Here is a 144,179-nt window from a genome sequence, read left to right as displayed (position 1 = left end):
TGAGACACTCCCTGGATTCAGGGGACAAGAGCAGTTTCTTGCTTTCCCAGGAACACTCACATTCATGGAAAGACAGTCTTCTATGGAAGAAGCTCACGTGCTGCAAGGGCACAGGTGCCCTCCATGGATGGCATCTCCACTTTGACAACACAAGGCTTTTCTGAAGTCACCTTTTCCTCTGGCCAGCCAGACAACTTCTACCAGTTCGAACTATATGAATGTAAATCTTCAAAGGGATTAATGCAAAAGCAGATGCACAGGTGCACAAATGAAAAAGTGACATAGACCAGATTTGCTCAACACTTACACACACACACACACACACACACTTCAATTCCTGTGAAAACACTTAAACACATCAGCCTTGATTTGTAAAATCATGTGTAATAGCAATAGATTCCCCCCTCCGTTTTGACAGACTAATTAAGTCACAGTGCATCATGTTCTTGGCATACTTGACAGATTCACGAATCTTACTCTACACTGGAAAACAAATATAGAAAATTTAAATCCAATGGCAAATGAGCAAGCCACTGCAGCATTCTTTCACATTAGAATGATTTAGTACTAATGACATACATTTCAATAGTCATCAAACACAGTATGATGTCTGATGGTTTAAAATAAATACATGGGAAAAGACACACAGGATTCTATTGGCAGGATAGGATAGTGCACACAAGTCATACTGACCTCAGGATATGGACAATGAACAGCAAGTTGAATCCAGGTTTAGTTACATTTTGGTTGGCCCATTGACATGAATGAGATTAGAGTTTTCAGTGGTTTACTAAGACTAAATCTTGATCCAGCCCAAGAATGTTAATGGTGAGAGTACCAATACTGGCTAGTCAGAGTCCATTAACGGTGTGCTGTAAAAACTTAATGGGGATAGTGGGGTTGTATGCAGTAGCACCACAGCTCTCAAATAAGCTGCCAAAGTTCTGTCCAGCCAAATTACTGCCACGTTAAATTCAGGTATAGAATAAAAACTTCCCCCAAAAGAGGTATTTTCTATCTGAATTGCAAAATAGCTGCTGCCATTTGCATTTTGTGAGCTTTGCTGGGCATGGATTTTTATAAGAACCTGTACATCACTTTGAACACCTTTAACAGAAAAACAACTCATTTCTTTATCAGTGAAATGTATATTGAGTTATTGTTCCCTCATAGTTAGATGAGGCAAAACTCTGAAAGTCATGATCTGGGTGCCAGAGTACAGGTTCAAAAACCTTTGTTATAACTGGTTTTTCTCTACCAGCCCTGCAGTAGCCACTTGCAGATATAATTCAGGAAAGAGAAAGGAAACACAATTGCATTGTCACAAAATTTTAGACTTATTTAGTCAGCAAAATAGTCGTATAGCTGGGGCAGGCTGGGAATTACAGGATATTTTTCTGTCTGAGTATGCATAGATTCCTGACATGTGTTGCCAATAACTCCTTCCAGCAGAAGGTACAGGAAGGAACAAGAGTAACAGCTATCTTCAGTTTAATGCTAACTAACAGGGATGATTTAGTGGACAAAATAGCAGCCATCTCAGGGGAAAAGTGACCATGCAATGCTTAAATTCTCAATTATAAAGAAGAAAAATGTTAACTGCAGCCAAACATGTATGCTGGACCTCAGGAAAGCCAACTTTAACAAACTTGGAACAAAGATAAGCAAGGTCCTACGGTGACTCACTCTTAAGAGAAAAGGGTCCAAAAGGGATGGAGGATCTTGAAAAAAGGACACTCCAAGCACAACTACAAACAACTCCAACAAGAAGAAAGTGTAGAAGACAACAGAGAAAGCCCGCATCGCTCCACAAAAAGTGAAGTGACATACTGAAAAGAAAAAAGAACATGCACAGGAGGTAGAAGCAGTGCCAGACCAGGAAGAAAGAATATAAAGAAATAGCAAGGAATTGCAGGGATGGCTTCAGGAAGGCTAAAGCAGGAAATGAACTGAGAAAAGCAAGGGAGGCTAAGCACAACAAGAAAGCCTTCTTCAGATACATCCAGAACAAAAGACATGAGGGAGAGAAGGGTGTCCAGCAAATTAAAGTGATAGCAGATGGCAAGAAAAAGGTGGAGGTGAATTAAAAATGATCCAGGGTTTTGAATCTGCCCTATGGGGAGAGACAGAGAGAACTAGGCACGTTCACCCTTGAGAAGGGAAGACTGGGGGTGGGGGGGCATGATATTTCTCTATAAGTACTTCAAAGGCTGTCACATAGAGGAAGATCTTTTCTTGTTCACACCAGCATGTAGGACACAGTACAATCAATTCAAGTTGTGCCAACCCAGATTCAGGCTAGATATCAGAAAGAGTTTCCTCACTGTCAGAGCAATACAACAGTGGAACCAGTTGCCTAGAGAGGTTATGGGCTCTCCCTCACTAGAGACATCCAAAATGAAACAAGACAGCCGTCTCAGTGGGATAGTGTGATTTGGTTTCCTGCAAGAGCAGGGGGTTGGACCTGATGACCTTCTTGTCACCTTTCAGCTTTATTATCTGTGATTCTATGACTGAATGCTGAATGGCTCTTTTGATATTTTATGCAGAATTCCCCTGCCCCCAGTACAGAAATGAAGAATATGTAGCCCTCCAGATGCTGCTGGACTGCAGCTCTCATGCCCCTCATCACTGATTATGTTGGGACTGATGAGAGTTGCAGTCTGCCCACGTCTGCAGGACCAAAAGTCCCCATCCCTCCCAACATAACACGATAACAGAGTTTTCCTTCTTGTTTGTACTGCTTTCATTGTGTTAATGATTGCCAATCTCCAGTCCATGCAACTTTCAGATATTTTTCCGGAATTCCAATTTATTCTGCTTTTGCATTTATCAGTGGATTGATTCAAAAATATTCACAAATAATATTTAACTCCAATGTAGCTATTTTTCTTAACACCAAAAGAATAAAAGAAACTCTGATCTCACTCTGAGGACAGAGCTCCACAACCAGGTACCAACAGTGTAATAGCCATTTTGCAAACTGTCTCTCTACTCTCATGGAAAGACGCCACATTGGAAGTTCAGGTCCTAAGTTTTACAAGCTAAAACCAGTCTGTTTTGTGTTAAGCTGAACTGTGTTAAGAAATTCAGCTGAGAACCAAAGTGTTCCCTATGACTCAGGGCCGTTAATGTTTCAGTCCAAAGGCTAACTATTTTGGAGAACCCCTTCAGGGCCACCGTCTGGCAGAAGGTGGGACTAAAGACGAAGGATCTGGCCAAAATGCCAATCTATTTCAGTTTAAAGCTCTTACTGCCAGTAAGTAAGCCTTAGGAGAAACATTTAAGCTTTTTACACTAGGGAAAATTTGCACAAAAACTAGGAAACACCAAATGATTAGTGGCCAAGGTAAGGGGTGCAGCCAGGAGAAGGGGGTGTGAGCATCTGAAGAATCTTGGTGGGTTGATTTGGCCTGAAGTTCTCCATTGTCTGTTCCAGAAAGAAATATCATAGTAAAGTGATGAACTGATTGCAATTTCTAAATAAACTTCAAAGGTGAGCCTGTTAAAACACACACACACAGCACCAGCACCAGCACATCATTGTAGCCTCATTATGGGTATATGCAGAATTTTAAAAGAGCACATTAGGATCAACGCTAAGCCGATTCAAGGATTTGGTGGGAGTCTGAAGAGGAAAAAGCAAGTAATTGCCTTACCACCATCTAACAACCTTTGTACTCTTCCTCCGTATGCTTCTCCTTCCCACATAAGCTATTAATGGAAGACTCTTTTTCAGCATCCCTGTCAGATCATCCCTCACCAACACCCACCAAGGTTGTCCTGTAATCATACAGTAGCAACTCAGCAGGAAAATGCAGTCAGTATGAATGCTAAAGTGTAAGTGGCATTGTGGTATAAGACCAAACACAGAGTCTGTTTTATTCTTATTGCCACTTGTTTTTCTGTTTTTCTGACCTAGTTTCACTAGATGAGTATCACCATCATCCCCACCACCACCATGTTAAGTGCAGAAGGAATTTCCTGCTCAGAGTAGACCAGATCTTCTCCTTCTGCAGGAAACAATCCTGTGTGGCTTAACCATTTCCGAAAGAGCTTACTCCTAAATCAAGGAAGAACCTGATAAACTGTCAGATAACCAAAATTCTCACTCAACTAAATAGGAATGTGATGTTTCTTCAGCAGTGATCAATAATAGGGAGCTGCTGACAGCTAGAAACACCCTCTAGAAGAGTCCGTCCAATCAGAGACTGAGTTGCGCCACTTCTGGCTTCAGACAGTATTAGCCCCTCAAGTACAGGTGTTCACTGGAGCCTCTGAAATGACTGGGAGATGCAAAGCACACAGCACCTCCCCCATTGCTGTAGCTGTTGCTCAGCAGCTCTCTTGAGGTGGCGGCACATCCCCAAGGGCTCTCCCCAGCAGCCAAGGCTACGGCCTCATGAGGAAAACCGTTGCAGCCAAAAGCAGGCTCTTGCTGAAGCTGCCAACTGCTGGAAGACAGATGGAGACAATGGGAGGGGGGCAACTCGAGGTGGCAATGGTCTTGCCTCTTCACCCGCCACTCAGGCACTCATGTCCTAGGGAAATTTGCAGACCACTTTGTGCCTGGGCAGCATGCCATCTCAACAGATGGGAATGAGTTCAGGCAGCCAGGAGACCATGTCTGAGCATCAAGCATATTTGTGGAGGGCAGGGTTTCCAGCACGGAATGTCAGAACAGCTGCTTGTTTTGAAGGCTGGTGTTTCTGCAGGCAAGGTGGGCGATCGTTTGGACTATCCATCACTCCATTCTTTTTCTTCTATAGAAACCAACATTGGTGCTACTGCATGAGGGAGTGCTATTGTAACCTCATTTACATTCATTACATGAGAAGCAATAAAACCTTTTCATTAGAATCTGCTGGTTCAGCAGTCAACTGCCAAATTGCTAACCATCTACACCAAAACGCAGATCCCCCTCCTCCAAGCAATGTTTGTTTTATAGACCCTTTTAACTCTCTTGGGAAAAATACATTCTATAGCTCAGGGTCATCATTGTGTATGCCCTGCTTCTTACAGCTTTTGGCTGAAGCCTACAGTTTTTAACTTCATGTGGTGCTATAGAAATTCTGTCCCTGTAAGAGACTTCAATGGGAAAGTTTTATTGATGACAATTTCCATTTGGATGACATAGATGGATAAAATAGGTAGATGCCCTGAGCAGCTTTAGACTAAGACGATGAAAGTTGTTTTCCAAACTGGGCAGCAGAAATCTTCCAATGGTGCCTATCTGTACCTATTTCCATACATATAGTTTTGCAGAGTGGAGGAAAGCCAACAGTAAAGCCCCAGAGCAATATCAGTGAACCTTTTGAAGGCTGATATCACAGCCTTCAAAAAGCTTGGTATTATATATATAATATCAAGCTGGAAAATGTATTGGACATAAGAATGTAAGAAAATTCATGATGTCTGTCAAGAACAGTTGACATTCACATGGTAGGCATGTCATGAGGGGAGCTGCCTGGAGCTGGAGGTCAGACAAGATGGCCTGGGAGGCCCCTTCTGACTCGCTCTATTTTATGTTTCTATGATGGATCAGGTCAGGGTCCCTCCATTCCAGCACTCTGTTCACACAATGTTCAACCAGCTGCCTACAGAATTCCAGGACATGGGTTAAAGAGTACCTTTCTTCCTCAGTTTCCCAGTCAGTAACTGGTATATATAGGCCTACTGCTTCTGAAATTGGAAGGAACATGGACTTAATGCAGCCATAAAAAAGACAAATACTATTTTAGGATGCATAGAGAGAGGTATCACTTACAGAAAAAGGGAAGTACCAATTTCCTTCCATTTTGCACTAGTCAGATCTCACCTGGAATACAGTGCTCAGTTTTGGGCACCCGGAATGCTGAAAAAATGGAGAGAATTCAGAGGAAGGCAACAAAGATGATACAGAGCCTGGAAACTAAATCTTATGCCGAGAGGATGAAACAACTGTGCCTGTTCAGCCTTGAGAAGAGAAGACCATGAAGTGACATGATAGCACTCTTCAAGTACCTCAAAGACTGTCACGAAGAAGAAAGAAAAGACCTCCTTTCACTCATCCCAGAACATAGGACATGGAAGATTGAACTTACAGTACACCAGGTGCAGGTAGGACACAAGGAAGAACTTCCTCTTTATCAGAGCAGTAGAACCAGTTGCCAAGAGAGGTTGTGCACTCTCCCACACAAGACATCCAAGAAGCTAGAGAGTTATCTGAGTGGGATGGTGTAACTGGCATCCTGCACCAGGGTTGGACCCAACAGCCTTCTTGGACCCTTCCAACCCTACTATTTTCTCTATCCATCTCCTCATCCATGAATTTGCCCAATCCCCTTTAAAATCCAATGAAATCGGTAGTCATCACTATATCTCCTGGAAGTGAATTCCATAGCTTAACTATGCACATGTGAAGAACTTTCTTTTAGCTGTCCTGAATCTTCTAGCAAACATCTTCATGGGATGATACCACATTCTAGTATTATGGGAGAAAGAGAAAATGTCTCCCTTTCCACTTTCTTCACACCATGCATAATTTTAAACATTTCTATCATGTCTGTCCTTACTCACCTATTTTCTAAGATAAACAGCCTTTTTAAAGCTTTCCTTATAAGAGAATTGCTGTAATTCCCTGAGCATTTTAATTGCTCTTCTCTGCACTTTTTCCAACTCAATAAGGTTTTTTTTCAGGTGTGGCAACCAGAATTGTATGCAATATTCTAAGGGTTCTTGCACCAAAAATTTGTATGAGGGGAGTAGGATCTTGGCAGTTTTATTTTCAGTACCTTTCTAATTGTACCTAATGCAGTTTGCCTTTTTCACAGTAGCTGTAAACTGGATTACTTTTTTCATTGCGCTGTCAACCACAACCCCAAAAATTCCTTTCTTGGTCAGCCATCACCAGATCAGATTGCATCAGTTTATATTGGAAGCCAATGTGCATTACTGTACACTTTCTGTATTAACAAAATCCAGAATGTACACTTTAATAACTGTTACAAACAGTAAAAATATAAATGGATGGAATGGTATTAGAAATTGACACATTGGCAAAATATAGTGTTTTGGCATATTTTTTCCATGTTTGGCATAGCATTTTTTATCATTGTTTTAGACAGCACTATACAAGTGAGTGTGAAGTTGTAGTATGTATTGATTCATTTATTTATTTTTGTGGCTAATAGCAAACCATCAGATTCCTGTCACCCATAAATCTGAGCATAAGGGTGCAATTCTGTTCATGTTTAGATAACAAAAAAGCCTGACAACTCTACATATTCTCCAATCAGCATGGTTTGCTGGGGATTATTGTTATTGGTTCCATTTCTATTTTGTCCTATAGCTGATGCTTTCTCGACATTTGACAGCAATTCATATAATTACAAATCGCAAATACAAATAACAAAATAGTGCATAGAAAAGCTCAACACTGAACTTCTGATCATTGCTGCATGTATTTATAGTTTGATTTTTAAAAAAATGTTTAAGTTATACTTTTTTCTGTCTAAACATGAACAAATGTGTGCTCCAGAAGAACCATGACTGATCATAGAACATTTGGGGAACACCAGGCTGAGGAAGGCTTCTCTACAAATTATCTAAAGCAGAATAGGAATGGCTGCATTACATTCAGTGACAGCATTTTAACTCCATGCACCTTTATGTCTATTTTTAATGGTATTTTCAGTGTATCATGCGTATGTGTGATGGCATTACTTATCTATGGTTCATATAATGGCACATTTAGAATATACAACAGCTTAACACTGACCGATTAAATAATTATGGTGTTGGCTGGTTTTGATTTTTTTCAATGTTTTTATTCATGTTTCTATATATTATATAGACATATAGAAATTTATGTATTATATAGCATATCATTATTAGTATTCTCATAAACCACTTAGAGATATTTTAAATATACACCTATTAAATAAATTTAATAAATATTTTAAAAAGCATTTATCAATTTACATAATCTCTCAAGTAGTCCTCTTTGCTGTCAAGCAGAACTGTTTAGTTTCAAAGAAGCTGATCATGCCGTGAAGTTGGAGCAACTGGTACAGAGACCCCAAAGCAAGCCATCTTGTTCTTCCAACTCTGCTGGTAAAGTGCCATGTGCAATATACATGCCCCATCCAGACAAGGATTTAACGAAATCTGCCATTGCCTCCCAACTACACAGGAGAGGGTTAGGGTTAGGGTGTGATGCGTTTCTTGAGATTCCTGTCACTATGTGACATGGCAAGAAATGACACAAAGAGCACCACATACGGCCATCTCTACTTAGTCAACAGCATTTTCCTTCTACCTCCACAAGTAGGATTTGTTTGGCTTTGGCCTAGCTTCCACTCTGGCCTAGCTTAAAGAAGGAGGGCTGGGGGTGAGGCTGTTCTGTCTCAGCTCACACCCACCCTCTTTTCTATATGAATGCCTCACCCAGAGTGGCAAACATTTGAGCAAGTTTTAAAGTGTCCCTGAAGTCTATGATTGTATATCAAGGGGAACAGCTGCAGCTTGTCATGCAGGGCTGAGAAAAAAAAAGGAAACTTGTCTTAGGGCTCAATCCTGTACAAGTTTAGAAAGAAAAAAGTTCTACAACTCCCACCATCCCCTCAATCATTCCCCTCACCTGCTCCCTGGAGACGCAAGGAGACCTCCTGCGTGCAAAGCAAGGGCTCTGCTGTGAAGCTGACGTTGCTTTCCTTGTCCTTCTTTTCATCCAGTTAATGTAATCGCTTCTAAAGGTTATGCATAACAAGATACTCTTCCTTTAATCTCTTCTCTAATGACATGTTTATTTCTTCATGGTGTATTTACTTCTCTTAAAATCAATCCGCTTTTTCCCTCCAATTCACAATACTGTCTTTTTAGAGCTGAGTTCATACATTGCCCTTATATCCTTACATAACACCTTTTTATAGTACTCATTCTCCTTGGCTTTGAAAAATAGCTTCATAATAAGCACAAAGTGATTCTTCTTTTAAATAATGACTAGAGTGTATTTGTCATGTCATTATTCTAATAACATACCCTTTATGATTTTATTATTTTTTATTTTGGGCCAAGCTTAAAATAAACAATTACCTTCCTAGACTTTCAAAATATCTTTTGCATTTACCACACTAGGCAGGCCCATCCTATTCAATAACCATAATAAGCATGGTACATCCTAGCAAAAGGCCATCCCCTCAAAGCAGAAGTCCGGCAGAAGCCTTCCATTGTATATATTAAAAACTTTTCTCAGAGCAGCTCGTCTAAGAACCTACACTAAATCATTGCATGATTGCATGATGAAAAGGAATTCTCCTATTTACTTTGAAATTCAGAACTTTTCTCATGAAGACAGGCTCCGGCTTGTTCACCAGCTTTTCCCTGTGGCCCAGGCAACAGTGGCTATGTGATCAAGGAGCAGTAGATGCTGCTGACTTTCTGTTCCTTGGGCCTCTGTCTGTCCAAGTAGTACAGGCAACAGGTGCTAAAGGTAGACTCACAGAGGAAGGGGCCACTGAGGAAGTCTTGCCTAAGGGTTCTCCACAAGCTGAAGCCAGCACTCTCTGTCCGGGTTGTACACAGATCCAGTGTTAAGATTGGTCTATTGTCTACATGCTGAGAAGCTGGCGGCAGAGTTGCTGATTGACCAGAAAAGGCTATTCTGAACTGCTCCCTCTGTAATATCATACATGGCTTTCAAAAAGGAAGTCCTATTACATTTGGTGGACCTTACTTCCAGGTAATGGCTGAGGACCAGGCTCCCTTAAAGAAATGCCACCTTAAATAGGTACCTTCTTGGAACTTGAGACCAGTGTCCCCTCTCCAGGTGTTCCTACTAAATTACAGGTGACTACAAAGGAAAGGAGTTTTAGAGGGGTGAGCAGACAACCTGGCCATGAAATGTTGTGCTTGAAACGGTTTGCCTTTGTGGCCATGCTGCCAATATTTTCTCAGTCTCTAAATCTCTTAAACCTTTTCCATCTCTTCAAATCTATTGTCTTATTGTTCACATTACAAATGTATTTTTATTATTTATTGACTTACTATTGGATATGCATATCATCCAATTGGCAAATGCACTTGGGGTGGTTTGCAGTCTTAAAACCAAACAGCAATGACAACAGCATGACCAAAAGTTGAATGCATGTAAAACTTCAATAATACAAATAGTTTTAAAAAATTATTATTAAACATGTACTACCTTAACTGCCAACCTTGCAGTTCAAAAGCATTACAAATGCAAGTAGATAAAAAGGTACCAATTCGGTGGGCAGGTAACAGCGTTCCATGTACCTCGGTGTTTAGTCATGCCGGCCACATGACCACGGAAACTGTCTGCGGACAAACGCTGGCTCCCTCTGCTAGGAAACAGAGATGAGCACTGCCCCCTAGAGTCAGGCATGACTGGACTTAACATCAAGGGGAAACCTTTACCTTAACCTTTACCTTACTACCTTAAATATATCAAAATTTAAATTATATTTAAAACACTGAGTAGCCAGCTGTAAAATCAATAAAGCAACAAATTAAAGGTGACTCCCCTGCTTCAAGAGGAAGTTCTTAACCAGGCATCTAAATGTGCCCAGTGAAGATGCCAGGCAAATCTCCCTGTCAAAGGCATTTCATGGATGGGGCCACCACAGAGAAGGCTCTTTCCCTGTGAAGACCACTCATCACAACATTGTTGGAGGAGGCATGCAGAGAAGAGCCCCTAAATAAGATCTTAGCAATCAGGCAGAAAACTATGGGAGAAGGGGTTTCTTCAGAGGTTTAGTCCTAAGAAGGTTGGGGCTTTAAATGTCGGCCCCAACACCTTGTATGTAAACTGAAACTATAAATTCTCCCAGAGAGCTTTGTTATTGTGCAGAATGTAAATGTGGCAAATAGATAAAGATGTGTGTGGTTTTGCACCCTATGCTGTAGTATGAAGTCCAGAAGTCAGCTAAAATCTGTAGATCAAACACAAATGTAGGAGGCACTAAAACAATGCAAAGCTGGCAATGAAAAAGGTGGTTGTGCTCTGGCTATGTAAACGACTAATATAGCCCCATGGAAATCAACCTGAAATTCAGCTATAAAACACCATAAGAAGAGGATATGTTGTGATGCATGGAATCAGATTAAAGATTTTAGATCCTTCTTAGAATTGCATGGCTATTTCCCCAAATTACTTGCGTGCATGCCTGTCATGGGGCCCTTGTACCCTGGACAGTCTTTTCAGAATGAGTGTGCTGACCTTGAGACAGCTTGTATAAAATGTTTTTTTTTTTTTTTAAGGGTGCCCAGGCTCTGCTGACGTAGCACTGTCTGTTTGCTCAGTCTGCTGCTAGAATAAATGCCAGCGATTAACCAGAAATGACATTTATGGAAGTGACTGAGTGGATAGGAAACATTCCATCCCAATGTGTGAATGAGGAATGTCAAAGATGACAGCTAGTGAGACATCAAGAAAATCTACATCTGTGTGCCTTAATCTCTTGTAGAAAGAATAATTTCCTTGACAGCAAGAGAGAAGCTCTGGCTCCAAGAGAAGACTGAGAAACTGTTCTCACCCTCCGAAACATGGATAGTCCATTGGCACAATAAAAGCATGCAGCTTATGGGAATGTTCAGAGGTTTGGTGTCTCTGATCCTAGATATCACAACTAGTAGCCATTGATAACTTTGTCCTCCATTAATTTGTCTTCTGACTTTGGGACCTGTTCACCAGCTGGAAAGTATCCAGGGGTGGCCCTGCCATTTGCAATCAACCAGTTTCAGGTGGTACCATGAAGGAGAAAGAGATGAAGGCAAGAATTAGCATCAGTTGTCAGTAATATGGAATGTGTGACCTTCCAAATGTTGGTTTGCAGCTCTCATTTGCTATGCTTGCTGGGATTTATGGAGTTCAATAGCATCTGGAAGGCCACCATTTCCTACTCCTTGTCTAAACAGTGCAGCAAAATGTTTTAACGTATCCACCCAAGTGGGAGGGGGTATCATTTGGCCTACCTTTCAAGCAGCAAAATGTTTGGCCCTGGCATTGTTAAATGACTGCTTCAATATGAAATAAAATAGAAAGGTGGAACTCATTTGCATGCATAGCTTGTCTATCAAAAGAAGAACACTTGATATAAATCTGTTCTTGTTCTTGAATAAGATTTTCTTCTAATGGAGTCAAAGGAAGTTTACTCCAGAGAAAGAAGACCCATATAGAGCCCAATGTGTAAATCACCCAACCTAGTGCCTTAATCTGGATCAGCACTCCTATTCCCCTCCATCCGAAAGCAATTCACAAAAGCTAATGCCGCCCACTTCCCATACTGATTTTCTCAAGATCAAGTGTCTCTGATGACAATGTGTATTACTTTTGAGAAAGCACCATTGAAGATAATATGATTTAGTCTAAGTAGATGCATTTGTGGATATGTTTTCCTATAGTTCTTTCTTTTCCTGTAAGAAGGGGAAGCAGCACTGCATCAGGCAAATTCACCGGGGGAGAGAGAGAAAGAGAGAGGCCATAGGCCAGTGTGGTGTGGTGTGGTGGTTAGAGTGTTGGATTGGGGATTGGAGAAATCTGAGTTCTAGTCTCCACTTAGACATGAAACTGAGTGTCTTTGGCCTAGCCACTCACTCTCAGGGCTCTTGTGAGGATAATATGGAGCTCAGTAAGCCAGGTAGGCTTCCTCACAAGAGGAAGAAAGTGGGAATATAAATACAATTTAATAATGATTGATAATAATGGGGTGGCTTTGGTGAGGGAGCCATGAAAGCAACTGAAATCTGAATGGATTTTCTTCTCAGAGTTGCAGCTATTTTGTCAAAGCCCAGTAGGACACCGTTGTGCAGTGCCACAATCCACCACCCACTAAAGTCACTCTTCCTTTCTCCAGACTGGAACCTCAAGTTTAGCATGCACTAGAATTTGTTCCTCAGGAAAAACACAATATATATAAACATTGTGATACAAGTGGTCTGGAGAAATCTGGGATATAATGGCAGAATAGTGCAAGGAGGGCCATTTAGGGTGCCATGCCAGTGAGTCAGGTGTTGCAGTCTCTAGAGTAAAAAAGTCTTGTGTAGATTCCCCACGCCACAACTGGGTTTAAACTTGACCTTTAATAGGCCTTTCCCTTCCATTCGTGCTATATGAAACTTCATGGGTGTGTATGTGGGAGGGGAGGTCAATATGTTCCTTCCAGCTCTGCAATTGCTCAGTTTTGTTCTTTGTAACATCTTACGTTGTAAATTTGTCCAAGCAGTCAGCAAACTGTATGTCATACTCCACTCTGCAGTGTGCACCCTTTCTAATTTCATGCTGGAGCTTTGCTGGAGCATCTAGTTCCACATCTATTTCTGTTGTTGATTAATGGATTCATCAAATAAATAAAAGTTTCACTATGAAGGTCCAAGTTTTTAGCTCAGTTGGGAGGAGGAGTTTGCAGACACTAACAAAGTTGGTAAGCCCTTCTGCAGTAAATTGCACACTATAATACAAACAACTTGACATGCTAGTATGATATAATCATAAAAATCTTGGATCATGATTCAGGGAAAATTCAGAGCTAAGTATTCTGTTGTATTTTCTTATTATTTTAAACACCATTCATCACTCTGTAGTTTAAAAAAAAAGACTTGCAGAGTAGCTCACAAAAAAACGTAATAGGGCAGCTCTTGGGCTTATATCTAAGGGCCAGAGCCAAAAGTACTCTAATGTATACCCAGCAACTATGTGGTTTTTGCCCCACCTCCCTTTTTACTCTTGAGTAGATTCAGGGCCTACAGTCTAGACTGTATGTTCTGAGCACTTAGTGGTGGGTGTATAGGGAATATTAAGACCCAGATTTTCCCTTCCACCTGCTCACCATGCCTAACCTGGGGTAAAGAGGAAAGAAGATATAAAAGCATTTAGAAAGGTCTGTTTGGCCTTAGCAGAGATGACACACAAGGAAAAGCGAAGATGAGGGAGGCAGGAAATGGTGAGTTCCTGTAACGAGTAGGAATGTAGTGGAAACAGTTCAGGAAGGTTGGTTACCAGGTGACAGCTGAAAGAGTCCTAAGGCAGCTGGTCTCTCAGTGGAGGCACAGAACAGTTCTGCGTCTCTTCTGTCCTTCTGCTCTGCAAATGGGTGGAATGGCTTTAATATTCAATAGATTCCTGAAGGTTATGTTCATCTTGTACCTCTTGAACTGTGGATGGATTTAGTCTCATGTTTGAAGGTCCTGAAGCACTGGCCATTGCTGGCATGTCCCATCTTATGGGAATACCTTTTTTGGAGACAAGCTGAAAAGTTCTATGGCATCCCTCATTCTGCATGACACTGTGCCTCTCTCTCTTCCTGAATGCCAGAAGTAAATTTGGCCCTGCATTTCCTTCAGTAATTGATTTAACACCAGTGGGTTCTGCAGCATGCAAGAACCATGTATTTCCTTCCCCTGCTGACTTTCCTCTAGAAGAGAAGACATGGTGTACTGATCTTTTATTCCTTGTGTGTAGCAGCCAACGCAGCTGCAACTGTCAACCAGAGAAATTGGTGGTCCAAGTGGCATTTCTCTTCTGATCTTTTTTTAACCCACTTGGCTCCTTCTCCTGTCCTCACTGCTAGCCCCTCTAGAGCAATTGCAAATTTGGCCCTGTTGCTTTCCTTCCAGAAGCAAGACATTTGCCCAGTAAATAAATGTCTCATGTTGTACCTCCACTGACTATAGCAAAATGAATTCATAACTGAGAGCAAATTGATGTAAAGCAACAACAACAATGCACTAAAATGCCATTGGCTTAATAGGCCAATATTGATTCTTGGCTTCTCTGGAATGTTCAAAATCCTTCTGGATCATTTTGAGCTGTCTTGGGAAACAAATGCATTCTGATGCTGCTGTTTTGATGCCAGCACTCACACTAGATGCCATTAGTATGGGTGAGGCTCTTCCATATTTATAGATCCTGAAAATATGTGCTTAAATCAGAATTTCAGCTTACTTTTTAATTTTCATCCCACGTATTTCTACTTTTTAGTCCACTCAGTCTGCAACCCACAAACCACTTAAACTTGACTTGTGGCCTTCTCTATAGTATAATTCTGTGTTAGGTACAATAGCCGAAAAAGCAGTTTGGGTTGCCACAGTGAAATCTACACTCTGAGCTTGGAAGGCAGGGTATAGCTAGCTCTTTAGCTCTTCATTAGAAAGGCTATGAATATCTATGATGTTCTCCTCCTGGAAAAAGAATGGTATATTCACAGTTGTATTTAAGCTTTAACCAAAACACACAAAAATGTGATGTCTTTCTGCACAATTTAAGGAAATTTCCCAGTGTTTGAATAGGGGGAAATGATGGCGGGGAGGAACCCGGCATGATTCAATTAAGTGTTATTAATGGAAAAGCATGATGGTCTTAATATTGTCATCATGCGCTCATCATATTGAAAGAAAATGTGTTCCTTTCTTAACATACTACAAGACATGTCCCCCCACCAAAAAAAAAAAGCCCCATTGTGGGTCACATTCCCATGTAATTGGATATAGGATTGCAGCCCTAAGGGAAGTTCATAAACCAAACATCAACACCATAATGTTAATATAAATGTAATTGTAATAATGAAAATGTAAAAATATAACCCTTAGAGAACTTCAGAGACCACTTTCATTAAACTCCTCCTCAGTGAATGCATGACAAGATGGCCACATTTGGTAAAATGTGTTTGACATTTTTGCTGGCTTCACTTGCAATCCAGCAATGCACCCACGCACACAAGTTCAGGTTTATCTCACTGATTAAACCACATTATAAAGAGAGAACATGATCATAGACCAGACAGGGTGGAGGATATCTGGAGCCATCTAACTGTAGCTGGAATCCAACTTTCATTAAACCCAGCCAGCATAGCCAATCACCAGGTTACAGGTTCCCCACACTGAGATGATGGCCCCATTCAGGGACAACCGGGAAGGAGCCATAGATCTGTGGTACTCTTTGGATGGAGAAGGCACCAGGTTCAGTGCCTGGCATATCTAGGTCAGTCTTGGAAATGCCTGCCCTAAATCCTGGAAAGCCACTGCCATCTGTGGAAACTAGTCTGCCCCAGATGGACCGATGGTTTCACTCACTGCGCGGCAGCTTCCTGTGTTCCTCTGGCCTTAGTGCTACATCAAGAAGCATGTGATTCTGGATCTTCAGGCTTAAATTTGTTTTCTTCCTCAGCAGAAGCAACAGTAGCACCACTGCTATCAAAGCCTATCTTGAAAACCACATGGCTGATGGTAGACCATATTGTCAGTGCTGGAACTGAGTTACCAGAAGTACCAAGAATAATAAGTGCATCATTAATATTGGGTGCTTGGCCACCAGCCCAGCAGTGGGCCTTCACTGAGGTGCGTGCTCAGTTCCTGTGCCCCGAGGACTCTGCCATCAAAGGGTGAAGAATAAAACCTGTGGATGTGCTCTTTTCAAATTCTGTGACCTTCAGACACCTTTTTGCAAGTAATGAATCTCTTTCATTTACTCTGCTCTCACATTATGAGAGGCATGAAGGTTCATTTTTGAACTTGGAGCTGGCATAATTTCAACACAGAGTCTCATTAGTGGGCACCTTATTCATGCAAACATCCCAAGGCAGAGTAAACTTTAAAGGGGATTAGACAGGAGCTCAGTGAAAAAAGCAATATTAAAAAGAAGAGCCTTAATCTTACTCTTAAAAACATTTAGTGAGGGAGTATCTCTTGAGCCCGAAGGGTAGCAAGTTCCAAATTCAAGGAGGACAGTTGTGCAAATGCAGAGTGTCAGTGAATACATGAATATCTTATTGGCCCTAACAAGATCTATTGGCTTCATCAAATCTTCACAAGCTGCTATTAAAATGGATCCATTCGAGTTTATTGCATCACACACTAGGTCAGGACCTGATGCTTGTGTCATGCACATTTCCCAGATTTGCCACTCTAAAGAAAATGGAACCAAACTCCATATTGCACATTCTGCCGGCTTTGTTTTAATTTAAAATTGTGTTTATTTTTAAATGCAGAACTTCCTCTGTACACCTCCCTGTTTCCCACAACATCCAAACAGGAACACAGGCACCCAGACAAGGTGGACTGCAACTCCTACATCTCTGGCTAGGAATTGTCGGCTAGGAATGATGGGACATATAGTCTCAATATATCTCAAGGGATTCAGGTTGAGACAGTCTGAGTCAGAGTATGAGATTCAGACCCAGGTTGAAATCCCAACTCAGACATGAAATCTAGAAGGTGATCCGGGGCCATCCACTATCTCTCAGCCTAACCTACATCACAGGGTTGTTGTAAGGAAAACAGTACAGGAGAGAAACATGTATGCAGTAGAAATGTGATTAATTGTGCATAATAGCTTCCATAATAACATTTAAGAATCTCAACACGTGCAGAGCTTATGAGGATTGGGATCATTCTATTTTCAAGAGCCGGAGAGGACAACAAGGCAGTATTCAAAACAGCCAAGGAAGAAAGCAGGGAGGGAGAAATCACATATACAGCATAATAAGATTTTCTCTCTTTTCATAGGTCTCTTGCATTTTATAGAGAGTAATTTACTTAGAAATAGGTCTTGCCGTGAATTTTTACAACCACAGCTTAGGCAGTGCTTCTGAGGATAAATAGTTAAGAGCTATTTTTCCATAAATTAGTGAGAGAGAAAACCCATAAAATTTGTCAGCAGGCTTCAGAAGTATGCTATTTCCAAGCAGTACAAATTGTGACTGGCTCAGCACCATATGCTATTTAATTCTCTCTAATGTATGCATGTGCACAAATTGCATTTAGGTAACTGGAAGGCTGTCAGTTTGAAGATAATTCTGCATATACTCTAACAGGTATGAAGTAAAGGGTCTTGATAATCATTTAGCAAAATGGCAGGGGTTGTTAGTGGTGCTGTTGTTGCAGTTATTGTTATTCATACAACCAGTACAAGTAAATATGTTGTGGGGCTGGCTGGAAATCAAGGCTCCCCCATTTTTTTCTGAGCTGTGCTTTAAAGAAAAGCTTCTCAAAATGACTGTGTGTTGTTTCTTAGAACATATATTGGAGGCATATATTTTTAGAACAAGGTATTTTTAGGGTATGCAGCCACATGTTCAGCACTGAAAAGCTTTAGGATATAATCCAGCCATCCATGTGATTCGGTTGACCTAGGGCTCAGTTCAGCTCACCTCTCTTCTTCCCTTGTATCGGTCCTGCTTGCTTGCTCACCCTGAGAAGAGGCAGACGTAACTTCTCAGCCACATCCTCCACAAGGAGGAGAAGGTCTTCACATAGCAAATGGAGATTGGTCTGTCACCCTGAGGAATGGTTAGTATGCTGTAACTTGCATACTCCCAGGGCTACCTCTATGCTAGTTGCCTCCCACTGGTGGAGCAGTGCCCATTGAAGGCAGTGGTAGGAATTCCCAAATCAACAAAAGTCAAAGACATCGAATTGTTTGAATTCCACCTCAAAGCATAGTCTGCTTTGTTCCTTTTGTGAATTCAGCTGTTGTTGTAACTGGAAAGGTATGCATTTGGGTTCATATCCCCCCCAGCCCCGCTCCCTGCCTGCACCCCACACCAGCTGATGTGCATTTTTCAAGTAAATGTTTTTCCAGTGAATGCATTTTGCTGACATGATTGCAAGCTTAGGAAAATCCAAGCTCTGCCCACAAAATATATGCAACATGCATGTTTTGGGCTGAGAACTGGGCAATTCTGATCCAAGATTAATTGAAGCAAAATTCTTGTACATCCCTAGGCAGGGAAAGAGCTGCCAGCACTTAAATTGGCCCCTGCCTCTATGCAACTGCAACTTGATTTTGATAATGAGTACATGTTTCTAGAGATCATATCAGACCGTTGGTCATAGAGTCGGACATTACCTAAGCTGAATGGTGGTGACTGTCCAGGTGGATAATTAGGTGGAGAAGCTAGGTATTGAACCTGACTTTTGCAGATGAGCCATATTCTCTACAGCTGTTGTGCCATTCATTCCTCTAGAATGTAGAAAAAACTCAAACATGTCATGCTCGTTAGCAGGCAACCTGGACCTATGTATGGATTCTATCCATAATTTTTAAAGAATATGTAGAAACTATAGTGATGGTGAATTTATGTTTACAGATCACCTTAAGCGTTTACTCCAAGGGACGCACATTTGGCCTTTTTGGCCATGGGATTCAAAAAGGTGACCTATTTGAAGTAACCACTATGTCTTTTTCCAGACAAGCTATTCTTTTGTTGCCGTTTTATTGCTCTGGCTTTGGAAATTGTTTCTGCTGGTCAAATGATATTTTAACACATTGCTTTTTTCTGTATTTGTGAATTGTAAAGTTTGGATATAATATCATATTGTTGTAAGATTTTATTTATAAGTCTTCTTGATCCTTCTGCTGCCTTGGTTTGTCCTTGTCGAGAAAGCCAACCTATAAATATTTAAAAACAAAGGACAACAATGAAGAAGATTAAAATATATTTTAATCAATATAATTACATTGTTAATCAATATAATTTGGGTGAAACACCCATTGCTGTTTAAGTAATTCATATAGGAGTGTCTCAGTACTATTTAAGTAGAACTCACATGTTAACCTGAGAGTGGACCCAGAGGACCAATCTGGGTCAACTGGCTCTTTGTGTCATGTGGAGACTGCAGAAAGGCTAAACTGAATTCCGTTACGGACACACGTGTCAATTTGCTGTTTCATTCACTGCCTAGTAACATTCTGAAAAAGGCCTTCCTTTGAGCCTAAGGTGGACTTGAGAAGGACTCTCTGGTCTGCATCTGGGTGGGGACAGATTACCTGTTTTGATTTCTACATATTTGGCATTTTTCTTTAAAGCATGAGTTAGTTCCTTCCAATTTCTGTAGCAATATGCATTTTTCCCAATATGTGCAGTTTGTACCCTTGTTTACTACTGCATGTATGTCTCCCTGACATTTTGGTATGCGTTCCTTGAACAGATAATGACATCACCAAATTAGGTGAAGTGCGAACACTGAATGGCCACTGTGTTCTGCTTTGTGGATTCCCTCAGAAAGTGTGACTTAAGTCAGTATGGGCTAAAAAGTGAACCAATGAATTTATTTCGTAAGATTTTTTCGCTGTGTCATCAATAGGAAGCCCAAGTCAGTTTCAACATTAACATGGCTGACCTGTTCACATGTTCAGCTGTGAGATAACAAAATTTGGATAGCTGAAGATGGAAAAGGCAGCCAGCTATCATGTTCCCATCAACTCACAGTCCAACTGGTCAGTGAAGTCATCGGTACAGGCCAGCTTCCAACTACCTGGAAGGGGCAAGGTATATTGGGGTGCTTCAACATGGAGTTCTGCAGTGACCAGGGGACTGGACCTAATGGTTCTCTGGCCCCTTCCAACTCTATTATTCAATTATTCTATATATCAATTCATGGCAACAAGGTTCAGGAATCTGAGCTAAATTATACTCCCACTGAAATGAAAAAGGTTGCCTTGAATTTATTTTTAGCAGCAGGAGGAAGAGTTTTGGTCACGATATTCCTGGTTGAGGATGCTCCTCAATATTTTTTCTCAATTACTCCTTCAGAGTGAGGCCAAATTCTAACTGACACGTTCAACCTCTGTCTGGCCTGTGCCATTTAATTCAATGCCCTTCCATTAAAAATATTCTCATTGCATAGAAAATATATTTCCTGTAAGGGTTCTAGACTACCCTTCTCTTTGCTATCTAGGAAATACTTTATTGTGTGGTGGGGATTTTTTTATGGGGAGAAGCATTCAATCCTGCCTGTACTCCCCCCCAGCTGCAGTTTGCCAGATTTATGAGCAATGGGTATTAATTGAGTCACACAGTAAAGAAGAGGCATTTATAAAAATTCAGAAATGAAATGGTGACATGATACTTTAATCCCAATAAAAATGTTGGCGCTATGAGCTTTTGATATTTCTGAAGGGCATAACAGCACTTATATGGGGCCGACTATTTAAATTTTCCCATATAAAAATGCCCTGGATGTAGGGCACAAATTGGTGACTGGATTTAGTGATATTCAAGTATTAGGCATGCAAACATTTAGTGATGCATAATGAAACAGAGTGGCAGATTTGCAAAAATTGGCTGCCTTACACATGTTACCCTTTGAAAGCATTTTACCATGTATAATTCTTTTGGCCTCTAGTATCAAAAGGTATAACAATAACTGCTGATAGACTGGCATTTTCACTGCAAAATATTAAAATGTTTCTTGACATTTTAAAAATAACAAATAAGGTACGCTTTGTAAATACTGACCGTAATCTCATTATTCAGCATGATAAAGCAGCCATGTCTAGAGTAAATTATGGCATCTGTTTAATAGGTTAAACTTTTATATTCAGATTTAGTACCCATATTGATTAATGCTATATTTAACTGGAAACCAAACTAGGGAGTTTAAACAGGCATAGTGCTATTTTGAAAATTGGAATATTAACTGTAACAATGGAGCCAACTCTTCAATGATGGGAATCTTGGCTTTATTTCTCTTTCTTGATGTCTGAGAAAGAGCAACTATTTATTCTCAGAAAAGATGTCTCTATGCTAGAGTATCCAAATAGACTTCTAAATTGAAAATCTTTCTGTAATGCAATTCATTTTATTGCAAATATACAGTGTCACAGATGAGGAGTCATAAGGAAATATTGGATATTCAAATAGAACCTTATTTATACAAGGCTAATCCTGAACTTATAGCAGAAATAATGGTAATTCTAGCTAAGAAATCAAGCGGTCGTGGAATATTGAGCCTTAGGGTCAGGCCACACTGTTGCCCAATTCCCAGTAGCAGTAGAGTAGGTTCTGCCCACCTCCCATGATCTGTGATGAAGATGCTATGTTCATCCAACTGAACATCTGTGGTCTTCTTTCATGGGAAGGGAAATCTGAGACAGTTTCAGGTGGGGGCGTGGGATTGAGGGGATTCCCAGCTTCAGGGTTTAAAAAGTTTTCCATGCTTGGGTCTCCTCTCTTGTTTGCAGCTGGTATGGAACGAACAACACCAGCTGCTTCTTTCAACCTTGGAATATGACATAGTGGGTGTTCTGGTGGGACGAAAAGGGGAGAAGACTAGCACTGTCAAGACAGGACATATTTTGCTTCTGCCTCAGCCTCCTTTCCTCCAGAACGATCACTGTTAAATAGCATAGATTATTTGGCAAGCTGTTTTGCGGGGTGGGAGAGCAGGAAGGTGACCTGTGTGTCCGTGGTCCTCTGCTCTGCATAGGATGCTCACAGTCCTTCAAATCCAGAGGGTTCGGGGCATCCCCATCAATTGCAGCATGCCTCTGTTCTCTGTTTTTGAAGGGGACAGAATGCATGAAGGAGGCCTGCTCGTGCATGTGACAATATCCCAATGATTAGATCTAAACTGGATTAGTTAATTGCCTTGGAAATCATGCTGAGATGATCATGATTTAGCCTATATCCCAGTGATTATGATAGAACTGGGTACAACTAGCACACAACACAGATCTAGACTTCTTTCTTATAACTGTTGAGTGCAGATTATGCTCTCAGTAAATGTGTTCAGGACTGCAGCTTTGATCTGGATGCAGCCAAAAGTACTCACATCACACACTGCCTCATCCATTCAGTATTCCTGTGCTCATTTTTCACAGCCTGGCTTTATGGGAATATTATTTGTCAAGGAAAAGCTAGGCAGAATCTGTCCCTGTTAAGCACCTTGAAATCATTTTGATTTTATCATTGTACATGTGGTTAAATTCTCTGTGGAAATCAATGATTCTAAGGAAGGCTCAGCTTTGCTATATTGGAACAGGCAAACAAGAACACCGTATTTCTAAAGAGAGGGACACTAGTTCAGTGGCAGTGGCTTTGCATGTATGAGGTTCCAGATTTGATCTTCAGGAAGTCAAGGTAGGTCAAGAAGAGCTCCTGCCTGAAATTTTGAAAAGATGCTGCCAGCCAGTGTTGATGATACAGGGCTAGATGGCTAGAGAATGATTTAGGGTGCAACCCAATTCAGAGGATTATGTGCATCCTAACCCTAACCCTAACCCTGTGCCTCCTCTCTGTGCCCTGTTGACAACCCTAGTTCTTTCCACACCAGCTGCAGGTCAGGATAGGACAGGTGTTTCACCTCTCAAGTTGCATCATTAAGGCAACATGCATTCGAACATATTTGGATTTTTCTTACTTTATTTAAACACCCACATATTCCTAAACACCATTATTTAGATATGGAATGCCAATTAGAATATCTAAAAATTTGAAATATTTAAGCCAAAATTCAAATCAATTATGAATGCATCATCTTATTAACAGTTCATTTTTGTTCCGTTTTGGTAATCTCAAAAAAATGGGAAATAAAGTTAAATAGTTCTTAAAACACCACACCGAAATGTCAGAAAGTGAGTTTGTTGGTGGGAGTGGGAGGATGCCACTTCAGGAAATATTAAGATATGCTGTAGCTGTATAACACTAATCCTGGCCTACCTGTTACATATTGGGAATCCTGCACTAAAATTAACTTCCCACTGCCAATTTGTGAACTGTGACATTAAGAGAGCATTCAAAATACCAGGTCTACAGTACTTTAAAAGCTTTGTGTAGCTCCTAATAGGCAGTGAAGTCAAAGCCATGGAAAAATTGTTCAAGCAGCATATGCCTACATTCTAATTATACACACAATGGTCAGTCCAAAAAGGCAGGTGGCATGTGATTTCAGATACATGTAAAGTGTTGGTACAATGCCTATTATTTTAAAAACATGTGTACTGGTTATGGATGTCTAATGAATCTGTACCTAATACTGGTGCCTAGAGTCCATTTGTTCTCCTGTGAATACCTTCAGACCAGAAAACAATATAGCAGGCATATTCAGTCTCAAAGGCTTGCAGTCAAAGTAATGCAGCCAGGAGGGTAAAAATATGATCACATTGACATCCTGCCCTTCCTCCCAATTGCTCTGGCATGGTTTGCCCCTCAGTTCCTCTGTGACATAGGATAGGATGAGAGAGAATAGTTTCCCTGGCCCACCCTGGATGTTTATGATGGCTGAAAGTAGATTTGAAGCCAGGATCCAGTCCAACCCTGCCATACAATCACTATACCACCATTCCTGAATGTGTCAACAGCAGATGCTGCACAAAAGCAAGAGACACTAAAGCAGTGCAAAGCTGGCAATGCCAAAAGCAGCTATGCTCTGGTTATACCCTGTGGGAAAATCAACCTAAAATTTGACAATAGAAAACACTATACCAAGATTTGTTGTGATGTATAGAATTGGGTTATAGGCCCTCTGCTGAAGGGAGAACTCTCAGCTGGTACCCAACTATGTTAACCTTTGATGCCGTACTGAGAAATATTGCATTCAATGTGATAGGCAGAGGTATGGTAGTTTTATCTGTAGAATTTTATTTTGGTCATTGTTTCATACATGTAAGTAATCTCCTGACCTTGAGTGAAGAGCATGCATGCATCAATTCATGCTTAGGTTAGGCAGGTCCAATATTTGTCCTTTTTGTGACACAAAATCAACCTGAATTGGCAGAAAGGATGGGAAATGGGTTCTTAGAAACATTTGGAGGAGTCAAGCAGCATTGGAACAAGAACAGGCACACTGGAACAGATGACTAGACAGAACAGGTAGCAGAAGAAGGTTTGAAGATGCTATCTTCAACACAGTACAACTGTGATGAAGAATCAAGCATCATTGTTTCAGAGATGCAGGAAAGGCAAAACAAGCAATGAACCAGGGTAGCCACCAACACATTATGAAAAAACAGGAACTGCATCAGCAACAAAAGGGACATAGGCTTGCAGTCTTCTGAAGTAGCTAGTAAGCAACAGGGAAAGGAAAGAGAGCAGTCCCATAGTAAATGAACTCCATATAAACAAGAACCATATTGAATCAAAACAAGAATATTATCTAGAGCATAAACTATTCAGGCAAGGGTCCTGAGAGTATTTTTTTTTTTTCATTCTGCATGTAGAGATAGGTAACAGGAAAATGTACACTAGAACTTCTGTGCGTCTGGTGGAGGAAAGTAGGGTGCTTCTTCAGGGCAATTAAGATCATGAATAAATACATGAGCTGATCTCTTTTTTGTGTTCATTTTTTGTGTTCATTTTAAATGCTGATGTCTATAAATTGGAGACTACATTTCCTTACCCAGATGCAAGTTTCCTATTTAGCAATAAAGAACTATATCCCTAAATAATGAATACAGTTCAAAATTGCCTAGTGATTCTGAATTTTGCCCAGGAGAGAATGATCCATCCAGCATGAGCGTAGCACATAAATTTTCAAGCCCAGGCCAAGGGATATCATTTATTAACATTTTATCTCAGTACTGAAATGTCTGACATTACTTGAGAAGCTTTACTGTAGAAAAGATTGTTGAAACTTCCATTTTTTTCCTTCAGAAGGGGAGGGGCAGGGAGGGAAAGGATAGCAGTAGAGCGGTCAAGATTTTCAACCTAGTTATCATTTCTCATAACATTTCTTTCGGCTGAAGAAAAGAAATAATCTTTTTTCAGTATGCTGTGAAATAACTAAAATGTGCATTTGGAAGAATTCATATTTGGCTTTCAATATAAAAAGAGTTTTTCCTGTGATCAGTGGCTTGAATTAAACCCACAGATTAGTTCATTGACAGGAATCAACCATAGTACTTAAAAGAAATGGTCCTACTTGTCTACTTGTATTACCCCTCCCTTCTGGTGAATCCTGATTCACCATTATCCTGGGTTTGCATAGCCCAGTAATCCACAATGCAATCTGTAGCAGAATTGTTCATCATAATTCTACACTGGGGTCTTTGGCTCTTCTGCCTTTTAAGCTGGGCTGGAAAAATATGGATGGTGTCTAAGTTATGCAATATCTTCTGCACCCCTGGTTAATCATACATCTCTGCCACATTCTCTTTTTAAAAAACCAAGAGTTTTCTGCCAGGCAGACAGATCCTTCTTTAATATTTTAGTTAATTTAATACCATGTGGTGGAGTGCCTCAAGGCAATGAAAATAGTTCTCTTTTCCCTTTGATTTAACATACTTGCACATTTTGTTGAAAGCCTGCATGATCACAAGGCGCATGTAGCCTTTGAGGATGAGGCCATTGGGGTGGTCTCATCAACATATTGGTTCACGTTCTACGATATTTGGCAAGCCATAAGGATTATGTGGGAAATATAACTTTAAGGAAAATGTGAAATGGGGCGTCAGTACCATAAGCCACACTGAAATTGTAGCAGCCTGGGAAGCTCACGTGGATCCTTTTGCTGCCACCCATTCATACACAGGAAGGCAGGAGAACGGAACAAAAGACCCTGGTGCATGTGTGCTGTCATGATATTTCAAATTGAGAAAATGTAATTAGACTTTCCTGTGCATTGAACAAAAAGTGTGTGGTGTATACATTCAAGAAGTAGGTAACATTTCCAGCTGGTATATACATAACAAAAGTGGGTTCAGACAACCCTGCCCCACATATTCAAGGAATGCAAGAACCATGTAGATCCCTCCCAACACCACTGCTCCAGCAGTTATCCCCTTCCCATCTTTGACCTGTCCTAGCCCTATCTTAAGCATATGTGGGCAACTTCATCAAACTGAGGGACTTGAAAAGAAATCAAGAATCAGGAAAGGATCAAAATGATTGCAAGAGAAATGAATCAACTGGAAGAGGCAACAGAATCATTAGCAATCTGATTGTAGGGGAATCCTTCCCAACACCAAATGAGTATGGGAAAAACATTTTTATGAATCAAATCTGTTCAACAAGTACCCTGTGGGTAATGAATTAAGTTAATTGTGTTCACATAAAACATCTTGTCTCTTGTTGTGACAGTACTTGGTGTCCCAGAGGAAGAGAAATAAATCTAGTCCTGACTCGAATGGGCAACAGATGAGGCAACAAACAGGAAACATCACACAATATCTTTCTGATATTTATTTAGCTATTTAATGCTTCCCTGAAACTAGAATTTTGACACCTATAATTCTTACAAAACCTCTTTGTTGTTTTCTTCTTCAAGCTTACTTTAATTATTCAATTCTCACTTTAATAATGCATCTCTCAGTTTGTTGGGGGAAATATCAATCTTGCAAGGTTGAAACTTCCTTGATTTCTCCTTTTCAGATGGTGCTGTGCTCTAATTCAAGGAAGTTCATCTTAGTGATTAGCTGCATATATTAATTAAAATATCAGGAAGTTCCTATTTGAATAATTGATAGATATCTTGCATAATTCTATACTTCATATGCCCTAAAATACAAATAGTTTTCATGCACTGCCACCTCCCCCAGCTTGGTGCTCTTTACATGTTACCAATTATGACTCCCATCCTGATGGGATGATAAAAGCTGTTGTCCAACATATCTGAAGGGCATCAGGTTGGGGAAGGCTGATCTACTGACTAACATTTCTTGAGAAGTTCATTTACCTTCCTGAAATATACTCACTTAGTTCATTCATGGGCAATTTTAAACTACAACTTATGTATGATTTTTTATCTTTATTCTGACATTTAATATTTAGGCTTTCCTAATATAACAGGATTATCTTTCATTGAAATGCCTCTAGTAATGTTTCTTGAATGTATGTTCAGCATTTCTTTACTTGTTATATGATATATAGGAATAATAGAGTTCTTCCTCTGTTATTAAAAAATCATGGGCAGTGATCCTGCTGTGTCATTTCTTGGATTTGCTAGACAGACATCCAGCCCCACCAACCATTTAAAACCAAATTTCTCCTGTGTTTGTGTGTTGCAGATAGTGAACATATATCAGGATTATAAAGAGGATATGTACAGTTTCCAGACAGGAATCTAAAATATAGACTGGAGCAGAATTCCTCCTAGTTCAAGGGAAGAGTAAGGAACAAGCTAAATGCTGGAACATTTAATTCACCATCCCTGATGATAAGATATCTTCCATTCAGGGATATTAGCTTGCATAACCTCACACCTTTACAGCTCCTAAACAGATGAGAGATAACCGATGATTCATTATTGTGTGGATGAGAACTGAATCTGCTTTTCCGGGAAAACATTATTAGCTATGTTTCAAGTTAATCAGTAAGAATCTGAACACACTTCATACTGCAGGCATGTTTGTGTGATACCTACACTGAGGAAGTAGTGATCCTTTACTAAGGTTGACATCTCCTGCAAGCAGTATATTGTGCCTACTGGAGGCAGATCAGCTATCTAGAGAAGCCAGGGTTTGCAACAGCTAGAGAGATGTAACCTCAGGAAAAGCTAAATTCAGATGCAGCTGCAGCTGCAGTAATCAGGTTCTAAGATGCAGATAACAATGAAAATTGTTTGAAAACTGGAAGGGACAAATAGATTTGATCACTCAGATCTTCCTCCTTGATCAACTCTGGAATTTCCTTTTTGTAAATAAATGGGATTAGGTACTAGACATCTAAGAAGCCAGAGAAGTCCTCCTGCAGTTTCTACAGTTAAAAATATGTCAGTTCAGTTACACCGCAATTCACTTTGTCATGCAGAGAGACTTATGGGTCAATTCAGATTTAAAAACTGGTAACAAAATATTTTCATGTGACACATGAAACTAAACCTAATCTCATTTTTGACTGACTAACCTTCCAAATAGACAGCCTAAATGCCATGGACATAATTTATCGGGACTTAAAGCATTCGACAAAGTACCCCACAACATCCTGATAGCTTGACAGACAGAATGACTATTAGGTGGGTCCACAACTGGCTACAAAATTGGTCACAAAGAGGGTTCATCAACAGCACCTTCTCCATGTGGTGCCACAGTGCTCATTTCAGGGACCAGTGTTCTTCAACATCTTTATTAATAATCTAAATGAGGAAGTCCATGGAATGATAATTACATTTGCAGATGACAGAAAACTGGCTGAATAGCTAAAATCCTGGAAGATCCAGGGTGACCTAGACAAACTAGAATTTTGGTCATAAAGCAACATGTTGGAATTCAACAGGGACAAATGTCAAGTCCTCCACCTAGGGATAACCCCCCAAATGCATTGATACAAGATCGGAAAATACATGGTTCAACAGAACTGAAAAAGAGAAAGACCTTGGCGTTGTTGTAGCCAACAAGCTAAATATGAGCCAACAATGTGATGCAGCCACAAAAAGGGCAGATGCTCTTTTGGGATGCATAAATAGAAGCATCACTTCCCTTTACTCTGCACTAGTCAGACCTCACCAGAAATATGGACACTCAGATTAAAAAAGAATGCAGAAAACTACCAAAGGCATAGAGGAGGGAAACAAAGATGAGCCAGGGTCTGGAAACGAAGCCCTACAATGGGAGACCATGAAAGAAGGAGAGGGCTGAACTTGTTCAGCCTCGAGAAGAGAAGACTATGAGGATCTATGACAGCACTGTACAAGTGCCTCAAAGTCTGTCACAGAGAGAAAGCAAAAGATTTCTTCTCATGCATCCAAGAACGTAGGACATGAAACAACAAACTTAAACTGCAGCATACCAGATTCACTGTCAGAGCAATATGACAGTGGAACCTGTTGCCACGAAAGATGATGGAGCTCTCATACTAGAGACATTCAAGGCAAAACTGGACAGCCATCTGAGTGGGATGGTGTGACTTGGTGTCCTGCACCAGCAGGAGATTAGACCCATGGCCTTCTTGGTTCCTTTCAACCCTAGTTCTATTCTATGAAGGTGATTTTCAGTATAAACCAACTGACAGGTGGTGCTTAAGAGCTCTTGGCATCTTTTGTTCTGCATGCCAGACATGCCTTGCCAGCTATGACCTGCAATCGCGATATTTGTTAGGATCAAGGCTTGACTCTTTCAGCATTTGAATAAGTGGCAATTTGATGCTGCCTTCTAATAAATATTTTATATCTATTAGATATAATAGATCTGATATTGTTGTTTAATTGTCCTTTTAAAAATTGTAAGCCATCCTGAGATCTTGTATAATAGGATGGCATACAAAAGCTTTTAATAAATAAATAAATAAAATATTTATTTGGCTATCTGGAATGTTTTTGTTAAGGCTTATGTATAATTGCTATAAAGCTGTATTCTCAAATAAGTGCATTTCATATATGCTACAGAAATAGTTAGGTAATAGATGTAGATTTAAAAGACAAAAAATCATGGGAGTTTGGCGTAATCAATTACCTACTGTAGGCAATAGACAAGACAATAGTGGCTGTTGAAAGAAGACAACAGAGGCTGTTGAATTTCACCAATCAAATCTGAATTCATTGGAACTCCCACTATTAAAAACTTAGAATGAGGAGAAGAGATCACAGTAGAAAGTGCTGTGTCAAGAGCAAACCAGGCAAAGTAGCTGCTGAACCCCAGGTGCAGCTTTGGGAACGTCTACGGCCATCCGCTGCCACCACTTGTTCCTTGGACAGCCATGTTGAGAGGAGAAATTGGCTGGCCAGGCATACCCAGTTGACTAGCTGAGGAGTTCTTCCTCAGAACCATGCATTGTGGAGTCTGTAGAGCTGTCTGAGGAAATCACCTGTGCTGCAAGTAATCCCTGTGTCCTGCCCCCACGGGATCAACTGCTTGCCCTGTCCATTCTCTGTTCAGCCAGAACTCCAAGAGAAAGATGCCCTGAGAGATCATCCATAGAACAGGTGAGCTCTGGAGGCAGCTCTTCGGTCCCCATGATGCCTGGTTCTGAGGAAGTCTCAGTCAGAACCAGGTAGCAAATGGCAGTACATGGAGCAGGAGGGACATCCAGCAGTGGTGAAAGGAAGTGAAAAGCAGCACTAAGGACAGGTGGAAGCAGTACCCAGAAGTCCAGCACCATCCCTGAACTGTCACATACAGTTCAGATGGGTACCTTTGCTAAGTATCAGCACCACAACGCACACAAAGGACCAATGAAATCATGGCGGCTTCATTTCCCTTCCCAGTCCATAGTGAAATGCCTGTCTGGAAGGGACTCGGGCAAAGATAAATGGATTGGTTCTATATTTGTTGTTATTGTTTATAGCATCTTTATCCTGCCCCTAAGTCAAAAAGGCCCCCTAGGTGGTTTTTGAAGATATTTCTTAAGGCAACTTAAAAAGGAACATGACAAAATCTATCATTAGCATAAAACCATGTGAAATAAGACTCCTTCCCCACCCACAAAATACTCCTTGCAGCTAACTGTTGGATGTGTGATAAAGCTGAACAATATATTCACAAAGCACCTGGGTACATTTAAAGACTGCAGGTGATGAAGCTTCACTTCATGGAAAAATGATACGGTGCATCCAACTTCTATTCTCCAAGCTAGGGACTGCTACTTTGTCATTTTAGTCAATGTACTTGAAAGTGGATTCTTTTGCCTCTTGGGAAGCACAGCTGTGAAAGGGATGTTTTCAAAATATCAGAATTTCCATCTGCTCACAAAGGTTGCTTCCACAATAGCTGCTTTCTCCAGAATTAGAAAGTTCTCCATTTCAGGGAATGCAAAAGACATTGTTATGAAAATTATTGGTTCCAATATTAACCATGGAGATAGATTATTTTTCCTGTCAATTGGTTGGTGGTGATTTCGCTGACTTAAAATGCAGTTGTGGTGTCATTCTGTCCACTGTAGATAAAGGGTGTGCTCTTGTGGGGCCTGGTAGGAGACGTGGTGTGTGTGTGTGGCAGCTGGTGCTGTGAGAAGAATTTGATGAAGGGTTTGTACAAAGTGGCTGCAGCAATGAGATTGAGCAAGACCTGCATTTACACTGTGTTCCTAAAAGCACTGCTACTACTTCTGCCTTCCCCCATCCCAGGGCCCCGTAAGTTGAGCCCAAGAGGGGGAAGATGGCAGCAGAAGCAGAAGTGCCAAGGTTCCGGCAGGAAATGTTTTCCTTTCAGGAAGTGGAGCAACGGAGGGATTGCTGCTTCCTCAGTTTAATTGCTTGATACTTCATGGCACTGGGGACAGAGCTGCCAGCTTGTGAAGAATCAAGTAATATTGCAAGCATTTGTAAGGCATTCTCCAAAGCTCAAGCTCCTTCCTCAGTCTCGGGTAAAGAAAGACTCTCACCTATAAAAATTCATGTGAAGTCTCCCCTGTCTTCCTGGAGGCAACACTTTTGTGCACCTCCTCCAAGCCACTGGGGAAGGCTGTGCATTGTATTAGAAAATAACTAATCAAAAGATCTATAGGGTCCTATAGGGAGGGGCTACATTGATACACACAAATTGTGCAATCTTCTACACATCTGTTCAGAAGAAATCCCCTTGAAGATGTTCAAGGAAACTTCCTCTCAGTCAAGTGAGTATATGATTGTGGCCATAACAGATCTTTGCTGTTTGAAGGCTGTAATTCCTTTTTCTAGAAAGCATGGAAACAACCAAGGGAAAAAAGTCAAAAAATTGTGCAAATGAAATTACAAAAACACACGCCTCTACAAGAGTGTCCATAAAGACACACAATGAATTTTATTTCAAACAATAACTGGATTTACACAACACAAAAGCCATGAGTTTTTTTTTAAACCATGGTTTGTCTGTTCTGTCATCTGAACCTGGTCATGGTGTTTCAGGATTGTATGTTTAGTTTTTAGAAACCACAATAAGAAACAATGGTTTGTTCAGCCACCATGTCATGTTTCTTGTGATGGCTGAACCTGGAATCATGGTTTCTACAATCTGGAATCATAGAGTCTCCTGGAAAGAGTGGCTACTGCATGAGCAGTTTCAGCCATCCAGCCTCTACTATCTCACTCTGCCTAGTAACAGATGTGTAACCACCTGTCTCATTCCTACAGTCTGCACATCCTGAAGGGAAAGGGGACAGAAATGAGGAAGTGGCCGGTACTACAGACAGGGATCAATGCAGTTTAGGATTGAATTTGAGGCATAGAAGCTGATGGGATACTTGCCAACAGTGGGAGGACTAACCATGGAAATCACACTAATATGGAAACAACTTGATCACCTAACTGGTAGATTGTGGGAAAAACAAAACGAATCAGGCTAACCATGCTGGGTTGCTTGCCATGGTGTCCACACCCACCTAATATGTACAAACTGGATAAAAATGAGCTTTGATATTTTAATTGACTACATTTAAACTGCTTATCAAATAAAGCAGTGCCCTGACTCAGAGGTCAGTTAAAGCCATGAAAAGAAAGGGAGGCCAAGGATTAAAACATCACAATATGTTCAAGACAATCATAATTTCTCTGGCAAGATGCATAACTTGTAAAAATTGCATATCCCTGATTAGTCTGAGGATTGTAGATATTTAGTTGAGTGAACAATATAAAGAATGCATTTTACTTTCTGCCATTTTAACATATGCTGACAAATTCATTCTGATGGACCCACATTGGATTGTGCATCTTCCTGCCCCCCCACATAAACATTCTCATATGCATTTTTCAAAATGCACACATTATGTGAATGAATACTTAATTTCACCCATTTTAATGAACACATTTCCATTGAGAAAACAGTTATGTTAACTTTGTTCAAATGTACTAATTTTTGTGTGCATATTTCAAATGTCCACATTTTTGGTATGCATCCCTGTTCCCCAAAAAAATAAAATAAAACCACCTTACTGAAAACCTTGGAAGCATGGGGATTTCACAAGCAGGTGCATTTTCTCCTAAATTTATTATTGGGAGGTGTGAATTGAGTAATGAGTATTCTCTTCCTGCTGATGCCAGAGCATAGGACGGGAATAATCTGTTCAAGTTGCAACAACTCAGATTCAGGCTGGACATCAGGAAAAGCTTCCTCACTGTCAGAACAATACAAAAGTGGAACCAGCTGACTAAAGAGGTGGCAGGCTCTCCCACACTAGAGGCATTCAAAAAGAAACTTGACAACCATCTGAGCGGGATGGTGTAACGTGATGTCCTGCAACAGCAGCAGGTTGGACTCGATGGCCTTAATGACCCTTTCCAACTCAACTATTCTATGATTTTATGTTCAGGCATCCTGACATATGAACCATATCTTTCTCTGGATACTCATAAAGCCATTAGAATTAGGACATGATACATTTACTAATAGATCAACATGCTAAGAAGATCAATATGGAAGAAGAAGCAACCATCATGCAAGACTTGCAAATGTAGCTCGAAGCCCCTATGGAAACTGATTAAACTTACATGAAGTGCTTACTGCTTCCATTCAGTTTGGCACTGCTATTGCTGGGGCAGCCAACAACAGGAAATACCAGTAGTTCACCAAGAGGAAACAGTTCATATAGCAATATATCTACTGAGTAAATATGTTTTGTTTTAAAAACAGGGAGGTGGGGGGGGCTTGTTTGTTTCTACAGAAAAATGGAGTTTTAAAAATTATTTTTAAAAGTGCCTTCCTGGAACAAGATGCCTCACAACCAGTGAAAGAACCCATAAACTGTAGGGATAATTGCCTTCTCATTTGCTCCAGGGTAATCATTGCATATGCTAAGGTTCATTTGTTCAAATATAACACAGAATAAATAGCTCTAACAAATCATTTGATCTCCAACTTGAAGAGGTCCTTGAAGGATTTTTTTCCTTGAAAAATAAAACAAATGTTTTGTTTTATTTCTGTGCCTTCTTTTGCTTTGTTTTGTATTGGAGCAATGAAAATTAGGATTTTTTTTAAAAAAAATCTGTCTTAAATTACTTCAGGATAGTTATTTTATTGAGGCCAGCTTTTACAGGACTTGTGATACAGAATAGCAATACACATATGGTTCTTTTTGCCTTTGCATGTGGAGAAAGCTCCCTATCTTTATGCAGAATAATGACTTTTTTATTGCAGCCAGCTTTTCCTCACCAAATCAGGTAACATATTCAATTCTGCAGACAACTCATAGCAGAAAATGATTATTTTTTTCCTCATTACCAACACAGGACCGCTTTTGCAAGATTATTATATTATTCTGAAAGTAGCTATTCCCTCAAAGTCTTGCATACAAGTTTATTATCTACTCCTTTTCACTGTTAACAAGCCTAAACAGCATCCTGAGGCGGGCTTGGAGCTGCATGTTAATTAGGCATTTCTTGCCTGGGATAACTCACAAACTGCAACAGGAAAAGGGCTGTTTAGATAAATATGAAAGCAGGGAATTAAATCCTGTATAAGCTGCTGGAAGGACCTAAGAGCAACTAAAAAGTCAAGGCATATGCCAGTTTTCACGAACTAATTCATTCACCGTGTGCATCTACAGATGCTGCAGCTCCAACACTTTCCTATTCATAAGGACTGGAAGGCATAATCCTCGGCATGTTTAGACAGGAGAAGGCTTATAAGTCCCAGCATTCCCTAGCTAATCATGTTCAATCCTGGGAAATGCAAGACAGTTTCCTGCCTAAACATACAAAGAATTTCACCCTAAGAGAATGTTTAGTTGTGTGTTAAAACTGACGAAAGAACCTGTATAAGCACTGGTAATAATTGTTCATGAGTTTTCAATTTATTTTCCCCGCCTCTGCCCCATTCTTTCTTAGTTGAAAATTCCCCCATATTTTGAGTTTGTGCAGACCAACAATGGGATAGGACCATGGTCTGCATCTCCTTGAATCTGTTTTTCTCTGTAGGTTGGCATGGTAGTGATATTGGGATGAAGGGACTTTCTATAGGTCTGTTGTCCAGAGCAGATCACTGCATAGTGGGGGTTTTAGTATATAAAACCCTGAACATCTTGGGATCAGGTTACCAGGCTGATCACCTTCCCTAATACAGACCTGTACAATCATTAAACTTATCCAAGTTCTTGGTGGTACCAGGGCCTGAAGACTGCCATCTGACAGTAGTCAAGAAGTGGGTCTTCTCCATGGTCGATTCTGATTTATGGAATAAGTTTCCCCTTATATTTGAGGGATGCCAGCTGTACCATAGGAATCAGTTAAAGATCCATTTCCTTATCCAGGTCTTCCTTTACTGAATGTGCTGCCCAGTCCGTCTGTCTGTAATTATGGTGTTGTTTGAATAGAATTTAATAGATTTTAATATATGTTGATGTTTGTGCTAATGTTCTATATTAAAGTTGTAGTGAGACCTTTAGAAAAAAGCAAGCAAGCAAGCAGAAACCTTTCTCCAGATCCCAGGCACCGGATGATTTCCAGCAAGTTTTCAAAATGGAAAGGCTATAGAGCTTATCATGGCATCTCTGGGTGCCCTCTTTAAAGGTGATAAAAAGAACAACTACCTGGAGCAGGGCCCTCTCTGCGGTGGCACCCAGATTATGGAATGCACTCCCTGGGGAGGTGTGCTTGGCGCCGAGTTTATATTCTTTTTGGCGCCAGGTTAAACCCTTTCTATTTAATTGCTATTTTAAAAAATAATATTTGATTGTTAACCGTCACTTCTTTGTTTTTTGTTTTTGTTTTTATATAATTTTATGGATGTTGTTATTGTTTATTGTTTTAATTGTATGTTTTGAGCCATCCTGAGATGCCGAGGCATGTGGTGATGGCATATAAAAGTTTTAAATAAATAAATAATCTCAAATCCAGGGATTTCCAGATGACAGAGTTTATCTAGATCCGTCTCATCTAGCTCCAAACCTGGTTATGAGGCATAGTTTGCTTTGGACACCCCTGATGGCCAAGTTATACCAGAAACCAAACAGGGGAAGTATTTTCCATGTTGGTTATGTCGGATCCACCTAGGTGACTCTCTAGAATCAGACTTAGACTGAGTTTTCTAAAGTTGCTCTGATCCTTTTTGGAAGAGCAATTTCATGGTCCTGGGGGAGTCCTATTTAATGTCCCTGCTGTTGGTCTATGATGCCCATTAGGGTTCTATCTTACCTCCCATGATATTTAGCATATACATGAATATACTGGGACAACATAGACTCTAGGCACACTTTTTCCAAAATGTAATATTCCAAAGTGGAATAAAAACTGGAAGAAGAGGCAGGGTTGGGATTCTTAGCTGAAATATTGAGGCCAACAATGTCGAGATAAGACATGTGGTTAAGGGAACTGCTAGTTCAAGGAAATATACAGTGGATCAGGGAGGGCCAGACAGAGCTGGATGTAACTTAACAAGTTCTTTCACTTGATGTGAAGTCAAGAGATCTAGCCAATTAAATCATGTCTGATATTCTGATTATCTGACCCATAGGTAGCAGCAACCTCCCTAAGGGTGCTGCTGGCTCCATTTGATTGGGAAGGGAGGAGACAGATTTAGTTTGGAATCAGCTTGAGCAGTATTCTCTAATTAGTCAGCTCATTAATTTGATGAATGATTTTTGCTAACAACTTTTATGTTGCCTCTTTTGTATCACATAGCCAGTCTTGGCTAATCCTATTTAACATAATAAAAATGTAGTTAGAATCTTATGTTCTTCTGGAAAAGAAGAGAGACAAGGAGAGACTGGCTAGTGACAGACCATTTGACCAGAGTTGTCTGAACTGTACCTGGAAATGGTAGTAACCAATGAAGCTGTGTTAGCAACTTTTTATTATAGGCCATTTTTTATTATTGAGGCAATCCTTTGGCATGCTTGGTTAACTGCTGTTGAAGTATTTGTTTTTCTTGAGTTGTTGCTTTTTAAATTTATTATTTATTAATTGATTTTCACTGAATTTTTGTTTATTTGTTTTTAGGTTTTTAAAACTAGAATGTTAGCCACCCTGAGTACAAATTTTGGTAGAAAGGTGGCCTATACATTTATTAAATAAGGAAATATTGTAGTCCTGTTTCCTCAAATGTTCAAACAGCATTACACTGTATAATTCCAATAGATTTTTACATGATATACGATTTGATGTACAGAACACCACATCTTTTTGTTGTTGTTGTTCATAAAAGTCCCTGAGAGGCATGCAGCCTGTAATCAATTGGCAAGCCAGGGTATGGCCCTATACATATTTACCTGGTTTACAACAGGACTTACTTCTGAATGCATAGGGTTGCAATGTGAGTAGGCCCCCTATTTTCTATTAGGACCAAGGCAATATAAACAATCCTCCTCTCCATTTTATCATGGCAACGAGCCTGAGTTTCATGTGCAACTGGCTGAAAGAAATGCACTGAGCTTCATGGCTGGGTGAAGTGTTGAACACTGTTCTTCCCAGTCCCACTCCAATACTTACCAATGCACACCACTGGACAGGGAATATTAGGTGGTCCAGATGCTGTTGGACTACAACTCCAATCAGCACTAGACAACATAATCAATGGAGACAGTTGATGGGAATTGTGGTTAATGACTTACAGTGAATTATTAAAATAATAATAATATCCACTGATGTTCTTAACATAAATTGTTTTTTGCCTGTTATAATTCTATCCCAAAGTGAGCCTTGCTGAACCTTTACTCTGGTGTATTGAAGTCTCAGGTGGTGTCGCATTTACTTTACAACTCATTTACCCCCTACAGTTGCTTATGTAAGTCTGAAAAGAGGCTCTAAACCACAAAGAATATCTATAGCAATGACCTGAATGCATACCCTTAATAATATTCTGAAAACTTATTTGTTTGTTTGTATGTTTGTTTATGAAATTTGTATCCATCCATTACTTGTATCTCTGGACGGCTTACAACATAGATCAAGATAAAATAGATAAATTGACAATTCCATTCTGGCTGCAAACAATAAAATCCAATTCCCATTAAAACATATTAAAATATTGATTAAATAAAATGTCTTGACCTGGCACTGAAACACATATAATGATGGTGCCAGGAGGACTTCTCTGGGGAGTGCATTCCATAATTGGGGCGCCACTGCAGAGAAGGCCCTCCCCCGGGTACTCTGTCTCCTAACTTCTTTCACAGAGGGTTCCTGGAGGAGGGCTTCTGTCGCTGAAGAAGAGGAAGACCAACCATTAGCATGTATACACTTATTACAGAATCCTATCCATTGCTTCCTGTGGTGCTTAGTCCCAACCAAGTGGTCACAGGATTGTAGACAAGGGGACCAAATATATTCCTCATACATTTGTCCAAAGTAGCTTCCCAAAGTTCTGGTTGAAGCTTTGGTTCTGTTTTATTGTGTCACACCCATTGAAGGTTAATAATAATTTTTATATAATGCTTTAAGGAGTCGTTTCTTACTGCCCAGACACACACATTCACATGCACACAGGTAGTGACATGTACCTTATGTCCTGTAGACACTTCATTCTTCAGGAAGTACAATAAAAAACCTTGAAATTGAAGAGATGCCCAGGAGGGCAGAAGGGTGAACACTGAGACTTAGATGGTACACAGAAGCTACGAGATGCAAATTCATTTGCCCTGATTCAAATAAGATATTAGCATATTAATCTTCCATTAGATCTTGCACATAAATCAATTTAAAATGACCCTTTGTTTCACTTAACAGAGGAAAACGAAACATATGCCCATACTACTTCTGCCTCTTTCACCTCTACTCCCAAAATAATAGATTTTCATAAAGTAGTTAAATAAAAGAACAATATTTCAGAGCTCCGCTTCCTGGGGCTAGGTTTTGTCAGGTTGGGGAATTAAGCTCATTAGACTGCTTATAAAAACGTCTTCTTTTTTTCCAAAAACAGTGAGGAATGGCGGCATCTGCATAGCTGTAGGTGCCTTGATGGACAGCCTGATGCAAATGGAATGCTGTCCCCCAAATGTCTCACTGTCTCTTCCCTTAACAGTGTCGTGCCAGAGGGAGAAGGTTCTATGGTCCTGTGTGAGATTTTAACTGTGGATATTAGTATTTTGTGCAGTCTACAGATACCAGTGACAATCATGACTCAGCCTGAAGGGACAGCATTCTTTCCTCATACTAGAAATCCCACCTGTGAGCTTTCTTAATGTATTACTCTTGAGGATGCTATCCAATTTTTAAGGAGCAGTTTAGCCCCTACTTTCTCCATCAAGTTGTACTCTAGTAATGTAGAAAGGGAGAAACACCATGGAAGAGATTAGTTTCTTCCTTTTTGATCAAGTGTCAGAGGTTGGATCCAAGCCAGGAGTATTAGCAGATTCTTCAAATGTGATTTTTTAAAATTTCCTGTGACTAGGGTGGCATCAGGGAACACAAAAACATTAATCCACAAGTTGGATTGTTCTGTGCTGCCAACTCATCTCCAGCGTATAAATAAAAGCCCTTCAAAAGTGTCCTGTCCATCTCATACCTGATTCCTCTTTTGCTTTTTGCTTTCACTGGATTGCCTTCTCCAGTGAAACTGCCCTTCTCATGATGTTCCTGAAGCATGACATCTTCAGTTTTGTTTCAGAGAAGGGGTGGGCAAAATTGCCAATTTCAGTTTTTCTCATTTTTAAAAATCCAATCCTATAGTTGGCTTATTCCAAATTATCAGGGTTTTTTTTTTAAGTTAGCACAAAAACCGTATCCATTTTGTGCACATTTCACCTAATAATTTTCCTAATATAGACATTTTGCAAGCAATTTCCCTAATATAATTCAGACCCATACCACATTATGTCCAAGTTAAACAGCTGCTGGTACGTCTAAAATTTCCTAGGTGGTGAGCTATTTAGAAAGGGGCAGCAAATCTGACCTTTTCCTCCCATGTCACAACATAGCACATCTGCAGCTTCCAGTGGTCAATGACAGGGAATCAGGGCTCTTCTGCAACAGGTGAGGAAGCTCAGATGAATCCCATGGAAGGACAACCATGACAATTGGGAAGGGTATATCTTCTGTGTGTTATAGGAATTTCTTCCTACCATGAATTATGTGACAAATTTAATAATGGAAAATTCCTCTAGCTGTGAACAATGATCTTCTGTTTCCTTTCCCTTTCCCTCATTTTTTCATCTTTTAAAAGATGGTACTAGATTTAGATATTAAGTTCACCTGGGTAACCTTGGGCAAGTCACCATTTTCAAGTAATAAGAATAAGAACTGGAAAGCACTGAAAACATACTTCACAAGAAATGATGAGTAACAGCCCCCAGCTCCAAATTTAGTCTACTTGATAGAAAAGAAGCAGCCACAATTACATTCAGAAGGTGCTCTTGTGAAGTCCTTGCCACAGATCTGAAAATGAAGATAGACTGTCTAAGGACAAGAAAGAATAACAAACGCCATTGTGCATCTTTAAGGTGCAGCGATTCAGAAGGAAGGAAGCAAGTGCATGTGGCAGGGCAGAAAAGGTGAGGCTAAACTGGAAAATAAGAAGGGAAACATTATATGAAATACAAATATTTTAACAGCAATGAAAAGCAAAGCAATCCCATATTAAAATGACTAACCACCCAGCAGGCACAAGCTTTTATTACTTTTTTTTCTTCACATGTATATTAAGATATTTTCCACATATTCAAATGATGTAAACATGGTTCTCAACCATTCAGTGCTTATGAAAACACATAGCAAGGTTAAAATATACAGTGGGGAACAGGTAAAATGGAAGAAAAAATAGGGAGAAAAAGAACCCACAGCTAAAATATCATTCTTCTCAAAAAGCTATAGGATGGCTATCCCCAGTCTGGTGGCCCCCACACATTATCTTCCATGTTGCCTAGGGATTATGAGGGTTGTAGTCCAAAGTTTCTACAGGGCACCATGTGAAAGGAAGGTTGCATAACCTATAAGAAGAGCCAGCAACCAAAAATCAGGTAGGCCTTTTTCAAATGTCATGGTAGGATGAAGTGAATGCATGTGGGGAGCTGTGCTGCCATCATGGCAGGTGATCAACTGATGTGCTTTCATTCATTATTTAGAAGCTATGGTACATTTTACTGAAATCCAGGGTGATTCCAAGTGCTCCTCCCATGTGCATGCTCCATTCAGTCTCCCAATATTCAACAAGTTTGACATGTGAGTTTTAAATTGCAGGGATGGGCTTCATATTCTTTATGGCATTAAAGTTGGAGCTGCCATTCAGTAATGCAAGGTATATCTTTGGTCTGACATGACGCCCAGAAGCCACATCCAGCCCTCTGGGTTTCCCAGAATCACAGGATGGTTTCATGGCTTTTGTGCAGTTTTACAAATTCTAAGGGGATGCAATGTCTCTTCTTAGGCTTGATTACTGGCAGAAAGAGTTCTAGGCATTCATCCAGCAAGTTCATGGGAGAGCCAATGTCGCTCCGGGTTCAAAGTGTGGGAATGGGACTCAGGAGATGTGAGTTCTACCCGCCACTCATCCATGGAGCTCATTGGGTGACTTTGGGCCAATCACAGATTCTCGGCCAAAGCTACCTCAAAGGATTGTTGTGAGGATAAGAATGAAAGAAGGAAAGGAATTATACAAACCACCTTGGGCTCCTTGGAAAGAAAAAGTGTGAGATATAAATATATCTAACTAACAGAATAAAAATCAATAAATAAAATGTTGGTATTTGTGGGAGGGTGTTGGTACCACCCTGCTTGCTTTGCTCTCTTCCCATCACAGGAAGGATGCTCCTGAGGATTTCAACATGGAATTTGAGCATCAGGCTGAATGAAGTTTTGTGCCATCATAAAACTTTATGCTCCATCTATACATCAGGAGAAAATGTAAATAACAATATCTGAAATCCAACCAAAATGTTTTTCCATATCCCATGAAGTACACCATCCTCTGACATTTTTAAAGCATTTTTTTTTCTTAACTCCTTTTTCTACATGCTTTGAATGCAGGCAAAATTTATTAGACAAAACATTGGCTGCATTTGTGCAATAGATTTGCCCTGCTTCACTTTCACGGTCGTGCCACTGCCCTGTTGGGCTGAATCCAGAAATATGTGTTCAGCAACAAAAAATATGTTTCTGCCACAGGACATTCTGTAATGTCTCACCAGCAGAATATGCTAATTTTGGACTACCCAGGAGCACTTGCAATGGACTTTGCTACAACACATGTTAACTAACGCCTTTGACAATATGCATCATTGAACAGAGTGAAGGAAACTGACACAATATGACACCTCTAATGACATCTGAACGGGAGAAAAAATAGGCCATATCTGGAATTCAATCTAAAATGATATCAATGGATGAAGGCAGATGGAACAGTGAAATATTTGCAGATTCCAACTACCATCTGGCCCCAATTTATTAGCCATCTGATTGCAGGTTATTATGATGATGGTCGTGTTGTGTCTGGTATCACTAAGCACTTGTTATTTATCTTGTTAAACCACTCTTGGTTTTCACATGAAGACCTTCACAGATTCTGGTGATATATAATTTATGTAAGTCCTTTTAGTGTCCTTAGCTTTGTTCACTGGGTACCTAAAAGCAAGCATTGCTCTCAGCTTAGATAGCTGATTAATTAATTTCTACCCTCCACTTCCCTGAATTGCAGCCTTGGGCTAGCTACAGGTTTAAAATGATAAATTTACTGTAGATATCATTTGTCAAGCTAAATGCTGTACATTTCTAAAAAGTCCCCTTTTCATCCAATATGTAATAGCCAATGTCCCCCAAATCCTCCTTCCTAGAAGCTAAACTCTCTTGATTCTAATGTGTTTATGCATGTCTGTGTGGAGAAGAGAAGAGAAGAGAAGAGAAGAGAAGAGAAGAGAAGAGGAAGAGGAAGAGGAAGAGGAAGAGGAAGAGGAGAGAAGAGAAGAGAAGAGAAGAGAAGAGAAGAGAAGAGAAGAGAAGAGAAGAGGAGAGGAGTTATACAGTTGTGTAGCAATCCGTATAAATGGAATGATTCCACCTCTTCTTTACCTGCATAGCTTTAACCCTATGAACTTAGGGTTATAAGCATAAATATCTGAATATCAAAAACCACAAGGTAGGATAAAGCTATGTACAATCTTACTTAATGTTGGCAGGTGCAACTACCAAGTTTGACTCCAAATTTCTCAAAATGTTCTCGTGCTATAGGTACAAGATTCTTATACATGCACAAGATTGCACACCATTTGCACAATGACTCAAGAGGATGACAATGATGATGATAATGATACTGCATTTTGTCCATGGCTGTGTTTGCCACTAGCTAGTGTTCAGGTGCTTTACTTGCACATTTAACACTGTTTGGGTAAACTTCATTGTCAGGAAGTTTATTCACTAAGTCTGAAATCTGGAATGCTGTTTCCTAAGAGTAAGCTCTATTGAATCCAGTGGGACTTACTTCCATACAGTCTGCCAGATCCCACATCCCAAGTGCGCCAGTCCCTGGCTCCTGATACATCCAATGTTACTCCATCCTCTGACCTCCTTCAACCTCACCAGACTTCACCCACTGACAAGATCCATTAGGCTTTATTTATTTTGTCTCTGCCCAGTGGGCAGTTACAGTGCTACCTCAGCTTCACATTTTTCTGATTAGAAAAATAGTTACAGAACAGATTAACCTTATTTACATTGAACCTTATGGGGAAATTTAACTTGGGTCATGACCAGAGTCCTGGAATGAATTAAGTTCATGAGCCAAGGTACTTCTAAAATCTCTAGTTGTTGCAGTTGCAGTTGTTGTCTTCTCCTTCTCCTTATTCTTCTTCCTACCACATCTTATTTCTATCCTTCCTTTTTTCTTATTGTGATGAACACAAACATCTTACATAGGTTCATTTTATCCTCACAACTACAAGTCAGTAGATAAAAAGGTAAATAACTGACCTGAAGTTGGCAACTATAGGGTGATCTCTTCAGTTTCATGCTATTCTACTTTATGTACTGGTGTGCACTGTTCAAACTCTGCAGGTAAGCTGAAAGAAAGTTGTCCCAAGAAATTTGAAGCTAGGGACTTCTTGATTGAGAGAAATTCTCAAATGTTTCAGGGAGGACCTCTGCCATCATATTGAGGTCTTGTCTGTCTGTCTGTATGTCAGACATCCTCCTTCCCTCCCTTCCTTTTTATTTCTACAGTTGTTTATGATTGTCTGTACTAATTACATTCTCCGCTGGGCCTTTGTGCTGACAACCTTCTCTGTTATACCCCATTATGTTTTGTTTTGTTTTTTTGGTGACTATGATTCTTATCGAATGTTAAATGAAAGAGGTGGCATCTCATGTTCAATTGTAGGATGACCTTCCACAAGGCTATAGCCAGATCAAATATCCTGGCCTCCACCTTCATCAGTGACAGCATGAGAGCTGAAAGACAGCTTTCCAGGGTGAAAGTTATAGAAAGTTATGGCTGTAGAAGGAACTCCCAGAATGCTAGAGAAGTATAGATGGTAATATTACTCTCCAAATGCAGCCCATGGGGTGTCAGTGTGTGTGGTCTACAAATCTAAATATTCCTTTTTGTTCCAAGGCGGTTCTACTGGAAATATTATTGCCATGGCTGATGGACTGTAGCCATCAGAATTAAAGTGTTTTGCTGCATGTTGTTCTGTCTTCTCACTTGTTTCTGCATTTTATACTAGGCTCTGTGGTAGTTTTCCCACCAGGCACTTGCTATTGGCATCTTGTCATAGACTGTTGGATTTGTCAGTGATGTCCTGTTTTATATGATAGACCTTTCCAGTACTAGTGCTTCTTAATGCTGTTGTTTTGTGCAGCTAAGAGCAGTTAATGCAATGATGCTAGTGTAATCAGAAATTGCCAGTGGATGTTCCAAGGGACAGGGGTAAGGGAGAAGCAAAAGATGCCCAGCTGTGTTCACAATTGTATTAAAATGTCTCTCCTCCACCACCGTGCTCAGCAACAAAAACTGGATGACGGAAAGAGAGGTTGCAACTATTAGCCATGCTCCTAAACAGTGATGTGCCCACTGGCCATTTCCCATTGCCAACAGCTGCATCAGCCCTTGGAGCATGTGCAGCTGGAATTCCTGCTTCTCCCCATTTTATGCACTGAGTGAACGTGTTAACGGAGTTGTCTGACTACTCCTACATTCCATTGTATTGCTTGACTGGTCCCCGGAATCTGACCAAGCTCTTTCTTTGTGTAAGGCAAAGGCTATCAGTATAAAAATATTCTGATAACCTGTGGCTAGTATAAAGGAAATATTTGCTCCAGACCAGAACATAGGAAAGTCTTCTAATAAAATATTGTAACAGCACTGAGTTTCAAAGAAACACCCAGCTGGACATTTTTGAGCTTAGGTCACTTAGATTTGAAAATAAACTTAACAGATTTCCCAAACCATCATTCAGGAAGTTGACATTTCTGTCAACTGTATTTCTGCTTGCCAGTTTTCTCCTGCCACCCACTTCACACACATATACACACATAATTATCATGAAATTCACACATGATATGGGTGCTGTGGACCTATGATTGTCATAAACTAAGAGAAAGAAAAGAAATTACAGAAAGACAAACCAATTTCCTAATAGACCCAGTGTAAGAATGGAAAAATATCCAGGAATGAAGACAGTAACTGTATTCATCAAATAATTATCTTGCCAACTTGTATAATAATCGTTTTGACTGATTTCAGTGGGAAGTGAATGAATCATAGGATTGTCATGCCCTGACCTCATGCATTTCTATCTGTCCAAGTGAGTTTTTAGCACTGTCCACAGCTCCAGCAATCTCTTGACCCTGTGAAGACATGGACATATATTGCATTTCACATTTATCTCTATCTCTGAACTAGGGATAGAGTTGCCTCCAAATTTTACATAAAGTGAAATCTGATTACAGACATTCCTGAACTGGAGAATGCTCACCTAACTCTACCTTGCTGCATGGATTTGCCTAAAGTAAATGTGGAGGATTCCTGTGGTTGCCAACTTATCCTCCTACTACAGTTGCCAACTTATTCTCCTACAGTGCTATCAGCAACTTAGGTCTCAGTCCTATGTATAGGTTGACAGAAAAAAGTATAACACCCAGAATGACTGGCTGGGACATACTGTAAGCCGTAGGGTCTTTTTTCATCTAAACAGGGATAGGATTGTGCCCTTAGTATACAAAATCCAGCAAATGCAAGTTTTCATGGCATAAACACCACTAATGTCTACAGACTGGTTTGCTATTAAAAGCACAAAACAGGCACTGATGAAGAAATCAACAATCCTAGTTTCAAAGAAAGCCAAATGAATGCTGATAACAATGAAATTAGTGAAGGGTAAGACATTAGAAAGGGTGTTTGCAGAAAAATAGGCCCAACAATTCCCAACATTTTGGCAGTAGGACTTTTGTCTGCATAAACATGTGATTGTGTCATAGCTACCTGAGTACATAATGTGAACTTTTTTAAACTATTAATTCTATGTCAGTAGGAATGCAGGACACATCTACAATGTAGTTTCCAGATTTTTTTTTCCAGATGTGCACCAGGGATTTCACAGTGGTCCAGCTTTTTGAGGATGCTCAGAGTTCATGGGACTGTGGACCATTTTTTTTTTAATTTTGTGTATTTTTCTGCAAATTTTGCCACAGAAAAATACACAAAATAAAAAGCACCATTCAAAACTGTACAAATCACTCCATAGAGTTAAGATGGAAAATGCGTGTTATGAAAATTCACTTCAAATGTGAGGTGAGTTTATATCCTCTGAATGTTCCCTAGCCCAGCTTTAAATCTAAGTTAGAGAAAAAAATGCTGCCTTCTCTGCCCATCTCCTCTCTTTTCAGCCATTCCCAAAAGCCACTGTCCTACATCCCACAATCTTCAAACAGTCTTTTCTTAAAGTTACTCATCAGTGTGGAAAAAGCCACAGTAGTGGTGAGTGACAACAGATTATGCTTTCTTTCCTCCTATTCCTATTCCTGTCCCTGTCACCTTTTTCTTCTTTCAAGGAACCCAAGGTGTCTTGTATAATCCTCCTCTTCACAACAGTCCTGTGAGGTAGGTCAGACTAAGATTCAGGGGCTGATTCAAAGTCACTCAGTGGGGACTGGAACTGGATCTCCCAAGTTGTTATTATTACTATTATTATTATTATTATTATTATTATTATTATTATTATTATTAAGTTCTCTTCCAATAGTCTAAGCATACACTAAACTGCCTCCTCTGGGTAACTGTGCTGGCACTGGATGGAAAAAATAATAATTTGTGCTGCATTTTAAGCCAACCAAACAAATTTACACTTCCTGGGCTAATATGTAGATGAGAACACAGTTATCCTTCATACAGCTCATTTCCCCAAATTCTGTCATGGAATTCAGGGCTCAAAAACATATGTGCTAGGGGGAAAGGCATACAAAATACATATTTTAGGGGAAAATGTGTACAGCAATTGTCTCTTTTATGTAAAATTGTATGAACAAATGAGTGTGTTAGGAATAAAGTTTATGAAAATAAATGCAAATTTTCCTGCACTTTTCCTGTTATGGAAATAGTCAGGAACAGAGCCATGATTGAACAAATTGATTATTTCATACCTAGCCGGCATGCAAAAGATAACTCTGTGTTGCCAGTATGATTTGACTACCTAATAACAGCTCTGAGGCAGATCAGTTTCGAGTAAGACAATATTATCTCGGCCAGCATCATACTTTCTTCACAGGTGCACACTTTTTCCTCATTTCCGTACGTTTCATGAAAAAGATAACAAAAATAGGAGCACTTTTTTCTACTGAAAAAAAGTGTGTAACATTTCCACCCAGCCTTACATTTCATAGTTCATTAGCTTCATATTTGCTCCAGATGTATGTCATTGCACAATTTGGTTTCAAATTACAGTTCCACATTTAAATGGTGGCAAGTTTCTTCCATTGGTGGTACTCTCTTGTGAGTATAGGTAAACTTACACACTCTTTTTACACTCTTTTTACCTGTCTAAAGTTTATTAATTGTGTATCTTAATCACCTGGGATTTTATACATTCTCCTTTTCATTTTTTTAAAAAGCCTTTTAGCCTCTGTTCTCCCATGCCATATTTCCTCTTGGACACTTTTAATCACGGATTTGGCACACTTGGCTTAACATAGCCTTAGCCCTACTGGGCCACAAATATTTCATGACTGGGTCTCTTTGTACTTCAGCCCAGACTGGCTCCAGGTTTCTGTGGGATCTAGAAAGAAGAGGTGTGGTAGCAGCCTTCTGTACTTCCTCATCCACCAGGGCTGGGAATCACTCCTTAGTCTGGTTTACCGTATGTGTTTCATGCTCGTGGGGGCTGACTGGCACTGCTCATACCTTGTTTCTAACGAGCAGTGGCGATGAGACAGGATCATCCACAGGCAATGTATCCTGTCTTTATCCCTAATATTTCCCCACTCATGATCAAAGAAAAGTCATAGTCTTCTGTGGAGAAAAGGGAGACACAGTTCAGGCTGCACACACAACCTTGAGGGGTGGATTGAGTTTTTAAAAAGAAGGTGGCAGTGTGTGGCCCTTGGAATGAGTTGAATCCAGGTGGCAAAGGGTTAACCCTGCAGCATTCACACTTGTCCTTATGTAAGAAGCAGGATTAATCCATTTCTACTTGCATCTCAAAGCTCTGAGAGATTGCCAAGGTCATAAATCAGTAAGCAGGGCATTCCCACTAGCATGGGAAGTGGGAGGTGAGCAGCATCTTGAAGTCTTGCGATGCAGGTAGGGATGGACACATCTGTATGTTGAGCATAATTGTATTCATCTAACCTGCTGTGCAAAATCAATGTGTGCCTTTGGTACTGTGAAGGGCCTACAATCAAATCTTCTCTTAGAAGTCATCTGAGTAAAGGGTGAATATAATGCTGTTAATATTTAATTAATTAATTAATTAATTATCAGAAGAAATATACAACCCAAGAGACACCTGGTAGTGCTACCAACTAAGGTCTGAGTGTTAGCTGTTCACCTATCTCAGCTGTGACAGGGGCAGCAACCAGGGGAAGCAACCAGTAAACCGTAAAGCAAATCAACCCTGACTGCGCTTTAGAAGGACAGATACTGAAGATGAAACTCAAATACTTTGGCCACCTAATGAGAAGGAACAACTCACCAGAGAAGACCCTGAAGTTGGGAACAATTGATGGAAAAAGGAGAAGGGGGTGGCAGAGAATGAGGCGGCTAGATGGAGTCACTGGGTCAGTGGGCTTGGACTTAGGTGGACTCCAAGTAATGGTGGACAGGAGAACCTGGAAGAATGTTGTGATGGGGTTGTGATAGGTCAGGCATGACTTTGCGACTAAACAACAACAACAACAACAACGGCAACAATAACATAAAAATACAATTCCTCTTTCAAAGCTCATGTTTTAATAAGGGGCAAGTTCCACAGCAAAGAGAACGTGTCACAAATATATACTTTGGTGTTATAGCACAGTATGTTTTGCTTTGCATGAATGTTCCAACTCATTATTCCTTCTTTTCTTCTGGGAGAGGACATCAGGAGAGTTGGTGCAAAGCACCACAAGTTTACTTGAGAAAGGAAGTGTTCATGTTTCTCTGTGCTTATCTGTCCATTTTCCACCAGTAAACCAGTTTTTAAGTTGTGCATAGCTCTTCACTTCTGCTTTCTTCAGTTTCATGTATCACAAGGAGATATACCAAGAAAAAGCTTGAATAAGCAGCCCCTTCTTTTTTCACATTTACCGTAACAATCCAAAAGAAAATTTGGACTTGACTTTGGAAAGAGATGAGACTTCAAAATGTAGAAACAGCACTGCTATGATTCCATAGGATTCTTTTTCTCTTGTCTCTTCATATATTTATTTATTTATTTAAAATATTTTTATGCCACCCCCATCGCAACAAAGCCTCGGGGCGGCTCACAACAAAACAAAATACATAAATATAACAATTAAACAGTAAAAATAGTAAAACCCGGTGCATCTCGGCTTAAAAGATTTAAAATCCTATACATACAAATAAATTAACAATTAAAATGAGATTTAAATAAAAAGGTCTTAGCCTGGCGCTGAAAAAAAGGATCCTGGAAGCATCCTTAAATAACAAAATGGATCTTTACTTCTGGTTGGTGCTTCCCAGTAATATGCAAAGTGAACATATGGGATTCTTTTATGAGGATCTACTAAGAATGGCTGTACCTCTGATCTCTCTGCTGTGGAATTCTCTCCGTCTGTTCATCTTCTTAGCTCCTTCAGTGTTGCTCATCATCCACCAACCTTACATTTTCTACCCTGCTCTTTCTGTGACCTCGAATCCTTTAATCATTTTGCTTTCTCCAAAATGTTATCATCTTTTTATTGAAACAGTCTCCCAGTCCCAGCACTGTATTAGTCAGATTTTGTCAAAATTTGCAAACAACAAATACTGCAAGCATCCCTAATTTACAGAGCCAGAATTTATTTACAGAGGCCTTTGAGGGCTGACATTTTCTCTGTGTTGTTTTTAACAAGTGGCTGCTTTTCTGCTGTTCTGAATTCTTTTTCTGTTACTGTATTTTGCTGTTATTTAAAACATTTAACTCTTATGGAACTCAATGGCCTGAAGAAGTGGTTATAAAACTCTTGAGTAAGGAGATCAGTAAATGAATATATCTATTTCCTGAAGGAACACTCTTCCAAAGCAGTTCATTGATGGCCTGCAGTATGGAACTGGATGGAAAGTTTAGGGTGTAACCTTTCAGTTTTGGAAAACAATGACTTCCTGCCCTTACAAACTGATCCCAGTATTATTCAGATTTGGGCATCACCTGGATTACTCTATTGCTTTCTATGTGGGGCTGTCCTTGAAAATGGTCTGGATACTTCAATTGGTACAAAATAGAGCTGCCAAGTTGCTGACAGGGCCGGTCGTTATTCTCATATAACGCCAGTCCTCTATCAGCTACACTGGCTCCCAGTTGAAGTCTGGGCCCAATTCAAGGTACTGATATTAACCTATAAAGCCCTAAATGGCTTGGGACCAGAATACCTGAAGGCCGCCTCCTTCCCAATATGCCCTCATGTCCCTTAAGATCAGCAGGGGAGGCTTTGCTCCAGGAACCCTCTTGGAAGGAGGTACAGAGGGTGTCTACCCAGAGGAGAGCCTTCTCTGCAGTGGTGCCCAGACTTTGGAATGTGCGTCGCAGAGAGGTCCGCCTGGTGCCAACTTTATATTCTTTCCGGTGCCAGGTAAAACCTTTTTATTCAACCATCATTTTAATAATTAAGGTTTTTAGATATTTTAAGATCTTTTTTCCACAGTCACATTTCTACTCTTTTCTCCTTCCTTCTTTCTCTTGTTTTATGAAGTGTTGTTTTATATTGATTTAATATTTACTGTTTTATCATTGTATTATTGTAATATTTTAATTCATTGTAAGCTGTCCTGAGCCGTTCATCAGAAAGGACAGGATATAAATTGTTTCAATTAAATCAAATCAAATCTTTCCTCAAACTTCCAATCAGCTTTCCCAATTGCCATTCTTATCATTTCTGGAAATCTCCCCTTGAAGTGTCACGAACTGAGGAAATGGCTTCTGCATTGACTAGCAGCAGTTGAGAAGGCCTTAATTTTCAGGATGGGAAACGTTGCTTTCCAGTGCTGTCCAGGCCCCAATGGATATAGCTGGTTGGTATCATAAACTATATTTCTGATGTTTCAGAGTGACAGTGATGATTGTTGAGGATGCTTCTTAATAACAAAAGAAATGTCATTTTATCGTGCTTTCCAGATGATCTGTTCAGCCCAGAAGCACTGAAAAAGTACATGCTATATGTTATGTTTCTTCGTGATGCTGAATGATCCCAAACATTTGTTTTCTTTTATTTAAAATGATGTTATGCTTCTTTTAAGGGAAGAATGATTCAGACCATCAATTACAGCGATGGAGTGTCCAGACCTAAAAAGAAAGGCTTACAACATTACTGCTGGCTCTCTAGTGCAGCCTCAAGTGCTTCTGTCATCCCCTGTAACTATTTCCTCCCAACACCTTTTGTAAACTACCTTTGTAAAGGTATGTTTTGGGAAGTGTTGTGAAGAGTTTGAGATGCCCTCCTGACAGTTTGTATCACAAACCAGAAGAGAATCCTTCCATTGTGATAAAAGAGTGCATTTGACCTCCTCCCTTGTCACTTGTGATGACAAGACTTTTTCTAATTGCGTACCTTTCGAATGATTTGGGGTAATATTGGGTGGGGGGCATGATAGAGAATTAGTACTTCCTAAACCAATTCTAAAAATGCACATCAAAATTCCCTTCTGAGAGTTTCACTGAGCTGCTTCATTCCAGAAACTAGCATTTCCCCTACTTGCCAGTTACCCCTAGTTTCCTGTTATACTATGCTCAGTCCCTTTATCCCCTCCATCAGTTACACACTAGTTATTTTATTGTGGGAAGGTTCTTTATTGAAACTGATTTTGCTATTTTTATTCTTTTTATTGTAAGATACACTGGGGACTCTTTTTAGGGCATGAAAGTAGCACATATATTTTCTTAGGTATTAATTAAATAAACTAGGGTGTAGCGGGAGAATCTGAGCTTTTCTAATGTTCTTCATTTCCTGACACGTTCGTCAAGAAAGTCAATTACAAATTGTGCTCATGTGGGGGAAAAGAACATCCATCACTAACATGAATTTGCCAGTAACAAAAAATATTAGCTTTGTGACTGTTCTTACCTAAGACTGTTCATATTTTAGGTGTCTATCATAATCTTAGATTTATCCATGAATATTTCAGTACTTGAACTCGTTTTTGAAAACAGTGATCAGAGAGGCAGAAACAAATTAGCGTCCATATTTGGACCAATTTATTGGAATTATCCTGTGTCAGCTGTTGCATGGTTTATACCATTGCTAACCTGAAATCCTTCCTTTGCTGTATAATTATCCAGTCATTTTGCATTAGATTTCAAACAGTTTTTCCTCTTAACATTAGTTAAACCATCTCATTTGCCCCAAGGTTTATCTAGTTACAGACCTTCAAACTCCAGAGACATATCCCTCAGCTAATTAAGAAGTTCTTTCAATTATTTTCTTTTCTCTGTTTAAGACATAAACAAATCTGCTGTTTTAAAGCTTTGGGCCCTAATTTGTGTACAAGAACACAAGCCATGCTTTTACTTTCTCAAAAGAATATATGAAGCTTCCTTATATTAACTCTAAGAAAATACAATTGATCCATCCTGTGTTAATGTCCATTCTTATCTACTCAGACTCTCCAAGGTAGAGGTTTTCCATGACTTGGCTTCCAGAAAACTGGGGAAGCTGGGGAATAAACTTAAAAGTGTCCTCTGTAAAACATGTGCTTTATCACTGTCCATTGGAGGGACAAAATTTGTAAGGGAAGAAATTAAGACAAAATCTCTAGTATTAAAAAAGGTGGTTTTTCAAGAATGGTTTTATTCCTCTTAAATGTCCACATAATTTATAATTTCATCTAAAATTGTAGACTTATTTTCCATAAACCAGAAATTTTCTGATAAAGAGAATCAGGGCTGGGGTCTGGCACAATGAGCTGCTATGTACTGTATATATTTGGGTGTCAGAATCCCCAGGGTGTGAAAAAAAGGATGATTCCAGAGATTGGCATGAATGTGCAACCTCTACATTGCTAGGCCTGATATAAATATTAGGAGACATCCTTCTGTCTTTGCCTAGTTAGAACAAGACTTCCTGCTTGCTTCCCTGAAGGTTCTGGCTGTGGCCACACACTTTGGATGCTGTGGGTGTACCCTAGAGTGGAATTCTGCTATAGAAGTCCATGGCAATACCCTAGCCCTGTGGTGGCAAACCTATGGCATGCGTGCCGCAGCAGGCACGCAGAGCCCTCTCTGTCAGCACATGAGCCAAGTCACCCCAGCATCGCCCCAGCAGCCAAGCATCGGATAACAGTGCACACAAGGGCCTTGAACATGCTCGGAAAGGAGTAGCAGCACCAGGTGATAATGTCACAAGCCGTGACTCATTAGCTGTGGCTCATCCGAGTTTTTGCATGGCCGGTCAGTGCACTGCCAAGGATGGATGGATGGATGGATGGATGGACGGACGGACGGACAGACAGACAGACAGACATATGCTTGGACTAGCTGTGAGTTGTTTTTACTACACTAAAACCTGAGTATTCAGGTATTATTTCAGTGTTGGCACTTTGCGATAAATAAATGGGTTTTCAGTTGCAGTTTGGGCACTCGGTCTCTAAAAGGTTTGCCATCACTGGCCTAGCCTAAGGAGTCCCAGCCTCAAGAGAGCTGGTATGGCACTGATATAGGACAAGTTAGCAGTTTTTAGCATTTAAGAATTCCCTTCAGTAAAAACCATGCCTAAGAGTGTGCCATCAGCCAACAGTATGTAAGTGGACCTTCTCAGGAATGAAGGTAGTTTGAGATGTGTAAACTGTAGTGAGCTTGACATACCTCTTGAAAATGCTGTTGTTCAACCCAGTCTTGTAATCAGTTCTAAGATTTCTATGTTTTACTACTTGGTTGTACTGTTTTAATTATGTTTTATTGTTTTATACTGCTTTATATTGGTTTTCATATTACAGTGCATGTGTTTTATGTAAAATATTTGGAAATGCTGTGATATCAAGTGGTAGAAAAGCTGCTTAAGTATACTACAAATCAACATGATCCTGGATCTGAATCTAACCTTTCAGATTTCCAAAACCATATTAAATGTTGCTTGCTTTTGAAGAGGTAATTTAGTACAGCTCCCCGCTCCCCCCACCTGCATTTAAGAGTTGCTTGAGAAATGTGTGGTGTTGAAAAGTACACAACACCACACATTTGGACAAATGCTGTTAAATTGGAAACTATCCAAAGCATCTTTTTGAGATGAATGCTGGAGCTGCCGCATGGCAATCAAGTTGGCAGGGGAGGTTGGGGCTTTTTAAAAAATATATATATGCAGAGTTCATATTGTTTGATTTCATAGAACCTGAAATTGCAGTATATGTCCCATGAATGCTATTGAAGCAAATTTCCAGTATTTCTGGGTAAAATAGGGCCAAACCCTCAATTAACCCTTAATTAAGGGCTGTGAACCCTTAGCATTAAATATGGACTTAAGCACTATTAAGGCTGTTACCCCACAGCTGCAAAGCAGAGTTTTAAACTATTGTTAAAGACTGGAATCTTTTGTTAACTAGATGTTATCTTCAAACAATCCAGTTTCCATCTTTTCATTCATTGTAAAAAATCTGATTATTGTCTTGCTGATTACTGTTTTGAATTATCTGTTGAAGCAAAGAAAAAAACATTTATTGCTTTGAAATTCCAATTATATCTACAAAACACTTGAAGGGAAATGCGCAGGAATACCCATAAACTGTAGCTTATGCATTTGTGGCCAAGGAGAAGTGAAAGAAATTGTTTGTTATACATTGTCTCATATCCTGTATAATTTCTCAAGGGATAGAGTTTTGAAAGAGATACTTGATACAATTTCTTTCCTAAACAATATGGAGAAAATTCATTAAGTATTTGGTGATAGGGATAAATATACTTCATAGAAGCTTTCTACATTTTCTCTTGCAGATTAGATATGAATTTATAATAATAAATGAGGTTCAATGTGCTGGGAATTATCTCTGCTAAAGCTTTGTCTGGTTCCCCAAGACTGCCCAACAATGCTATAAAACAAATGTGCATATCATAACATCTGCACTGATTTCAGATATCTGTGATAGTCATATACCATGTGGGAAGCCTGTTAAGTAATAGCTAAATGAATTGGTTATTGCAGTTAAAAAAATTAGAGCCATGATGGATCAAACTAAGGTCCATCAAGTCCAACATTTTGTTCCTACAGTGAACAACCAGCTGCCTGGAAGAAGGCCAGAACCAGACAAGAACACAAGGTTCCTAGTCATGTAAGACCCTGGTTCTGACATTAGAGGCTGTATAGTGCCATCATCATCATCATCATCATCATCATCATCCTTCAGGAATCGGTACAGTCCCCTTTTAACACCATCCAATTTGGTACCCCTAATTACAAACCATGGTAGTGGATGCCATTGTCTAAATACAGTTGGCAAGAAGCATTTGGGGCTCTCATAGACTGTTACAGGCTCTTGGTTTTTCATCTGAGGAAAACAACCCAAGCTACCTATTTATGTTAGTATGAACATAGGCTTTTTTTGTAGTATTTTTATACATTGCTCCTAGCTTTTACACTTAGATTATTCATTCATTTTTACAGTTTGTTGATCCAGCTATATGGCAAAAATGTTTCCCAGATTGGCTGACAAAGATTTATAAAAAGACAACACTTGCCATCAGGCTTACAATCTAAAAGACATAACACAGAAAGAAAATAAATTTGGAGGGAGGAGGAAGAAAGCAAAACTTAGCTTTGGTAAGCTTCCTGGTAGCGAAATGCAAATTAATTTTCCTCCAGCTGTTCCCTTCCTGAACCATGTCTAAGCATTAGCCTGGTTTCCCACTAGTCATGAAGTTTATCCTGGCTTGTGGTCCTCTAGCTGATGGATTAAACCAGAGCCTGCTAACCCAGGGAACTGTCAGCAGAAGCAGTGTGTTCCTTCTGGCATGCCTGATGAACCTAGATCCTTACAGCCACTCCATTACTAGATGAAATATGGGGCCAGGTTCGTCTCTTCCTTACATATAGAAGAGTATTATACACACAATATTTTGTTGAAGGTGTTCTGTGTGCTTCAGGATTTTAATTATAGGAAAGCCACAACCCAGCCTATTTATGGTTGACAGCCAGCTCAACAGTATTTTTACAGTATTGTATGTGTCTAGGATCATCTGCATGGAAGAACCCATTGTTGTTCCTTCAGTGCTTTCTTTGCAAAGAAAAAAATGAAGCAAGGTAACCTGAGTTCAGAGTTTACAGATACCTTGTACAGCAGTGTATGTCAAAGTGTACCTTATAGCAACAGACAGATAGGTCAGAATCAGGTCTCTATCAATTACCTATAAAACAACAGGGGGGCAATTGGGACCACACGGCATGGGGGAGATGTTGAGACTATCCTGTGTGATGCTTTTTCACCTGGAATTAGTCTTTCTCAGATTTTTTTTCTCTTCATAGGGTTTTAAGACTGTAAGCACTTCCTGCTGGGAAAAAAACAGTTGGAAAGAAGCAACTATTTGTGAGTGGGAAAGGGACAAAATGCAGGAGGGGAGCCCGGCATATGCTTCTGCTGCATAGAATGCATCCCTAATTTATAGGAAATGAGCATGTGACATAGGCTCATACACTGGTCATGCTGCTATATCAGCTGCTTTGGTGGCAGCCATGGCCAGGAGTGTTTTTGCCCTCTGGCATCTTTTTTCTGCAGCAGAGTGTCCGAGCTAGGATCACCTGTGACATGGTGACATCAACACTTGAGAACCATCGTACATTCTGTGTTGCTTTTGCCTATCCTTCTCTGTGCTGCCCTGATCTTTATCTTCTGTTTTCAAAAGTTGTATTTATTATTAACAGCCTTATACTGCTAATAAAATTCCTGTGGTTGGCAACAATCAAAAGCAATCATCAAAAAAAATTTTAAAGGCTTTCAGAACAGTAAAACATTAACTACATACATTATGCAGTTCACCATAATGTACTACATTATTACTTCCAGGGTGCTATCCAGTGTGCCTCCTCGGTGCTCTTGGTGCATGTACACCTCTGAACTCAGGAACTTAAATGCATCCCTTGAAAAAAGAAAGCTATGGTAGCAGTAACCTTTGCGTCTCATCATACGTTCCATCTAGATGGCCATTTTCAGCCACCTAGATGAAGAGAGGAAGGGATGGAGGCTGGGGCACCATCTATTAGCCCCAACTCCTTGCTTTCCTATCCCCCAGCACACCCCTTTTTCTCTTGTCCAAGGCCAATTTGTAACCTTTGAGAAGGAGCTGGCAGGTTGCTTTTGCACTGGCTATGGTGGGAGTGCAGAAGCTTGGCCATTGGTGTCCCTGACAATGAGGCTGCAGGACCTTCAACCTGGAATTCTGAAGAATCCAGTGGCCTCCCAGACAATATCAAGAGGCCATAAGACCATCCCTTTAATGGTGTCTTCTTTAACTCCAGGAGAGTGCAGGGATCTTAAGGTATTTCTTGGGAAAACACATTCTGGAGTGGAGCAGGAGGGAATGTTCTCTTGCATGCCTGACCAATCAGTAATGGTGCATCTAGAGGTCTTCTCGTGCAGATCTTAACATCTAGTTAGGTTCATAGTGAGACAGAATGTTCCTCAGTCATGTAGAGTCTTAAAGGGTTAACTAACACTTTCAATTGACTCCAGAAAAAATTGGCAACATAGGCAGGTCTTTGAAGGCAGATATAAGATGATCTCATTACTATGTGCTGGTTAGCAACCTTTTTGCCACTAGTTGTTGGGGCGCTTTCCAATAGCAGCACTTCTATTTTTATGACAACATGCTAAGCTTTCCCACTTCTTTCCAGTTTTGTAAATCATATTAAAATATTTTAGCATTTTTGTGTTCAGTTATTTTATTTTCTATGATGTGGTTTTGCTTTTTAAACCTGATACTGTATTTAATGCTGTGTTGGCAAGTTTATCATCTTCATATTGTGGATTTTATTCTGGTGTTGTAGATGGTGGAGGTGTTGCAAAATGCGTAGAGAAAATGTATTCCAGGAGGTGCTGAATAAATAAATGTTTTTCCATTCAATCATATTACTAGTATTGTTACTGGCAGTGCTTTTTTGTAAGAAAAAAGGTGCCAGAACTCATGAAATCATTTACTTTTTGCATGTAGTCAATCACTGTACACACACCCACACATGTCAGTTGTGTAACGAAACATAACGGTCGCCGCCTGCAGTAAGCATTCAGCGTGCGACCACATGACCAATCACAAGCCGAGCAGCAGCATCACAACCAGTGCGCATGAAGTACACATGCATCGGATTTGACACACAAGCTGCCCGCATGCACCATTTTAATGATTTTGCCGCCGACCTGCTATGCTCAACAGGGCAATTCAAATCTACATGGACCAAACATCAAATTTTCAAAAGTTACTTTTAAAACTTGGAAAATCTGTAGAAAAAAGGTGCCGGAACTAGGTTCTGGTGCATTCTATGACAAAAAAAGCACTGGTTATTGGTGTGATTCTGTTCTTTCTGTAAGTAATTCTGGAAAGCCTTGGCTATGTGCCAACACACAAATTAAATAAAGACATACATACACATTAAGGTGTTCAGAAATTTCATCTAGTTCAAAACATGAGTAACCAGGATGAATTTTCTGATACTTCATCAGTTGTATCAGCTTTCTGTTTTCTCCTGGGCCCTGTTCAAAGTTATGGTTATCACCTTTACATTTCTAAATGGCTTGATGCCTTGAAAAATTACTTTCTACCACACGGTCCTGTCTGTCTGCCAGCAGAGCTATGATTTTCAGGAATGTCAGAAAGAACCTTCTCCATCATAGTTTCTAGGCTGTGAAATCCCCTGAGCCCAGAAAATAGATTAAAACTGGCTTCTGGGCAAAGAATTAACATTTTGGGTGAGTCTGGGAGAGGTCATCAGGAGGTGTGGGCTGCGGAATCATCAGTACGCTGATGATACCCAGTTCTACCTCTCATTTTCCACTAATCCAGGTGAGGCAGTGGCTGTGCTGAACCGGTGCTTGGCCGAGGTAAGGGAATGGATGAGGGCCAATAAACTGAAACTCAACCCAGACAAGACGGAGGTCCTGTTGGTTGGCGGATTGGGCTTCGGAGAGGGTGGAGTTGACCTGGTCCTGAATGGTGCAACACTCCCTCTTAGGGATATGGTCCGCAGCTTAGGAGTACTCCTCGACCCGGAGCTTTCTTTGGAAGCTCAGGTGACAGCGGTGGCGAGGAGCGCCTTCCTTCAGCTTCGGCTGATTAATCAGCTGCGCCCCTACCTGGAGTTCGACTGCCTGACGACGGTGACACACGCGCTGGTGACTTTCCGCCTAGACTTCTGTAATGCGCTTTACGTGGGGCTTCCCCTGAAGACGGTCCGAACACTTCAATTGGTGCAAAATAGAGCTGCCAGGTTGCTGACGGGGATGGGGCGTTATGCTCACATGACTCCAGTCCTCCGTCAGCTTCACTGGCTGCCCATTGAAGCCCGGGCCCAATTCAAGGTGTTGATTATGACCTATAAAGCCCTAAACGGCTTGGGTCCAGGCTACCTGAACGAGCGCTTACGTCCGTATATGCCCGACCGCCCTTTGAGATCTGCGGGAGAGTCCCTTCTCCGGGAACCCTCCATGAAAGAAATTAGGAGAGTAAATACTCGGAGGAGGGCTTTCTCTGCGGTGGCGCCCAACCTATGGAATTCACTCCCCAAAGAGGTCTGCCTGGCACCGTCGTTACTGGTTTTTCGGCGCCAGGTAAAGACCTTTTTATTTAAACATCATTTTAATTGTTAAAATATATGATCTGGCCAGGGCAACTTCTTCTTCCTTCTCTTTTCTCCTCCTATATTATTTATTTACTTATTTTATACTGATAATTTTAATTTTATATTATTATGTTTGTAACTCAATGTATTTTTTGTATTTTTGTATTTAATCGTAATTTATTATGTTCTATTGTATTTCAATGTATTTTATTGTGTTGTAAGCCACCCCAAGGCTTCGGCAAGGGGCGGCACAGAAATGTTATAATAATAATAATAATAATAATAATAATAATAATAATAATAGGGGTAGGGAAGATTAAACTCATTTGAATTTCTGATAGGCTAGTGGCTCATCTCTCCCTCCAGTGTCCCATCCCAAGGACAATATTGGAAAATGGGAAAATGGTGACTTCGAAAAGCCAAGGTAGGGGACAGCATGGAAGCTATTTACACCCCGTAAAATGCTATAAAATGGGGCATTTGGAGGGTGAACAATGGCAGCTGACTGAGAATTTCATCTATGATAAGGGAGCTCAATAAATCTACCTGAAGTTCCATGCGCAACTCCTGAAAACATACACACACACACACACACATGCCTTTCCATTTTTTCTGTGTATGAATGATTTGACAAGGAAACTGGGGAAATATTTTTGCCCAGCTGCCTTAGGTACCATGAGCAAAATCCATTTTGTTTTCACATGCCTTTGGGCTTAATTAGCTTTTTTTTAGGTGGCTTGCTCTTGGCTTTGCATATTTTCTGTTTAACACTGCTGTTTACCTGCTGTACTGCTTGTTGGTTTTTATGCTTTTTAAAGCCTTATCTCCCTAGCTGATTTAATTCTTTTTGATGTACACATCCTTGAGCAACTTGTTAGATGGAAAGGGAAAATGTAAATATTTTAAATAAACAAAGTCATTCTCTCTTTGTTTCTTTCTCTAAATATTGGCACTATGATCTCACAATTTAGGCCCAGTCTTGTAATTTTATTTATGTTTAATATTTATACATTTATTATTGCACATATGCATATCTATGTATCTGTAAATCTACTACAATTTGATTCATGCACTTGTAACTTCTCATGCCTTGATTATTGCAATATTCTTCTAGCACTTTTCTTATCACTGTTGGGCTTAACAGAATAGGAAAGCATGTTAACATTTAATATTGTTAGACAGATACAACACTTTTAATTGCAAAACTGAAATAATTGGTTTTGCTGAAGTTCACTGTCTTTTTGTCCTGGAATGCATTCAACTTCTTTGCAAGCAGCACTGTTTTTGTGGACATGGTCTACTATGCTTATGTTAATTTGCTGTTATTTTGTTCAAAGGAGGAGGAAGTTCCTATTTGTGTGAAGTAATCTTCTGCCAACTGCATTGTGTGAAATTGGTATTGATAGGGTTCTGCAGCAGTAATACGAGGAGCATTTCTCATCACGCAAACATCAGCTTTTGTCACTGAGGCATTCCAGCTCTGCATCCTTTTGGTCTCAGGCTGTTCTGCCACTTCCTGCATCAGCCCTTTCACTAGGGACTAGAATGGAAGTCTCTCCCTCACGTCACTCCAGTGATGCTAGCCAGCTCCACTGGCACAATCATTTCACCCTTGCTGATAAATAGTAATGCAAGATGGAGGCAACAATGGAAAGAAGATGGGCTAAGAGGGTAGAACTGTGTGCAAGAAAGGAGGGAGCTTATGCAAGATGTCAACAACCTGACCACTTCCTGGTCAGGCTGAGAGGAAGAGGAAGGAAGTGGTGGAGAGCCTGGGAGTCCTGGAAGTGGCCAGAGTCCCAGCCCAAACAAACCCTGACTCTGAAGATTCAATAAAAGCTTCTCATCCAAATCCCACCTGAATCTTTATCCCTCATATAGGAATAAATGCATGGATGGATGAATCAGTCAGCCTTGCATTCTAGCATACCTTTAAAAAAAACAACTTCCATGGTCCTTTTCTTATAAAAATGAGTTGAGACCGAATGTTTTACCAGCTTCATTGGCCCAATTCAATAGGTACAGCTATTCTCAACACAGTGATAACTAATTCAGGACCACAAACATGGCTGACAAGCTCAAAGTCAGATACTTAGGACCTAAGAACTCAAAAACAACCCTCAGCCTGAATAAAAACTGTCAGTTTTTGTTTCTCTCTCTCGTGTGTGTCTGTGTGTGTGTGTGTGTGTGTGTGTGTGTATAAATTCTAAATGTCACATTTATGACAATCTTTGCAAATTTTGGTAAATTTGTATCTAACTTAAAGAAAACTCATACCCTTTCTTATCTCTGTTTTACCAAAAGTAAAAGCATTTAATAGCTACCTTTAGCAGGGAAGAGCAATCTAATCTTTCCTACTAGAAATTAAGAAGACATAAAGAGCTTCAGTGAGCCCCAGTGGAAGAGAGGGATATTATCTCTCATATCTGCCCTTCCTTCCTTCCTTCCTTTTTATTTATTTATTTTGGGGGGGGGGCACAGGGTCTCTTGTTTTCTCTTTTTATACTTGTGCCAGGCATTTGTGTCCCTTCTCTAAGTAATTAGGCAGAGGTCATAATCTTTCTGGGACCAAAAAGAAAATCAACATCACCTATCTGACTGAAACTTATAGTGCCCTAGAACAGGATTGTTTCTTGGGCTCCATTATACCCCCTTAAATTCCACACTGCCTTAGCTCAGGCATGAGCTTTTATTTACCAATTATTTATCAGGGAAGTGGAAAAAAAACAGCATCACTCTCTAACAGACACCTCAGATAGTACTTTCCCATGCAAGCCAGAACCCTCACAAGCACATGCCCTTGATATTTTAACATATTCTAAAGTACAATATTTAAGTATATACTGGAAGTATAAAATATAAAAAGTGGAAGGAGAAATTAAGAACAATTTAAGACCCCCAAAGAAATGTAGAGAATCACTAATTGTAGTTGTTAGTCTATATATGATATGATTCTGAAACAGCTACAGAAAAACAGGCAGTTTTAAAAGCATTTATACAAAGTTTGCGTAAGTGTGTGCATGTAAGTATTAGTCAGAAAAAGAAAAGGCAAGTGTACTTGACTGGAATTAGACAAAAACATGAAAATCTTTATCACAGAAAATAAAGGAAAGGCGTAGTACCATGCCTTTGTTCAAGCAGAAGAGCTGTCTAGCTTGCTGCACTTTCTAGGTGTTGAGTACTTGTTTCATTGTTGTTATTTATTTTCACATTAAATTGATGTTCCTGACCTTGTAGGTTGATATTTTTGGACTTCTTGATAAAAGCATTATGCAGCATTGCAGGTCCTCTTGGAAACAAATAGTCAGAATTTTTTCAAAGCTGATTATTGATTTCCCACTGATATAACTATAAATGTCCAGAGTTTAAGGCATTATGCAATTTTGAAATTACCATAGTCTTATGGGGGTGGGCTACATGGGAGTGGAGAGGAATCAATGTGGTATGGCAAATTAGGTTGGGGAGTGAAATTCAAGCAGAGCATACAATATAAAATTAACTCACTCAAACTGAGCCCCAGCAGTCTATTATTGTGTTGATTCTTTTCTTGTAAAGATTAATGTATGCAATATCTTGTCAGTGTCCACAAATTATTTGCATTTAATATGTATTAATCAAAATTATTACTATTCTTAATTTGTTAAAACATATAACAGTTCTTAGAGCTTAATGGGATTTATATTTGGGAAGTATTAATACTGAATTAATATAAAGTTGACCAACTAGTATCTGGATGAGTAAGAGTTTGAATTCAGCTCTTCTATATAAAGTAAATTATTCTAAAATTGGACCATAGTGACAACGATCAATTAAGTACAATACGTTTCATTGATAGGTATTATACTAATTTAACTTTAAAATATTGTTTTTCTGGACAACTACCCACCCATTGATTAGACTGGATGTCTGTCTTTTTCATAAGGTTAGAACAGATTGTATTCCAAATATCTTGATACATAGTTCTTCCTTGAGCATCCCATACTATAATTTAGATTGGCATGTAATAGTGAAGAAATTCTTGATCAAAATATTTGAAGAAAATGTGAATATCAATATCCAAAAAATTATTTGGAGATGCATAATACACTTTTCCTGCTAAAGCTTCCTGTCCTTTATCATTCCAGTTGTTAGTATGTATGTCCTGGTTTATACAAGAATGTTTCCATCCCAAACTATCTGTATCTCCAAAGCCACAAAAGAAAGCAGATAAGCATGTGATGACTACATCCTATGTGAAAACTTTTGACAGTTCCAGTAAGTTAACGACCAAGAAATGTTATCTCTTTGTTTCAGAATTCTGTCTCTTTGTACCAAGCTGTCCTAGGTTCAGGATTCCACAAATGTCTCTTAAGTCACGAGCAGGAGTATGAGTTATTCCTCCTGCAGGGAGTTTATGTACAGATCAATAGTTAAAACTTTCTTTGGTTAAATCATGCAAACATTTACACAAATCTAGGCCAGAGAAAAACCCTCTTTTCTAGAAATCAGCATGTGTGCATCCTTGAAATGTAGCAGAACTTAACCAGGCACCATCACAAAAAGGTCCAGTTAACTCTTGACAGATCACAGCGACACAAAGGACAATTGGAGCTATAATGGCAAGAATTCCATGTCCTTCTAGTGGTGAAGAGAGGATATTCCATATGCTCTTCCTCTCTCCTGAAGGACATATTTTTTTCCCCTAAGAGAAAGCAGAAAACAAATGTCTCCTTTCCATTGGTGTATTTCCTGGATGCCTATTACCACAATAACTGTTAGATTCTATGGCTGTCCCATCTTTTCTTGTCATACAAGAAATCATCGTTCATTTTCTCCTTACTCCCACTGTGACTGAAGATGAGATGTTTCTTAGAGATGTTCAGCAATAGTAGCCTTTGGCTGACTACTAGGAGAGAGAAGATGTAGAATATAAATGAAGAAGAAAATGGCTGGGTAATTTAATTGCTGGCTATGCAACCTCTGCATTGCATTCAGATTAACTACAGCACCTAAGCAGACGTATAAATATTTCAGTACTAATGTCACAAAACTTGTGATTAAACATGAAGTGATTTTTGATCAGAATGGATATATTTTAAAATATTCAAAGAAGAAGATTTTTATCTCAGCTTAACCTAACTTTAGCCTGAGATGGACATCTGAAGTACATCTCCCTGTGTCCTCCCATCCCAGCCTGCAAGATATTTCACTGGGTAAAACAGGACGTCTGCGGAGCCTGTGGAATGCCATGGTAGTCTCATGAATATGAAATGTCCTCACCAGTGATGTTCGCCTCATGCCAACCATGTCAACTTTTGTGGGCCAAACAAAGACATTCCTCTATTCTTAGATATTTGGATAGTTGAAGTGTATTCTTGGTAACCATTCTTGTTGTTCACACCTATGCTAGATAGTGGAGCTTTTCCTTTAGATTTTCTTTTAGATCCATATTTTCATAGATGCTCATAGTTTTAATGAATACATTATTGTATATGGTCTTCTAGTTGTTGTGTTGTTCATGATGATGAGGATATTGTTATATCTTTGTAAACCACTTTGTGATTCCTCCATCTGTGTGGAGATAGATAAAGGTACAACACTAACCTAACTTTTCAGCTTTGTATGGACACATCCCTCTATGTCTAGTCTGTGGCAAGCTTGCATGTGTTCACACATAAATCTCCTCCATCCTGTTTCCACAATTATGTATCATTTTCTTGCTTGTAAAGGCAAATATTGCATTTAAATACATTTAAGGCTGCAGTCCTATTCCCCTTTCCCTGGGTGCAAGTGGGTCCCTGAGCTTGGAGGTGTACACGCTTCCTGTGTGAACAAACAATCCCCATTGCTGGCATGCCTCATATTCTGATTTTTACCTGGACAACCATTGTTGTGCCATGAAGGGGGAGGGAGGGAAACTGGCATGCCAATAAGAGCTGGCATCAATCTTTGGCTGCAGCTTCCTCCCTGCCACCCAGCGCACCCCTTTTTCTCTCCTTCAGTGTGCATTTGTGACTTGATATGGTTCTTACCACCTGCAGGCTGGAGGCCAGGCTAATGGTGCAGCCTCCAGAGTCCCACCTCCAAGATAACAGGACCTTGGAGCTGGAACTCCAAATAAGCCTATATCACCTCTTCCCCATTTGTTGGAAGCTATAGTTTTGAACCCTAAATGTATTGTCTTTGTGCATTTTAAAATGTGTTTACTCTCAAGATACACGTTCCTAAATGTAGTTTGATATATGGGTTTGTTTAGCCTAGAATTGCATCAGAACATTAAGGAACTGCAACAGCTAATGGATCATTTAAATTCCAGTCCATTACTCCAAGAGATGCAGATCAGATCAGCTTGTATCAGAATTCACAAAGATCAAATTCCTTAAGCATCCTTACTTTTAACTGTATTCTATTTGTCTATGGAGATCTTAAGTATAACTCTGATACAGAATATGAAAGGAACATGATCTACAATGGTTTTGGTCAAGCTCTCAAAAATGCATTTGAGCAATTTCTTGAAAAGTTCAATTCCAACCTACTCATGGGTTAGCATAGCACCTTTCCATTCAGTGTCCATCTGTTCTGAAAAAGTTTCCTTGAGTGCCATTTTCTGGATAGAAAGGTGGGGCACAAATAAAATCAATCAATCAATCAATCAAGTCTACAGTTTATACAATCCAACCTTCTGGTATGAGTTGGGGAATATACACTGCAAGTCTGGATTCAAGTATCACTCCATATGTCCCTGCAGTTTCCAGATGTTTAAGATAAAATGGACACTGAAAATTGGCTATGTTCTGATAGCATGACCTGAGTGAAGAAGACACCTGCATGTAGAATACACAGACTATATAGGCATTGAAGCCATAATTCAAGCTGTGAATATTTATGGTTCAAAACTGGCTTTTTATTTTTGTTAGCCAGCTTAAGCATCATTGGTGGAAAGGTGGGTTTACATTTATCTAATAAAAATAAATAAACTATCTACAGAGCTGGGAGTTCATTGTCAGCAAAGACATGATCCCGTACGCAATGCTTGAAGTGGAGTGTATACACTAGAAACAAAAGTGCATTTTTGTAGTGTGTTATATAAATTATTTGACAAATTTGTTTCTTCTTTTGGTTCTAGAACAACAAATTAAACTGTTTACTCCCCATCAGTACTAAACTCCAACAAAGTCTAAATTCCCCAGTGATTGCAATTTCTGTGTCTCATTTAAAGGAGGCAAATTCTCCCAAGATGTTCTTTAGGAAATTGGATATGTGAACCCAAATCTGCCGCCATTCTCTAGCACAGAAGAGGTTAATAAAGTACAATCAGAGGAAAGCACAGCTATGGCTTTAAGCTAACTCACAGCAACAACAGCTGTATTCTCTTTTATGCCAGGTCTCTTTATTGCCAATTGGTTTTGTATCAATTGGTTCTGTATCTTTAATATAAACATGGCAGTGATACAGTTCATCAGGAGCACAGTGTATCATTTTACTTCAACCCTGTGTGTTGGTGAACAATGCTGTGGCTGAACTTTTCTTCTGCATTTTTCCCTGACTATTCTCAGTTTTACACGATGTACTACAAATTGCTTTTGAAATAAAAAAGGAAAAGAACATGTTGGTGAAGTTTTCAGGAATGGACTATGGACTATCCTTGCACTGACAGATTTGTTCAGCCCCAGGACTTCCTGTGCAGGTTCTAAAAAGTCTGGATTGGAATTCCTGCCTTTGCAACCATGCTAGTGCTGCCAGCTCTTTTTTCTGAGGTGCTCCTCATCTTTCACAGGTATACAGCTCACAGGTACCATATGGCCCCTCCAAACTGGGAGTAGCAGTACCAATCTGATTTGGCTGGTGAAGATGAATGAGCCAGTGTGGTACGGTGGTTGGAGTGTTGGACTGGAGATCTCAGATATTGCCATTCTAGTCCCCACTGAGCCATGAAGCACACCTGGTCATTTGGGTCCATCATGGATTCTGAACCCAACCTACCTCAAAGGGTTGTTCTTGTGATGATAAGATAGAGCTATGTAAGCCACCTTGGGATCTTCACAAGAGGAAAAAGATGTTATAAAAATGCGATGTTGTGATAATGATGATCATTTCAGTGTGGATAATAAAATACCCAAATGCCCAAATTTCTTCATATTTGGATGGCAAGGATATTTTTTTTAATTACCTCTGGAGAAAGCAAAACTTACAGGATTTGAGGACTACAGTTCTGGAACTGCACCATCTCATGTTAGATAGCCAGCACTGATCGAACACCAGAGCTTTCCTGTCACTTGTTATCACATCAGTGTTTAGGAAAACCTTTCACTGGAGGCAATTCACACTCAGCAGCAAGTCACTCACTAGTGAATTACTAACCTAGGCGTGTATGAAACCATTGGCTAGAGAGACCATCAGTGCTTTCTCTGAGGCCAGCCACTGAACTTCATGGCTAAGCAGGGATTTGAATCTGGTTCTCTTACACCGACACTCAAAACGCAACTAGTGGACCTTATGCACATCTAGACTCAACCATCGTACTGCATCTACTGCTCAAGTTCTGTGTAAAACACGAAGACAGGAATATGAAAATGGTTCAAGGTTTTGAGCACAGGGTAGCTTTTGGTGAAAGACACATTTTCATTACTTTTTTTTAAAGATAGGGGCCTGGCATCACCACATGAGATACAAATGAAACATCTTTTTTCTTGCAGGACTGAAGTGACTAGTCTTGATCCACTATTTAGAAAACTGCAAAGACAGGTGTTCTTAACACAAGGGAGGTCAAGGGATGTAGTCCTGAGATGGTGTCTTTCATTGCTCATGAAATATGCCAGATGGCAGTATTGGGCAATTGTTAATTTGATCAAGGAGTTGTTTCCTTTTATACCTGAAAAACCTGGTGCTGATGACCTAGAAGCTCTGTCTCTGCTCATTAAAGAGGTGTAACAAATGCCACCAGACTTTTCCCTGACACTATTCATTGCAACCACGAGACATTTGGCCTTTCAAAACAGGCGTAACTGAACTCTTACGTAAACACCATCTGAGTCACTGAGCAAAATATATTGCTTGAATAATATATTCAGTCCACTACTGCTCTTGTGCTGCCTGGCTAATACAAGAGTTAAAGCATTTCTTCAGTATAGGAATGCTAGGTAAATGAATTGGTATCAAATGGGCTCCAATACAAATGAAAGGATATATAAGAGAGCTGAGCAGCCTGGTTGGAAGCAGCTGAGTGGCTGCAGTACTGTCATTTGCATTGTGGAGATCTGGATTAGAAATCTGCCACAGAAGTAGACTCATGAGGTGGGAAGGCGGTACTGTTAGGAAAGCTACGCTCTGCTTCTCTGAGCGCATGCCAAAATAAAAGCATGGTTATGAAGGAGTACACGTGATTCAGCATATACCCAGCAATAGCACTTAGGTTTTGCTACTTTACTCCATTGCTAGATAGCACTGGCAGCATTAGAGAGTTTATGCCAGTGAATATCATAAAGTAGTTTATAACCAATATAGATCTTTGCATCTGAACTGCTTTGGCCACTGAGGAGAAGACACTGTCTGCACGTTCTTTACTGATGGAACACAGGCGATTTATTTCCTTCTGCAGCACCCAAACACCACACACTTCAATTTTCATAAATACTTCATATGATTTTCTTGGAAAAGGACTCTTTTTCTCATTAAACTGATATTCTTTCAACAACTCATCACAGCGTTCTCCCTTTTAAAAAGTGATTTATTCATCCAGTGAGTTATGAATTAAAAATGGAGCTTTGATAAGCTGACCAAATGCTGTTCCCACTTTCATATCACACCACTGGAACTGAGAGAGCTACTAAATAGCATAGCATTCTTTTACAGGCTTAAATGTTTGATAAATGTGAGTGTTAAATAATTTTCACATGTTTACATAGAAACCCCCCCCCCACACACACACACACAAACACACACATTTAGTCCATTAAGATTAAAAATAGTTCACAGATTTTTTTCTGCTTTTGACTGTAAGGAGATATTTATAATCTTTTGACCATCTTAACTCTACCAGCAAAGTATTTACAGCTGCAACACTATAACCACTTTTCTGGGCATAAGTCCAACTGAAACCAATGAGACTCACTTCTGAGTAGACATGCGTAGGATTAGGCTGCATAATTCTACACTTCTCTCCATAACACAAAGAGCAAAGTGAAGTCCCATTGATATACCAGGCAGTGATATTCTATATATTCTGGGTATAATTTGGAGACTGTTTCTCCTCCTCAGATGTTTGTGGAGGATTAATTGTGTCCGTCACTCATTTAAATGCATCCCCAAACTTTCAAAGGGAATTGGAATTTTGGATGAATGAACCTAGGATTATTTAGATAATAAAACCTATTTGAGATGCTGGAGCTTTTGAACCTCTTTCAGTCTGATAGCTAAATTCAAGTTTGGAGAAGTTCTTGGGGACTGCATGCCAGTGTGGGTGGAGCCAAATGAAAATGTGGGCAGTGCCAAAGGCAAAAGGGGCAGGGCAAAAATTACAGGCATCCCAACATATTTAGATTAAAACTCTTGTTGCAATCAAGCAAGTCTTAGCAGGGATATTTTTAACTTTAGAATGAGAGAAAGTACACAAATGATACCATGCCTCAGAAGCCACGAAAGGCCAGGGAAATGTGGTGTGCATTTCTGTGAAAGGAAGCATGGCACACCTATGTTTCAATGCCCCTCCTATAAGCAGCTGTAAATTTGTATACATTGTTATCATACATCATCATACAGAGTCTTTCTACTCTGTGGACTATTGAGAGAGCTGGCTAGACTCAGTGCTTATGCTGGATAATTGGATGGGAAAATCAAGGAGGCTCAAGTCAGGATTCCCTGCATTCTACTTCTAAGCTTGATCTATTTCATTCCTATTCCCATATAAGAACTTTTATTGTATTGTATTTTACTATATACATAGGAAAAGTGTGCAATTAGGTGCATTTTTTTAAAAAAGTTGTTGCCCACATGCATATTTTGTCCCCTCTGGTTTAAGCATGCAGATGTGTATCTTTTTTTTTTTCCAAAATGTGCATTTTTTGCAAATGTAGCATCAAAATTTTTGCAAATGTAGCATCAAAAATATGTGTGCTCTGAATTCATTTCGATAAAACAAAACAATAAAAATATGTAAGCTTTGCAAAAAGATTATGTTCACATCCAAGGCTGTGAATAGGGCAACTTTAATATTCAGTGAATTAAAATGAAATTTTCATATCTTCAGTGTTTCCAGACACAGGTGTCCATACTAAATGAATCATAACCCAGCTAGCAATTGGGGGAAATTCCAATAGGAAAGGAAGAAATATGCCACCCACAACTTTAGAGCAGCCAGAGAAATCCTTTGAAAATGATTCTGAATTGCTGCTTGTTTTGCCTAGGGTTCTTCTGTTTGGTACTCGTGTGTTCTGCCTAGTAGTGTTTCTGGCAGGAGTAAATAGTATGGGTGGTGGGGGTTGTGTTTCTCTGAGCATCATCAGATTGCCTTCCATGAAATGGGTATTTTGCAGTACTTTATGGAGGGTAATAGAAGATTTTGCATTTGAGACCAGATGCTACTTTCAATTTCTTGGCCATGTTAGCTGTTAGATGTTTGTGACTTCATGAAATAGGTTGTGCAGCAACAATAAAAACACCAAACCTATTGGTTCAAAACAGTGGTTTGCCTTTTTAAGCTCAGATCTCAACTCTGCCTTGTATGTATATAGGTTCTTAGGCAACTTGCCTTTTGAAAAATTAGACGTTTTCCTATTAGCCATAACCATCATGTCAGCCATTTTGTGAGAGTGCCCACAACACTTCTCAACATTATAAATGTATCTGCCATCTCAAAATGGTCAGGGATCTTTTCAATAGAGTGGTTGCTATTAAAAGACAATTGCTCAACTCTCCTTTAAAATATATCGGACAACATATATACCCATGTGGTTTATTTTAGGATTAACTTATATTTGTTGCAATGGTCGACTCTGTTCATCAATGTTCTAAGTAGAAAACCTAACCTATAATTACTATCTTTGCCACAAGAGTGTGTGGCACTTTCAGTAGTGATGATGAATGTAAAGCAGTTTTTCAGTGCTCCTGAGCATACAGTATTTTTAGCACATGAGCAAGTAAAAAGTGGGAAGGAAGGGAAAAAACATAAAATCACAAGCAATTTCTTTCTAGTACATGCCACTTATTACTAGACACATTTCTCCCATTCTATGCAAAAAATACTACTCTGAACAAGTTATAGCTTTATTGGTTAAGTAACTAAAGCCACTGAAGACATGTATATGTATAATGTTAAAAACACTAACACTCATTTACAATAGCATACAAGACAGAAACAAGTGCACTATGTGTGAACTATAATCGTATCATGAAGAAATTTCCTACAGGAACAACACAATGTGCCAACCAATCTGAGTTTGGTTGGCTGGGGAATGCTGGTACTTGTAGGATTTTTCTGTCTGGACATGCATAGGACTGTACCCTTAAAAGTATGTTCTGATATGTGTTGACCTGGAAGTAAGCCCTACTGAATGCAGTGGAGCTTAATTTGGGCAGACATGGGCTTGCCTTCCTGGTTTCTCAATCTGTGTACCTGCTCATGCGGTGACTATATACAGGAGTATGGAATTGCCATCATATCCTAGTCACTTTGGACACAGAATGCAGGATTAAGTATCCTTTGGGGGCCTAGAAACACATCTAGCAATTTGAGAAACTGACATGGTAACCACCACAAAATGGCTGCCATGGGAGGCATGGCTAGGCACAATGGCTAAGTAACCTGCCCAAAATAATAAGTGCAAGCCAGAGATGGGAAGTGAGCCCAACACATGAAGATTCCCCTTTGAACCCACAGACGGCAGCACCTTTTTCTTTTGCTTTTCTTCTTTCACTCTTTCCTTGGTGGCTAGGGATGCTCGAAAGGGACACATTGCTCACCAGTTTTAAGTCCTAAGAATGATCCTGAGCTCCACTGGGCGACCCAGAAGCATTCACAGAAAATGGAGATGGTAGCAACTTGAGGCTTTTCACTTGCTTGAAACTGATCAGATCTGTCAGCAAGAAAATGTGGCCTGTTGTTCTTCCAGGGTAGAATCATGGTGCCCTCCATTTAGTCAGATCAGTGAGTCGTACAGCCTGAACTGGAAGCACAACTCTCTCAAATTACCTTTCCTAGTCCTTTAATGGTAGGTGCCAGGCATGGTACACAGAAAACTATACACACAGTGTCTGCATTCTACCTTGCTTTACAGAGGTGTAGATGGAGATAGAAATAGGTTTCTACAGATTTATTTGGGCAGTCAAAGAATATGGGGAAAGGTGAAATGTGTAGAGGCCCCAGGAGTATGATACCATCCCACCCCCAATGTTGATTCTACCTCCAACCACCCGTAATTGAGGGTCAGTGGGAGAGTTATACTTTATCAGAATGGTATGCTTTGAATCCTCTGCATGCTCAGGAACACTGATGAAACTGGGTTCCCAGTTTTCTGAACAGATTCTAAGCACATTAATTCAAACTTACTGAGATGTATGAGGAAACTGGTAAGGGTTGAAATTCAATCAATTTTCACAATTTGCCCCCCTAGATTTCTGTTCACCAGTTCTACACTAGTGCCAATTTGCTATGATATATGTTGAACCACCTTGAAGAAATGATTCCAAGGCAAACTGCAATATATGCATTTAAAAGAAATAATTAATTGTAAGTAGTTAAATAAAATAGGCCAATATATACAACTTGACCCCCAAAAGCATATAAACCTTATATAAATTGTGCAGATTATATGGGGACCATGTGCTTTTTGTGTGACAATTTGGAAAAATACTATGATTTCTGTGCATTGTATACATTTATGCAAATTGCCTCCATCTTAGGCACAGTCTGTGCAGGTAGAAGAACTTGGCCCACTTCTGATAATCAGATTAGACCATAAGGCAAACTACCCACTTTAGCAGATCCCTGACTGAGTGTTCCCTTTCAGGACTTTCCTCTCAAGCAAGAAGATTAGCAATGAAGTACGCTGATGCCCTGGAAGTGGATCAGCGTGTTCATCTCCACACTCTCTATCCTATTGATTTTCTCCAAGTGTCCTTTGCATGATTTAATAGAGTTTATGTTCTGATGTACTGGCAGCCACAAGGGAGGGTGCCTGAATCTCCTACTCCTACTCTCTATGTGTCCATCAAATTTTTAAAACTGGCCATTTTGGCCATTGATCATACATGCACACTTTCCTCTGTCACTAAGAAATATATAGTGCACAGACATTGGGCCTTAGCAAGGTCTCAGTCCTGTTCCTGAGACCAAATCTTTGCCTTCACTCACCACCTCTAGAACAAAGGGCAGCTTTTCTCTCGCTTCCCCTTCAGATCGGTTGTGTTGTGAGCTAGGTTTTCCCCTTCACATCTTTAAAACAACAGACCATTCTTTGTCAAAAGCTCTTTGTTCTCCAACGTGTGTCCAGTAAAGCATAACTACCAAAGAAAGAGTCTCTGAGCATGCACAAAGTGGTTTGTTGAACCCAAACTAGAAGCTATTTCTCAGAACCCACCTCTTGTGCCCACCACTCTAGAGGGTCCTACTAGAGGTGGACAAGCCTCTTAGATGTAAGCCACCCCTCTAGTTGCCTTGCCCTTCTTTTCTGGCACCATGTATTGGGTTCAAGGATCATACCAGACTCCTTTGGCTTCTATCCAATGTCCCTTCCTGGCAGTTGTAGCCTCTGGCTATTCTCATAATCTGCCGGAACACCTGGAGAGGGTGATCTTGCAAGAAGTCCTCTCCCCTCTTCCACCTTGATAGAAGGAGGCCCTCTTTCCCAGGGCTTCTCCTCCTCATTGGAAGAGTCCCTGGTCCTGAAACTCATGCTAAGAACTGCATCTTTCATTCTCAAAAAATTGATGGGTAACAAGTCATTCCTATAGCTCAATTCCTATAGCTCAACCATTTCCATTATTAGTATTAATAAATGAATAAAGAGGCTACACAGCAATATAACTAGGTTTAGATCTGAAAGCTCTGCATTCCCAGAACCTCATCCCCAGAACAGAATATGGTGTAAAGCTGCAAATGAAGTCATAGTGTTCATTAGTTTTTGTGAAATTCATTATTTATTTACTTAGTCATTGCACAAACCATAGATTCATTGCTACAGTCATTCTTTGCCAAACTATTCTGTATAGTTAGAGAAGACTCCTGCGAGTCCCTTGGACTGCAAAGAGATCAAACCAGTCAGTCCTAGAGGAGATCAACCCTGACTGCTTTTTAGAAGGCCAGATAGTGAAGATGAAACTCAAATACTTATTTTCTCAAATAATGAGAAGGAAGGACTCACTGGAGAAGAGCCTAATGCTGGGAACAATTGGTGGCAAGATAAGAAGGGGACAGCAGAGAATGAGGTGGCTAGGTGGAGTCATGCAGTCAGTGTGACCTTAGATGGACTCCAGGGGATGGTGGAGGACAGGAAGGCCTGGAGGAATGCTGTCAATGGGGTTACAATGGGTAGGACACGACTTCACAACTAACAACAACAAAAACAAAAGAGATGAATAAACAAGCAATGCCCAGGATTGCTAAGATTCTCCGAACATTGTTTCTGCACATTTTGCACTGATTCCTATCTATATCTATTTAAGATACATTTTAAATAAATCAAACAATTCAGATATTTCAAATAAAAGATATCTTTTACATATCTATATTTAGATATGTACTTAAAATAAATATATTAAATAGTTATATATTAAAATAACTATTTTTAAATAAACATTTAAATCCTTTTGCCTTTTGAGGCTACAGTTTGGAGAGAGAAAGCGTGTTATTTGCAGTGGGAATTTAGCCTGCAGTGCAAAACACTGGTTACACTGGTGACTGCATGCACTGCCGCAGGAGTTGATCAGGACTGACTCCTGAGTTATTTTGATTTGGCCTCCAGTCACTGCAATTTGTGAGCTCCCACTGCTTGAGATGTGACAGAGAGCATGCGGTGTCGAACGGATAATAAACAAGAGGCAATGTAAGATTAAGGTTGTTGAGCTTTGTTTTTAAAGAGCCACTGTCAGCTGGATGTGAAGCAGGAAAAGTGCTGTTAAGAGATAAATGGCAGGGTAACTTTCACTGTGAATAGGAAGAACTATTTTCCAAAAGACCCCAAGCATGCATTTTCATTACCTGTGTGAAGGATCAGCCTAACAGCCTGATAATGTAAAAGGACTGGTTTTCTCTTGAGAGATTCTCAGTAGTATAGACAGGATAACGCATAAGTACATCCCCCGTCCCCCGTCCCATGCAGCACCTTTGCTATTATAAATGAGCTTAGTAACATGAAAAAGAATAAGCAGATCTGGATAATATAGCCCAACATATTTGGAAGACACCAGGTTGAGGAAAGCTGCTTTACAAAGTGAGGTTTGATCGTATCTATCATGTAATAATATCAAGTGCTAGCCAACATGTGAAAAGTTCACTATCAGTTCTTGTTGAATTGGTGTTGGATAATATTTGGTTGTGATACATTATCAGTGATCCATGGTGGCTAATCAGGTGATAACCCATTTCTCAGTTTTCACACATTTGGGTCATCAAATGAGCAGTCCATACATCATGTGCATTCCAGGATCTGGGACTCACCCAAACTTATAAGGAATAGCTTCTTTAAGAAGATAGAGGAGAGTGGTACTGGGCCATGTCCATATTACTATTCTTTGAAAGTGGATGCTCACACATGGGTCCCATCATACTTCACTGTTCCATCTGAATTGCTCAATTCATTGTAAGGACAGCATCGTCACATTGGTTGAAAACTACTCAGTCTTACCATGGTGCAGGGTTTGGCTACCTTCAGACTATTTATTCTTCTTGCTCCATGGAGCTCTGCATGGCTTGAAAGTTGTCTCCCCATTCTGTCTTCACAGCATCCTGTAAAAAGGATAGGCTAGGTGAGTATGATTGGTCCAAGTGGGTTCACATTTTAAAAATGCATGCTAAATTTAGTCAATAGAAGAAGCATGCACACAGTTAAAAATGTGCAACATTGGCATCTATATTTGCAAAAATGTGTATGAAAATTTTCCTGAATTTTCATGTGAACCTCCTCAGTGTAACACACACTGCCCATAATCCAATAATGAATTAACAATCTTTGAGGTGAAACCTGGAGATTTTTAATGTACTCATCTTTTACTTGAGTCATCCCATACTGGTTGGATGTGGGCAGTGCTTTTTTTGTCATAGAACGCACCGAAAGGGAGTTCTGGCACCTTTTTTTGACAGATTTTCCAAGTTTTAAAAGTAACTTGAAAATTTGATGTTTGGTCCATGTGGATTTGAATCGCCCTGTCGAACGTAGCAGGTCGGTGGCAAAATCATTAAAATGGTGCATGCGGGCTGCTTGTGTGTCGAATCCGATGCATGCGTACTTTTCCACGCTGGTTGTGATGGCACTGCTCGGCTTGTGATTGGTTGTGTGGTCGCGTGCTGAGTGCTTACTGTGTGCAGCTACTATTACATTTCGTTACACAACTTACATGCGTGGGTGTTCATTCAGTGATTGACTATGTGTGAAGGGTAAATAATTTCATGAGTTCCAGCACCTTTTTTCTTACCAAAAAAGCACAGGATGTGAGCTACACTTTCTTTTTATGAACACGCTAGGGCCCACCAATATCTTTTAAGGTCCACTTAGTCCAACTTTCCTTGAAATAATCTGACTAATAAATGGTTAGTGAACCAGTTGACCGTGCTCTAACTCCTATCCTGATTATGGAGACGCATAAAGCACAATGATTCAGTTTGTTCCACACAATTCTTCCACATACTCATCTAAGGTAACATGCCTACACAAGCCTATTCTCTAAGTAAGGCATTGTGAAAAACTAAACTAAAGTTGGCTGATTTTTTTCCTACTTTACATGGCATGTTTCCTGCTGCCTGATAAAGAAAGAAACTGAGAAGAGGCCTTGAAAAAGGCCATATCACTGGGAACTAGGAAATACTTTTTACACATCAATTCACATAACATCCACCCCCGTCATGATCAGATTCATAGGGCCAATGTAAATCTGCAGAGCACACATCACTCTCTCTAGCAAAGTCAATTTTTTGCAGTTGCTCTTTCACTTTGATTCGTACTGTGAAGCTCACATTTAACTTTTAATTAAATCTCTGGAATATGAGATGGTATAAAATGTAACATTTATCAGTTTAATTTTGAAGCATTTATTGAATACACAGCATTGCCCTATGATTCAAATGAATTTCATTTGCTAGGAATCACGAGCTATTTCATTTTTTTTCTAACACTAGCTTAGATTCTCATGCCCAGCTGGTCTCTTGAAGAAAATGGTTAATAAATGAGGTCCAAAAGCAAATTGTCTTTCTCCAAGTTCTTGTGTACTGCCAAACATTTTGGAAGGATATTAAATGTTCTGAAAAAGAGATCATTCACTCAGGAAATTGGTCTTTTCATCAATACATATATTTCAACTGTTATTCTTAAATATAAGAATAACATCTCTTATTAGAATACACATAATGAAAATCTGCAATACAAACTTAGGTGGAAACTACTACGGGTGTGTGGGAGTCACTGTTATTGGTATTTACTGTACGTCTCACACACCCCTGCAAGGTTTCCCCCAAGCCTTTCTAAAAGCTCTACTCTAAGCATTTAAACAGGTGAACAGTATGGCTGCACAATGTGTCTATTGCTATAGCAGCTGAATAATTTCAGACTGCAGGTGAAGTACCAAATCTGCAAATGAACATTTCAGAATAAAATCTGCAATCCCACAACGATAAATATTCTTCTGATATACAAAATTAAATATAAAAGAAAACACAGTTAAAGATATACATGGAGGAGACCCTAGAATATAGGATCAACATTATTGTAAAACATCTATAATTTGATTTTTAAAAAACTGCAGGCACCAGAGACCTCTGGTTATTTGGAATTTAACCATTTCCTGACCCTGAAGAGAAACTACAAAAAATGTTGGTTTTGATGTCCCAATAACAAATTCAAGTGCCAAGTTACAATGTCTGTGTAGCTGATAGAGGCATCCCAACAAGCAGGATAGTGGAAAGAGATTTTAATATACGTAGCCGAGATGGTACCAGTTTTTAAATTATTGATTGTACTTTTATGTTTATTTCATGGATGTTGTGAGTCATTTTATGGATGTTGTGAGCCTCCCCGAGGCTTTGTTGCAATGGGGGAAGCATAGAAATGTTTTAAATAAATAAATAAATAAAATAAGAGGGAGGAAGAGAAAGCTGAAATGGGAAAGATCATCATGGAAAAAACCCTTAAGTGGTCAAAGATGTAAAATAAACATGCCACCCATACCAGCAGCAAAGTGAGGACCAACCGTGCCCACTAATCACAAAGTGGTGAGTGTGGTGGTTCAGGGATGCATTGTCCAACAATGCACGGCTGGCTGAACAGTGGACAGTAGCACTCCCTGCTGCAAGGCTTTATTGCAGATCCTGCTGTTAAAAGTATAACAACAATATGTGTCATACAAACATCTAGTTGATCATAGGTTTACAGAATTGAATTACTTTGTGAAAAGAAGCTTTGAGACTGTTGAATTGCCCATGCCTGGTTGGCACCAGATGTTGCTAGATGCAGACCTACAGGTTTGGAACTCTTAACCACAGATGGCGCATAGTGTCCATTTTAGCTTTAAGTCTGCATATAACGGCATGAAAATGCATAATAAGCTATGATGTTATATTTATATTTTTAATTTATATTATAATTATTTTAACTTAGTGATGTGAGCTGCCCCGAGGCTTCGGCGAATGGGGCGGCATAAAAATATTTTAATAAATAAATAAATAAATGTTACCTGGTCAAAGTTAAGCACATAATTTGTGGGAGTGGCTTAAGCATGTGCCAGACTATCTCAGTCAGCTCAAACCTGTAAATCCAGACTTACATGTCTGAAATATTTTCCGAATGATGAAGTTGATGATAATTAAAATACAGTAGTTAGAAATATTTTGGGGTATGAATCAGAAACAAATATGGTCCAGTCCATGTATCTAAAGCTGTCGGTTTCAGGTATTTATTTTACAAACATCTATCCTGTAGGGAAATCAATATGTTTCCTTGAAGCTCAGGATATATTCTCAAGGGGTCTGCTGCATACTGCAGCTGTAGTCATTCTGTGAACCTGAACTTCACATTTGGCCATTGCTTGCACAGGTGCCCTGCATATGGAAATATATGCAAGCACAAGGCCTATAGCTAAAGGAATAGATAAAAAGAAGAAATAGGCTGACAACCCTAATTCATCACCACAAACTGGATTAAATGCACAGGGAGTAAAACCCAGATTTTTAAGAACTCTTAAGTGCTGCCAATTTCATTTTTCTTCCATATTTAGTTAAAATATCATTTTTCTATTCTGGATATAAGTAAACATGCAAATTTTGGTAAATTTGTATTAAATCAACCGAAGTGAATTCCCACCTAACCATAGCTACATGTAGATGCTTTGTATATGAAATAAGGTACACACTGTGACTGTATTATGTAGGGTGCCCTACCACCACCATTCGATTAGTTTTGCCAGTATACTCAATCCTATCTTGTCTGTTTTTATAGGAATCAATTATTTCTCTGGTCCGGCCTAGATGAAAGGTTGCACACAAATGCCGAGTTTTTGTTCAATCTGCACTGAAGAAAGTTGTTGCTAACAACCCTTTTGCATGAATTACTCACTCTTAAAGATCAATATTTATATGCTTGCTGAAGTGTCCTCAGCAAGATCAATGAAAGCCGCTAGAGAGAAGAGATGAGAGTGCTTTTGTCAGAATCTAGAAAGCAGCAACTGCTCTCTTGTTCACAGTTATGCGTATTTGTACTGTGTTTATTTCACTGGAATGCATACTGCTGCCATACAATCTGAATTTCACAAGCAAAACTCAGTGGTGTTAAAGAAATAGCATGGTGGTGAGTGCATGTGCACACTTCGTCATTGTTTTAAATAGTGGGTAAACCAAGATGTTGTAATTCCAATTTTTGGCACTCCTTGGCAATAAGCAAAACTACAAAGATATATGTAGATGCACCTAGGCTCATCACTATAGTTGCTTTCTAATAAAACTGCTGGCCTAAAGGAAATAATAATAAAAAAGGAAGTTGGCTATATCAGTGGTGTAATTGTATTATGGCTGATAGTTGCAGGCCAACTCAGTGACTCACTTAGCCCAAACTGTACAAGAGTTGCTGAATGCACAGGCAATAAGAATGTATGGTAGGTGATTCTCAAACTGTGCAGGTATGCTACTCATGTTTAACCATATTATAGCAACTGCCTTTTCCTGATAATTGCTAAGATCATAGGAGTCTTGAGAAAAAAAGTCTGCTATATGTTTCTTGGCACTCCATTTTTTGCCATTGACTTCCATGATATAATAAAACAGTGTTTTACTGCTAAACTACTGAGTTCGAGTAAGCTTGAGAACTTATTTTTTGAAAAGTAGTATACCAATTAAACATTATTAATTACTGTATTGATAGTTTAATTAATCATACATTTAACAAAAGCATTCAGTTAAATTTGAATTTCATTGTCCTATGTCAGAATTTTCTTGAGATTTTGTAATGGAAATGTAGAAGACCATTGTCATTTCAAAGAGTTAGTTTTACATCACAATTGTTCATTTTTGTGCTTAGACTTATATTTAGATCTGTTGCTATCTAAGTCTGGGTTCTCCAAACTGTTTTTAACTCTTGGAAATGTTTAGTGCTCTGGGCACCAAAAAAAAAAAAAAAAACACCTAATCACTTGGATTTATTTATTTATTTATTTAAAACTTTTATATGCCACCCCTTATGCATGGCATCTTAGTTGCATTTCCATCTATCTATGATGTCTATGAATCTTAGGCTGTGTCTTATGCAGCAAAAATCTTTGTTTCATGTCTATTGGACACTGCAAAGTAACTTTAAGAAGGGATTGTTTTTCTATATAGTTTTTGTTTGTCTGTTTTTAGAGTTTGCTGTTTACTGCTATGGAATCTGCATGGATATGGAGCAGTACACCAATATTTTAACAAACAAGTCCAATTCAGGTAATGGTCAGTGCTAATATGTCTTTAAAAATATATATTTTGATAATGTTCAGTAGTCACTTCTTCATACTGGAACATGCTTTAATATCCATGTATGTACACAGTCTTTTAAAATATTTAGCTGTTTCATAGAAGCCAGGAAGTAGAAATGGATCTCTGTGTACAGTTGACAGCTAAAAGACTGATATTATTAGAAGGATAAACACTCACCTCCCATAATACAGTGGATCACAATGTTTTAATATATGAATGAGTGCCACATAGATGCCAATTGCAAATGGATTCCTATTTGGATATTTGGTCTACTTATTTTGGAATATAATGCATATAGGCTAGAGAGTTCTATGCATTTCATGCAAATCCATGTATGCGCATATGTGTATGTATGTATGTTTAAAAAAAACTTTAAAAATAGTGTGCAGAGGCACCAGGTTGGGGACCCAATCAATGGTGCCACTGGAGCTGTCCATGGGGGCTGCTTTGGAGATCCCTGCTCTAGGTTATGTTTCTTCTTGTCTTTATTATATTCCCAGAACTATCCACTCGAGAAATGGAGAGTGTTTACTATCAGATAGAGCTCAAGGGTTTTGCAAGGTAATACTGTTGCCTGGGTGATTGCTTTCCAGTAGTTAGGGCTAGTTTTCTTCCTTCATCAGAATGTATAAACATTAGATAGGTAAGTAGCCATGAGTAATATGAACATAATACTGTATAGGTCTTTGAGACATTTCTAAGGCAGAATCGCAAAGGTACTGAGTAAACAGGGCGTTCTTGGAGTGGTGATCATGGATGTTTTAAGAGAGGATTCCCTGCAACCATTTGTTCTTATCAGCTGTCAGATTATCTCCAACCTATGGTGACCCTCCAAAGTGTCCTAACCTTGATGGTCCTGCTCAGCATTTATAAATTTAAGTTTGGGGCTTCCTTTATGGAATCAAGATATCACACAGCCGGTGTTTCTTTTCTTCTTCTGCCTTTAACATTCCCTAGATTTATTATCTTGTCCAGTTAGTCATGCCTTATCATGATGTGTACAACAGCTTCAGTTTCATCCTTTTTGCTTTCTCAAAGAGTTCTGGATTGACCAGCAACCCATAGGGACAATGTAATACTGCTTTATAATTTCTTTTTACCATTAGTCTGTGTAGTTTTAGTTTATTGCTTTAGTAGTTAGTTTCTGCTTAAACAACGAAAACAAAAAACTCTTTTTTGCCTTCACCCATATTTTCATTGTTTCTAAATCCTAAAATAACCCATTCCCTCTTGACAACTCAGATCTCAAATTAAATTTATGATATTACAATACATACACTCTTTATATGAACTAAATGCACAGGGTTGCATCCTGACTTTTAGGGCTGTATCCTGTTACATTTGTGGGAAAGAATGTGGTTCAACAGAAAGTTGAATTTTGCCAATTACACTTTTTCCCTGTAGCCCAGCAGGCTACCTCCCATGATGTTTTAGAATGCTGCTTTCTCACTTCTTTGAAGCAAATTGTAAGGGGTTTCAGATGGAAAGATTGGCAAAAATTCCTTCCACCAGTGGAAATGTCCCAGGATTGGAACTAACTTTGGATCCAAAGTTACTTATAAGACAGGGGTGCAGAACATCAGGCCAGATGGGCAGATTGAGCTCTCAGAAAGCCACACCTTCCCCTGGCCCTACACCCAGATGGCTGCCCCCCTTTTTTTTTTTTTTTTGCTTGAAACCTTTTCTCTGATTGTTAACTGTTAACTGTGTGAGGTTCCCAGGATTTTGTGTGGTTTCCTCCCAGTCCAAGTGCCTTTCCTAAGTATAAATGCTTAGCAGCTGGCAATAGGAGCTTTAAGCTAAAATATTCTGGTATTTTGGTCTCACTGGCCACAGCACTATGGTATCTGAGAGCATCTCTAAAACATGGCCCTCAGGCTGAAAGAGGTGCTGTACTCCTGCTCTATTGTGGGATCCCAGACATTTCAACTACAGTAAAAATGCTACAAAAATTGGTTAAGATAGTGAATAAACATATGCTTAGTGGCTACACAGATGCTTAAGTTTGTCAATCAAACTGTTTCTTTCTTGTGCTCTCCCACTGATGTCAGTGCCATTTCCCAAGGACAAGATTTTATGCAAACATCGCATGGTGGAAGATCACTGCTTCTGCCTATGCTCCAATGAAATGGAATATCTTGTCCACCAGCACTCTTGAACTTAGCACTCATGCAATCAGTGCTAAGCTTTGCGCAAATATTATTTGGCAGGTCACACATTATCTCCTGTCAATATTATATTCACTACTTCTCGGAAAATGATGATGCTTAATTTTATGGAGAACATCATGCACCTTTAGGTAGATGCAAATCAAAAAAATGTTGATGAATGCCATATGTGCCCTATAAAAACAAGCAGAGAGAATATGCCTTAGGCATTACCATGCTCAGTAACACTTCTAGTCATGATAATAAAAAGTTCTGACAGTTGACTATAGGGAAAGAATTCTGTGGGGTGATGGGAGTGAGGAACATCATGAGTGCGAACTTTCAAGCACACTCTCTTGCATTCTTACACAGAACATAGAAAATCAGTGGAAATCTCTTATTGTAGCTAAACCCACAGTGAAACTGAATGGTTGGATTTTTTAATAAATTGTATTGCTGGTAACAATTAGCGATGGACTCCACAAATAATTCTACAACAGTCCAAAGCTAATATCTGATCTAGATAACCAGTTTTCCCCATTATCATCTCTGTGGATCAGAATACTGACCAAGTGTTTGAATGATTCCTAGGGTAAGACTTCTGAAACAATTAAGGAAAAAGTCCTAGATTAAGTCCTAAAAAACCCCATAAGACCTAATCAAATCCACACAGAGAGAGGTTTAGCCCAAACTCAAAATCATTGTTGGAAGCCTTCATGATACATGGCACCAGGCTTACAAAATCCCCCAGAAAATAATCATTCACAGGTAAATCCAGAGTAATCATAAACACGCAGAGAAAAAGACAGAGAAATGGGGGCGGGGGGTGGGGAGAGATTTTATTTATTTAATTTATTTAAAACATTTCTATGCTGCCCCATTCGCCGAAGCCGAGAGCAAAACTTCAATCTGGGTGTCCTCACAGTGCATGAGTCCAGGCATGAAAAATTCTAAAAGTCAGGAATAATCCACCGGAGGCTATCAGTAATTCATTTGAGGCTATCAATGATGACAATCTTTAATCCATAACAAACAGGAATTTGTTATGAAAAGTATGGCAGTACTTTATGGCAGGTTCTTACCAACACACAATTCAAGAAACAAGAGTCTAAACTGTGAAAAAGATGGTGAAGAATGTTCCTGGAAAAGACCAGTGATATGTTCAAGTCCTTTTCTCCAAGTCTAGAGTCAAGTCTCAAGTCTTTACTTTCAAGTCCAAGTCGAGTTTAAAGTCATTACAAGAAATGTTTGAGTCAAGTCTCAAGTCTCTTCTCAAGTCCCCCCCTCACACTGCCACTAAATGCAGTAGATTTAACAGATCCAAGTGAACAGCCTAGTGACTTTTGATGCATCTTATGAGGTTCAGGGTGGATCAAGGGAAGACAAGGATTGAATTGTGTGAAACCCCATCTGCTGTCTGAAATGCAACAATCCAAATTCTGTTCCACAATCTGATATTTTAGTATTTTAAGCACACACTGTTACAAGAAAGGAGATATTTGGCTCAGCAATACGACAAGCAAGAAGGATCTTGGAATTGTTGTAGATAGCAAGCTGAATAATGGCCAGTACTATGATGTGGCTGCAAAAAAAGCAAGTGGGTTTTTTGTTTTGCTTTAAGACAAGTATTGCTTCCAAATCATGAGAGGTGCTGGTTCCCCTCTATTCAGCACTACCCTCTATTCCCCTCTATTCAGAGGTCCCATATTGAGTAATGTGTCCATTTCTGGGCACCACCATTTAAGAAGATTCAGACAAACTGGAAAAAGTTCAAAGAAGGGAAATAAAGATGAGCAGGTGACTGGAAACAAAAGCCCTATGAGGAGAAATTGAAAGAACTGGGCATGTTTAGCCTTGAGAAGAGAAGACTGCAGGGAGATATGATAGCACTTCTGCAAATACTTGAAAGGCTGTCACACTCAGGAAGGACCGGGATCTCTTCTCATTCATCCCAGAGTGCAGGACATGAAGTAACAGCTCAAGTTACAGGGAGCCAGATTCTGACTTTAGGAATCTTCTGTTTGGATGGAACGTTCTCCCTGTAAGAGCAGTACCACAATGCAACTAATCACCTGGGGAGGTTGTGGGCTCTTCCACACTAGAGGCATTCATGAGGCAGCTGGACAGCCATCTGCCAGGGAGGCTTTGACTTGGAGTTTTGAACTGAGCGGGGGTCTGGACTGAATGGCCTTATAGGCCTCTTCCAACTCTATTATTCAATGATTCTATTATCTCCTGCTTGGGAGCTCCCTCCTATTTGCCCCCTTTTCCTTACATTACACTTAATGGGTGTTGCAGCCAGCAGATGGAACGCCAACTGCAATGCAAAGACAAAGGAAAGGAGGGAGCTTGGATGCTTTCCTTCCTGCTGATGTGCTGCTAGCACAAGATGGCAGAAGCCAGGGTGGCCTTTGGAGGTTGAATGGAAGACTCAGAAAAAAACCCCAGTTCTTTGGGAACATACAGTTAGAGCTCTTACACTGCTCAACATGTAATGGGTGAACGGCGGGATTCACGTGCATTCCTACCACCATGCCTTCTCATTTTCTCCCTGCAGCTTTGGTATAGGCAGAAGCACTTACTGTTATTACTGTCTCAGAGGTGCCAGTCTAATTCTTCATTGCTTTTGCAGCTCATGCAGCCCATAGGGCCATTAAATCTCTGCACCGTCAACAACTTCCTTGGAGTCTTATAATCACCTCTCACTCTCACTCATCTCTCATTCATAATTTCATCTCTTTCAGTCTAGGTGTCTGACTTGCATATTGCTGTTGCAAGACTTCCCAGAAGTTTAGTTTACTGCTAATTGATTCAGAGATGCATTAAATAGGTATACCAAATATAATTTTTTTAAAAAATTACATTTTCCATATCCAAGAATATTACCTGATTAAGGTTTGTAAAGAATTGATAAAGAGTGATCTAGAATATAATAAACTTCTGCTCTGAGCTGTGGTGGAGGAGATAGAGATGCAAGAAATCAGCAAGATGGGGATGCAAGGCAGGTATGGATGCAAGAAATCAGCAAAAGAAATTAAGAAAAAAAGGCTGCAGTTCTTCACCCATCACAGAAGAGGCTCGTGCTTGTAGGCATCCCCTGCACAGCAACAGTGACTGCCACTGCACCTTGTGTCCTGCATTTTACCCATCTCGCTGTTTTTAGCCATCTAGATTTAAAGCCAGTGAAGGAACGGCCAGGTGCAGCCCTGGGGAAGCAGCCAGCATGGATCTTTCCATCCCAGCTGTGAGGCGATGTGGAAGAGACTTGGCTTGTAGAGTCTGGTCACTAAGGGCAAAGGACTTTGGTGTGTAGATTTCGAACGATCCTGTGGTCTCCCAGATGAGAACAACTGAATTGATGAATCCTCTCCATAAGCATTCAGCAAGAATGCTTCGTTCACAGATCTTCTGCTCAAAACATAAGATCTGAAAAGTTTGCCTAATCTCAGGATGCAGCTATTTGTCTTCAGCGTGAATGTTAAGAGTGCCTGTGTGAATATGAGCCAAAGACAGTCAAGTGACAGGTTGTTTTTCTGTGAAACTCTTGGAAATCCTCATGTTTTTCTCAGCTGAATAAACAAACCTTTTTTTTTTTTTTTTTGCTTTGTCACATCACACCAGATCTGCTTAAAATAACTCATTTATTTCCATTGCCAGACATAAAGGGTAGTGGTGGAGGCGGGGCGGGGGGTACTATCCACTTCATTTCTAATAAAACCTTTTGTCAAAAACATGAGAAGCCTGTTGATAAATTCTCTATTGAGAAAGTAATTCACACCTTTGCATGTTTAGATAATTTGCAACCAGAATATTTTAAAAAACAACCCAAAATAAAACAGCATGTTCCTGACACATTAGACATAAAAGGATAGGCAATTAGTGCAAAAGTTAAATCTGTGAAATCAAATAGGAATATTTTTCCTATTGTTTTCTTTAATCAATAGTGTGTTCTTTAAGTTTGCCATAAGATTATTATTCTTTTTTCAGAATGCCTTCTAAGACGACATCACAGTACATTTGTTTATGTGTTATTCCAAATGTTCAGTTCCTTGTAACCTATTCTTCATTGGCAATCTGCTATATTGCATTGGGCCTACTGAAAAAGGACTTAGCTCAGCTGCTTAATTTTTCAAAAAATATTACATTCATTATATAGTTTTAAGGGAAAATATCCCATATCAAACCAATTATATAACATAATACAGGTAGATACAAGAGAATAAAATAGGGAGGCAGAATTCTATGCATGGAAATCCAAAGTTGTACTTTCATTTAGCAAAGTAATAAACAAGTCTAATATTGGTAACAAAACATGAACAATAGTGCAACTAATAGTATCTCCTGATGTGAGGAACAATGCGTATGAGGCCTGTTAGCTGTATCTATGATTATTCTTACCTGGCATATCAGCACTTCTGAAAGGGTTCAGAGCAAGATGCTTGATGATTGTAAGCCATCCCAAGATGCTATGCATAAGAGATGGCATCCAAAGGTTTTAAATAAATGAATGATCACTTTTGAAACAAATGTGTATCTGGCAGCTTGCAGTGATGTGCCATGCCCATGTGCACTGCTAGAAGAAGTCAATTGATGAGATCTTTATAACATATCATGTCTTCATTCCCATACATTGCGAACTGAACTAGCTTGGGAAGTTCCTTCCAGAAGTATCAAGCTTTATAAGTAAATGGCCTAAATCTCAGTGGATGTACAGAACATGGTAACTCTAGTCATTTTCTTTGCTTTATGGTACTCTTTTTTGGTTCTGCTCCAACAGCTCCTTCCAGATATGGGAGCTCTGAAAGATGCACAAAGATTGTCTCCTAGATACTGTTTCATGAATATCATTCTTTTGCAAGGGGAAGAAAAACAACAATTGCAGGTTGAATTGCTCTTTATCTCAACTGAAATAAGTGGAGAACATGCATGGAAATTTGATTTGGGAAAAGTGAAAGTAGAAGTTCAAGTTATGAGGTGTGTCATATCATTTACCATTTTCATTATTTAATTCCATGTCCTGCACTCTGAGATGATAGAGAGGAGATCATGGCCTTCCACTTTGTGGAAACCTTTCAGTTACTACTACTATCCTCCAAGTCTTGTCTGTACTCTGCTCTGCGCAAAGCTAACCATGCCCAAATCTTTCAAACTCTCCTCACAGAGCTTTGCTTCCAGTCTTGTTGCTCTCCTCTGAAACCTTTCCAGCTTGTCTGCATCTTTCTTGGACTGTGGTGCCCAGAACTGGATGCAGTACACCAGATGAGGCCTCACCAGTACTGAGTAAAGGCGAATGAGTTGCACTGAGGGATGCTTACTAGTGGTGGGTCTTGTCCAAATGGTGTGGTATAAGGTGAGTGAGAACATTATTTCTTCCCCCTTTATTCATTCACCATCACATCACTTTCCATTCATGTACTTTACCTCATTCAGGCACATGCATACATCTCAGGAAGAGAGAGAAATACAGCATCAAAGATTCCCTGTGCTCTTTTCTTCCTATTTTCACTCTTTGACACCCTTTGCAACACAGCTACAGACATGTATTCCCCTCCCACCTCTCCAAACTCATAACTTTGCTCTTCTCACCTACACACTTTGTCTTATTTCAGCACTTACCTTCCATTCAGCTTTCAACCAATGCTAGATTAGGACCAGGAGGTTTCTTTTGGAATGTAATGTACATTCTGGTATGTAAGCTACCTAAATGTGGCTCCACAGACAGCTCTGTAGAGGTGGTTGAATACAGGTTTAGTTACAATTGGAGTAGATCCACTGAAATCAATGGGATCCAAATTTAGCAGGATTGATTTCAATGGGTCTACTTTACTAAGTCTGGCTTTAGTCAAGTATGTGGATGCATAAGAAAATAGCTTGGTTCAGAAACAAATGTCTAAGAATATACTAATGAATTCTATTTTCTCAAAAGCAACTCTCTTAAAACACGTGTCTGTGTTTTGAAACTTCTAAACTTTCTTCAATATCGCCTTTCCATAATTTGAAGCGAAGTCTTCCCAGTAACCCAGCTGCACCCCATGCCACATGGTTCGGGAGGGATCCAACTCTGTAGAAGCTTTCAGGAGGCAGGGGGGTGGGGAGACAGGATATTTTCCATCCATGGAGTCTTTTAGTTACCTTCCATTACAATCAAACCCAAAATCCTAAGAAAGTTCTTGACTGTTGCATTTATAGAGGGATAGAGTGGCAAATATCCTAAGGAAATGTCCCTTGGGGGCAAGTTTGATTTCTATCCACATATATTTTACATTTTCTTTCCTCTATCACAGATCAGCATGCATAATAATTTCATATATTTATTATTATTACCATTATTGTCATTGCTGCCACTATTTATAATTGCAATTATTATTATTGTTGTTGTTGTTGTAATACAATATTCTAGACTGAAGACAGAGAAAATATAATGCATTATACGATCAGAAAAAAATTGACTCCATTAAATCCTACTGATTTTGGTAGCATTAGAGAAGAGTTAAGCTGAAATCCTTATTTAAGTTTACACAACTTGAAATGATATGCATAAGATTGTACTGCTAGGCCACTTGCTTAAATTTCCCAGTAAGATCAATTGGGAAAAAAGTGGGAGTGGGAATAAAGAGAAAGAAAAAGTAGAGAAGCAGCAGCAGTTTAACTATGTTTGGCTTGTGTCCACAATTTTCATGTCAGTTAAGAACAAATTCCCATTAACTGAAGCTGAGTTGGAAACAGATAAGCCATTAGTACAGAACATCATTTTTTTCCCCTCAGTGGATTCCATTTCTTAATTTGATGAGCCTGCTCTACAGGATGGAATTTTCACAGTTTTATTACTTGTTTAGTTAAATTCTGATAACATGTACCCAAAAGGAAAGAATGGAAGATAAAATTAGGGAGGATGAAGATCTAGAATGGAGAGAATTTAAGATCATCTATAATGATACCAAGATCATTAAATGATAATAAAGGCATTTAAAAAAAAACCTAGAGAATACTTGCTGGAAACCATGGTATGAAATTAACCCAATGTGTAGGCTAATCAGTATTCCTCTCATGTCATGAAGTCAAAGTCAAAATCTACATTTAAATTAAGATATTCAAAAAGAGTACCATAGACCATTCTGTCAGCATTAATTTAATTCAGGGAGTAGGTAGAGACTTTGCAGCGCTTGTGTGAACACATATTTCAGACCTCCATACGGCTTCAGTTATGTACATTTTTCATGTTTCTAGGAAGCCTGTGCTGCTCTCTGATTTTCCAAGGAGAGTAGGCTGATATTCCTGGTGAACGTGTCTGCAGTTTTTCCTGCTTCTGAAATTAAGGAGGCAACTTTGCTCACCTAGTTATTGCACAGAAATGGAACATGAATTTTAAACACAGGCAGGCAAGTATTACTTCCAGCACCCAAACATCCCTTTGTTACAGGCTTCCAATAAACATGAAATTGACTTGTTCCAATGCAATAAATATATTCACCCATAGCTTTACCTTCATGTGTCCTTTTTTATATATTGCACACATCCATTCTGTAATCTTACAGTGTAGCTGAATATCATTGCCATAAATTGTGAATGTAAACAAAACAAAAAATCTGATTTAATCCAAAAAGAGTGAATGGTTTGGAAGGACTGACTTCATTTCTTCCAGCAAATGCATTATATTATTTGTTCTCTTCAACAGTTCTGATTATGGCTCAGAAAACCACCTCAGTTCATAATATTACAAATTATGAATCACAAGGACAGACACTGCTGCTTCATGCAGGAATTATAATTTATTTCTGATAGTTTCTGCTAATTTGTAAAAGAATTCTGCACTTTTAAGTTTACTGAAATAAAAGGAAAAGGACTTCTGGGTTTAAAAAAGCATTTCAGCCTCTGCAAAGAACAGTTCAAGTAAATTAGTGATGAGTATTAATGTATCTTGTATCCCTGACAGCACAGAACTCCAGGGTGCCTGACACACAGACCCAGCCATGGTGGTAGTGGTGAGGGGGAACTCTAACATTAAATTGTTATCTAAGAGGTGGAGTGGTGCCATGAGGACATATGGTAAAATATACTGTCTGATCAGAGAAATCAAATATTTCACTAGACGTATAAAATGAGTTCAGTTTCCTATCGTTTTTAAGGTTCAATTTTATGCCTGTGATGAAGAAAGGGTAAGTAAGAAAGTTTAAGTCTGAACGGAGAAAATGTTTAGACATTAAAAGGCTTACAACTTCCAGTGTGCCCCAGTCAGTCATGCTAGAGAATGGGTTGATTGTGGAGTGCTAGCTATAATGCTAGCTATACTCCTAGCAGGTGAAGGCCTTCGATTCTCCCAGATATTTTAAAATGGTTTTGAGATCTTTTAAAGATAACTGGTCTTCTCATGCTGCTCTGCTGATGTTTTGTCGTTGCACGTTTTGCTAATTATTTTGTCTTGTACTGTGTCTTTTCAAAATCTTTTTGATTTGGTTTTTTATGCAGTCTTGTATTGTGTCCAATTCTTAATCTTTTTGGTTTGATTTTAGTTTGGGTTTTTATTATAAACTTTTCTTTTAACCACTCAGAGGACAATGTCAAATTGGCAATGTGAATGACAAAAATGAATGCAATACCCAAATAAAGGTACTGTTGCTCTGTGATAAAAGAAAAGCACTCTGCAGATACTCTATTTTCTCTTTCTGTTCACTTGAGTGTTAGTTCTGCATAAGCACCCTAATAGTGAATTCTCTGGCTGCTTTTAGGCTAGTCCTTTATTGATGTGCTGCAGTGTTCACCAGCTGTAAAATCTCCTCTCAATATTCTCTCTGCTCAGTGTTCTTCCACTTTCTGTCATGGCAGGTAATAGAGAGGGGTTTCCACTCAGTCTTGTGGCACTTAAGTTATGGAGTCCCATCTTCTCCTTCATACTTTTTAATATCTCTAGAAAGCTACTGGGCGAATCATCTGGGAAGCGGCATAAGCTGCCATCGGTATGCTGATGATCCTCTGCTTTGTTCCTGCTTGTCATCGTAGTCAGCTGGGGGTGTAGATGTGCCGAACTAGAGCCTGGATGTGGTAATCAGCTGAATGGGGGCCAATACATTTACACTGAATTGAATCCTAACCAAGATGGAGACACTCTGGATGAATGGTTCTCAGGTCCAGGAAATTCATATTTTTCTTGTTTTGCACAGATTTTCAGCTGCAGAGTTTGCAGCTGCTCTTAGGTTCACTAGACACATTATAGTCATTTTAAAAATAGGTGCTGCTATTTAGCCCCACATCTGGGACTCAAATAGCTCGTGTGTGCTGTTCCCATTCCAGCTTGCAACATGCTAAGACATTCAATCAAGGATCTTCTTCAGCTGTTTCCATCAGCAATATACTATGTGACAACCAAAGTAAAGTCTTTTGACAGATGCATCTAATTATAAGTGCTCCTCTTGCAAAGGCTCTTGTATTGCCCATGTTGCAGTCCTGTTGGAGGCAGGCTTTACTATTTGATTTTATTCTGGCATCTTAATTATTATTAACAATTGTCTTTCATTAGTCCCCTCTGATAACTGATTTTTCACTATGAGTTTCATACATTCTAAACAGAAGGAAAGGCAATATAAAAATAAGCATCTAAATCATACTTGGCAGATGTCTGTTCTTCCCATTCCATGACTTCACGTCCCTTCCGATAGATCATGCTTACATCACTGCCAGAGGAGTTGTGCTGATCTCCATGTCAGTGTCTCTCTACTGGTAGCGTTCCACTTGTCCTATCATATACCCGGAAAACATATCTTGAGCCCAGGATCGTATCTTCCATCACACACTGGGCTACAGTTAATGCTGGAAGGTTAATATGAACAAGTCAGAAGAACTTTTGAGTTTTCACATCCTTGCTTGTGACAAGAACAGACTCATGTACAAACTTCGCACATACATTAGATGTTCGGCAGAGGAATTACTTAAGGAGAAGACTGCTGTGAGTCAAGGTCAGAAGCAGTTAGCCAGACAGTAAGCAAGCAAATGTAATCTAAATCACAAAATACTGTTAGAGAGCCATTGTATTTTAGTCATACTACCATTTTTTTCACAGAAATCCATTACAGAGTAAACTGTATATGTTAAAATGTGCACCAAACCCCATATGAGCTTGAACCTTGATTAAACACTGTGAAAAATGGCCTATGTCTGTCTGAACTGATTCAAAAGGCTTTGATTTTGTATTGAACCCGAGTTGAGGTTTGGAAAACTGAGGCTTTGTGCTTTCTATTGACTATCATGGGAAATCAAAAACTGGCTATAATTTTTTACTCTTGGTCAGAACTGGATGACTATTGCAGGCACAGTAGCCCCTTAGGAGGGGATTATGCCTGTCTAAAGTCAGAAAAATAGGTACAAGGTATTTTGCACTACACATCTTTATATTTTGGCTTTATGGGAACTGTGGATAACATTTTTATATCTTGACAGAATTGGATGAAAACTGCAGGGGTAATTGTCCCTTCTGAGAGGATAAAACCTTCCACTTCCCAAATTTCAGATTAATAGCAACAAGGATTTTTGTGCAATGCCCATCTTGACCTTTTGAGGGTCTCCAAAATAGAAAATGTTTCCTATGTCAAGTCATGAACAAGTGTTCCTAATATAGCATTCATCCTAGAAGTTATCGACCTTACATATTCATTTTCTACATTTAGCCGTATATGTAGAAGGGAAATTCTCTAGAGGAGTGATTTGTGTCCTCTTCCATTATCCTCCCACCTCCAGTTTTGTCATCAGCTTGTATGAAAATTTAGATAAAATGAAGAGGAGGAGGAGGATTATATAAGCAATATTGGGTTCCTTGTTGCAAAAAGTCAGGATATAAATACACCAAACAAACAAAAGTAGTGTCTCCAGACAACAGACCTGCAAAGTTTCAGAAGGATAGGTGCAGCAGCTAGAGAATTATGGCACTTGAAATAGTTTAAGGCCTTTTTTAATAATGAAACATTGTAGCTTCTTTGCACTACCATAAAGAACAGTGACTGGAGTTCATGGTAAACTGTGCTCTGGGATTAGAAAATTCCTGCACTGTTGAGAAAAACAAAACCAAAAGATGGGATTTGAAGACAAAATGAACCTGTACATACTTTATCTGGAACATGTGACCATAATGAAACTTCATTACCAAGAGTTTTCATTTCTGTTAACTTTGGAAGGACATATGTTTGGCTGTAGGACCTAACAGAATGACCCAATATGCTCACTCTTTAGACTTCATCTGAATCCAGTGGACATCCTTAGTGCACGTACTAATTATGCCTCCGTCCATAGTTCTGCAGGCACTCTGTCTATCAGATCTAATTCCTTAAATCTATTTGTCACCTCTACTGTATATTCATCAGGGATATGATTTAGGTCATACCTGAGTGGCCTAGTGCTTTTCCCTACTTTCTTCAATTTAAGTCTAAATTCTGCAACAAGAAGCTCATGGTCTGAGCCACAGTCAGCTCCTGGTCTAGTTTTTACTGACTGGATAGAGCTTCTCCATCTTTGGCTGCAGAGCACACAGTCAATCTGATTTCTGTGTTGACCGTCTGGTGATGTCCATGTGTAGAGTCATCTCTTGGTTTGTTGGAAAAGATTGTTTGCTATGACCATCGTATTCTCTTGACAAAATTCTGCCAGTCTGTGCCCTGCTTCATTTTGTACTCCAAGGCCAAACTTGCCTGTTATTCCAGTTATCTTTTGGCTTCCTACTTTAGTATTCCAGTTCCCCATGATGGTAAGGACATCATTTTTGGTGTTAATTCTAGAAGGTGTTGAAGGCCTTTGTAGAACTGGTCAACTTCAGCCTCTTCAGCACCAGTGGTTGGGGCATAGACTTGGACTACTGTGATGTCGAATGGTTTGCCTTGGATTCGAACTGAGATCATTCTGTCATTTTGGAGATTGTATCCCAGTACTGCTTTTCCTACTCTTTTATTGACTATGAAGGCTACTCCATTTCTTCTGAGGGATTCTTGCCCGCAGTAGTATACCTGATGGTCATCTGAATTAAATTCACCCATTCCTATCCATTTTAGTTCACTGATTCCTAAGATGTCGATGATCAGTCTTGTCATCTCTTGTTTGACCACATTCAGCTTGCCTTGATTCATGGATCTTACATTCTAGGTTCCTATGGAGTATAGATCTTTACAGCATCGGTCTCTCCTTTCACTGCCAGATACATCAGCAACCGAGTGTCCTTTCAGCTTTGACCCAGTCGCTTCATTCTTTCTGGCGCTACTAGTACTAGCCCTCTGCTCTTCCCCAGTAGCATACTGGGGACCTTCCGACCTGAGGGGCTCATCTTCCGGCGTCATATCTTTTTGCCTTTTGGTACTGTCCATGGGGTTCTCATGGCAAAGATCCTGGAGTGGGTTGCCATTTCCTTCTCCAGTGGATCACGTTTTGTCAGAGCTCTCTGCTATGGTCTGTCCATCTTGGGTGGCCCTGCACGGCATAGCTCATAGCTTCATTGAGCTACGCAAGTCCCCTCGCCACAACAAGGCAGTGATCCATGAAGGGGCTGGAAACAGTAGGTTATGTTTAAGCCCTTTGAAAACCTCACATCAGTATTTGAAAAACCCTTAAAAAGCACACTCTTCTTTCTGTGTGCATTGCTCTCTCTTTCTCTCGCTTGTAAAAACATGTACAATGACAGTGTGCAATATCATAACGTCATTGCTGTCATTCATGGATCTGGGAGGAGGGATACCAGCTCATTTTCTCTTACATGTGGAAGCCTATGTGCCATTAGTGAGTCTTTGTAGATTTTTCTTTGTTGTTCCTCAGCTTAGCTGTCTCCTGTCTGTGTATAATGGGCAACATTAACAGAAAACAAGTTGTTTTTCAATTCAGCTAATGCAATGTTTGGCAGCACTCCCAAAAAAGGAAAAAAAGGAATAAAATACATTGTTGCCCCCCACCCTTGTTCCACACTCACTCACACCCCCCACTACTATGATGTGCTGATTATTTGTTTACACAAGATGAAAGAGTCAATAAGTGAGTTTTTCAAATCTGTGAGTGGAGACATTTGTCATTTCAATAGGAAGTTCTGTGCCTGCAGCACAATGCAATTTGAACTGCTACAGGATTTTTTTTAAACAAAATACCCTTAACCAATTTAGTTAACTATGTGGATGAGGATAAGCAGTGCCTTAGCAGACGGAAACAATTAAGTGGAGTTATACTCTCTAGTTTATCCAAAGATATCTGAAAACATTATGGTATATTTTCAGGTCCAGCATCAATTTGTATAATGTTTCAAGGGAAATGTTAAGGAGTTCTATAATAACATACTGCAAATGCTATCTTTAAAATGGAAAGAAAATGTGTAGATGGTTGGTGGGAACACTCTGCTTGAAATGAAGAAGATGCAGTGGTGTTTTCATTTCTGAACTCCTGTTAAGAAGTGGGGTGTGCAAGTTTGATTAGCACAATAAATATCATAGGAATACATTGTAAACAATGTAATATTTGGCTTAAACAATGTCCTCCACTGCAAGGACAACAATCTTTTCAACAGAGTAAAGTAACTGAAGCAAACTTACCTGTTAGTTCCAAAGTTCCCTGTGTTTTAAAGCTTAATTGTATGTCACTGTTCATTGCAAAGCATGGAACAGGGGATGAAGGTGGATCCCCACATCTCAAAAGACCTCCACTGGCCTCAAGCTGCTTGCCCACATGGATTTCAGCATCAGATGCAGACTCCAAAATCTGCCATGCCTTTATAAAATATGGGAATACAAAGATATGTTCATTTATGTTAAGACATACAGACCAAAGCACAGCAGTGTAACCAAACTACACAGATGCTCTCTCGCTCTCTCTCTCCACACACACACACACACACACACACACACACACACACACACACACACACAGAGTACCTCCTGCATACAAGTGTGGACAGCAGCAATGGTGTGCTGCAATTCGTTGTAGCTTCATATGCCTGTAACTGCACAGCCTTAGCAGGCAATCAAATTACTAGCATAGACCTGGAACTGAGCCATTGCACAACATCACAGTGGAACAATATTGGAACTTTGCTTTCTCCTGGTGACATTACCTGGTAGCCAAATTTCATTGGCTAAAAAGCCCACAAAAGAGTATCAAAGCAGTAACATAGCAGAACTGTAAACACGTGCAGAATACCAACAACAGTAAGAGTAACAATAACAGCAGGCAAAGTCCATTAAGGTAGACTAAGAGTTTGGCATATGGAGTTTTTGTCTGGAAGCCCACTTTTCACCTTGATGATGTATGAAAGTGGACACTTGACATAGCAAAACGGCAAACTTCAGTTTAACCTTCTCTCAATATTTGGGATCAAAAGTCTTCCAACAGCACTGAATGGAAATCATAAAGTGTTTGTGTTTGTCTTTTACAACTCCAGGTTTTAGATATCCCTCAGTCATGGCTGTTGTGAGCTAGGTGTTTCCTCCCCAGCAGGACAGACTCTCCAGCATTCCTTGTAAATGTCTATTCTACATAGAAGTCTCTGAGTATACACAAGGTGAAATGTTGAACCCTCTCTGCCCCGCTTCACTCAAAGCTTTGCTTATGAACCCTTCTATGCCTGTCTTAAGAAAATGGGGCACTGTGAAACCAGGCATGCCTGTGCTCCTTACACAGAGATCCCAGTGCGCAGCTGTGATGACCAACTTTTGGATCTACCTCCTCAGAAGGCTGGAGTAATCCATCCAAGAGACTCCCCATCTCTAAATCCCTTCCCTCAGGATGTTGTTCTTCATTTCCACAGGTTGGTTGACTGGGCCTTCAGCTGTCCTTGAAGTAATCTGATCCTGAGCAGGCACAGATGGATCCAGAGAAACTGGGACTGCAGCCGGGGCCTTGTCTGTTCCAACAACTATTTTGTTATACAAGTCTGCACTGTCAGGCCAGCCAATTCCCCTTCATTCATCTCATTGTCAGAGTCTGAGCTGTCAGCCCCACCAAAATGGTCAGCTTCTCGTGTGCACCTAGGAATCTTGCCAGAACGCACATGCATAGCAAAGATGTATCATGAATTGCCAGACAGGATTCATGCAGTTTCTAAATCTATGGGGGAAAATGTTTTTATTGTTATGGCCTTGGAGTTCAATTCAACCACCACTGGAATGTGCCCCAGTAAACATGGCAAATAGCCAGGCATGCTGGAAGTTGTAGTCCAAACATATGGATGGCATCAAGTTAGAGAAGTCTGTCCTAAGGCATATTTGTAACCAAACAGCCACGGTAGCTCAAAACCAGGGCCAAGCAATGGTTAAGGAACTAATGACACAATTACAGGGCTACAGATGATATATGACTTCTGGTATCTTTTCCATCAGTGGGCAGAAAATGAGTTAAGCAACACCTGGTTCTAGTTGTCATATTGAAATGGATATGTGTGCACACATGCACACATATACCTCCCCTGAAATTCTTTACTGACATATCCAGAATTGTGGTTGCAAATATTTTTGGTATGCAAAAAGATTTTAAACCTGTACCATAGGAAACCGTTATATTTTCTTCAATCCATTAGGATACACCAATTTCAACAAATTCAAGAATATTTTCTATTATACTATGTCACTAAAAGTGGCATGGATACCAGTGACCAGATGGTCTCCACATACATACATTTCTAAAATCTTGCTACAGTGGTGGCAAATGTCACCTTTTTCAAATATATTAGACATGACCTACAGTGTTCTGCAGATAAACAACCTACAATAGAATGGACAACACAAAATGCACACCTTTCTAGCAGACCTCTGTTTATATTTGATAAAACCCTAAGCTGAGTCCAGAAACAAAACCCATCAGTTTATCTGAGCTGCCTCAAGAAAGAGTCGGCCAGTAGTGACACCAAGAAAGGGGGAAATACTATCTCTTTGATCCAAGTCACTGACTAAAAATGGCAAAAGCAATGACACAGCACTGAACAACACATCACAATATTATGGTTTTCTACTGTTGTTTGTCATGCTGTCTGAACATCCAGTTGTGATATTTCATCAAGGTATACAGAAACCACAATTGTTTCTGTGTACCAAAATGGTTTCTTGTGATGCCGAAACCTAGGATTATGGTTTCCACAGTTCTGGTATTCAGCTACCACCGAATTCCCTGGAAAGACTGACCTGTTTAGGAGCATCTCCAGCCATCCAGCCTCTACTACCTGTCTCTGCCTGGTAACACCTAGTAACAGATGTATCACTGTCTGCCTCACCCCTGCACACTGCGCTCCCTTCCCACCCCTCTCCATCTACTCAGCCAGATGCCCACCTGCCATTTTCTGACTTCAATGAAGCATGTAGCTCTGCCCAAAAGAGCAGTCTCTATCTGCCTGCTGCAGTTTTCACTAGTGCCAACCTGAATTTGCATGTTCAAAAAAAAAAATCATTCCAAAGCATTTAGATATTCGTATACATGCTAGCATGCAAGTGAATGCTATAATTTTTGGAGAGAGATAATTAGATTATGGCACACCTTTTGGGCAACACAGTTGGCTCACCACCAGAAGATTTTGATAGGTACTCTTGACATAATAACCTGTAGTTTCTATACAAAGAAATCTTTTAAAGAAAGCAATATTTCCAATGCTGCTGAAATAAAGTTATGCTTTGCTATAAAAGAATCTTTCTTTTTGTGAGTGTGGTTTGGATCTTTTTTCTCCATGGGATTGAGAAAATCTGTCCATGTTGAATAAAGAATCCAATCTATTTCAATATGGATTGTGGGGAATATTAGCACAATAGTGTGGAAGAAGATTGAACAGGAGGTCAAACATATGAGTATGTGGAAGACACAATGTATTTTGTGGTTAAGAAAAGAAGAGGACTGATCCTCAATCTCACCAAAGGGATGGGAACAGAGTAAGGGAAATCAGAACGTAGGCTTGTGGGTGGTAAATTATGAGGGAGTTTAGTTGATAGAGAAGTGCAAAGCAGGGTTTGAACTGGAGGACATGCTGTGGGAAAAGGTGAAGGCCAGTGTGCTGTAGTGCACATAATGTACTGGTGATCTGGGAGATCCAGGTTCTAGTCCCTACTTGGTTGGGTGACTTTGGGTTGGTGGCTCACTCTTAGCCTAACCTACCTCGCAGGGTTGTTGTTGTGAATAAAAAATGGAGGGGAGGAGAAATGTGTAAGGCATTCTGGGTTCCTTCCAAGAGGAAAAAAGGCAGAATATAAATGTAATATAACCTTTTCAAATGTTGTAACAGTGAGACAAGAAGAGAGTGAGAAGGGGATAATGGGATGCCAGGGCCTTTCTGGTGCCTGAAGCTAAGCCAAAAGAAGGAAAACCTGGAAGGTGGATCTCAGCAATGCTGGATGATACCATCTCTGGGAAGGAATACTTTCCTGAAGCATCCTGGACCAGGGGCAATAATACAGGGAGAAGGGAAAGAGCTAGACGGAGTGTATGGATGAGTGAAGGCAAAGGATGTTGGAGAACAGTGCAAAGTAAGGGCTGTTGAAAAAAGACAAGCCTCCATGGTGGGGTGGGGGAACACTTCAGCAGGTGGTGGTGCAGCAAAAAAGAAAACACTGGCTAAATGCATGGTGGTAAAGCATGTTTGCATATGTGTTTTTGTGTGAATGAATACATGGGGAGGGGACTAATAGAGGGGTTTATGGTTCCTGCACAAAAGTCACCCTTTGGTAGATCTTTGGTGAGGTAAGGGGATAGGAGGAGATGTGGCTATAATGCTTTAACATGAAGAAAGAATCCAAGAGAAAACGGTGCATTTTATGGGAAGATTTGTTTAAAAGGTAACCTTGGCTAAGGAAAATTGGGAAAAGGAAAAGGAAGGAAGGCAGAGAGCACACCTAGGGAAGTATGTGGGCCAATCAGGAAGAAGCAAGTGACATAGGCAGGGAGCAATGTAACTTGGGATTGAATTACAGGTACAGTGGCAATGGAATATGCATCAACTGTGGGAGGTTTGAGCAGGGAAATGACTTGATTATCTGTCAAGTAGATCATGGTAAAAAACCACGAACTGTGGTAACTACACAGGATTGCTTGCCATGAGATACAACCCAGGTGTTTCATGTAACTCTTCTGCCTGTCCAATTTGTGCAAATACAACATGTGGTAATTTGTATAAGATGCTCCTTTACTGTGTGCTGTGGTGGTAAGTTCTGTAAGATTTGTTATTTTTATGGTTACAGATAATTCACATGAACATCATAATGTAATGTTTATGTAATTTTTATAAGTATATGAATGTTAGTGGAAAGTATGTTTTATGGAAACTGCTGCCATAACTGCATATTTTTTGTGTATATTTGTGTGTGTGTGGTGCAAACTTTACTAGATTGTGCTTCTGAGCACTGGTCCTTACCTGGTAAGCAAAAATAGTGGGTAGAGATGTTTCAAACAGGAGGAGATACTCTATTTTTCATCACTTAAATTGGGGCTTTTAACCTATGGTATGACGGTCCTTGACCTTTAAAAATGCTGTCACAGACTGGCCCTCATACAGAAATTTCAGTGTACTAATCACCTCACCCAACTCTGCTTATGCAGAACTCTGTTTATGCCTAATTCTATCTTTGAAATATTTCTTCAAAGTCTTTTCAAGGAAACTCTGCCTAATATCCAACATCCTATCTATAATAGTAGTAGTCCCAGTTCTCCCAGGGAAAGAGAAGCCAGGGACATATCCTGCTGTGCAGGTCAATGGAGCTCACAGAAACAAACTCTATTAGCTTGTTCCAATCTGGAAATGCATTTGAAACAAGTTAGTGGAGTTGCTTTCTGTGAGTTCCATCAAACTACCCTGAACTACACTCTGGAAATGAGTGTTTTTGTGCAGTGGTTTAAACTGCTGAGCTGGTTGATCAAAAGGTCAACAGTTGGAATCCACAGACGGGGTGAGCTCCCGTGCTCTGTTCCAGCTCCTGCCAACCTTGCAGTTCGAAAGCATGCAAATGCAAGTAGATAAAAAGGTACCACTTTGGTGGGAAGGTAACAGCGTTCTGTGCACCTTGTTGTTTAGTCATCCTGGCCACATGACCACGGAAATTGTCTGCAGACAAACGCTGGCTCCTCCAACTAGGAAACGGAGATGAGCACTGACCCCTAGAGTCAGACATGACTGGACTTTAATGTCATGGGGAAACCTTTACCTTTACATGAGGGTTATCTTTAGAAAAACCAAAAACCCATTGCACAATAAAGTATGTCCCATGAGGATAGCAGAAGCAGTTCCCCCAGTATCTTTAACCTTTCCCAGTATCTTAAAAGAAACACTGGATACTGCCCTCATTCATATTTTCATTTCTCCCTCCAGTACATATCCTTCATACATGCACTTTATATTCCATATTTCTGTTTCTTTGTGTTTTTCTATGCTACCTCTATAAATTGTGGAAAGCTGCCAAGCCACAAAGCTATTATTTTGGGGTGGGGGTGGGGAGAATGGATACAATACCTTTCAATGAAGTTTCTGCATAAGCCAATTTCTGTTCTGGGAGACTTGTAACATAAATGACAATAAAATATTATTACGCTCTTGGAAGATTCCCTTGCCTGCCAGTGCTTGCAATGAATAATGTGCCCTTGGCTCTAATTACTGACAGGTATTTATTACATCCACTCCACTGCATTTATTCAGGATGAATTGCTCATGTTAAGGACCAGCCTTAACTTTGCCATGGAACTTAATAGGAAAAAATAATCTAACTCCTAACATGGAAGGCATAGAATTCTCAGACAAAAAACTGTAAGACTAATTTAATGAGTGCCACGGCAGTCTGGCTTTCAAGCTAAGAGAAGATATGCTTGTAAGCGCTATGTGTTTTTGAGTGGACTGTGTGTCTGCAGACATGGAAGGAATCTAAAAGATCAGGGAGGGAGATGGTTGTCCATACCGAAAAATATCAGGCAATCTAAATGACTTCTCTCCTCTTTTCACCTTTGACCAGATGGATTAATCTGTAGGGTTTGCTTTCTCTTACGTTTAATGTTTTAAAATCTCATTTTTCCACCTCATTGATGAAGACATGTGAGAATTTTCATAAATTCTTATACAAAACTGAATCCAAAGGAAAGCTCATCCATGTCTAGCAAAAAGAGGTTGAGTTCTCCTTTCCTTTACAAAGTGTCTAGACAAACTGGTGGGATAGTCCCCAAGCTACCAAACCCTTTTCCCTACTTTTCCCAAGCCCAAATCCCTTCTACCATTTTGGCAAAGGGAGGCTGATTCTTCGTTTCACCTCAGAGATGACAAAAAGCTGGACTAAAATGCAAATAAGCTAAGTTTTTTGAAGTACACTTGTTCCGCTTATTTTCCCACCTTCATAGCAGTTGCTTTTATATTCCTTCTTAAATACTGTCAGTTTTCCCAGATGAATAAAAGGAGAAGATGCAGCTCTTTGTGGCAACATTACATGCCAGTTAAAAATGTGATGTGACAAGGTCAAAAGAAACCAGCTCAATGAATCCCATGGCACTATAAAAGCACTTTAAAGTTCTTTCTTCCCAGGCCAAATGGTTACAAAAATGGAAAAAGAAAACTGACCGAGGTTAAAGGTATGAACAAATAGTGAGAACTAGTTGAAACTCACTAGGTAACATGTAGGGTTACTCCGGAAGATGAAAGACCTGGAGCAGATCAGCCATCAATGCAATGCCTGGCTCACTGATATACCAGCGAAACAGACCTCAGACCTCATTATCATTATATTCTAGATTTCTTCAAACCAGTTATATCACAACTTTTCAGTATGTTGATTTTTCTGTGATACATATTTCAACATATGCTAAACTTGGGGTACAGTCCTGATGGGAAGAGGGGTGCCTTTACAGGCAAGTGTTATGAATGGTACGGGGGCAGGGGAGCAGGGAGATACTGTCACTGCAATTAGAAAGTGTCCTATTGGGCTCTTATTTTTTTAAAAAAGGTTTTCCTAAGGGTGGAAAATGTGTGAATCTGTATAACACAAACTTCTCACATTGCTTCAAGTGGGCTTCCACAGGAGGTGGTCAAGGCCCCATCAGTGAGAGTATTCAAGGATAGGCTGGACATGCACATGGTGGGCATGCTGTGAGCAGAGCTGGCTGGAGCTGGGGGTCAGACTAGATGGCCTGGGAAACCCCTTCCGACTTGCTCAATTTCTATGTTTCTATGAGTGCTGGGTAAGGAAAGTTTCTTGTGGCTGTGCTCAGCATAGGCCAAACAGTAGCAACCCCAAGGAACAGATAAGCTCGATCTGCCTTCAGATGTGTCCCTATCTTCCTTGCTGTCTCTCATTGGCCAGTGAATTGGAAAGTAAATGCATTGCTGCTTGCTCCTTCCCTTCCCTTTGGAATGCCTTTTTAAATTCTTAAGGTAGTCTTTGTCCTTTTTTCATTTCGTTTTGTTTTGTTTTCCTGTCTCATGGAACAAGTTGTTGAGAAAGTTCCTGAGTATGTTTACTCAGAAGTAAATCACATTGTCTTCAAAGGTGCTTGTTCCTGCAGAAGTATGCATGAGAGACTAGAGTTGTCTTTCAAGATGGAGCTGTAAATTATTTTTTTTTAAAAGTCCACTCCACATAATTTACATAAGTTTATGCATTTGGCCTAAATACCCTGGCTGTGCTCCCTCCTCACTGCATACTGTATATGATCAAAGCTTCCCCTGACGTCTTTTCAGAATTAAAGCAAAATTACTAGTGTAGAAGTGAGGTTGCAAAGAAGGACAGTGGACAGATTGGGAAACAGGCTTTCAAATACTTGGCTTCTACTGAGCATTTCCATTGAACAGAAACCATTAGTTATACTAACACTGTATCCTTGTACTCAATGTTCATCCGGAATAATGCTGTGACTAGTTTGATACCATCATCCATCCATCACAGAATCCCTATTTGATTAAAAATGTTAACTGATAGGTTAGAAAAAAAATTAACCCATTTTCCACCAGGACTAAGCTTGTAACAGTGTAACAAAGATGTTAAGAAATAAGCAGTTTTCACTAAGTCGAACTTAAGATATACATTATATTTACTTTGCTCCCACCATGAAACAATTGAAACTACCTTACAGCAAGTCTGATCATCAGGTAGCTATGCAGGTCTGGCAGAGTGACACAATCTGCCACAGGTGTCACCATGAGTGGGTGGGGAAAATAAATGAAGGCAGAACTTAATGTGTGAATAATACAGCAAGTTTTTTTAAGTGTTACATTTGTGACTGAAGGTATTTGGGCTGTACTTCAAGGAGCAAAATGTCTTGAGCCTGCATTGCTTCTTTGTCAGGACCTTCTGTTTATTTATTATTTCATTTAATTATTCATTATGTCACAATGGTGTTCAATAGTGGAAGCTGTCTGGGCAGCTCACAATAATTATGGTATGACTGGGAAACTCTCCAGGCTTTAAAATCATTTCAACCATTTTATTTTCAGGAATCAGATGGTTTGGAAAAGCTTTAATCTTCCCCTCCCAGGGCACAATGTTCTTGATTTGGATCAGGGATTAGGGCTACACATGAAAAAAGACAAGCTCCAGCTACCTGCCCTGCAACTAGTGTGGTGTGTGGTCTGTTTCAAGGATATCTGAGCAAAACCTGATGATGATGAGGTTGTGATGGCAATTTCATGGTCAGTCCATATTAGGGGTGCCACCAAAAATATAAACTTTATTGGTTTACCATTTCATTCATGGGTGTGCCATAAAACTGGACTTCAGTCCAACATACTTCATTTTTTTAAATAATTCAGATCTAGATTATGTTGTCATTTATATTGCCTACACCTGCAGAACCTGCATGACTAAGCATCCAAACTCTGGCATTGTTACATATACTAAGATGTTGGTTGCAGCAACCTTTGTCTTACTAAATAATATGCAAATGGATCATTTGTAATGCATATGCATGGGGAATGCTCTTCCTGTAATCCATTAGTTATCAATTGCCAAATGAATCAATCCTTTAAAAAGTGTGGATCTGAAATTATAAAACAATTAAATGTGGAGAAAGAGGCCTTTACTATGTACCCATTACTTTTTTTTTTTTTTTGATCTCTGTTGCACAGGTTTGGGGGCAGGGGAGCATTAGCCCTCATGTTAGGTTCCCAAGATTTAGTTTGATCGTACATATGTACAAAAATTCAAAGATACTTTGAGCTCCCAAACTTAATGGCTTTATTTTATTTGTACTGTATACTTTAACATATTCTGATGGGATAAGTTATCCCATCTTATCAGTAGTCCATACTGGTAAAAGACCATATTGGTTTGAGAGTGTGTCCTTGTTATGGAGCTACAAGCTCCTTAAAGGCCTGAAAGCTAGAAATGGTGGTGCAACTTTCCATAATATTTGTCTAGAAAGTTTAGCAGATAACGCATCTTGATCCTATTAATCAGGAAGAGGATATTCCTTCTCTTCTTCAGCAGACATGACTTTGGGGTTTAACAGTTAAAACATACTTCAAATAGATAGAAGGTTACACTAATTAGCAATCTTCAGAGTCACCTCTGCTGAAGGCATTCTAATCTAGAAACCAGATCTTCATAAGATCATCAGTACATACTGTAGATTTATTTTATTGTTAAATAAGGAGATTTATTTGCATTAGACGGTCTTCCCATGATCAACTACCACAAATCATCTTAAGGCTGCAGTGCTGAACCTACATAGGCACAGTTAAGTTCACTGGGACCTGCTTCTCAGTAGACCTGCATATGTTAGCAAGCAACAACCACAAAAATGTTGTAAGTGTGAATTAATGATTTAGTGTGGCATTCCAAAAGGAAAGGAAAGGAAAGGAAAGGAAAGGAAAGGAAAGGAAAGGAAAGGAAAGGCTCAAAATTAAAATCAGCTTATGAAAGCTCATTTAAGGTACAGCATTGATCATTGATAATAATGGCATCCATGGCCTGGATAAGATTGTAAAAGCAAGCTCTGGGTTTGTTAAAAATGGATATAAAATAGCTCTAACTCCTAAATTCTTCCAAGTTATGCTTTCTGCAAAAGTTACAGAAGCAATCCATCACAAAACCATCAGAGCAGCCTCTGAATGATCGACACAGATAATGTAATAAAGACAGGGAAGAAAGTTGGTCAGATTGCATATTAATGTGAACTTGCCTATTAAACCATTTCATGAAGCAAAGCTCAAATGCGTCTCTAAACTTTGCAATGACATGTTCAAGCAAAATGAAAACAAACACAAAAAGTGCACACAAGTGCATAGAAAATTCTATGCAAACGTTTTTTTAAAACAAAATAATCAAAAACCTTAGATCAGATCAAATTAAAATGAAGACTGAAAAAAATAGAAATTGTAAGTGCAGCCCATCCCTACTACACTTACATATGGAAAAGTTATGCATTATTATTTCTTGATAAATAATCAAGAAATTAAAAATCACTTTCTCAAATTTGTACATAGAAGATGTATTACATATACTGGGTGGTTAAATTAGTCAGTTTCACTTCCTCCCATGGTCAACATTTTAAAATTTCACAATCTTTTTCTCCTGATTATGAAAAGTTGGATAATTCATATTTAGAATGAACCAGAATTAGAAGCTTCCACATTTACACCAGCCAAATCCAAAAGGTACAGCTGTTCCCTCCATGGAGGAGACCATGATGTAACTGCCTGCCATATCACTGTTTAACCAAATAACCTTTTAAAGGGTGTCAGTTAAGTATGAATTGAGTACTAGCATAGTTGAGTCCACTGGAGATTTAAATGCAGGTTTTAAAAACTGAATACCCTGCCTCTGCTTGAATCAATCTGTCAGTTTCCGTTTCCTCATTGTAAAAAGAAATTTCACACATTTTTGAAATAAGAAATACTTGAATATCAAAACTTTATGAATTATGGCAAATTTTCATGGAAAATAAACTGAGCTGAAATTCTTACTGAAATACTCTTAACTCTTGCATTGTCACAGAAAGGTGGTAAAAAAGTAAATGCATATCTATTACATTTCTACTTCTAAGTTTCTACCTTAAGATTAGACATACCAATTGCCACCAAAATAAACATCACTGCTTCCTGTTTCAAACCTGAAAGACGATTACAAAGATCCAGGGAAATCTTAGGGAGGCAAAGTTTTAATGGAAGTGATAACTGCTAGGTCTGTGAAATCATTGAAGAACAAATGGCTCTGGCATCTGAGACAATATCTGTGCTTACATCGTATAGTTGCAAAATTCTCACTTATCTCTAAAGATGTATTGATCAGCAAAACTTGGGTTTAATGAAATTCTCTGAATTCTATCTTTAAAATTTGAATGATAAGTGTGAATGATATGGATTCAAACTTATTCCAGTTTGAATCCATATCAGATTGCAAGGCAGGGGCAGGGTCCTCTTTTCATCTGAAAGTTCATGTGTATTTTTATGAACAGTTTTACAAATGTACATATCCATTGTGTGAATCATTGAATGCACATGCACTTTTGTATTGAGTAAAGTATACTTGGGTGCATTTTCAAAGATACACATCTTTCACAGGCATGTTCTAAATATACACAGGCTATCAAATGCAATCTTGAGAGGTCTGAAAATCAATTTGGCAGCTCAGAAAGATACAGATTGTGTCTAAGTCATGTTTGGTCCACGAGGTGTGAATTGAAAAAATCCTGTTCAAAATGAAATGAAATACATTTCTCATGCATCCCCATATTTAAGTGTCTCTTATGTGCAAACAGGTCCTGTACATTAGTTTCCTTGAGCTGAAAAATCTCAACTAGGATTCAGGCTGAGTACTAATTGCCTGACTCAAACCACTACTAGTCCTCTGTTTGGTAGTAAATATAGAAAGGTTATGTTGCAGCTCTTTACTCTCTACCTCTCTCCTCCACAAAAATTTTATTGGGTTGCTGATGAGAGCTTGTGCCCACAGCATGATTGCCTGACTCATTTTTTTTTTTTTCAGTTGGGGAAATACGTTAGAGCCCATGTCATGTACTTCCAGTTTATTAGGACATGAATAATTGGGTTGGATATCAAACTTCTGATAGTTTAATAAGTAAAGGTCGCAGTTCAACTACAATGCACATGATTCCTGCAGTGAATTGTAATATATAGAATGGAAATGCATACCTTTGTCAATCTGGAGTTAACCTCAGAGAACAAAGACACTTCCATCATACTGATACATTGCATCTCAGTTCTATATTGGCAATTGTATCATGCAATTAGAGATCTTGTTCTACAGCCCTACCACTTGGCAATTATTTTAGTTCAGTAATATGAAGATTCCACTGTTTAGGTCTTACTCCTTTCCACTGTTCTCTGGAAAAGGAGCAGGAAAAGAGCTCTTCATTCTCTGTAATTATATAGTCTCACCAAGCCATTGCAAAGTTTTGTTTTGTTTTCAAAGCTGCATCAGGCCCCCCTAAATCACTCTTATACAACATAAAGGTTATGCAGATCTTTCCTTCCCAATCCAATTAAAAACCCTAGCACTCTTTTGGTGCCTAGTCATCTTTTTCATATACTGAAATATGTCAGTCTGATGTCTTTCTCTGAAAAGAGCCACAAGTGAAAAGATTTTAACTTTGGTTCATAAACTTCACACAGTGCAAGAGATCCTCCCACACAGTGTAAACTGAAGAAAGGATGAACAAATCAGGAACTTGATTCCAGTGGACTGCAAAAATCAGTCAAGCTTCAAAGGCTGTGGAACTGATTGGACTTCTGTCTGTTATCCGGGTGGCTGTATAAGAAGCCAAAGAGAGGAGACATGTGAAAACTCATTGCTTTGTAATGAGGGACATTAGCATTTCTGAAGTGCCTGTCAACAGAAAATGCCACCAGATATGATCAGTCAAGATGGGCATGTACTTTCTGTCTAATCCAAAGGATATTGTGGACTGAGATCTTAGATTTGTTCCATCTGGACAGTTTAAAATGCAGCGCTTGTTCATTCTCACCACTGCTCTACATCTCCTAAATGGAGGTGGCTTTGATATGACTCTTAATAAAATATTAATGTCCTCATTAAACTTTGTGAAAATGTTCCAGGTCCCCCAAAGGGAAAACAGGGTTAAGAGGCTATTTCAGATTTTCCCAGCAGAAGCAATAGGCCTCCTCATAGCCTACAGGTCTACATGGGGTCACCCAACAAAAGTTCCATATGGCAGACAGAACTGCTTCTTGGGTGATAAACTTTGGTGTATCCAGGCTCTCAGTCTGTTAAACAGAACTGCCAGGTTATGAAAGCTTTGCATAGCTATGGGTAATGTCAGGTCAATTGTTGCTTCTGATTCAAAGAGCCAGAAGGCAGGATGACTACATTCCACACAGGGGAGCAGATATGAATAGTTACTCTGGAAGAAGAAAACTGGAGAGTGTTGCTGTGAAGCATGAGCATTACAATCCCAGAAGGTAGTTAAAGATTTTCTTCAATAAAATAAGTCAGATTTCTGCTACACTTTTGAATGACCTAGTTGTGATCATTATGTCTAGTAAACTGGGTGCCAGAGAAAGGAAGTAGAATTTAATGGAAGAATTGGAGTTTGGTCTTTGAGAGCAATGCCAAGACCACGAGGGGAAAAGGTTCATTTCAAAGGAAAACCAAAGGCTTTTTCTTGAAATCTGTACTACAGCAACTTTTAAACATTGTCTTTAAAAAATCAGCCAGCAATTCACTTTTGAGAAGCTTCTTCTCAACCGTCTTCACAAGGAGTTGAAGTTACTAAATGGAGGCATATGTATCTCCCTTTATTCAACAGAGCACTTCCTTGCAATACAAAGCATCTACTAATATTTCAAAGAAGCAGGCCAACTTAAGGCATGACACAGGTTGGAGCTGCCACAGTGGGAAAGTGAGAAAAGGGCAGGCTTCTGAATATTTAAGAAATGCATTAACAATATGTATTCTACATGACTATTAAGGGACAGGAGCTCTGTCCCTTTTGCATCTGGACAGCCCCAAAGTGGTGCCTTGATCCTCCTTCTTGGAAATAATTTGCCTTTGGAAATCAACAGTGAATTCCTATGAGCTACTCGTAGACACTGCCTGAAAATCAAGGAATGCAGTGTACATCACTTTCCAATGTCATGCATATCACACACACAAGCACTCAAAACGCTTGTGCTACACAAAGCTCTGTAGTGGCTCAATTTCCTGGAGTCAGGATTCCAACCTCAGAAAAGTAAGAAGTGTTGCCACTGAGCCTGGGAGCAAGAGCAGAGAGAGAAAGTGAAAGACCATAGATTTGTGGGATCCAACAGCTTCTCAGCCCTCATCCCTGCACCCAGAGCAGTGAGTTAGACTGGCTCATAGCCAGACTAACAAAAATGCTGTATTGGAAGAGAGGAAAGCTAAGAGAGCTCCCACCACTTCTCTCACTTTGCCAGCAAGACCCAAGATGGATGGAAGCTTCCTGTCTTGAAGGTCTCCATCATCTGGCTACAGGATTTATTTCTAAGGCCAGAATCCAATGCACAATTACTTAGTCATAGTTAATTTATCTGGGTACAATATTTTCCACAATTCATTGTGCTTAGAGCAGTTAATGAAACACACATTCACAGTAGCAGTCCTCAGTGTGGTACAAGTCTGGGAAAATTCAAGGCCTATCTGGAGAGAAAGGGTGAGACATTGTATGAGAGCTACAGTAGCATCTAGGGAAAGTGAGAGAGGTCATTAGTGGGTGTTCAGAGAGGGTGGCTGTCTTCTATTTTTACCTGTCTCACAGAAGATACTCCTCTGTTTGAAGGTATTCTCTATTCTGTGAAGTGTGAGTCTGGTTGAAAGTGAGGGAACTGCAAGGAGGGAGAGTGGTGGAGAAGTTGCCCATGAGCAGTTAGCTCCTACACCACAACGTGAGCAGCAGGCAATCAGGTCACCTTGTTAGCCTTCACTATGGCATAATGTCTTGGACTTCTATTTTTAAAATAATAATTATTTATAAATTGGCATCTATATATAAATGTTATGTAGATCAGTGCCCTATTTTAAGCTGATTTAATTCCATTGGTTTGTTTGTTTGTTTGTTTGGTTGGTTGGTTCGTTTTTTGGGGAATATGTAAGTGACCGCCATAAGAAGCACATAAGAAGTTGCCTTAAACTGAGTCAAACCACTGGTTTGTCTACTCCACTGTTGTTAACCTTCACCTCTAGCCAGATTGTTTCCTAGAGAAGATGAGGATTAAATGAAGGTCATTCCATAAGTAAATATGTGCCCTACCACCAAGCTATGGCTCCTTCCAGAGTAGTATGAGGTTTTGGTTTTTTACATATAATGGACTATGCAGTAAAAGAGATAAAATTCTCACACTTTCAGATTTGAAACATGGACCAGCAAATGTTTTGAAGGACAGATAATACACGGAGAAAATCCTTGGAAACATCATTCTTAAATCAGTCATTTGTTTTACAATCAAAGATAGATAAAATATGATGAAAGCATGAGGAAAATTGAGAACACTGAGGAAAAAGCTGAAGAAGTTGTTATATTTCTCAACACATTTAGTGATTGGTAGGTTAGATCAAGAGATGGTACAGTGTGATCTGTACTCAGAAAACAGACAGATGCATTTAAAGGAGAGGGTATTTACAGGTATAGGAAGACAGAATTGCTGGGAATTATAGGCCTTTTATCAGTCTCGTGTTGCACAGCATATCATACTTAGTCAAGTTGGAACTCAGTCTCATTGAAATTAATGAGGCAAGCAAGTCATGATTGATTCAGAACCCACTGTTTTCACTGGAATGCAATACCATGACAATTTTCTTCTGGATCAAACCCACAAAAATTAAACAGATTTCAACTCTAGGATAAATCATAGGATATTTGAACTGGGTATAATGGAATTAAATTATATAGTTTTTAAGTATGATAGATAAAACATTATTTTACCATTGTTTGAACTAACTGGAGAAGGCAATCATGCTAGGGAAAGTAGAAGGCAGAAGAAATGGAAGACCAAAAATGAGATGGATTGACTCCATAAAGGAAGTCATTTCCTTGAATTTACAAGAGCTGAACAAGGCTGTCAAGGATAGGTGAGCTTTCATACATAGGGTTGTCATAAGTCAAACACAACTTGATGGCACATAACAACAGAAGTCGTCAAACCTTCTGGAGAAGAAAACGAGATTTACAGAGCAATCATATGCATGTTTACTTTGAAGTAAGTACTACTGATTGAAATCCTTAGGCTACAATCCAAACTTCATTTCCTAGGAACTAAGCCTCAATGGAAACAGTGTGATTTCCTCCAAATAAAAATGCATAGGATTGCACTGTCAGAAATCCAGGTACTTATGGCTATTAGCTGACTTTAGTTTGTTAAATACCCTGTTACTTGAGTTTCTCTATATTTGCTTGATGAGTCATATAGTATAGCCTAAAGTTTGCATTTTATTTTCCATTTAAAAGTATCTCTATATCTTTGCCTTTTTATTTGTCCAGAAGCAAAACAAAGTGAAAGGTTTGTTTTAATAAACCTCAACTGGCAAGAAAATTGGATGCGGAGTAGGAATGTCACCACTGGCATCAGTTTTGAACAATGCAAGCAACTGAACAATGCAAGCTGCTGAAGGCACTAAGCATCACTTCTATGAAAAACTGTCTGAACTGAATAAGCAAGGTCTGATTTGTCTCCAAATTCACAACTACCTCAATCCACTAATTACTAATCAAGCCCCATGCTGCTTTAATAAATTCATCTTCCAAGGCCGTTCTGTCAATATTTAATTAATGGGTCTTGATATAATAACTCCTCCTATTAACATCTGCTTTTCAAAAATCTCAGCCATGTATGGCTTAGTGTTATTCTCTTTTTCAGGCTTCATTCTGCCCATGAGTGATATTTTAAATTTTTGTTTGAATCACCATTGCAAAGTAACAACTTGGGAAAAATATATTTTGTAGTAAAGAAAGCTGACAGAAAAAAAAGATGTGTTTGAAATATGGTGCTAGTGAAGCGCAAATACCCTGGACCGCAGAAAGATGGACAACCAGATCAAATCAAGCCAGAACTTTTCCTGGAAGTAAAAATGACAAAACTGAATCTGTCATACTTTGGACACTTCATGAGAAGAGAAGAATCACTGGAGAAGACAATCATGCTAGGCAAAGTCAAAGGTAGAAAAAGAAGAAGGAAACCAAATATGAGATAATCTCTTCCATAAAGGAAACCACAGCTTTGAATGTGCATGAACTGAGCAGGGCTGTTAAGAACAGTACATTTTGGAGGGCATTCATTCATATGGATGCCAGAGACAACTGGACAGCATGTAACATTTCCACCCTTTCTTTTCATTTTTTGCACACTGACAGGTCACCATAATTATTGGGTATGATTCCGCCAAACTTATGCACTTCAGTTATTCAGTGTAATCCAGCCAAGGTTCCATTGGTTCAGCTTGAAGCCTGTGAACTTAACAAGGAGACCTGGACTCTCAGTGAGAGTGCTGGTTTCACCATCCTGCCAGCATCCTTTCCTCACCTGGTTTAACCTCAATACCAGCCTTCTGACCATCTTGTCAGCTTTCCTCGACTGGTTGGCATCATGGTTGGATGGACTGAGGCTCTACTGAGGGATGTTCTAGAGACTCTACTCCTACAAAGAGAAGGAAAACGTCCATGAAATCTGCCTGGCTGCAGATTACGATAGCTCCTATGGTGTGGAAGTCCAGCAGGACTCTATCTATGGGCTCAAGGCAAGGTAGAAAAATCCTGTGGTGGCTACCCCAATGCCAAAAGAGATTGTCCCTTTGTAGGGAGCTGCTTTAGGGAGAACATAAAACTAAGGGCCTCCCCTATAACATTTCTGCTACTCTGTATTTTGGGATGGGTCGGTCCTCCACTTCACAGCCCTGTATATGTACACTGGAGGGAGGAGATGGGAACAAGCATGGGGTCCTGAGGAAGGGTCAGTTAGTGTAGTGAAGGGTAGAGCATTGGGTGGAGCATTGGGCCATTTAAGTGGAACATGGGTCTCTTTGGCAGGTTTGGCAGTTGGCCTACCAGCCTGCTTCAGGTCTCTAGATACTGATTTTAAATGCCAGATTGGTGCATAATAAGACCTCCCTCATCCATGATTTGATACTGGATGTGACACATTATCTGGCATGTATAACTGAGACCTGGGTGGGCGAATGGGAGACTGCCCAGATCTGCCCACCAGAGTATTTGGTACAACATCAAGGAAGACTGACTGGTTTTGGTTGGGGGTTCCAGAGATCTATAGGGATTCTATTCTAGGCTCTCCATCTGTTTGACTCTTAGTCTAGAGTGTTTGCATCTTGTGCTGGGCTGGCAGGACAGATTTGAGATTCTGTTGGTGTACCATCCATCCTGCAACTCAACAGTCCTCCTACCTGTTGAGGTATGCAAAGAAATAGAAGATATGAAGGGAATGTTTCATGCAAAGATGGGCACGATAAAAGACCAAAATGGCAGAGACCTAACAGAGGCAGAAGAGATTAAGAAGAGGTGACAAGATTACACAGAGGAACTATACAAGAAAAAGCTTAATGTCCCTGATAAGCACGATGGGATGGTCACTGACCTCAAGCCAGACATCCTAGAATGTGAAGTCAAATGGGCCTTAGGAAGTCTGAGCAACAACAAAGCTAGTGGAGGTGACAGTATTCCAGCTGAACTATTCAAAATCTTAAAAGACAATGCAGTAAAAGTGTTACACTCAATATGCCAGCAAATTTGGAAAACTCAACAGTGGCCACAGGACTGGAAAAGGTCAGTTTACATTCCAATCCCAAAGAAGGACAATGCCAAAGAATGTTCAAACTACCGCACCATTGCACTCATTTCACATACTAGCAAAGTTGTGCTCAAAATACTACAGGCTAGGCTCCAGCAGTATGTGGACCGAGAACTAGCAGAAGTACAGGCAGGATTTCAAAGAGGGAGAGGAACTAGAGATCAAATTGCCAACATACGCTGGATCATGGAGAAAGCTAGGGAGTTCCAGAAAAACATCTACTTCTGCTTCATTGACTATGCTAAAGCCTTTGATTGTGTGGATCACAACCAATTGTGGCAAGTTCTTAAAGAGATGGGAGTACCAGACCATCTTATTTGTCTCTTGAGAAACCTATATGTGGGTCAAGAAGCAACAGTGAGAACTGGACACTGAACCACTGATTGCTTCAAAATTGAGAAAGGAGTTCGGCAAGGCTGTATACTGTCGCCCTGCCTATTTAACTTATATGCAGAACACATCATGAGAAAGGCAGGGCTAGATGAATCAGAAGTTGGAATTAAGATTGCCAGGAGAAATCTCAACAACAACAAATATTTGGAACATGGAGATGACTTGGTTGGTTGACACAATTGATCTTCAGTGCCTTTTCCATAGCAGAACTCATGTGGCCCCCTGGTATATCTCATATCTGAGAGTGATGACACATAATAGAAATTGCTGTGAGTACAGATGGAGGAAAATCCTAGCAGATACAGTTGAGCCCTGGTATGTGTCTATAGTTGAATATATTTTGAGGAACTGAAAGCAGAAAAGAAAAAATATCTAATTGTCTTCTTTCATTCTTTTTCTGCTGCTTAAGGTTGTTCAGGGCTCACTAAATGTTGGCCCCAAAGATATCTTGGAGCCATTAGAAGCTCACTGAAATATATTTGCTAGGCACTTCCAGAATAAAATCACTTTCATCTACTAGTGCAATGCTGCATCCAATGTTACTGCAGTGGAATCAGGCAAGATAGTCAGAGCACAGCTTAACTTCTGTTCTAATGCAGTATTTCCTCCTCTACTTTGGTGGTGAGCTTAGTTATTGGGAAATATTGTTCTGCCCCTTGGGCAGCGCTCAGAGGCAGTTTTCTGCCCTATGCTATTTAACACCTACATATCATTGTCTATGCGTTAGTTAAACTGATTAAGTGTTGGACTAGAAATGCTGTTTGGGATACTTTACAGTTGTTTGTGAATTAAAATGAGAATAAATATAAATGGCGATCTACCCATTGTGGTGCTCATGCAATTTAGAAGTTCTAATTCCACAGACAAGGAAAAGTAAACTTTACACTGTGCAAACTATTGTAATTGCCATTGGATTTGCTACAATTTAGGGTGATAAAATGTTAATTTTAATTAAGTTTCACAGAGTTCTTTCATTGTCTGTCTTTTAAAGTACAATTATACAATATCTAAGACCTTAAGAGTTCACACATATATTTGCATATTGACCACATTTGTTCTCTACCATATTTCAAAATCTTTATAATTTTATTCATTATAATGCAAATTGGCTGGCAAGTCATCAGCTAAAAGCATCAGACGTACTTCATTTAAAGTATATAAATGCAATTAATAGCACTTCTATTCACACAAAAGATAAATGGAGTAAATCTTTGACTGTGAATGGAATGAAGACACTATTATTCTTTAACAGTTGAGCAGCTTACCATATCTTCTGATTCAGCAGTTATGTTAGTTCACCCCCAAATTGTTCCTCAAGAACTAAAAGGTAAATAATCATAATAAAGGGTGGCTTTATTCCACTGGTGTTTGTACAACTGGTAGCAGAATAAGTAGCATAAGCAACTTGTATTCCAGTCTTTCTCAACCTGGTGCCATCCAGATGTTTTGCACTCTAAACAGCTCCAACCAGCATGGCTAATGTTCAGAAATACTGGAATTTGTGGTCCAAAACATCTGAAAAGCATCAGGTTAGGGATGGCTGGCCAAGCCTGATTGAGTCAATCTGAGTTGTACAACATCTTGCCCAAGAAGAAGCACCGAATTTCATTTAATACTTGTACAACAATGAAAAGGGGGATTCTGTAAGTGGTAGAAGCAGAATGGTACCAAGTAGATACAATGGATATACCCAGTTAAATTAAAATGGAAGATAGGAAAATAAAATTTTTATAAAGTGTCCCTTTTGTAAGACAGATATCATGGATGCAGCTTTCATCGTGCTTACAGATATTTCATAAAATGAAAATGTGTTTCAGTTCATTTTTTTAATCAGGATTTTGCCCAATTTGTCTCATCTGGACCAAACATGGTTTCAGTCTGCAGTCAAAATCCATACCTTTATGAGTATATGTGATTCACAGCCCTCCTCAAAAAATTCATTTGACAGCATGTGTGCTTATGAACAATGCACATGAAATATGAAAAATAATCTTACTGATTAATGAGAGAAGGCATGCTTTTCAATTAGGGGAACAACTGATGTGTACATTTGTAAAAATACAGCTAGATTTTTATGTGGGGAAAAAAGGAAGGAAAGATCATAATATGCTTTAGTAAGAATGACCTTCAAGGTATAATTCAGAACACTTCAATCTGATGTTTTCCTGCTTGGCATATCCTGAGTTATGTTACAATGCTACTTGACAACAGTGAAATGCAATCCATAGGTGTTCCTTTTCTTGCACAAGAGCACATAACCAGAAGTGGGAAGCAGTTCTCATATGGGACCTTAGTGTAAACATTAAAATTCCCACCTGTATATAAGGATCCTCTAGATGGAATATGATGGAATAGGAATATTTCCAGAATAGAAGATTTCAGAATGACTGATATTAAAAATGCACATTTCAGAAAGTCATGTAAATATGATTGAGGGCACAATCCTATGGACACTAGACAGAGTTGAAGCTGAGATGCTAAATGCCCTCTGTCCACAGCTGTTTCTGTGCCAGCTGCAGAGCAAAAGAGTTAAATGGCTGAAATTATCTCCATGATGCTTCTGCTTTCCACTGAGTGAAAGAATATTCTCAGTTCAGAGGCTACATCAGCCATATTCAAAAATTTGCACAATTAATGCATATCATGGGAAAATACATGTGAAAATATGTACAAATTTTCATACAAAAGCAAAACCAAAAAAAATGCAAAGCTGAAAACCAGAAAATCTTGATAAGACTTTGTTTTCTGATCTAATGTTATATCCTACAATCAGAGTAAGACAATAGACTCAAGGGAAGTTACAAGATCAAACTCATAGGATACAATGCCATTGGCTATTCTTAGACTGAGATTAAACAAAAGATTCAATAACTTGGTACCTGCCTCATATAGAAGTTTTCCTGAGAATCCTGGTTCTATGTTCAATTTGGTCTCACTAAATAAATGTCACAAAGCCATGCTTTTTGAAGACCATTTGGAGGACATGTCCAAAAACAGAACAACCACAATGAATAATATGGTGCTAGTTTAGCTTTCTGATTTCCACTTATTACTAATGACTTTACCAGTGACAGGGATACTGCAGTATTGAGCAAGGTTTTAATTTGGCCAATTTGGGTAGTTTTGCATTGACATTTAGTGGTAGAGGGTATCTTCATATACCTGGAGTTGTTCTTGTGTGCTTTGCATGTACATGAGGACAACTCCTTCTAACTCAATTAGTATAGAGGTCACATAGGTTAAGAACTTTAAAAACATCAGAGCTAGTTACCATCAGGAAGTGTCTGTTCCTGACCCCCTTCCAGGCTGTTTCTTGAAGAAAACAGATGTTTTAAACAAACTGCTAGGCTGCCAGATTGTTGCCCAAAGCTAGAATGTAAATGGCACAATGGTTGAGGTTTCTAGTAACAGAAGATGCCTGAAATGTTTCTATACACATCAATACTGTGCTGGTTCAAAAAGATGGGAAAGAAGTGTCCGGGTAATCTACTCATAATGTGGTTTTGTTCTGTTTTGATCTGCTTAATCTGTGAACTCCCTACAAAGCCACACTACGCCAAACAGATATTACATAGTAAACACAGAAACATAACAATTTCATGAGGACATGCTCCATAACAAATGAGTAAAGCAGGAGTGTCAATTTCATAGTAAATGGCTGGTATGCAAGAATACAGACTGAGTGCATACTGCTTTTTGATTTTAAAAAATATGAATTTAGTAATTCCCCCCTTTTTGAATGAGTTAGCCTTTGAAATTAGCCCTTCTCTAAATTCTGGAATGGAGTTCTTCAATCAAAGGATACATTATAAACATCTGGGGGAAAGCTCCATACAGAAGTGTACAGGGGAGAAAGTAACATTTGAAAACACATTATATCAGGACTTGCTATGCTGCCATGGATGAAGGCTGACAGACCTGTAAATCTCATGGATAATATCAATAATAACCTAAGTGTGAATTGTGTGCATACTGGACCATACATTTGAAAAATTTGCTATTTATTTAGGATATATCCTGATTAATAGGTAGATAGCTGCTTAGATGGATCCATGGCCACTACTCACCCTGCTTGGAACTAACATGCCTGTTCTTCTGTCCCTTTCTCTCCTTTTCCCAAGGTCAGAGCTAAGATATCAGGAAGGGCTCCAGCAGAGCTTTCCACAGCTGCTAGGGGAGGCAGGGTTCAGTGCGAATTTCCTGAACACTGATTTCCACTTCTATTGTCATAGCAATTTCCATAACCTGGTGGTGGCAGTGATGGTGATGGAAACTTCAGCATGCTGTGACATCTCAAACACCATCTAAGGTGCACTGGATTGTCAGATAAAATGGATAGATTATATTCATGTTGATATAGCCTAAATAAGTATCTAATCATAAATGTACTGCCTCTGAATAGACTAAATGCAGAATTAGGATATTATTAAAGACCAGCAATGTTGGTAGTTGCACCTAGTGGGTGCCAAGCATGCAGAAAGGGGAGTTGCGTGCTGGGAAGATAAGGAGAGAGACTGGGTTCCTCCCATGGGAGATATGATGGCCAGAAAGCATGAAGGCAAGACTTACTGGAGATGACAATTATGCTAGGAAAAGTTGAAGGCAGAAGAGGAATTCCCGATATGAGATAGATTGATTCCATATAAGAAGCCACAACTTAAAGTTTATAAGAGCTGAGCAGGGCTGTCAAGGAGAGGACATTTTGGAGGTCATTCTTTCATAGGGTTGCTGTAAGTCAAAGACAACTTGACAGCATGTAACAACAACAAAGCTGAAGTGCTGAAGTTATTATAATACAATGTTCAACTTTTGATATTACCTGAGTTACTTGTGATAACTTTCATAAAAAGGACTTTTCGTGAAAATTACTCTTTAAATTATGATTTTTTCGGAACAAGTTGCTCACCACAGCTCCTACAGAAGACAGTTGGAAAGTTACTGTCAACCTAAATAAAGACTTGCTCAGGACATTAGTCATAAGTCTGAATTTGACATATGCACTTATAGTCCAGCATAGAAAAGGTTATGATAGCTCTGCTTAAACCACACCTATTGGGATTCCCTATGGCACATCACAAAATGCTGAGGACATCTATTTTGAGACAGTTCTTCATAATAAAATCCAGATCACTTAGTCACACATACCTTTGTATGCAGTCCATTAAATTAGCAATCTAATTATTTCAATATGATCAGGTATGCATGTTACATGAAAGATACAGCAGTGCCTTAATGCACAATCCATTTTGAACAATATGTGCCACTGGGTTAAGGCATAGTAACTTGGTGGTAGAGCACATGCTTTGAATGCAGAAGCTCCCAAGTTCAATCCTTGGCATCTTTAGGCAGGGCCAGGAAAGACCTTTTCCTAAAACCCTGTGGAGTCACTGCCACTTGATGTCACCAATACTTCCTATGTTCCTTCCTATATTCAATATGGGTCAGCCCCAAGTAACTGAGTGTAGAATTGCTTTACTCCTAGCTTCCACCCCATTGCTGTACCTCCAGTATTAATTTTCTTGCAGTGGTATAAAGGATTCCATTTGTACCATTGGAAGCTTCCTTCCAGTGAAAGTGGCCGGTACACAATTCAAAACTACAAGTTAACAAGATGCATTTTCAAACTGTTTCTAAAAGCCAAGGATGGACCAGCTGCAATTTTTGTGGGAGTTACTTCCACAGTTTGGGTGCAATATAAGAGAAAGGATCTTAATAGCTAGGTATTTAATAATGAGACAGGTAGTCCCTATATTTTTAAAATCTGTCAGTAAAAATTCAAAACCAAATATTGCTATCTTAGGGGAGAGGAGCTTCATATGTTTTTAAAAAAGATTTCCTGTCATATACAGTAAAGGAATTGCTGGGCACCAACAGCATCAACGTTATTTCTGACTGTAATTTAAAATCTGCATGATACACCTAGGGGCAAAAGGAACAATGTGCTGTCAAGGTTTCCAGCACTTTATTTGGTTTTTGTATGTGTGAAGTGAAACAAGTGCATAACCTCAAATGTTTCTTCATTTACATGTTGTAGCACAGGGGGAAGAGAGAGCTGTGAAGGAATGTTTGAAGACACAAGAAATCAATAATGAAAGGCCTTCTTTTATGAACTGCATGCTTTTATTATCCTCTCTTAGCAAGAACTTTTTTTCCCCAGCGTTCTTGACAATAATAGACTATTGGAGAGCTACAGACTAAAGAAGGGAAGAAATACATGGGATTCAAGTTTCCTTAGACGAAGTATTGCCCAGTAGCACTGAGTTCAATGAGAGAGTGTATGCAGACATGACATGGTTTAGTGAATCAGCTAGCATAGTTCCAACTGCCTTGGTTATGGGATGGGAGGTGTCAAAGCTGGATGGGATTGTTAGGCAAAGTCAGAGCCAGACCTGATGCAAGCCTACAGGTTCACAGCACCAAACAAGAATGAGTATGAATGCAAAGTCTCAGACCAATACAAGATCTAGATCAGCAACATTCAGGCAAACAGTAGAGCAAGAAGGATCAGAGAAATGTCCTGCATACAACTATTGCTGCTCTGTAACATAAACCTTGTTGGCCCTCTGTAAAGATTTAATGTACCTGAGCTGAGTTCAAGCCTTGTTTTACAAAGAAAAAGTTGAGGAGAATGTGAAGGGTTAACCATTAAGCTATTCTTTCTTTCTGGAGAACCTTAGGTGGTTAACTAGTGATGCTCAGAAGTAGGGAGCATATGGCCTTATGATGCTAAGAAGCTGCCCTAAGGTCTTGCTGTTGGAAGGTAGTAAAAACCAAGATAAACTACCCAGTCAGTCAGTAATACAACAGAAAAGCTTGGGTGTCATAGGAATGCTGTAGTCCAAGCTGGATCTGACTGTGAGTCTAGTTGGCTATAGCAGAGGTCAGGGAATAAAATAAGTCTGTATAGGAGTAACAGCAGCCATGTATATTGATTCTTAAAGAATTGTCACTAAAGGGTCTTTTGAAATCACGAAGTATTAGTAATCTCTTCTATACAAAATATTCCTTTAATAAACTATTCATTTAATTGTTCGACTTGTCACTAGCATTTGTATTCATTTTGTACTGAAGCCTTTGTACATTTTCACATCCACTTTAAACCCTAACCCACATTAAAATCAAATGTGGTGCACTGACTAACTAGAATGTCAGACTAGTAGTAGTGAGACCCAGATTCAAATTCTTCTACATCCAGGACATTTTCTGGCTGCCCCTAGGATCGTAATTCAGTCCCACCTGCCTCATAAGCTGTTGCAAGGATAAAATGCTGGTGCTGTATAGGAAGGTCCAAGTATGCACTTTTCTTTGAAGAAAAGGCAGAATTATACAAATAAATCTATATATTTATCCAGAAATAAATGATGTTAAACACAGTGAAATTTGTACCCAAGTAAGTGTACTTATTCTTGCTAGTTTCCATCCAAATTCTTTGCATGCATACTAAGATTTAAGTCCTACTGTGTTCAATGGGACTTACTCCCAAGTACATGTGCCCATGACTGACCCTTAGTTTAGTGGGACTTTAATGCATGCAAAGGTATCTTGCTAAAACAGTATTTTATAGCTATGGATCTATGTGACCTTGCAAATGGGCAACATATTATACTCCTTAGAGTGGCAGCTTCAAAGAAGTCATCAATAACTGTTCAGTAGTTAACAGAACGAAGTCGGCAAGGAGGGCAAGTAATATACTCTTATTATAACCATGGAAACAAAAGGAAAGCACTTGGAAGAGTTGTGAACCCATTAGCCTGCAGATGATAATTGAAAAACTAGATTCAGATCACTGAATTTGGCTAAAAGACATTTGATGTAACTTCTGGATTGCATGTGCTGCACTTCACCACATTTGTAGAATCAAAATAACATTTCTGAAATTAAATGGGACTCACTTTTCTGTTTCCAAATCTACTTAACTGGGGCACTTCCCTAGGGAATCCATGTTGTCAATTGAAAGAGAACAAAAATGAATGTTGATTCATCACTTGTCACAGTCTTCTTTATATTAGCGAATCTTGGGGCCTACATTCTGAATTTAAAAAAAAAAAAAAAGATTCCAAGGCTGAATATTATGAATAATAAGAGGACTGACTCACTAAAGAAATTAGCACTTATCAGTATCATAACACATTCAAAATATAATATTATGTTAAATATAAAATAAAATTAATAAACATGTATTTTGTCAAGAGGAATATTTTTATTTTTGTGCTAATGGTCCCCAAATAAGCACCGGAAAGGAAGCAAAACTGGATTAGGGTGTACAGTATTAAAGCACCATAAAAAAACAAAAACAGAATTGGCTCCAGGGCCAGGGGCCTGAGGTGATAGCCACAATCCCTCACATAATATCATCTGCGAACTGACTGGGCTTTCACTTATTTTCTTATTTCTACATTGCTGAAGTTTTCCATCCTATGTGAGGGCAGAGAGTAGCTTGTGTGGCATACGTACTCCTGGCTTCTGACATCTCCTTGCCTCACTGCATAGTATCTACCACCTGAGGAAACATCTACCATTCACTGTGGGGAAATGAATGGGAAACCAAGCTAGGCAGAAGACTTTGAGTATCTAATTATGCATGATAGTTTGATTTATCCTTATGTAAATGTTCAAACCCCAGTTGGGATCTGGACCATGGCAATCTGAAAGAGAAGGTTACTTCTCCCATTTTCCCACTCCCATGGGATGAAAAGAAAAAGAAAAGATCCCTTTGACTTGAATATTTCCAAGCTAAAGTTGGTCCTTTTAGCACTCCATAGTGAGGAAGGACTTGTGAGTGCCTTGCTGGAGGGCTGACAGGGAACTCATGGAGCCTGCAAGCTGCATGTTGCACATTCCTGGCCTTCAGACATTAGCTGATGGAAAGAGCATTCCTAGATAGTGTCTGATGGGTCATAAGTTATTTCAGATTCCATGCCACAAGGTCAGAAGCAGAACACTGATCTGAGGGCTGAGGAGCACCAAGCTTCTACCCCGTCCCTCTAGCAGCTGAAATGGAAAGAACCACCCTGGCCATTCTCCAAAGCTGGACAATGTGGGGAAGGGGACATTTTGACAACTGCGGAAAGGAAGACACTGGAGTGGCCAGGACAGAAGCAAACAAGCTTCGCAGTGGAATTCCCTCTCCCTCTCAAATTTTCCAGCTGCCCCCCTCCACCACCAAAACACCCACACTAAACACAGGGCAAGAGAAGAAGGGCAGCCTCTCTAGAATCTGAGACTTAGTGACATTGCAACAGAATTGCATCCTTATTATTGAAAGATTCATTCTGAAAATTATGTCAGCAGATTTTTTTGAAAAGTAGACACTGTTTGTTAATGTTTGGAACATCAAGTCTCAGTATCATATTCACCCATACATACTTTTATGTTATTTGTAAGCCCAATATGGTTCTGTTTGTGTCATTTGTGAAGTTCTATGTCTGTGATTCTCATACTTTTACAATAAAAATGTATGATCAGATAAGTTTTTGATGTTCAGAATTTAGAACCTATTTGGAAACACTGCAAGCTAACTCATTTTAGGAAGACTGCAGTTTATAATGCACTTCGTACAAATAAAGAAGGTATTTGTGGGACAGAATCTATATTAGTTTCACTATTTTTACTAATTATTATGCATGTTATTTCCTGGTTGCATCTACTGCTTTGCTTATTCATGAATTACAGTGCAGAACAGCTGTCAAGAATGTATTTAGTAAGGGTGCAATCCTATACAGAAAAAAGTCTTTTAGCTTCCAGCATTTCAGAAGTTTTTCTTACTAAACCTGCATAGAATTGTGCCCTAATTAAGCTATGCTCCATCATTTTCCTTTCAGAGAACCAATATCAGACTAGACAAAATCTGAGAGATGTGTAAACCATGTTACAGTGTTTGTTTGGATCTTTACTAAAAAGCAGCTGAGGAAAGGGCAATAGAGAGTGAAAAAACAGCTTGAGGTTGGGGGAGGAGGGGGCAGGAGGGCTGAACCCCTTTCCTTCCTTCCATAGTTTGATTCAAAATTAAATGCACAAAGAGAAACTTTGCCATCTATGAGGGAAGAATCGCAATATCTTTTATTTTGCAAGAGGAAAACAATTAGGAGAAGGTGACTTTGAGGTTTAAAGCCAAACTCAGGCACAGTGCTTATTCATAGGATGCAGCTTCCTTTTGCTGCTGCGATGGTCCTTTTAGTTGTTCTGGAATCGGCACAGCCTTCAGAGAACAGGAAGAATGGAAATGCACTACTTTCTATCCATTCTACAATGGAAAAGCTAAACTGAATATGGAACTCTATCAGTGAAAACAAGCGGGAAATATCACAAGTTCAACAAAGAATAACTTAAGCTGTGAACTGACCCAACGTTTTTCAAGATTTTTCTGCTGTTGCTAAGGAACACCTTCTTCTAAAAAAAAGCCTACAGAGGAAAGAGTGTACTTTCCAGTTACTTCCCTTTACTTCTTCCTTGCCACTGTCCACAGGGACATTAGACATCCCTGTGGAGTGCTAGATGGAATTTGCCTATGCTATTCAACTTAAGGAAAATAGGCATTACAACAGGGTCAAAGGCTGAACAACCAGAAACCTGCTGGGCAATTGGGATGTAAAGGCAATCTGGCAGTGACATCTATTGAACTTTTTCACATGAGTTCTGTGAGTCAACTGGGCTAGAAGACAACCTTTTAATTCATTTCCTGTCCCTTCTTGTGTTCCTTGTGTTCTCATCATCTGAGCCCTTATGGTCTTCTCAGCATCTTCATCTTTATTTGCTTTCTCTCTGTCTTCACCTGGTACCCTTCTGTCACTGTATCCTTCCTCTTCTGATTCACTTGGATTTTATATATATACTTTCCAAAATGTAAATGGCGGAAAAACCACATGGTTTCCATAAGAAGTAAGAAGTATATTATAACGGACATAGACTGGACATTCCAAAAATGCTGCTATTGTTTTAGTCAGAGCCTGTGCTACTATCAGAAAGAGCAAGACAGCTGGCTCAGGAAATTGATTTTGTGTGTCATGAAAGGGCAACAAACTGTTGGTTATTTTAATTCATTATTATATTTTACTGCTATGGAGGAGAAGAGGTGTTTGTGGGATTTTCTGCCTAAAGGGCCAAGATAACTTGATGGGCCTTGGATATTGCTGTTTCAGCTCAGGAAGCAAAATGCCTCGGGCAATGCAGGTTCAGTTAAAAATGAGGCATATATAATAACAAACTAGCTACAAGATGTATAATACCTCTGACAACATTCCACGAAAGTCTTGGTCATTTTTTAAATTTCTGTTGAAGACTTTCTATTCCTATGTCCTTTCTCAAGTGGCTTGATGTGGTCACTTATCTGCTGGTATAAGATTAATCCATGGAGAGGATGCATGCCTTCCCTGTCCTGTGATCGAGAAGAGGAGTTGAAAATGTGGAAAGTCAAAGAAGAAGGAGCCATGAAAGAGCTATATCAAAGCTCTATTTGGATGTGGAAGCCATCAAATATTATTTTAGTGTCCTGTGGATTTTAACTATGTATGTCAAACACAGCCTAATTTGATGTCCAGTAAAGGAAGCCACAGCCTTGAGTTTGCAAGAGCTTTAGTAGGGCCATTAAAAACAAGCCCTTTGGAAGGCATTCATTCATAGAGTTGCCATAAGTCAGAGACCAATCAATGGCATGTAATAATGTCTAGAGATTTTTAAATGATAGCTATATAAACGCATTAGATTCTAGGCAAAATATCTGAATTAGATCATATTTTGGGTCTGGATAGCTTTATCAGCTTTGATCGAAACAAGAATGTCAATACTGTTCTATTTTCCCAAAATTCAGATGTTTACTGTAAGTGAGCATTGTATGTATTCTGGTTTCCATGTCTCTGTAAATAACATTTTAAATATTATTTGTTCTAATGCACACTATCTATATTAAAGTTACCTTAAATTTAAACAGTTGTCAAATTTGTGACTCAAACCTTAGTACTTGCTTTATTTTTGCCTGACCAACAGCCCCTAAATGGCATTAAAACTATAATCATCACATATTTTGCATTTCATTGAATTCCACATCAAAAATATAATTCATGCTCATCTTTTCACTGAAAATGATTTAGAGTCCTACATAGATTTTTTTTTTATTTTTACTGTATTGAACCAGAAAAGCCATATACTTTCCTATAAAAGACCTGTGCAAAAAGAGAACTTCATTTTTACTGCATTGCCCTTCTGTCTAGAGGGAGTCCTATTTCTGCTTTATATATTTTCAGAAACTCTGCTGTTTTCTAAATTTATGGGCCAAGGAGAATACCACTACCTGAATATATACACACAGATTTATCACCATCACAGTTTTTTATACTATACCAGACAAAGGAAACACATAGTTTCTACACATTAGCAGTGCAATGTATCGGTGGGAGGGTGAAAGAACTTCACTATAAATTACCAAACAAGTCCTTCTGATTTATAGGCAATATACCACTGCATCTTTTTATACTTTCAAGGCACTGTGATTAATGCCAGCTTTATACCATACTTTGGTTGCCTGTCATGCTCAAACAATAAAGTTATAAGTAAAAGGTTTTTTTATTGTTAATTATGTATACCGCAATAATGAAGTGGAAGCAAAATCCCACTGGAGATAGTGTGCTCAGCATCCAGAATACATGCAAATCCTTAATGAATCGGGATTTGTGAACGGGGAAAATTTTTCTACTTGATTACTTACTGTATTTAAATACTATAGAATCTCATAGTGCGAGATAGCTTTAACATCCTGCTGATGAAATATCATCCTTTTATAATGTCCATATAATACAAGGGTCCTATCTTTAAGTGTGTCCTTTAAATAAATGAATGAATGAATGAATGAATGAATGAATGAATGAATGTTTTAAATGAATGTTTTTCATTAACAACCAAGAGAGGAATGGATGTCAAAAGCACTACATATGCTCATGGGACATCAGGCTGCATCTTATCTTTAAATCACCATGTAGCTTTCCAGATGGGCTGACACTGGTACATTGAGCTGCAGGGGAAGCTCTTCCCCCATGGCCAGGACTTCTTGTGTTCACTTTGTGGTAGGGGTTGGTCATCTGTTGAAGGCTTCAGCCCCAGCAGGAATACAGCTGCACCCTTCATCTTCATCATTACAACCTGCTCTCTCATGTATTTCTCACTTTGGAACTGTAAACATCACTGCTTTCTTGCACTCTGGCTTTCTGGCTGCCAAGCAAGCAAGAGGTAGCAGTGGAGAAGAAAATAAGGAGCAGTAGCAGCTGGTGATATTGATGGTGAGAAAAAACTCAGTGAAGGGTATCTTGCCCAGGGACTACAAAACCTGGAGCTGAAGTGAAGCTGTAGCCTCTCCAGCCAGGGCAGGCAAGTGTGCACTCACAGGGTAGCTGGCAAGGTCGGAAGGCAGCCCTCTCCCTTCACTTGTTCGTGTGCTTCTTTTTCTGTGGTATAGCTCTTGGTTTCTGCCTTTGCTGATCTCTTGGCTAGCCTGACTTCTTCCCCAAAACCCTTCTTCGCCAGCTTCCCCTGTGAATCGGGAGTAGATGGATACTTCCAACAAGGACTATATTAACCATGTTCTTTGCTGGCTGTAGTTTGAAAGGCATCTTTGAAAGCAGCCCCACACAGACATTACAGTAGTCTGCGTGTAACTGAACCTTAGGAAACAATCTTATGCAAACTGATGCAGAAAAAAGGTCTACAACTTTTGTTGTTTGGGACATGCTGTGAGTTGTAGGACTTTTTTCTGCCAAAACTTGCATAGGATTGCACATTAGGTTTACTTTCTCTAAAAAGCGTTGCAGCTGAGGCAACAATGGGAGGTAGTCAAAAACACTGCTTTTGCTAACTGCTGCTCCTGAAATTCCACAGACTATTTCAAACTCAGAAGCATTTCCGAACTATGGATTTGCTCCTTCAGGGTAAATGCCCGCAGTTACAACACTGCTTATGCAGATCAGGATATTTCACCACCCCAAATATGTACCATCTTGTCTGGATTAAGCTTTTCTTTACCAGTCTGTGCCTTCCACCCCTTTCCTTCACTGCCCTTGCATTATATTCCCATTAATGTGTGATTCCCACCCCTTTAACTTTACTGCCATGAGCTTCATGGCAGAAGAAAGCAGCCAGTGCAACTCTGACAAACCAAATTGTCTGTCTCTGAGGGATTTCTTCCTGTGAACCAGACATGATGGGGTGATTCAGGAGAAAGTCAGCAGGAAGTCTCTGGAGTCGCACTTCCACCTCCTACAATGTGCTGGTGATTTTCTGAATCACCCTTACCAGAATACCTGGCTCCCAGGCCAGCCTGGCCAGTTTTGCTAGTAGTGTCCTTGGCTGATGCAGCTCTTTAGAGGGCACTTCTCTAGAGACCCCACTGGCTTGTTTTGCAAAGACAGCAAATGCTTTGAGAGGAAAGTGGCTGGCAGAGTTCTCTGGAGACCTTGCTGGAGGCAGTGCTGGGCACTCCTAGCACAAGCTGGGGAGCAGCACAATTCACTGATCTTCCCACTCAACCTTCCTCATAGGAGACACAGCTGGCCTATGATAAAGGCCCCATCAACCTCCCTGAAACTGGTCTGCCTGGTCTAGCTCCACTGCAACAATTTGCTCTGGAACTGAGACCAACCAGGCAATTTATACAAATACCATGGACATTGGTAACAAAAGGCGCTGAGTATTCCAGGAACACTCACAGGATCTTACTTCCCATGTTCATTTATCTGAGTAAGTGATCCATATGGGGACCAAGGCTGATCCTAGAAAATGGATCTAAGTAATCAGTTTCCTTCAATGTTCCTTAGATGTGAGAAGCCACCATCTGCTGTAGAACCTTGCTCAGGAACGGAAAGGTGATAATCTTCACAGCATGCTGTTCGCGCCAGCTGCACACAGGATCCTACAAGCAGGATTTGACTGCAACAGCACCCTGGTGCTAAGTTCCTCAGCAACTGAAGCACATAGGCATACAGTCTCTCTCTGGGTGGCATTGCAGAATAGTAGCATCAAGGCGGTTGGACAAACTTCCGCTAAACAAATGGCTGTCAGGTTTGGAGCAAGGATGATTGGCACTGGGGTAGCACATTGCTGCTGCTGGGCACATCCTATTTAGTTAACTGATCCATCTCTTCTTTCCAATGGGTGAGTAGGAAGAGATGCCACAGCTACTGCAGGAGATTGAGTCAATGATTTGCCTCCTAAAGTTCCCCTAAGAGCTCAACAAAGAAGCTTTCTGAGCAGCATGCTTTAAGGAACTCAAAAACAAGCTCTTACTATGTATATGCAAGGAAAAACTAACATACGGAATAATAAAAGTAATGAAGCAAGAAACTTCAGTATGTTTAGAAGGCAGGTAAATGATGTACAAACAAGCAAAGACAGAATTCTCTTGGGAATATGATAATATGGAATATGAGTTCTTATCTTCTTTTATTTTGAGTACACTTGTCGGCAAAGCAATTCTAAAGATGCTGTTGTATTTAAATAAATTTGCCCTCCAGGGGAACACTTTCAAAACGTGGAAGTCTGCTTTTCACCTATTCCATGAATGCAGTTTAGTGAATACAGAGCTAGTTTAGACATTTAGAGCTCATCCTGCGGAATGCACCATGGAGACAAACATGAGAAGAAAGTAACACCTGAGCTGCTGCATCTACAAATATCGGTATTGTACTTCTGCAGTGATTCCTGTGCAGTCAGCAGTAACCACCACTCTGAATTTCTCTCAATTTAATAGCATATTCTTTCTTTGCTTTTCAGTGAATGCTGCCCTCCACACTTATCCATACTCTTGATTGGCTTTGTAAAAACGCGCATTCTCTGCAGTGTCCCACCCCACCCTTTCCCTGTTATGTTGCACAAAGATGGATCATAAAATAATGGCTGCAGTACAGCCTTTCTAGTCCATTCTGTGTATGTGTCAACTGGAGCAGTATCCTGAAGAGATAGGATTTGCTCGTCTTTGAAATGATCTCATAGTCAGTCTTCTATTTCAAATCTTTTAATGCTAGGAAACACATTGACAGCTTTAACATTTGGCAAGTGATTTTTTGATTAGTTTTTTTAATTAAATGAAAAATTTCCAATGACAGTCACTAGCCAAGGAATAGAAGTTAATCACATGTTTAGTTAACCCAACTATGCTAGAAAAATATATTTCAAATGGTTCTGCACTGTGTAGACTAGTGTCGTGTCAAAAACCTTTACTTCATAGGCAGGTCATGACATTTGAAATGGCTCTTACAGAAGGTAATGATTCAGTCTCTAGCAACACCAGGTAAGACTTCCATCTGAGTTGCTAGCAAGATGCTGCCAGCCAGTAAAGATGTCAACAGCAAACTGGATGGTTCCAAGTTCTGATCCAATTTAAGGCAGCTTCCTAGGTCCATAATTTATATTTACACATTTTGCTGAACTACCTCCGGAGAGAAAGTTCATCACTTGGTATGGGTGAATGATCAATGTTTGAGATCACTAGGATTCTCTGAACATTGTCCCCTACGTTTCTCATGTGCATGTCCTGTGAGGGCTTGCAGTGAATGTGAAATTTCCTAAGACCCAAATTTCTCAGATTGGGAATTTCCATAGACTATAGCAGGGCTTTCATTCTGTAGGAGGAGATTTATCCGAATTAGGAAATTTACACAAAATTGTGATTGGGAACATTGTACAACAATTGAATGTGAGCACTTGTGCAGCGATTTCTGAACATTTTCCATGGATGCATGTTTGCATTTGCATTCAGGGCTTCAAACAAGATATGCTCACATTTTGCAAGCAAAAGCAGAATTCTCATCTATGCCTAAGAGTAACACTAGTAAAACAGAATAGCAAAGGGTGCCATTACCTCTTAATGAGCATGGTGTATATAAGGGAAAGTGTGCTTTGATTTCCTGTAATGCTTGCTGATGGATATGGGAGGGTTTTGTGCCAGATTAAACTGACAAACAGGGAAGACTTCTTAGTATTCTCCTGATAAGTAAATGCATGTAGGAAGGTGTATGTGGTACGTTGAACAATAATGGCAAGAGCAATTTCCCATTAATGAGAATTTGAAAAATAAGTCTATGCCCATTTGTTTGTATAAGAGATTCACATTCCCAAATAGCTCAAAATAAATACTCAGTCACAGACATATAATTTATGTAGGAAGTGAGGTGGAAAACTACTCATATTGTTCTCAAAGAGATTACACCATATCATATTAATTTAATTAAGACCTGAAATCAGGTTTCTGTAATTAATTTATGCTGTCAACAGTCAGGATGAATGAGTGGCTTTTTTAGCTCAGACCAAAGTCAGAGTGAGGTTACTTCTTGGATGAAACTTAGGATTGAGGATGCAGAGAACAGGGTGTTAAGATTTTATTGCATTGCCATTTAAGTGCCAGTGGTCAAGATGCCTGTGCAGGAGAGACACGTGCAATTTCTCTGAGCAAAATTAAGAGCTGTTCAAAGCTGGAAGGCTGCTAACATTACTCAATGCCATAAGCAGGTACAAGAAACAGCTGTGCACAGTAAGGTGTGTCCCTTACTTTAGAAGCTTATTTTAGAACTAGAACCCATAGTTACAGTTTCTTCTCCTGCCCCCTTGAGATTGATATGAGAATGCCATTTGAAGGTCAGATTGAACAACTCATATCTGCCATACAGGGGATCTTGGCTTGGGTAAGAGTCACAAGGGTTGATGTTCAAAATGAGCCACAACTTGCTCCTAGAACAGCCTGATTGCTATCACTGAAAATATGAAGAAAGTGGAAGGAACTGCAAATAATGCTGTTTCTATGGGGAAAAAATCTCCAGGCAAGACTAGAGATCTAATGGCAAGAGAAAGTGAATTAAAATTCAAAATCAAAATAGTGTACCTTGAGGAACGGGACTGCATAATACCTTATAACTTAAAGGGGCTTTCTGAAGGAGTGGAGGCAACATAAGCAGAAGGCTTTCTCCAAAAATGACTGCCCATGAATTTCCAGATCCCCCCCCCCCCCATCTCCCCAGTCCCTGCAATCTGGCAGCACTTCAGCAATATCAGCAGCAGGGATTTGTAGTTATAAAGACTAAAGATCTCAGACTGAGAATGACTAAAGCTGAGAAACAGTTCAAATATGGATACAATAAAATTAAGGCATATCAAGCTCTGTCTCCATAAACTATCAGATATAAGCAGGAGAGGTTCCTTTGAGCAGGAGGGGTCCTTTTGAAGACACCACTGCTTTGCATATCCCTTAGCAAGTTGCAAACTGTACAGAAAATTTTCCATCTGATTGAGATTGACTCCTCTTATTACATCAGAAGCCCTTCTCAAGCATGGACAAACTGATCTCTCTAGTATGGATAAGAGCTGAGATCCTTTGGGAAATGAACATTCCCATGGATTGTTTTCTATGTTCTTTCTCCTTTTTCCTTGAACTTGTTCTACTTCACATTTGTGATTTGTGTTATGTAGCAGTCTTGCAACAAAGGAAGAATGCAAATATTGTGTCATCACATAGTTTGGATTATTTGATTATTTCTAACTGCTGTTTGTACCATCATTTGACAATATGTTATGATAAAAGGGAAACAATTGTGACTGTATATCCTACTAACTTAGGATTTTCATGTAAATGTGTGCAGCTGCACTCTCAGGCTGCACCACAGCAAGGTCCTAACCTTGCTAATCTCATACCTATACAATGAGATCATTGCCTCTAATGTTTCCTGATTGTCATATTATTTGTACTGTGATAATTGGGAGGACTTTCGATATTGACAGGGGTATTCAGTGTAAGTGTGTTTCAATGCTAGTTAACAAAGATACCTATTCTTATTGCCTCTTGACCATTTATGCCATTACCATACTTATACACATATAAGGTTGAAAGCTGCCAAGAAGGTTGAAAGGCAGCCAAGAAGAACCCTCCCCTAGTCACAGCACTAAGTGCATGCCAAACTGTTGCCAGCAGAAGTTTCAGGATGGGACCTCTCAGAAAACTATTGTGGGATTATTATATTTGATCATTTAAGAATTGACTCTAAAGAAGAAGCTTATTTTGTTCTTATTTAGTTTCCCTTTGCAACTGTGTTCTACTAGGTGTGGCAAGTACAAGGTAACTGAGATCCATGTATGTCAGACCAGCATTTTAGAAGTCCCTAACCAGGTCATGGGACAGAAGATGTGCACGGGATAGTAAGAGGGGTTTTTTTCCACTGGGTTTGAATGTAGATCACAAATTCTGTGCAGGCTCACATGGGGAGTAACTGTAGCAGGAAACCTTTCTGGGCTGAGGGCATAACTGGGTACCCTCCCAAAATGGCAGTCATTGTAGGTATGACAAAGGACATGTAACTTTTCTAGAAGGAATAGAAACAGAAAGCTATTTCAAAGGAATCTGTGTTGCTGGTAAGAAAATGTGTTAAATAGGTGGAGTAAACAACTCTTGGCCGGCACAAGGCATCTTATGGTGACCAATCTGGATTATGTAGTGCAATGGCTGATTTCAGATTTTTGGTAGACTAGATCCATCCCTCATCAGATCACCATTTGATGCACATCAGACAGTGGATTGATACGGCCCAGACATAAGCCCTGTTCAGGCACAGTGATTGAATATATGTTAAAAGTGGAGGATGTGACTGCAAGCATTTTGCCCTCATTACTTTACTCTGTTTAAACATTTGGCCTGGACTAGAAGTGTTTGGCAATCAGGGCAAGTTACAAATTAAGCCTGCAACATTAACACTTCATTCAACTTGTGCTAACAGACCGAGTAGATTGATCAGAATAGCAACGTTATAGCAGCAAAGGTAGTTGCTTCAGAGATCTGCCTTCCTCATGTGTGTGTGCACATGTGTGTCTGTGTGTGCACCAGTGTCACTGACAGTTTAGCAGATAGGTGAGGATAAGCAGGTATGGATATCGTGCGGGGTGGAAGTGATATTGGCAGATGGAGTGCATCAAAACCAGCAACAGCTGGAGAAAAGGCATAAAAAACATCAGTGGTTTATGAATTTCTGAAGAATACTTACAGGCCATCCTGTTTTCAAATTCATTGTGTGTGTGTACGTGTGTGTGTGTTTTTTTTCTAATTGTAGCGGTGAGTAGACATGGCTATGCAGTTTGTTAGATTATCTTTAAACATAAAAGAGAGAACCCATTTTTGGAGTTTTCCTTCCATCCATGGAAACAGTCTTGGCAGTTTGAAATGCAATAATGTTAATATATAATAATTGCATTTTTATTTTCTTATATTGCATATTTGAAGTGCCTTTATGATGATGAGCCTTGTAAAATATTTTAAAAGTCTTGTGTTTTCTTTCACAGAACGTTTCCCCATTCTAATGGAGTTCTGATATCCACTCTCCTTTTTTTTGTCTCTTTTGCTTATCTTTATCTCTGAGAGAATAATGGCAATATCTTAATTCAATTGCAATCATTTGAAGTGAAAAACTGCTCATCGTTAATCTTTTAGTGACAGGTCTTTTGCAATTAAACTCCAAAGATATATAATTTCTTATTAAGTAAGATTCTTTTATTACACAAATCACAAGTCAAATTTATCTGTTCTTGGAGGCACTTCATAGTAATAAATTTGTATCTAATTTTACTTGAGTGTTTCAAATGTGTGGATTTTCTGATTCATATTTGTGTCTTAGATTACCATGATGAAATTAATTAATCTTGCTAATAAATTAATAATAAAGAGAGAAAAAGAGTGAAGTTGGCTGGCTTAATTCCATATACTTCAAGGATTCCAACAAGGTGTAACACCTGGTAGATAGTGCCACCCAAAAATGTTTTCACACTCTGCTACTCATGAACAAAACCATAGCACACAGGTATGAGAAATTATAAAAAGTGGGGAAGATTGCTCAAGCTCACAAGGACCACTCATAGTATGATGTTGACAGCAGCTACAAGTATGGCCGCCCCCTTCTACTTGGTGAGTGAATGATCTGCAACCTATTGTGACCATGTTCCGCCTCAAGTTACATATGAAACGTAAAATGATAAATGCTAAATTCTCACTCTATAATTAATCTAATAGTACCTTCACTATTGAATTTTCTTCTCTATTGATTGCTATGTAAACTTCCCAACCAGAATATCAACTTAAATTAACCTAAAAGTGAAAGGCAACAATTAGTCACTTGATTATCTGCATCCTGGAATTTTGTGAGAACTTTAACATTCTGAATGTCATGAACACACACCACTGTACACGCAATTTAATGTTTAGTACACAACAAAAATAAAATATCTGGTGCTTAAGAATGGGTGTTGAACAGGAACCCTACATATGATGGTGAAAGTGACTAACTCTTTTTAGGATGATATGCAGCAAGCCCAGTTCTGCCACACACAAGCTTTTCAACTAACCAAAGTGAGTCTTGGTGATCATATGCATGGACTCTGGAAAAGAATAAATTTGAGGAAAAGGACTTTATTTAAACGATCACCTTACAAAACTTATTAAAGAACCTTGCTAAGATTGCATGCAGAAATGTTCAGGCTTCCTGTCATTCCATTGTACTAATATAAGAAAGGCAGAGAAATCATTGTGGAACAATAAATCAAAGACAAAAAATTCACAAGGCAAGCGTGATCTATTGTATTAAGTAATTCAGAAACAGCAAGATTCTGGTGTGAAAGCAGAAAATGAACAGGACAATCTGTGATACATATCACTGTAATATTTATTCTTCTGAGGTTATCACAGCTTTCAGCCAGTTTGATTTTATATAATTCCAAAGAAAGAAAGAAAGCAAGAAAGCAAGAAAGCAAGAAAGAAAGACCCCAAACAAACCAAAGGTATAAAGGATGACCTAATCCTTTCTTATTTATCTAAGAGACTGGAAAAAGAGAGGAAAAGAAAAGCCTCTTGCTTCTTTGCTCATAATCACTATGTCCACTTTTCAAAACTACTCTAATAGCTCAGCAGTGCATTTAGTCACTCCATGGTACAACACATTCCATTGCATTCAGAAGGCCCCAGGATCAAGGCCCAGCATCTCTTGGTAGGGCAAGGAAAGATTCCAGACTGAAACCAAGAGAACAACTCTCAGTCAGCTTTTTCCTCAACCTGGTGTCTTCCGGATCTTATGGACTTCAGCTCCCAGCAACCTTAGCCAGTGTGACCAATGATCAGGAATGATGGGTGTTGAAGTTAAAAACATCTGAATGGTACCACACTGAAGAAGGCAGGTATAGAAAATACTGAGATGGAACAATGCTCTGAATTGATAGGAGATTAATTCCTATGATCTAAATCAAACTTACAAAAATTGCATTTTGCTAACATGCATGGACACAGGTGTGTGTGCGTGCACACACACACACAACAGCGAAGTAAAAACTGATATAATATGCATAACTAGGGTTCATGAACTTCAGTTATTTCAAATTCTACAGTAGAATAAATTCTCCACAAGTTTTTCAGAAACAGAATTCCAATTTTCATGGTTCATTGTGGTAATACATGAAGAAAGAACATCATGTTAGATCTTCTTTTGGATGAATAAAGGCCAATATTAATGATGTGTGTACAAATCAGCAAAATGCAAGTTTGACAATTTCTCTGAATTTCACACTGAATCTCATTCAAAGATGCATTCATACAAGAGTTTTGTTTTTATTTTGGAATGAAAATTCACACATATATGCATATGCATTTCAGTCACAATTGCATCTGAACACACGTTTCAAACACTTTGGTGGATCAGGTGGGGGGTGTTTGTGAATTGCATTGAAAAGTTGGAAATGTATGAACTTTTACAGAAGATTTTGTTCAAGTCCACATTCAGTTCCAGCAGGTATGAACTGAATCATTCTGGATAAAATGAACTGAAATCATTTTTTCATACTTCCCTAGGAAATTGCAGGATAGATCAGGATATACTAAGCATATTCATAAGAGTCTCAGCTTTAAATGTACCCAAACAAATGACATCCTCTGAAGGACTGAGCATGATTTTGGAAGACCTGGGATTTATAGCACTGGAGCACAATAGACATAAGAAAACATATCTTGCCATTCATATTATGTGTGAGGCTTATCAGAAACAATAATCCCAGTACTGCTGAAGTGAGTGATTTGTAAGATAAGCTAGCAAAGCAGACCTTTTCTTAACTTCAGAGTACTCCCAAAATGCAAGATCTCATTTTTAAGAGGATGAAATGCTCTATTAAGGTAACACTATAAATAAAGAGGGTTCTATTTTGGTAGTGCAATGTGCAGTTATGGCTAGCTCTACAATATTAACCCTGTAGCAGATTCCCTGTTGGCTTTTCTTCAACTGCGGATGTTTTAAAAACACTTTTATCTTGCTAGATCAAATAGAATTTAAATTACTCTTCACTACCTTTAATAGCACTCTCCCCACTCCAAGCTCTTAAAACAGTCTTTTCAAACCTAGCACACTCCAGATGGGAGTTGTAGCCCATTACATCTGTAGACCATCAGATTGGAAAACTTTGCCTTAAATGCTGGACCTTTATGGTGGCAGGCTGGTTCCAGCATTTCCTCCTAGCATCCCCTGAGCAATTTACTGCTCAAAATGTCTCCCATGGTCGATAGAGAGGGAGCCTCCAGTGCTGTCTTATCACCTGAGAGATCCCACGATCCACTGGACTAGACTGTAAGGGCTACAGGGGCCTAAAGAGTGTGGGGAGAATCTCCCCATTTCTCCAGTGGAGAGGCAAATGCTGGAGTTTTACCTTAGCAGGATATATTTCATGCCAACAGATATATGAACCAGAAATAACTGGAGCAAGAGGGCTACAACAGATTCTGCAAGGAAATTCAGTGGCAGGAATGGCATCATATAATGCTGGCCTTTTTGTACAGTGTTTTCAGGACAAAGAATGTGCATTTGTTTCCCATTTAATTCATACGTTCTACCTTCCAAGTTGCTCTTCTGTTCATTTTTCTCCTGTTCAAAAAGCACAGTATTTTGTAATTAAATGCAGTACTTCCCTTAGAGAGCATGTAGGAATAGTTTTGTGATTCCCACTTGTGAGTATCAGGGGTAACTCTTTGAATATTTCTCTGATGACTAGTGACAAACAACCCAAAGTCTCCTTCTTGTGCCAGTCCTATTTTGTGAACCATTTTAAAAGGACAGCAGCAACTGTGCTACCATTAGTGAGCTTTAGTTCTGTATCCAATTACCTAGGAATATGCCCCATTTAATTCAGTGAAATTTACTTTTTAGGTGATATGCACTATTAGGCATTTAATTTTTGGTTTTAATTCTTTTGGTATTCTACTCTCTTTCATATTGGAATCTACTGTCACCATCTTTTAAAGAACAGAGCTCAGCAATAATGCTTTTCTGAACCAAAAACAACCTTCTGCCAACTATACTCTGTAAATGACATAATTCTTTATTTTTGATAAAGTTTCAATTTAAACTCTGATATGGTTATTTGGAAACCAGACTAGTGGCAGCCAGTGTATTATTGTACTTACAGTGCTGGACCAGGACTTGAAAGATGAAGTTCAAGGGGTTTTTTTGTTTGTTTTTATATATTTTTATGGAATTTATTATTTTTATTATTTTTCTTTTTTGTTAAAAAATAAATTAAGAATGGTTAAACAATTCTTTTATTGTTTTTAATTGTATATATTGTGAGCCATCCCGAGATGCCAAGGCATTGGTGATGGCATACAAAAATTTTAAATAAAATAAATAAATTCCTACTTAGTTATGAAGCTCATGGCATGACTTGTGTCCACTGACTCTCAGCCTAATCTACCTCACAGAAGGAGAGGTTGACGACCATGTAAGCCACCTTGAGTTCTTTGCAAGCAGAAAAAAGACAGAATTTAAATGTAACCATAATAATGACATCAGCCACACTCCAATTTACGTAAGACTGATATGGAGTCTGTATGACTCAGCTTTGAGAGAAGGATCAGATCCAAATCTGCCACTAACTCTCACTGGAAATCAACAAACAATTATAATGCTTTTTGTTTGTCTGATAGAAATGGATGATGTTTGCAGGAATTGTAGCTGCTTATGGTGAGGCAGGAAGTCTGCCAATGGTTAGAAAAGCAGGTGCAGGGTTTTCAATGCCCCCCCCCCCCCCCCCCCCGCTGCCAAAAAAAAGGAGCTACTGATAACATTTGCTTTTCTTAGAAGAACTGAGATAAATTTGCAGGGATAGGTGCCCATTCTAAGGAGTCATTATTGTGAAGAAGGAAACTTTACATTTAAGTGTGCTTATCCCTCTATAACTGTTGTGTGTCATTGTTATGAAAATGACATGTAGCATAAGGGTGACTCTAGTTAAGAATATTGAGAAGTTATTGTTTCACAACTGTTTCCCTCTAGTACCTGTTGTATAAAATCACATTAGGCCCGCATAGTTATTTTATACTTCTTACTGTGTCTACCTTTAGAAAATTAATCATAGTCTTTCAATTCCAATGAATGCCCTCTACTTTTTTGGAAGGAAGATCCCAACCCACCGAAGACTTTGCATTTGTGCATCTAGGAAGGTTGAAGGTGTTTGTAATTCCTTATTAAGTTTCACTTCATCTAAGTATCCTAGCAGAGGCTTCTTATTTATATTCTTTGGTCCCTGTCAAATAAACCCCTACTGGATTGTATATGTACAGTCTGGGTGACGCATTCATTACCCAGGTATCAAAATTTGCTTTGGCAAGCTATGAAAATATGAGCCAAGTGCCGAAAATGTAGGGGAAGTAGGAAAGGAGTTATCTTTACACTATATATTTAGCATCTGTACTTCATTGCAGAAGAGTGATGCATTTATAATTTGTTTGCTGAATATTACACAGTTCATTTGTTTATTTACAAATTTTGTTTGTACTGCACTGGGCTATAACTTATACAAATGCAATTGTTCCAAATTACATAAAATATTGGAAGAAAGTCATAATTTGGGTGTGTGGGGGGTGATTTCATTTTTCCCCAGTATTGTTTTTGTTTGTTTTTTGATTGATGAATGGAAAAAGTCTGAGGCTTTTTTGCTTTCTGCTGTATTG

Source organism: Varanus komodoensis, unplaced genomic scaffold (genome assembly GCF_004798865.1).
Source record: "Varanus komodoensis strain SLA01 unplaced genomic scaffold, ASM479886v1 scaffold13_3, whole genome shotgun sequence".
Classification (NCBI taxonomy): domain Eukaryota; kingdom Metazoa; phylum Chordata; class Lepidosauria; order Squamata; family Varanidae; genus Varanus; species Varanus komodoensis.
The sequence above is the reverse complement of the archived record's forward strand: the minus strand, read 5'-3'. Positions refer to the sequence as shown.